This window comes from Vigna umbellata, chromosome 3, assembly GCF_029865625.1.
Source record: "Vigna umbellata cultivar VRB3 chromosome 3, Vumbellata_1.0, whole genome shotgun sequence".
In the NCBI taxonomy this organism is placed as follows: domain Eukaryota; kingdom Viridiplantae; phylum Streptophyta; class Magnoliopsida; order Fabales; family Fabaceae; genus Vigna; species Vigna umbellata.
The window spans coordinates 13,817,163-13,920,420 of NC_142167.1; the positions used below are offsets into that span (position 1 = coordinate 13,817,163).

General features: G+C 33.0%; 7 protein-coding genes and 2 pseudogenes across 17 annotated transcripts; 5 read left to right on the top strand and 4 right to left on the bottom strand.

The window, feature by feature from the left end:
- The first annotated feature begins 1,082 nt into the window (after positions 1 to 1,082).
- Positions 1,083 to 6,156, top strand: LOC148201686 (glycosyl hydrolase 5 family protein-like). The gene is made up of 4 exons (XM_088110123.1): positions 1,083 to 1,538; positions 2,030 to 2,277; positions 4,017 to 4,537; positions 4,659 to 6,156. Exons 1-4 carry the CDS (start codon positions 1,140 to 1,142, stop codon positions 5,078 to 5,080), a joined length of 1,590 nt encoding a protein of 529 aa, XP_087966249.1. The 5' UTR covers positions 1,083 to 1,139; the 3' UTR covers positions 5,081 to 6,156.
- A 9,440-nt stretch (positions 6,157 to 15,596) lies between these two features.
- Positions 15,597 to 17,109, top strand: LOC124826523 (NDR1/HIN1-like protein 1 pseudogene; annotated as a pseudogene). The gene is made up of 2 exons (XR_015785121.1): positions 15,597 to 16,432; positions 16,895 to 17,109. The product of XR_015785121.1 is annotated as an NDR1/HIN1-like protein 1 pseudogene (transcript).
- Positions 17,110 to 21,384: 4,275 nt separating this feature from the next.
- LOC124826530 (5'-3' exoribonuclease 3-like) lies at positions 21,385 to 26,989 on the top strand. Its single transcript, XM_088110354.1, has 24 exons — positions 21,385 to 21,552; positions 21,637 to 21,742; positions 21,966 to 22,042; positions 22,115 to 22,306; positions 22,457 to 22,576; positions 22,663 to 22,725; positions 23,019 to 23,066; positions 23,146 to 23,319; positions 23,399 to 23,476; positions 23,595 to 23,744; positions 23,834 to 23,971; positions 24,103 to 24,198; positions 24,402 to 24,497; positions 24,654 to 24,724; positions 24,830 to 24,958; positions 25,072 to 25,148; positions 25,247 to 25,287; positions 25,393 to 25,467; positions 25,579 to 25,703; positions 25,915 to 25,995; positions 26,093 to 26,168; positions 26,242 to 26,315; positions 26,404 to 26,455; positions 26,564 to 26,989. Exons 1-24 carry the CDS (start codon positions 21,385 to 21,387, stop codon positions 26,969 to 26,971), a joined length of 2,715 nt encoding a protein of 904 aa, XP_087966480.1. The 3' UTR covers positions 26,972 to 26,989.
- A 7,974-nt stretch (positions 26,990 to 34,963) lies between these two features.
- Positions 34,964 to 44,638, bottom strand: LOC148201687 (uncharacterized). The gene is made up of 2 exons (XM_088109465.1): positions 43,418 to 44,638; positions 34,964 to 35,155 (listed from the first exon to the last, which is right to left on the bottom strand). Exons 1-2 carry the CDS (start codon positions 44,621 to 44,623, stop codon positions 34,964 to 34,966), a joined length of 1,398 nt encoding a protein of 465 aa, XP_087965591.1. The 5' UTR covers positions 44,624 to 44,638.
- A 10,052-nt stretch (positions 44,639 to 54,690) lies between these two features.
- LOC124837530 (transcription factor E2FB-like) lies at positions 54,691 to 60,691 on the top strand. 5 transcript variants are annotated; one of them, XM_047312917.2, is made up of 14 exons: positions 54,692 to 55,114; positions 56,438 to 56,627; positions 56,795 to 56,854; positions 57,935 to 58,020; positions 58,100 to 58,188; positions 58,281 to 58,335; positions 58,691 to 58,743; positions 58,826 to 58,894; positions 58,996 to 59,044; positions 59,129 to 59,194; positions 59,281 to 59,357; positions 59,505 to 59,718; positions 59,973 to 60,039; positions 60,182 to 60,691. In XM_047312917.2, exons 1-14 carry the CDS (start codon positions 54,908 to 54,910, stop codon positions 60,310 to 60,312), a joined length of 1,413 nt encoding a protein of 470 aa, XP_047168873.1. In that variant the 5' UTR covers positions 54,692 to 54,907; the 3' UTR covers positions 60,313 to 60,691. The 5 variants fall into 5 exon arrangements, with proteins under 5 accessions (XP_087965030.1, XP_047168873.1, XP_087965031.1 ...); XM_047312918.2 differs by having other exon boundaries at positions 54,693 to 55,114; positions 58,844 to 58,894; XM_088108904.1 differs by having other exon boundaries at positions 54,691 to 55,114; positions 59,973 to 60,691.
- A 309-nt stretch (positions 60,692 to 61,000) lies between these two features.
- Positions 61,001 to 62,566, bottom strand: LOC124837532 (FAM210B-like protein). Its single transcript, XM_047312920.2, has 3 exons — positions 62,212 to 62,566; positions 61,414 to 61,605; positions 61,001 to 61,318 (listed from the first exon to the last, which is right to left on the bottom strand). The coding sequence occupies exons 1-3, from the start codon at positions 62,428 to 62,430 to the stop codon at positions 61,160 to 61,162; spliced, it is 570 nt and encodes a 189-aa protein (XP_047168876.1). The 5' UTR covers positions 62,431 to 62,566; the 3' UTR covers positions 61,001 to 61,159.
- Positions 62,567 to 71,486: 8,920 nt separating this feature from the next.
- Positions 71,487 to 73,088, top strand: LOC124837529 (uncharacterized). The gene has a single exon (XM_047312916.2). The coding sequence runs from the start codon at positions 71,950 to 71,952 to the stop codon at positions 72,505 to 72,507; it is 558 nt and encodes a 185-aa protein (XP_047168872.1). The 5' UTR covers positions 71,487 to 71,949; the 3' UTR covers positions 72,508 to 73,088.
- An 8,363-nt stretch (positions 73,089 to 81,451) lies between these two features.
- Positions 81,452 to 84,083, bottom strand: LOC124837528 (putative CCR4-associated factor 1 homolog 11). 6 transcript variants are annotated; one of them, XR_015785306.1, is made up of 3 exons: positions 83,037 to 84,083; positions 82,778 to 82,928; positions 81,452 to 82,674 (listed from the first exon to the last, which is right to left on the bottom strand). XR_015785306.1 is itself a non-coding variant. In XM_088111047.1 (3 exons), exons 1-2 carry the CDS (start codon positions 83,842 to 83,844, stop codon positions 82,563 to 82,565), a joined length of 843 nt encoding a protein of 280 aa, XP_087967173.1. In that variant the 5' UTR covers positions 83,845 to 84,083; the 3' UTR covers positions 81,452 to 81,747; positions 82,515 to 82,562. The 6 variants fall into 6 exon arrangements, 5 of the variants coding, with proteins under 5 accessions (XP_087967173.1, XP_047168870.1, XP_087967172.1 ...); XM_088111047.1 differs by lacking the exon at positions 82,778 to 82,928 and having other exon boundaries at positions 81,452 to 81,747; positions 82,515 to 82,597; XM_047312914.2 differs by lacking the exon at positions 82,778 to 82,928 and having other exon boundaries at positions 81,452 to 81,760; positions 82,515 to 82,597.
- A 12,608-nt stretch (positions 84,084 to 96,691) lies between these two features.
- LOC148201688 (protein GL2-INTERACTING REPRESSOR 1 pseudogene) lies at positions 96,692 to 97,316 on the bottom strand (annotated as a pseudogene).
- Between the last annotated feature and the right edge of the window lie 5,942 nt (positions 97,317 to 103,258).

Here is a 103,258-nt window from a genome sequence, read left to right on the forward strand (position 1 = left end):
CCAACCATATTTCCCCATAATGCATAAAGTTTAAAATATATGTAAACTCGTTTGTGCTTTGAATGTGGGAAAGAACCTAGCTTTCCCAAATACACTATCTAGTTTTTGACCCATTCAAAATTACAAAAGTGCCCATATATTTCTAACATGATGGAAATCGTTGTTTCATTAAAAGAAAATATTAAAATACCGGCCCAATCCAATTAAGTTGCAATTTGAACATTTCGAATAATTTCAATTTGGATTCTAAAGTATTTCAATAGCTTCTTATTTAAAATGAGAAATGGGAATAATTGCATGAAGATGCATTATGGAGGAATTGAACAAGATTCCAGCAAGGAACTTGGATTGCAAGATAATAGTTAAATATTTTGTTTTATTTTTCATTTGAAAATGTGTTTATTATACTTTAATTTATTTAAATTAAAAATTTTTAAAAATGAATGTAATTAATTATTTAAATATGTTTCGTTTTTAAATTTTACATACTTTTTTTTATCATTTCCAATTTTTAAAATATTTTTTTTCAATTACTTATCTTTCATCTTTAATTTATATTCATTATAATTAAAACTAAAAGAGTAATATATGATAATTCATAATATTAGTTAATTAATTTTAGTTTCTTCTTCAATTTATTATAAACTTTTTACTCATTTTTAATTTCTTTTTCCAATTAAAAAAACATACCACTTTTTACTATAACTTTTCTTTTTCTTTTTCCACCCTATACAAAAGTATTATTAGTCTTCAATTCAGACTAATTTGATATCTGAAGGTGATGGTGAAAACTGACCTGATCCCATCAATATTTGTGAAATTAATGGTATCTGACAAAGACTTTTGTTCATATTTTGATTACCAAGGGTTCCTTCACAGAGAGTAGTTGGAAAGTAAAACCAACCGTAACTAATTAAAGAGCAAGCATGACCAAGACATTAGTGTATATTCAGACAACGTATCCAAAAAAACAAACAAACTACTAGATTACTGTGAAACGTTTACTTTAATAGTTCTTTGTTTGGGAAAATAAAAGGGAGTCACGAGACACTTTTAATACACAATGTGTTCAGATTTGCACATAGAAAAAGGGTGGTTCTGATACTTGTGAGTGTGGAAGATCTTTCACACAAGAGAACATGATCCCTATGGTAGCAAAAAGAGCAGTAACAGTGCTGCTATATGTGACAGTTCTTCAAAGTGTGAAGGGTTTTCTGCTACACACCAATGATCGATGGATTGTGAGTGAAAGTGGGAAGAGGGTGAAGCTAGCATGTGTGAACTGGGTGTCCCATTTGGATGGTGCTGTTGCTGAGGGCTTAAATCGACAACCTTTGGATATGATTTCCAAGAGAATCAAGTCTATGGGATTCAACTGTGTGAGACTCACATGGCCACTTTTCTTGCTCACCAATCACTCTCTTGCTTCTCTCACTGTCAGAAACTCTTTCCAAAACCTTGCCCTTCTTCAATCCATCAATGCTGTTCAAGCCATCAACCCCTCCATCATTGATCTTCCCCTCATCAAAGCTTACCAGGTACTGCATTGTCAAGTTATAATGGTCTTCCTAGTTCATTGTGGTTACCATATTTGATTCACTTTAAACAGAAAACTTACTTTTTTTAGTGTTATTGCCAATCATGTACACATTTTAAATGCAAATAAAGAATAGTTCTTGCTAGTTTCTCTATCCATATAAGTTATCATACATTTATTTAGTGAAGAAACATTTCTATACTTGCACCATCCAAAGAAATGTCAAGGTTTTTAAAAGAAAAAAAATTATTTATATATATATATATATATATATATGTTATATTTAATCAAGCAACTAATCTCTCTTCTTTGTCATAATGATGATTCATTAATTTCATCACCTAATTAGCTCTCAAATCAAGTCTCCTTGGTGGCAAAGTTAATAACTCTCTCAAATTGAATACAACTGCATTTAGTGGTTAGAACTTGGAATGATGATGCAGGTTTCTATGCAGTAACAGTAATTGTTATTAAAGTATCTGTCTGGAGCAGGAAGTGGTGAAAAGCTTAGGAGAAAATGATGTAATGGTGATTCTGGACAATCACGTGAGCCAACCAGGGTGGTGCTGTAGTAACACGGACGGCAATGGCTTCTTTGGGGACCAATATTTTGATCCTGACCTTTGGATTACGGGTCTTACCAATATGGCTACACTTTTCAGAGGGGTGAGTAATGTGGTAGGCATGAGCTTGAGAAATGAGTTACGAGGTCCCAAACAAAATGTCAACCAATGGTACAGGTAAATTGAAACGATCCCCAAGAACTTTGCATTAATTCTGTACTGTTGTTATACCAAATGCTGATGAGAGAGTGCTTAAAAAGTTCTGCATTAATTCTTAACTGGAAAATCTTAAAAAGATAAATAAAAGAGCTTCCTTTTTTCTTATTCTTTAATCACTAGCATTTGTCTTTATTGAAAAGTATCATTAATATATTTTTCATGTGATCTTCAGTGCACTGTTGTGAATGTGAATAAAATGTGTTTTTTTTAACCAGTACTATAGAAGATCTAGTTAACATATTCTTAGTGTAATTTCCAATTTGAATAATTGATTTTTTTTACTAAAAATATTATTATGGAACTTGCTAAAACTTTTATCCATGTTACATGTTTCTATTAAAAGCCATATCAATATTGAAGTAAAAAATACACTTTTGAGCCTAGACTATGTCCAGGTTAAATTAAAGTTGATAGAATATATATTATACTAAGTTGAATTGAATTTACATTTAATATAATCAAGTCAAAGTCATTTATCAAGTTATATATAAAAAAAGTCAAACTGATTCAATCAAATATATGTAAAATCGAATTGAGTTGAACTACTTTGGACTACGACTAGTCGAATGCATTTCAAATCGAGTTGAATAAGTTTTGTCGAGTCTAATCTAGTTGATTCAAGTGAAATTAAATTTGTATCAAATTCACTCGAATTGAGTCTAAGTCATACTAATTAAAGTTAAACTCACATTAGTTAGTGATATATAAAGGATGTATGAAAACCCTTTTTTCAAACATGTAGGTATTAAGTACAAACAAAGTTTCACATCAGATAAAAGAAGAAATAAACATAGGTTTATATACATATAAGATACCTTCATTGGTAAAAGGTCTTCTGAAGTGATACCAAAAGCAAATTTGTGAAAGCATAGTCCAAACGGACAATATCTTACCACTGTGGAGATGAGAGAATATCTTACTAATGTGAAGATCTATGTGTCTTAATGATTTAGTTTATCAAACTACCAAATTAATGTCAATGGTTTTGCGACCTTAATCCAAAAGTTTAGAGTAAAATATGTAATTTGTCAGCATCACGAAGTGATTAAACATCCTAACATGTTTGATCTTAATTGTGAGTTATTCATTTTCGTAAAATTTTTAAAATTTAAACAAATAGGTAAATTAATATTAGAAAATGCAAAAGTCAATAAAAGAACAACAAAAAAAAAGGGGATAATCGGGTGCGGTGAATGTAGAGTATGAATGGAAAAATAGATTATCAAATGGCAGATAAATGTGCTGTACGAAGAATAGGTCACAGTAGATTTAGCCCATTTTACCCTCCACATTAGCAATGAGTGTCATGTGGTGAATATCACATCATTGGCCAAATTGGAAATGATAATTTAAAAAAAAAAATAGAGATTACATTTTTCAATTCCTATACCAAAACTTTTAACGTCATACAAATGGAAACAAAAAGAGCAATATGTAAATAATGTAATGGAAATGAAAAAATAATACAGTTCTTAAATTATTATTATTATTATTAAAGTATTTATATTATTAGAATGGGAAAAAAATTGGTTCATTAACATTTGAATTCTGAATCAATTAACATTAATCTGGTTTCATTTATATAATTAGAGAAAAGAAATGTAGAAAACTAAATAGAATAAAGTTTAAATTTCACTGTATTTTATTACACTCTATTTTGTCTTTGATTGGAGATTAAACTTCAGACATTTTCATAGGTATATGCCAAAGGGAGCAGAAGCAGTGCATGCAGCAAATCCAGAAGTTCTTGTGATTCTTTCTGGTCTAAACTTTGACACTGACCTATCATTCATGAAAGAGGAAGCACTGAAACTGAGCTTCAATGGAAAACTGGTGTTGGAACTGCACTGGTACAGCTTCAGTGAGGGTAAAGCATGGGCCTCGGGGAATGCAAACCAAGTGTGTGGGGAAGTCACAGGAAATGTGATGAGAAGGGCAGGGTTCCTTTTGGGCCAAGGCTTCCCATTATTTGTCAGTGAGTTTGGGCTGGACTTGAGAGGCTCAGATGCCAATGACAATACCTACCTAAACTGCTTCATGGCATTTGCAGCCCAATTTGACTTGGATTGGGCCTTATGGACACTTGGTGGAAGTTACTACATAAGACAAGGAGTTGTTGGAATGAATGAGTATTATGGTATTCTCAATTCAGATTGGAGTGAGGTTAGAAACCCTAGTTTCTTGCAAAGGATCTCAGCTATTCAAATTCCTTTTCAAGGTATTACAACCAATCATAAAACAACACACCTTATTAAGAAGAAATGCCCATCTGCATGATTGTAACAAGTTTTCATAGCAGCATACTAGTGATTTATATTGTATTTCTCTTGATATTTCAGGGCCAGGTTTATCAGAAGCAAAACCATACAAAGTGATTTTTCACCCTTTGACAGGTCTTTGCATCATAAGAAAATCACTGGTTGAGGCGTTGAGGTTGGGACCTTGTTCTGATTCTGATCAATGGGAGTACACAGACCAAAGCACAATATCCATAAAGGGTACCTATTTCTGTTTACAAGCAGAGGGAGAAGGGAAGCAAGCAAAAATTGGGAATATATGCTCAGCTCCCAATTCAAGATGGGAAATTATCTCTGATTCAAAGATGCATCTATCAGCTCAAATCAATAACTCTTCTGGTGTGTGTCTTGATGTAGACACCAATAACATCATTGTCACCAACACTTGTAAATGTCTAACCAAAGATAACACTTGTGAACCTGCAAGCCAATGGTTTAAACTTGTTGACAGCACAAGGAATTAAGTCAGACTCAACTTTATATTTTCTTATTACGTTTAACCATTGAGTTCAAGTGCTCAACACAAAAGGTTGACCGTGTATTCTTTAGTTTGATCGATGTTGTGCACACATTCCTCTCCTTTGGCTTGTTCTTGTACTTTTCAGACGATGACATGCAAAAGATTCACTGAATGCACGATATCGTTTTACTGAATCAGATAAAATGTACAAATAAAATTTGATCAAGCTGTTTATTTACATTGGATTCAAGGGTACCACGAGAATGGATATACAATAATTCCATCGTGCTAAAAGATATTAGTGTGACATCACATGGAATGGAGATCCATGAGAAAATACAAAAACCATATACAAGAAGAAAAGTTGAAAATACAATCAAGATTCAAAGCAAAAGAATTGTTCAACGAGTAGTGGAACTGGCGCTGCACTCACAAGAAGAAGGATCAACAACAGTAACACGCCGAGCCTGATCTTGTGAACCAAGGCACTGTAAACATCACACGATGCAAGAAAGGATGGCGAAACGTTGGTGGCATCATAGGAACTGCATAGTTCAAACTTCACCTCACCGCAATGGCCTTGCAGCTTGTCCCTCTCAGCATCGACGCTGAACCACAAGTCCAAGTACGCAAAACCACACGATGATGCTTCAACAGCACCACCCCATTCATCAACTGTCAAGGAGACATTGTGAAACTTGGCCAGTAGTGTTGACGGTGGTGTGCCTTGTTGGAGAGAGAAACTGGAGAGTCTCTTTTGGCGGTGGAAGAGGGAGGCGTTGAAAGAATCGTAGTTGATGGTGCCACCTAAAGAGTTGGTGTTGTCGATGAAGAAACTCAGAGCCAAGTTGGCTGTGAAGTTGTTTTGGCGTGTTGTGGTTTTGAGAACGGAAATGGAGGTTGATTGAAGAGTGAAGGAAGAGGTGAGGGGAATGAAGAGCAAGGCTATTGAAAAGGTGATGAACAAGATCATCCATTCTCCAAGAAATGCAAAGAAAGTAGTGGCTGCAGTGTAGCTGCTTTTGGACGTGAAATCTTCAAGAGTGTAGTATAGATGCGACTCATTTTTGTCGTCGTCGTCCATTGTAGAAAGATTGGTACAAGAACCACAAGAGACCATAATTGCATACAAGTTCTCAAGATCAAAGATCAAGATATATGCACTAAACTCTTTGAAATATAACGAATTAGTATTCAAATATATCATCAGTGTTTTAAAATATCTCAAATGATATTTTAGAATTATTTTCTATTTTCTATTTTGTTTTGTTTACTTGTATAATATGACTTATAAATTCCTAATACATCTTTTTTTTTTTAATATTACAATGTGTTATATATATATATATATATATATATATATATATATATATATATATATATATATATATACATTGCAATGTGTGTTTCTGTAAAGAACTGGAATAAGAATAAATTGTTTCAAATTGGTGCCTCTTTATAATTCCATCAGTTTTTAGAAAGAAGAATTCACACCCAAGAATTATAGAATGGCTTGAATAATTATCACATGCCCGTATGTAGAGTGGGTCTCACTTAAAATATTATATTATAATATATATATATATATATATATATATATATATATATATATATATATATATATATATTATTAAATACGTTTTGACGAAATTTTAATGTCTCAAATTTTTTTACATTTTAGTCTTTAGCTTTTGAAAATTAATAAATATAATCTTTATTCTTCATCAGGATTAAATTTGTTTGATATATATATATATATATATATATATATACACACTTAGAGAGGGAAAAGAGCAAGAAAAAAAAAATATTTGCATTGGTATTCTCATTAATTTTAAGTTGCTATATTTCAATCTCATGTCTGTATTTCTCCCAAACTATTCCATGTTCCTATGGATGAAATTATTTACCTGTGTTATGTATGAGCATCCAACAATGCAATGTTCTTTCCATTTCTTGAAAGCTATATTTGATGAAAGATATTTTTGTTTCAAATGGAATAATATATATGATAAAAACAAAATTTTCAATTATTAAAAAAAAACCCTATAAATTGACTATATTGTTCTTACAATGTCAATTGAAGTCTATTATAAATAGAACATATGTCAATTATGTTAAGTTAACATCTTTTACTATAAAAGTTTTTTTTGTTAATGAACTCAAATCCATATATATTTAGATTCAAAATCAAGACTATTTATTAAATTGAAAACTTATTATGCTGTGTCTTTTTTTACGGTTGTAATTTTGTTTTTCCTTTACTAAAGAAATTCAAATATAATTTTTTTTATTAATTACAATTACGACATGTATTTTATTGTATTGTTATTTCATAGTTATTCTATTTATATATTGTTAATACTTAAATTTATTTCATATATAAGGTTAATAGTTGTAGATTTTCATAAAAGAATAAATATTTATTTGATTTGATTTATTTGAGTGTCTCATTTATATATACTGGTTTTTTATTTTTTTAATTTTATTAATCCCTCTTATTACAATGGTTCCTTCACAGTATACACCCAACATACAAATACAAAAATCATAGAATGGTAAAGATTTTTGGATTAAAAATATTCTTTACCTTCTCTTTTATCGTATGCTTTTCCTTTCCTCCATTGGAATCTCACATGAATGTGTGAGCAAGGGTATCATGTGACTGTATGTATTGCTTTATTCCACCAATATGACTTTTATATTTTGTCTGTTCCCTTTAATTTTGAATCATTCTATGAAGAACAAAAGATCTGTTATCTTTTTATGTTATGGGATATACAAAGTGTAGGATCCAAGAAAATTCCACTTGGCCTTTCCTTTATTTGTAAGATTCAATGACATTGATAAACAAAAGAAAATAAATACAGAAAGATAAATTCTATGCATATATATCAGAAATAATTAACTTTGCTTGGTTGCTCTACAGGCATATCCTTAGCTTGTGTGAGCCAAAAGGCCCTCATCTTTTCTTAGAGATATAATGAAGTTAAAAAGTACTATTTTCCAAGAAATTGAATGTAACTTAGGACACATAAGTGAATATCTATTTTTCACAAAATCTGAATTTAAAATTATTACTGAAAAAAAATTGTTGCAGATACATGTCTGAGTGAGGAAAAAAGAGAATGAAGTTGCATGTTTATGGAAGTGACTCAAAGCTAGCTTTGGCCATAATTAGAAATATAGAGTATGTTGAAGAAGGAGTGGGTGAAAAATTTTGAAGACAGACAAAAGAGAAGTACTTGTACCAAAAGAAAATTGTTTTATGACTTTTTTGGGAGTTAAAACTTACACATTAAGGCAAAGAAATAGATTTGAAATATTTGGAGATTTTGTCAGAGTAATCTTATATTATCTCCTTGTCTTTTAATAGTTTTATTTAATTTGATTTGACGTGTAATTCTTGCAAATTAGAGCACACGTGTGCATATATAGAAGTTTCTAGAACAGGATATAAATATAGAAGTTTCTGAGTGTTAAAAATTAAAAAAAAAAGGAAGTAATTAACTTTTATGGTAATTCTCCATGGATTATGTGGGTCAGTTCCCAAATTTGTAAGAAGAAATATAAAGCCAATTGAGTATTTTAGTTGGTATTCCACACTTCATAATTTTTTAGCACTTTCTGCATGTCAATGATGAGGGATTGGTATGTATATATGTTGATTTGTCTTCTAAGCTTATGATATGTTCATTTATATAAATATTATGTGCATTTACCAGTAAATAAATTTGTTTTTTTTGTAAATTTTTTTTTATCAGTTGACAATTTTAATTATTTAAAGTTTAATGTTTATTATTGTTTTAGTTTTATACATTTGGTATAAATTTTTAACAAATTTGTGCATAAATATTAAATATTAAAAATTAAAATTAAAATATTATTTATTTTAAAAAATAGACATATAGAATGTATTATTTCTAATATTTTAATCAAATAAAAGTAAGATTATTAAAATTCTACACTATGATATTTTATATACTATACTGAAAGAAAATTTATGAAAATAAAAAAATCTTATGTAATAAGTCAAATACTAAATATTTTGTGAGATAGAGAACTTGGTCTGTATTAAAGAGAATGAATACCCGACTTTATTTGATGGAGATAATGTAGATTGTACTAAAATGAAACAGATCAACCCATCTTGTCATTTTTAACTTTAGAAACAAAATTATTTTAAGAAACTATGGAAATTATTTATTATACTTTGTAGTTATGTTTTAATTATTGATGTTCTTAATTTATTTTCCCCTTTTTTATCCACAATACTGATTATAAGGATTATAATAAAAAAATATTATATTAAATAATAGTATAAAATCGTAAATCACTAATAAAAAAATACATAAAATATAAAATAACATGGCATGGCATAAAAGTAAAATTTTCATATAATTTATTATAAAAATTAGTAAAATAGATATGTCTACTTTTGTTCACTTTTCTTTTATAACAACAAAAAATAATAAAATAATAATTATAAAAATAAGTATAAATAATTTTTAAAATTTGATTACAAATATATTTATTTCTTTTTGTAGATTATTTTTATTCATTTAATTTTAACAAAATTAAATTTATAAATGGTTAAATTTGAAAACCGTCACTTTGAATGGTAAAGATGAAAAAACAATTATGAGGAACTTTTTATATATAATAATACAGAAGTATAGATTATATAATCATATACATGTAAATCATAAATCTAAAATGAATTTTAACAATTTAAAAAGTAATTAAGGAGAAAATACAATTATCAGTGATAGCATATTATCTAGAAACTTCATAGAAGTGGATATATTTATATAAATATTATTTAATAAATTTTTTTAAAATTTGAGTTACTTTTTACGTATATAATTGATTGTCACAATTAGGATGACAACGGGTTAGGTTGGGTAGGGATAGTGCTTACCCGCAATCAGACTTGACAAAAAAAATTTATTCTCTACACGACTCACTACCTACACGGATACACGTTTAAAAATTATCCGTGGATTTTTAAAATCTACGGTGGGCCTACAAATATTTAAAAAGATATATTTTTATAAAATATTAAAATAAAATTTAAATAAAATTACAAAAATTATATAAAATATAATATAATATAAATTAAATATATATTAAATTTAATTTTAACTAAATTTAACCTTATAAAATATAAATTAATGTTAATTTTAATTAAATTTAACTTAATAAAATATAAATTATTTTTTTATTATTTTTTTGCGGGTACGGATAGTATAATACCCGCACCCGACCTGTTTATAAGCGGGTATTAAAATATCTGCAACTCGCAACCCGCGATTAGTAAATATTCGCGGATATTAACTATCCGTCGTGGGTTTTATCCGTGAATATCTGTGGGCGCGGATTTTCTTGTCATCCCTAATTACAATGAAAAAAGATACATCATAACTATTTTACAATCACAAAGTGATACGAAAAGAAGTTAATGTATATTTTAGAGGATTTAAGAATAGATTGAGTGTTATTTTAAAAAAAATTTAAAAACAGTGAAAATAAATTTGAAAAAAAGAAAAAAAAAGAGTCAAAACCATGGAAAATTCTATTTACACTAGAAACGATTATGAAATCCAATACTCTATTATTGTAATTGGTTACACAAACAACGACTTCTTTTTCATTTCTAACTTGAGGTGGAATGGATTTCATCTCTTTCCAAAATGAGATCTCTTATCATCTTTCTCATCTTTAACTTTACTTTTTTGTTCATTCTCAAATAAAATGTTTTAAAGATAAAACTAGTATTTCACTTATAATCACCTCAAATCTCATGTCATAATCACATATAGAAAAAAATGTTTTATTCTACAAATAATTTTTCATTCGTCAATTCAAATTCATTATAATGAACACCAATTTAATCTCAAAACCGCGAAGATCTAGACCAATATATAAATATTGGTTTTAAAAGATGTTTAATATGTTTCGGGTTAGGGTTGAGATTCCTTACTCAAAACATTTTAAGTTGTTCTGAAGATTGGATAAGCTTTCTGATGATCCTTCATTACTCAAATTGCGTTGTTTGCTCCCTCTTCTCATTATCCAAATCGTGTAGAAATATATTTGTCAAAGAATTCAAATAAATGATTTTGCATCATAATATTTAATAAAAAGTGAATACTTTGATTAATTGACTTTCTTATCATATATATATATATATAAATTAAAATGAGTTTATCCTTTAACTAAGTTTGATTCATTACTAACAAAAGATTATTATTAAGTGTCAAATTATTTATTATCTGTAACTATTTTAACAATTTTTTATCGATCAATTATTAAGTTGTAAATTGTTTACCCACATGTAAATTGTTGTACATTCACAACAAAATATAAACAATTACTCTGAATTACATCATTGTATTGCCTTAGTTAGTTCCATGTAATGCAGTTTTGGAAGAGAAAGCTTGGCATTTTACAATTTCACCGACTGAATAGTTGAAATGAAGGCACACTAGTCCAGTCTATTTCAAATTATAGCAATGGATCTTCACTATTCTCCAAAATTTCTAACTATAGTACTTTCATAAATGCACATCAACACATGGCATACTAATTAATGAAACCATCTAACACCTTTAAGTCACATGTCACAGACAACTTCTGACAACTATTTACTCATAAATGTTCCAACAGTAAAACAATGCAACTCTCCAGTTATCTCAACTTCACTAACATAATCAATCATATTTTCAGAATCTCTCAGACTTATAGCATAGGCTATATAACTATATTAGTGGTTTTCATTCTGATTTATTTATCACTAGAAACTACCATCCTGTTACCTCCTTCAGATTACATTCTCATTTTTCTAATAAGATGAAAGCTCTCAAGTTATTCTTTCAAATACTATTTGTATATTAATCTTTAAAAAAAATTGTCTACAACTAATCCCTTTCTTATATTTGTCTCTTAACTTTGTTCTCTAAATATATAAATATATAATCAACTTTACTTTTATATCACTAGTAGTTAATTGGTTAATTTATCTATTCCTAAATGGACATGCATCTTATTCATTTTTTCAATGTATTCTTTTTCCAAAGTCTAATAATAATGTACAATTTTGAAGTTTCATGTTAGCATTAGAATTAAGATATTTTATTTTTTATAATTCTTTTTTATTCAACAAAATTAAAAAGATCATGTTTTATTATGATACTTTCATTATTAATCTTTTAATTAATTTTTGTATGTCAATTTTCATCTTGATTAAGATTATTATTCGTATTTAAGTTTGCAATATTTTTGTATGCATAACATACCAACTTAAATATGAAGTATTATAGTTAGGATTTTTTCCAATTTTATAAACAGGCTCACACTACTAACAAAATGATTTTTTAAATTACATTTTTGTCTTTTTCTGTTTTTTTTTCTTTTAATGCTAAACATTGACTTCCTTCTTATGTGGTAGAACCTTCACACTATACAAGCTTTTCAATTAGTGCTCTTCTTAGTGAACCATGCAAATTTATTCTTTTGATATCATTTTTCTCTCTCCAGCAAATCATTTATCTTTATCCATAAAATGCAAGTGAATCAACTTAGAAAGTGTGCACTTAGCCTTAGCAATACCATGAAATATTAAAGAATGACACTAATTTGAGATGGGTCAAATCCTTCTTCATGAACTTAATCATGTTTTCCACCTAAAAACCAAGTAATTAAAATTAATTACGTCATTAATATTGTGAGGAAAACATGTTACGAGGAAACAAACTAAATCTTCAAATAGCCACTAGTGCAGAATTGACCTTTAACGTCATCTCATAGACGTCCGTCCACCAAAACACCAACGTAAATAATTGACCGGTGGCATAATTGTAAATAATTGAGTGTGGAGACGTCCGCCCTGGAGGGGGCCGGACGTCTACTATATTATAGACGTCCGGCTCCCTCCAGAACGGACGTTCAAGAGGCTGACAGGGTAGTTGCCCGTCAGCCTTTTGAACGTCTACTATATTATAGACGTCCGGCCCCCTCCAGGTTGGACGTTCAAAAGGCTGAAGCAATCAACTCTTCAACTCCACCCGTCAGCCTTTTGAACGTCCGTCCTGGAGGGGGCCGGACGTCTACAATATTATAGACGTCCGACCCCCTCCATAACAGACGTTCAAAAGGTTGAAGCAATCAACTCTTCAACTCTCTCGTCAGCCTTTTGAACGTCCGTTAGAGGGGGCCAGACGTTTATAATGTAGTAGACGTCCAGCCCCCTCCAGGATGGACGTTCAAAAGGCTGACGGGTTCAACTACCCTGTCAGCCTCTTGAACGTCCGTTCTGGAGGGGGCCAAACGTCTACTACATTATAGACGTCCGGCCCCCTCCACAACGGACGTTCAAAAGACGTTTAAAATAAGGACATACACACCAAAACGCGAACCCGCGAGGAGTTACGCGAACCCGTGAGAGTTCCCTCTGCGCCTTGCATTTCCAGGTTGGTTTTTATCTGTTTTGGACCATTTAATCTTACTTTTATTCCGATTAAATTGTTCAGTGATGAAATATCTTTCATTTGGACCGATTAAAAATCGTTTTCGGTGCGTTTTGGTGCAGTTTGTTGCGTGTTCTTGGGCGGCGTTTTTTGGCTTACGTTTTAGGTCGTGCACTCCTCCATTTCCCTCCATTTTCATTTCGAATCTGCTCTTCAGACGTGTGGCAGTGCACAAACAAACGTCCAAACCCCGTAATCCTAAATAACCCGTTCAGCCATATAGACGTCCGTTTCGACACAAACGGACGTCTACATAGACGTCACCCACAAAGACGTCGGGGGGTCGTCGGACGTTAAAAGACCCAAAGAACGGACGTCTATACCCCTTTCTGCACTAGTGAGCTACAAATACAAAGAGAGAAGAATACATCTTACCAATAAATCTTAAGCCACCTGGTGTCCTTTAGTAGGGCAATGCCGAGGAGGAAATACTCCTTGGAGCCCAAGGAAAAATCAAACTTTAGCTTTGTAATCAAACTTTCGATAATGGAAGAGCATATAGAACTTGATTATCAAGAAATTAAAAGTATATTAAAACACTTTGTAATTATATTTAGTTAAATTGAATTTAAAACTAAACCAAAAAAAGGGAAGACATATTTTCCAAACACTTTGTAAGCAACTTAATTTCTTAAAATGTTCGAGAGTAAATTATTGTTTAAACTTAATTCGAGTGCTCGTGTCATGAGTGAATACACATCACCACAAATTTTTTTCTTTTAATTTCATTTTTCGTATTTTTTTTCTTCTATTACTTTCTGCTGTTAGATTCAACCTTTATGTTATATTTACATGAGAAAATTTAGAAGACAATCCATTTATTTTAAAATTTTAATTTTTTTTATTAAAATAGTTTGTTTTAAAAAGTAATTAGAATAAAATTCAAAATCTATAAATTTCAAAAAATATTTCAAATAAATAAAATAGAATAATTTTTTAAATATTTTTAAAGGTATAAGGAAATTGAAATTATATTTTTTTCATTTCATAATCGGTCAACTCATGAAGGTTAATTTGAGTCAGCTTAGATTGAAGATTCAATCGAATCAATCAAGACTATGAGATTAAGTTGACTCAGCTCAAGCTAAAGGTCGAGCAGAATCAATCCAGACCGAAGATCGAGCCAATCGGCCTGGATCAAAGGCTAAGCTAAGCTAAGCTAAGCCAAGTTAAAGATTGAGGTGAGTTAGTCTAAGAAAAAGGTAGGTTGAGTCAGTCTAGGCCGAATATAGACTAAGTCGCCTCGAGTTAAAGTTTGAGCTAAATTAATTAAGTCGAAAGTCAAGTTAAAAGTCGAGTCAAGCGAGTCTGGGTGGAAGGTTGAGTCAAGTTAGTTCAAGCTAAAGATTAAACCAAGTCAACTCAAGTTAAAAATTAAGTTGAGTTTATCTAGAACAAAAATTGAGCCAAATTAGCGTAAGCTAAAGATTAAGCTAAATTAATCTATACTAAAAATGAAATCGAATAAGTCTAGACTGAATATTAAAATCAATTTATCCTAATTAAAAGTCAAGAGGTATTCATCAAGCTAAAAGTGATGTCTAATTAATCCAAATTAAACTTTTTAAAATTTATTTGAATTGAAAATTGAAACGAATTGTCTCCTAATTAAAATTGAGTTAATTAAACTTGAATTCAAAAGAAAAGTTAAATACATCTTAAAATAAAAATCAAATTACTTTATTCAAATAAGAGAATTAAAATCTAAAATATTTCAGTTATTTTCTTTAAACAAATTATTTAAAAATTTGATAATAATTGAATTATAAGTAATTGATGAATTTCAATTTTGTTAGAACAGTGAAAATCTCTCCGAAGAGAAGGTTGTTTGTTAGTATTAACTTTCATTACCTGAACTTTTTTAATATTTTTTTTTTATAAAAAAAAAAAGTAATAATGCAATAGTACTGAGTTTTAAGTTCTTAAGAGACACGTACTTCTCTTTACTCACTCTCCTCTGGCTAGGTAGGTCTTCACCGATTACTTTTTGCATCAAAATAATTTCTCTTTCTCTGAAATTGGCATAGCAGAGTGTACCCAATAAGCAACACCTACATTTTGCATTATTTATTTAGTTGTCATTATTATTATTATTATTATTTGTATTTGCATTACATATATACTCACTCATATTTACAGACACGTCCCACTCCAATTCATTATTCCTCCAAGTAATTCTCCAACAACCACCATGTCCACCAAGGACTGCGGCCACCACCACGCTTCGCACCGCCGTCTCATCCGCCTCGTCCTTGTCGGCGTCGCTGCCTTCATCCTCGTAGTCCTCTTCCTTGTCTTCCTCATATGGGTCATCCTCCGCCCGGCGAAGCCCCGCTTCACCCTCCAAGACGCCACCCTCTTCACCTTCAACCTCTCTTCCCCTATCCCCAACACCCTCTCTCTCACCATGCAGGTCACCCTCTCCGCCCACAACCCCAACTCCCGCATCGGCGTCTACTACCACGCACTCCACCTCCACGCCTCCTACCGTAGCCAGCAGATCTCCCTCCCCACCGCCCTCCCCGACACCTACCAGGGCCACCACGACTTCACCGTCTGGTCGCCCTTCCTCTACGGTAACACCGTCCCCGTCGCGCCGTTTGTTCTCGCCTCCCTGCAGCAGGACCAAAATGCCGGCACTGTTATGGTCAACGTTAAGATCAACGGGAGAGTGAAGTGGAAGGTCGGAACTTGGGTCTCTGGAAGGTACCATATTTATGTTAACTGTCCCGCGTATATTAGCTTCGCCGGAGATCGGAGCAATGCCGAAGGAGTGAAGTTCCACCTCTTGCAAAGTTGTAGCGTTGATGTGTAGAAGAGGTTTTCAGGTTTTGTTCTGCTGCTTCAACCATCTTTTTCACCAGTGTTTTATCTTTTTTTTTTCTCTTCTATTTGTTCTTAGTTTTGTATTTAAATTTTTTAGAAGTTATTACTTGGATAAAGGTTACTTAAGGTTTATATTGAAATAACTATTCTATTTTCTACCTCAATTTCCACCAGTTTTGTTTTCTTTTTTAGTGCAAAGAGAGCAAAAATTACATATAATTACGGATCAAACATTTTTAGTCAAGTTTTACACGGTACATTTAATTTGGGTCTCTGAGTGTTTGGAACCTATTTAACTAGCTAATTAATTAATTAATCTTTGAGCTTAGTTAGTTTTGGATTCCCACAATAAAAAATTACAATAAATTAATATGATACTATCTTATTTTAAATAAATAATGAAAATAAGTAACTAAGTGATAAGGAAGGTATATTGACTTGAAATCCATGGAAATTTGGTGTAGGTTGTCGTGTATTATATGTGCACTTGACCATGGTTCTCTTGAAGTTGGAGATTGCATCTTGATCCTTTACTTCTACGATTCTGTTTTCTGTCTATTCACAAGATATTAGAATTTCATGAAAATATAAGAAAGAAAAAAACAAACAAGGGAGTACCCATTTTTCTGACATATTTAATTGTACTTTGAATTTGTTTCATCAATGTTTCCATCGCTTTAGGATCATGTCCTCTGTTTACGCAACACATAAAAAATAATCAAATTCCATAACCTAGTATTTAATTTAAGTTTAGAGCGACGACACGTGCCTCATGGGTTAGTTTTAATTTTCCTTTTACTAATACCAAAGGTAGATGAAATTTATTCATTTACATCGTTTCCCTCATAATTCAATTCACGATCTTAATTTTCAGAAAAAGACAAAGAAGAAATTATTTTTTTTTTGCTTTGGGGGACCTCATTTGCATGTGGAAATAAAATAATGGAAATAGATACATTTGAAAGACAAGTGTGTTGCATTAAGATGGAAAACAGTTTTTTGTTTTTTATTTTTTAGTTTGTCATGAATATTTTCAAAGTCATCATAGACTAATTATAACTTGTAATATTATGAGTATAATATATCAATACACATGATTAAATGCAAATGAAATGAAACAACTTTGTGAAAAGTAAGTTGAAGAGATTCTAAAAGGAAAATGAATTAACCAGTTCCACCAACTTTCCACTACCTCAAGGTGTGGTGGGTCTAAGGTGCAAAGATGGAGGTTGGAACTTTAAAGCATTCTCCATTCCCTTTTAAATGCATGATCATTTATTCATCATCTACCACCGTCCTTTCATCTTTACTTCATTCCCTTTTTTTATAAACAATCTATCAAATCTAAGTCTTTTCATTGTGAACATTCATAGAATAAACAACATCATTTTGTTTTGTAGATCATTGCATTAACTTCTTAGTCTATATCATATAAAATTGATAAAAAAAAGAGATAAATCCATGTATACGTAAGGAAATAATATATTAGAAAAACATATTATTTAACTTATTTTAGAATGTGTTTAATGGAAAACATGAACCTAAGAATGGGTACAGTAGATTGATAATTGAAAATTTACATCATAATAAATAAAACTCAGTAAATTAGTATAAATATTAGTAAATTAGTATTGAAATGTGGAGAATTTTTAAAAGAGAACTTGAGATATACAACAATGAATATAAATTTATCTTATTTGAACAGACATCATCTTTAACTTCAAATATTAAAACAATGGATCTATGAAATCTTATATTTTAAATATTCATATATTACTATATTATATAACAAAATCTTAGTAGTTTGATTATATTTATATAATATTTGATTTGGTATCACATTATTACGATTATTTTATTGATTATTATATATATGGTAAGCTATTATTTTTATTGATGTTATTTTATATTGTCTATTAAGTCATAGGATCCAGAAACTTTAAAGATACATATGGTGTTTTACTAGGAAATACACACTTTCTCATGCTCTTTCTTTTATTTATAAATATCTAAGTTTCCTTACTGATTTGAGCCTCAGAAAGTTTTTGTATGTAGATCTTCTTTTGTATTCCAACTCTCTGGAGCATACATCAAAATTCTCCAATCCACTTAGATCTTACCACTTGTCCGAAGGTCCATGTTCCAGACCACGATAAGAACAACTGACACCCACCATAGGACCCTGATAAAACTTTTTCTCAGTCTTACTCTTCCATGGTCACCACCCGAAGTCAAGCCCAATTTGTGTCACGAGATGGAGTTCAACTCAATGATGACCCTTCAAAATCAAATGCAGATGCTAATTCAACAAAACAAAGAGCAACACAAAGGCTACGACTTTAAGCTTGAAGCCATGTGTGTCAAACATCAACTTGACCTCCAAACATTGAACCAAAAGCTGAGCAACTTGGAGAATGAGAGGTCTCCTCCACATCCCCGTCCTCGGAAAAAGAACCCTCTGTCAATAATACAGACTTGACACTTAACGACAAGCAAGGAATCTCCTTTGCAAAAACAGCGCAATAAAAGTCAAACCTTGATGTGTATGGGAGCCTTCAGGAGGAGGGTCATCACTATTCCTAGGTGGAGCGCAATTCGGGAGCACTACAAAACTCCCCAAAAATTATATCTAATTCGCTCGACACGAACTTGAAAGATCGAAATAGGATTGAAACAGGTCAATCTGACACAAAACTAGAAAAACTCGTGATAAATCCTCCCACTCAAAGCTTATATATATATATATATATATCTATATCTATATATATATATATATATCTATATCTATATATATATATATATATATATATATATATATATATATAGATATATAGATATATAGATATATATATATATATATATATATATAATTTTTTTAAAAAAGTTATTTTATTAATTTAATATTGAGAAGTTTTCTTATATTTTAAATATAGTTTTGCTATTATTGTATCATACTTGTAATTATGTATATTTTTTTATAATTATGTATTAAATTGTTTTTAAGATATACACTTTAATTCTTTTTAATAATTTTATTTATTGATTATTTTTATCATATACAAAGTATTATTTTGATAATTTTTTTTATATAATTATTTTTTTCTAATTCGTTCTAATAAGTATATGTTTATATAATTGTATCATTGCCTATTATATAAAAGGCATTTAATTTATTATAATATAATAATTCATTGTTATAAATACTTTTATTATATTAAAATTTGAAAACTAGTTATTTATGTTTAAATTCAAATTATAATTATTATTTTTTTCTCAGTGCAAGTTTAAGCGCTATATTAAAACATTTGTTAGTATAAATAAATATCTCATAGTAATTTAGATAAAGAGAGTAAAAATAGACATGTAAAAAGAATAACATTCGAGATAAAGATTTACAATTACAAATCTTAAAAACAACCAACTCCCTTTCAATGTATTTGCAACCTATAAAATTTTATCTCCATACATGAGTATGAGAATAATCTTTGCTTTTACTTCATAAAAGAGGGAGAAACATTCAAACATGCGCATGTCTCTTTGTGATCTCTAATTAATAATTATAAATAAAAAATGTTTTTATTACCAGTTGTGTTAATATGGTGTAAGCCATCTTTAAAAAGGACATTTAGAACAATTAGTCCAATTCTACTTACACTTCCCTTTTTTTTACCAATACACTCCTCCCGTTTATTTTCTCAAACTATTGGTTAGTATCACTTTTCCCATCACTCCATCTTGTTTTTCCTCATATTTAATCCTCTTCCAAAAAAAAAAAGTCATGAATGTTTTTCTTTGTGCTAATTATCTTTCAAAAAAATACGAAGTTTAACTATCATATGGTTAATTTTTGGGACCAAATCTTCGATATAGTACGAGAAATGTGGTTTTATTTTTCGGTAGAAAGTTGCCTTGAGTGCCTAAATGCATTTGGATCCCTTTGTGACGTTTAGGTTGACCAAATGCAAGTATCATCTCAGTATTAGGTGGCCAAATCTTAAGAAAACTCGAATAAATTTTTTGGTTGTCATCATTATCTATTTATAGTAATAATAATAATAATAATTCTATAGTAATAATTACAAAGGAATAATAAGTGGAGTAAATAACACCATGAAGTATTATCTTTACTTATTTTTTTATTATGTTCACTTTATCTTACGCTTTTTTGGAACCTAATGGAAGCTGTAAGTACATAACATTCCCATCATAGTTTTCGACTTTTCGGTAACTGTACCATATGATGACAATGCTTCAGTTTTCTATGTTATCTTTTTAATTTTCTATTTTCATTCTCATCTTCTTTGCTTTGGTGGGTTCTATAAAACAGCAGTGCAAGTTAAGATCGAAACAGCCAATTTTACCTTTTTTTTTTGTCTCTTCCTCAAGTATTGAAACTGTTTACTTACTACAACCAAAACATTTTTTTGTGTTTTTTAAATATTTTTATTTTTTCTTCAATATTTTCTTAATTCTTGGTGAAAATATCAAGATTAAAATTATATTCTTGAAGCTTTCTTAAAATTACATATAACTTGTTTTCTCCAAGATATATGTGATGAGTCGAACTTTGATTCGTACAATGATTACTTTAATCTGAGTTTTGAAAAGACCATTTTAAGTCTCTTCATCTTCTAACTTAACTTCTTTGCTAAGTCATTGCTCCTATCTTCCCTTCTCGCCTCAGGTACAAGTTAATCTTCTTCTGCAGAAAATATCTTTTTTGTTTATTGTTGCTTTTTTCTTTTTATAAAAAATAACCATGTCATTATTTCTCTGAATAAAACACACCAACGTATGAATGTAAAATATACTTAGAAAGTGTTACTGATATGACATAAAAACAAGAATACCATCCCATATTTGAGAACTTGTCTTCACTCAAAGTGTTTCTCTTTTTCTCTTTGTCTCTATTTAAGCAATTCATCGATCAGAAACTACTGGAAAATTAATAGCTATGGGAGTGCCTGCGTTCTATAGATGGCTGACTGATAAATATCCCAGGGTGGTGCAAGATGTAGACAAAGCCATGCAAGACCCAAATGGAGTGAAATATGATAACTTGTATCTTGACATGAATGCCATCATCCATCCATGTTTTCACCCTGATAGTAATCATGACGATGTTCGTTACTCACTTTTGTTCATATACTTTCATTTTATTTATTCTTGTGCTGTTTTTTTCTTAAGAAGTTCATGTTGTCATTAGATTCCACTTCCAACAACATTCGAAGATGTTTTCAGAAATGTCTTTGACTACATTGATAGACTTGTCGACACTGTTAGGCCTCGCAAGCTCGTCTACATGGCTATTGGTGAGTGAGACACCAGACTTTCATCATTAACAACTGAACTTTGTTGATATACTTCTTTATTTTCTTGCGTTAGCAACTGAACTTTGTCTTAGAAATGCAATATCCTTCGGTTATTAAGTGTAAAAGTTGAGACACCTTCGCATGAATGCATTGTGTTTCAGTATCTTTGCTTGTCTTCTAATGAAAAGTTGAACTAAAGAGGTTCTGTGTTTCTCATGCACAGACGGGATTGCCCCACGTGCCAAAATGAACCAGCAACGTTCAAGACGATTCCGAGCTGCTAAGGACAAAGAAATTCATGTGGGTTATTATTCATCAATTATTATCACTGTCATAGTTAAGGCCTTGAATTTATCTCTTGTATCTGTGTAGGAAGCTGAGGAAGAGAGGCTAAGGAAACAATTTGAAATGGAAGGGAAACAAGTTCTTCCTAAACAAGAGTCTGAAGTTGTAGATTTCAATGTTATAACACCAGGCACTGAGTTCATGCATGAACTCTCAAAGGCACTTAAGGGCTATATCTCTACAAGGATAAATTGTAACTCATTATGGAAGGATATTATGGTATGACATGCATTGTCCACATTTCAGAAAGTTCAACTACCACTAAGAATGCTTCATTCGTCCTTGCTTAATATTTTAAATCATTGTTATTGTCTTCTTTTATATCAAGCTAAATATTATTGTTTTTTACCTTGTTAATTTTGAACTTAGGTGATTCTCTCCGATGCTAATGTTCCCGGGGAAGGGGAACATAAGATTATGTCATACATACGCAAACAGCGTACTCTGGAGGAGTATGATCCAAATACCTGTCACTGTTTATATGGCTTGGTGAGTAAATCATAGTAAAAGTTGTCTGACAAAGTGATTGTTTCTTCTGATATTCAATATAAAGACTATTTTGCACTGTAATTCAGGATGCTGATCTTATAATGCTTGCACTGGCGACTCACGAGCCCCATTTTTCAATATTAAGAGAGGTGATGTTGATATTAAAATATATATATATATAACTTGTGTAGCTTAGCGTGAAAAATTAATAAATAGTGTATACACCTATAATGTCTGTGATTGAATTCTAACTTTTGTACTTTCATTTAGTTACAAACTGCTATGCATGATAATTTGTTAATTTTGGTTATAACTATCTTGAGAGTTCTGTCAAGAATGATTTCTTATTGGTTGAGACTACCCATTACAAAGGAAAATTAAACTCTTGAAGATATACTATTTTACTTTTCTGTACAATATCTCACATTCTAGACATGTACAGGATGTCTCTTTTCAGCAGCAACCAAAAGTAGCTGCCAAGCCTTTCAAGGTATAATAGTTGATTTACATTCTTCAACTACAGCTTTGTTGTTTATATGATCATGAGTCTTATGAGTTTAACTGTGCAGCTTTTGCACATTTGGCTACTGAGGGAGTATATTGAGTTAGACATGAAGATAGAAAATCCTCCAAAAACTTGTAGCGTTATTAAGCTTGAGAGAATAATTGATGATTTCATCTTCATGTGCTTTTTTGCTGGAAATGATTTTCTGCCCCACCTGCCATCTTTGGATATTCGTGAGGTTTGTTGGACATTTTTTGAATATAAAGTATTAATGCATGGTCAGCTATATCATTACTTGTTTTTCCCAATTTTTTCAGGGGGCCATTGATTTGCTAATGACTGTTTACAAGGAAGAATTCAGTACTCTTGGAGGACATCTAGTGGACATGAACAGGGTAACACTGTTACTGTCTCATTCCTTCTTTTGTCTGTGCATATCTTTTTCTTTTTTCTGTTACCCTTATATCCCAATAATCTATTTTACTTAAAATCGTTGTGCACCTATGAAAGCAGGTTGGAGAAAAAAATGCTGCTTTTATGAAGTTATCTAGAGTTGAAAACTTTATACTTAAGGTTGGTACATATGAAGAGAAAATCTTTAAGAAAAGATCTGAAATACGAGAACGCAAATTGAAAAGGCTTATTCGAGATTATGAGGATGCCGTAAGTTGAAATATATTTGAAAAATTTACACATCCCTTTTTATTTTACTGTAAATTTGGGCTCATGTGTTTCCCTGATTTTCGATGCAGAGGAGGGAAGAAAAGAATGAAAAATGTTTCTTTGATCTTGACGATGAAAATACTTCTGATTGCACTCTTCTGATCAAGAAGGCACCAGATTCAAAGTTGTCTCTTTTGGCGAATAATGTTTCTGCTACACATGCTGAAGTAAGTTGTTGTATTGTAAATCAGGAGTTTCTGTCTTCATTTATACAGTTTTGTTGACACCTTTCATGGATTCTCTTACAGCAGCATATTAATGTTGAATTGTTAATAATCTTTTTTCTCCTCACTGTCAGATTGAGCAAAACACAAAGGATTTAAAAGATGAATTGAAGAAAAGTATTAGACAAAAAGGTGACTTACTTTTGAGTGAAGATTTCTTAGTTGACAAGGTATGCACTATATGAATTAAATTACAATACATCTAGTACAGTCTAACTAAATTAAAGATTTACATATGTATAGTAAGTTTGTTGATATTCATTATAAGAATGATATTTGCTTGGTAAATCATGTATTAAATTATCTTTCCACTAACATTGTCCATGAAAATTAAGCTCCTAAACATGCTCTTTTTTATTACCTTTCATTACAGATAAAACTTGGAGCACCTGGTTACAAAGAAAGATATTATAAAGCGAAGTTTTCTGTGGAAACTCCTACTGACATTGAGGGAAAAAGGAAGGAAATAGTATGTGGCTCTACAAACAACTTTGCCAACTGTTGTTTGTTTGGGTTTGGAAGACTTTTCTTGTTTTACCTTAAATATGTTGCACTAGCAGGGTCCCTTTTGCTATTCAACTTTCAATGTTGGTAGTGGTGGTGATAGATTGCAATTTATTTGTAGGTCCAGAAGTACACTGAAGGATTGGCATGGGTTCTTCAATACTATTTTTCAGCAGTTGCTTCCTGGACATGGTAAGCCAATATGGTTTAATTTATATATATAACTTGAATTTTAATGTGTAATGCATTATACAAATATGGAAAAATACAAAAAGACATGAACGTTGCAATATACAGGTTTTATCCGTTCCACTACGGTCCATTTGTTTCAGATTTAAAGGGCATGAGTCAAGTGAGAGTAAAATTTGAAAAAGGTGTCCCATTCTTACCACTTGATCAACTTTTAAGTGTTCTCCCTCCAGGAAGGTAACTTTCTTATGTTGTCCTATTTGCCACTCAATATATATATATATATATATATATATATATATATATATATATCCATTACCATGATGATATCTAATTCTACTTTTGTGCAGTGCTCATGCTCTTCCAAAAGCCTATGCACAACTAATGCTAGATGAGAAATCTAGAATCCTTGACTTTTATCCTCAGGGTAAGCCAGTTTATCTTGTTTGAAGCATTTTATTCAATTTTTTTGGTTCTTTTTACTTTGTTTTCTCTTTCTTATCATTGCTTTTTTTGTTTTTTAAGATTTTGAAGTTGACACTGAAGGAAAACGCTTCACCTGGCAGGTTATTTTACCATGTTTCTTCTATTAATTCGTATTGTTCCTTTTGTCAAATTTTGAAGGGTAATAAGTACTGATGGAAACAAATGTTTGTGTGTCTTTTGCCTAGGGAATTTGCAAACTTCCATGGATAGATGATACCCGGCTTGTGGCTGAAACCAAAGAACTCAAAAATGAATTATCGGTGTGAACTACTAACTTGATAAGTAGCATAGCACACCACAAATTTACATACTTCAATTGCTAATATTTTATGCATCGATCTCCTCAAAATCTCTCTTATTGTGTTTTATAGGAAAAGGAGGCCATAAGAAATTCACTCAAGGCTGATAGCTTGTTTGTTAGAAGCTCTAGCAAATTAGCAGAGAAATTTGGCTCTCTATCTGTTGACCCAAATTGCAAGATAGACACGAGAATAAGGTTCTCAACAGACTCTAACACAAAATTACAACCGAGACTGACTCAATAAACCTGCTAAATTTTGTGATTTCTAGTAAATTTTTTCTCTGATCATTTTTTCATGGCTACTGCATGTTTCTTCTTTAATGATTGCAACCTTGCATGTACTTTTCTGTGTTGGAAATAACCCACAGTTCAATGTTTCCTTTTTGTTTTCTTGGTACTTTAGCAGTGATGGCATTGGGGGTACCATAAGTCCTTGCCATGAAGAAGCTTGCTTGGACCTTTGTGACAACAAAGAAGATCGTGTCTTGTATGCTACTTAAAATCTGAACACAGTTTTCATTTTCTTAATTTGCATTCAACTTTTGAGTAAACTTCCAATAACCGTGACATCGTTCATGTTTTAGATGTGTCTATTACGAGCTTCCTGCTGGTAGTAATCACATTCCTTGTTTACTATCGAATGTGAGCCTTCCAGAGAAGGTAAAACTAAAAGAACTTTCTTTTCTGATAAAGAAAAAGTATGTATATTGTATAACATTTCAAATTTTTATAGAAAATCTTTGAAGGTGATATCATGGAAACTGAACTCTGGCATGAACGTCAGAGAAATTTTAGTCGTTCTGAGAGGTACTTTTTTTTCCCTACATTAGAGCATGTGGGTTTCGTATCTCAGACAAAATCTCTTATCTTTTAACTGGCCAACTTGATAACTCAGGGTGCAAACTCAAGACAAATGGAGGAGTGAAAACAAGAGCAATAGTTCAAGGGTTTTCTCACATTCAAGTAGACAACATGAAAGAAGCTTTTCATCAAATGGAAGTAGCCAACATGCAAGAAGCTTTTCATCAAATGCAAATAGCCAACATGGAAGAAGCTTTTCATCAAATGCAAATAGCCAACATGGAAGAAGCTTTTCATCAAATGCACCTTCCTTTATACACAAAGGTGCTGGTGTTGGATGGGGTTCAGGTAGAGGGAGAAAAGTTGATACAGTGAAAAATGAAAGAATTCCTAGTCATGAACAACATAATGATGCAGGCTCCTACCATGTAACAACTACTAGTGACACCACATCGCAGCTCTTTGTGAATGACTTTAGACAATTCAGAATATCAGAGTCTGGTCGCATGAATCAGTCAAAGAATGCTTATAATCATGAAGCTTCACAATCTGAGAGACCTTTTGGTCGGGGACAAGGTAGGGGTGCATCTAGTAGCATTTCATTGCGGCCTCAATGGAGTGGTGCAACATCTCAGCAAGGGAAAGATCGTAATCGTTGGTAAAATGTTGTTGCTATGAAATAGAAGAAAAGAAACCAGGGGTGTTGACTTTTACTTTGACCTTGTGGCATTGTGGAATACTTTTTTGGTTTTTGGTATAGTTGTATATGACTATTTCAGGGTACAACATTTTACAGGGTGTACTAATTTTATATGTCATGTTCATCATGATAAGGTCAACTTTTTCTCTTTTTACGGTTACTTCCTTTTTTGTGATTTTTGTGCAAACATGCTTGCTCCCTTTGTCTTACACTGTGCTAGCACATGACAATTTCAGTATTATCTGGATATGTTATTTTTTGCTGCATCTTTTTTATACTTTGCTGCTACTTTTTCTTAAAAGAAAATAATTAGACCATAACTTGTAAAAGTTGCAACTTAAACGAAAATATTTAAACTAATTATTAATGTTATTAAGAGTCATCACTATCAAAACATTATCAAAAGTGTAAAAGAAAACTCGTTTATAAGAAAATAAACTCTTAAATAAGTTATATCATCTCTTACGCCATGCGTTTTTTTATCGTTGTTTTTCTTCTTGTCTTCCTCTCTTGCTTTTTATATGTATTATGTGAAACAGATAAAGCATTAAATAATGGGTCATTATCATAATTTATCTGGTATTTGGTGTTAGATGCATTTTTTAATCATTCTTAGCTTTGATTATAAGGTCAACCTAACAAATTTAATTTCAGTTTGATGCATAATCATCACTTAATTTTTTAATATTTGTTATGTAACACAAGCTCTAGTTAATTTTTTGGTTAAATATGTTTTTAGTCCTTTAACTATCAAACGATTTTATTTCTAGTCCCTTTTCCAAACTTTGGTACACTTTGATTCTTGAAAAATGTAATTGTTTGTCCTCCATGACCAACGACGTTAATTTTTTTTTAAGTGGCTAATGGTGTGCCACATGAAAGACCAAATCAAATTTTGTTTCTGACTCTAATTAAAATTAAAAGAAAAAAAAAATTAAATTGTAGGGTCAAAACTGGAATCATTTTTTTTTCTTCGTTCAAGGGTTATACGGGCAGTCTTTTTTTTTTCATCTTCAACCAGCCATGGCCAACACCAGGTCGATCTCCAACTATTACACTCATTTTCTTTTACGGGCACTTTTTTCCTTTCATCTATCTTCAACTCAAATCGCAACATTTATCATATATTTTTCACTGTCTTTCACTTTTTTTTCCTTTCCCTTTCCCTAAACCTATTCCCCCAAAAATCGCAAGCACACGCATCCACCCAATCAACCAAATCCGTAATTCCTCGCCCCTAAAAAAAAAGAACTTTTTAATATTGATATTACAAAATCTGGCTTCAATCATTACACTATATATATGTTGAATGGAGTTGTAGGACACTTACAAGGAAAAACGAATATAGCATGAATAGTTCAAGTAATGAGTAGTGAGACTCAGCCTAAAGGTCGATGGACGGAGAAAGAAATTAATAGATATGGATGAAAGATCCATATTAAACCAAAAGAAGGAGATTTGTGTTGCACTCTTGCAGTCACCAAGTAATTAAAAAATTTCAATCCTTTGATGGATGATAGTATAGTTAAACCACTTCGTTCAAAGACATTTGGGTACAGTTTGGAATGGTGGGACTTTACAGTTATCTTAAAGCTTAAATTTGATTGAGGATGATAATATATGCATCGGATCCTGGAAGAATAGCTCCTTTCCTTGGATATATATTGAAGATTCTAGCACTAAAATGATCGCAGACATTAAGCATAGAAAACTTAATGTGATACAATTAGGTTTGCACTAAGAGTTGATCAATGAGAAAGACTTCAATAATTTAGATTGAAATGTACCAAATAAGGGGTCTTTTTGTTTAAAAAAGCACAAGTAGACCAAAAAACTACATTTTTTTATGGAGGTGATGTTTTTTTCTTTCTAACTCTGTTATTTTCAAACACTTTTTTTAAGCATAAACTCTTAAAGAGGTGGCAATGTTATGAATCTTGCATCGAGTAGAATAGAAAGCTTAACATGACGTTTAAGTTTTGAGGCACTTTTACTTAACGACGCTAAAGAGCCAGCCATTGAAGACGAAGAAGAGAATGATGATGAGAGGATTCTTACAAAAACTGGGAAGGAGAGGGGAAGAGTATTATCAAGTGTTGGCCAAGGCTGGTTGAAGATGGAGAAGAAAAGAGTGCCCACAAAACCCTTGAACGAAGAAAAAAAGGGATTCCAGTTTTGACCCTAAAATTTAATATTTTATCTTTTAATTTTAATTAAAGTCATAAACAAAATTTGAATTGGCCTTCCACGTGGAACACCGTTAGCCACGTTAGAAAAAAATTAACAAGTCATGGAGGATAAAAAATTACAGTTTCCTTAAGGACAAGAATCAAAGTGTACCAAAGTTTGGGTGAGGGATTAAAAATAAAAACGCTTGATAGTTGAGGGACTAAAAACATATTTAACTCTTAATTTTTTATTAGAATTAAGTGGGTGGTAATATTTAATATATCATTAGCACATGTGACATCGTTGTAACATGGTCCAAAATTTGACATTAAAAATATGTGATGATATTTTTATAAATATTTTGTTAAAATTAATATTGGACTTTCTCACAATAAATGTCGATTTGGAAATTGATATTAACTCTAAGATCAATTGTGAGTGGTCTCATGACATCAATTTGTGTTTTAAAATTTTAGAAACAACGTCAATGTCTTTATCTTTTTCTTTTTTGTTTATGCAAAACTAACCATGAAAGTACAGTATTAATGGCACCAAACTCTTAGGAAGAAGTTCATCAACCCATTTAACTCCATTTTGGTGTTGTGATATTCATTTGGTTTCAAACTTTCATTCTCTATATTGCATTTCACATTAAGGTTAATGTTTAGCCATTGTTGTGTATCCTAGAGATTGTGTTTTTGGATTTTTGGGTTAACTCTGATTTTGACTCAATTTTTTTTGTTGAGAATTTTATTAGGTTGTTTTCGAAGGTAAAATTTTCAACTCTTAGATATTGGTCACAGATTCAGGGTTATGAAGATTAGATGGTAAAAAACTTCAAATAATCATAACTTTTTATTATAAATTTCAAATGAAGACACTTCACTTTCATTGTTTCAAATGGGATGACGAATACTAGTCAATTTTGAAAAGGATTCAAATTCTAATAAATCCACGACTTAATCACCATTTTTTATTTTCTTAGTATTTATCACAAAATTTTCACTACTTTATAATTATATTTAAGATACTCATACTACTTAAAAATTCTGAAACTTTAATCTTAGTTTTTATATTAATTTTTTATGATTTTAATGAAAGAAAATAGTAATGATTTTTTTTTTAGAAAAAAACACAAATTAACATATATTATAAATGCAACACAGCTTTGTCCCGATAACAAATGTTAATTTGATGTATTATATTATTACATCAAACTTGAATAGATGTTAAAAAACTAAAATATCCCATTTTAAAAGTTTTCTTTTTCTTTTCGTTTTAGTATGTGTCTTTAAACAATCATTGTTTTTATCTAATAGTTGGAAAAGTTTGAGAAAACTATTATCAAAGAAGTGATAGTGTGACTAATTTTGTTTAAGATAATAACAAAATTCTCGGTCTTTTAAATTAAAGATAATATTAAGATAAAATTTAGAATTTGGTTTAAACTGACTCATTGTGTGAATATTAAGATTATTTTTTAAGTTTTGGATTAAATTTTGGGAGAAAATAGTTATATTTGGTGACGACAGTAGTTAATGTCAAATTTTCAAATGTTGTGTCATTTCTCTGCATGCTTACTTTCTTCTCCAAATCTCTGAAACCATTTTCTCCTCCTTCTCTCTAAGATTTCTTAACCTTCTCTCTACAAAATCTCACTCTTTTCTTCTTCCGGTCATCAAGCAGACCACACCTGAGCATTCCCGGCATCGAGGGCGTTCGTTTGAACCGATCAGTTTTCGGTTCCGAGCTGGTAAGTTCATCTCTCCCTCAATTGTGTGGTTTTCTGGACATGCAAACCAAGTTCTGATTTCATGTGTTGATCACTCTTCTAAAAAGAGAGGTTATGATAGTGTTTTGGTTTTTACTTGGTTTAGTTTGAAAATTGTTGAGCGTTGAGGGTAGAAGGACTTGTAGTGGTGAAACCGTATTTTGCCTCTGTGAACGTTCGATCACGTTAAGAGGTAAGGGAAACTTATATAATTTGATTTAGATTCTTGCTTTGTATGGATGCATATTCGTTGATTTTTGAATGAATATGAAAAATGGTTGTTATTGCATTGTTGACTGTATGAGGAACTGGAATGATATTGTGTTTGATGATTTGGTTGATGATGAAATATGGTATGTTGTTTAAAAGTATTGATGATTAATGAAAGCCATGAAATGGGTATGGATGTTGTCGAGAGTCAGTATTGATCATTCAATTATACCAACGTTCGTTATCAGTAGCGTTCGTTCTTAATAAGTGTTTGGTATTAGACCAGCGCTCGTTCGATATAGTGTTCAGTTTTCCTGTGGACTCGGTTGGAACTGGGTTCTTTCATTTGGAGAGAATTCTAGTTGAAGACTAGCGTCTTCGTTCCGTTTGGTAATATTTGTACTTAAGCGTTCAACCAAGGATATTCATTCCTTGGTATTTGATTATAAACTTCAGTATATCTATATGTATTTGTATATTTTGTTCGTTCTTGAACATTAGTTAAATGATATCTTATATTTATCAGGTCTTTATTCTATAAGTTAAGTAGTGCTCGGTCTTACACCAAATGCTCGTACTAAGTAGTGCTCGGTCTCACACCAAACGCTCATACTAAGTAGTGCTCGATTTTACACCAAGCGCTCGTACTAAGTAAGTGCTCGTTCTTACACCAGGCGCTTGTTCTCATTTTCTGTAATCTACCTTTATAATAAGAGCGTTCGTCCAAACTCAATAGCGTTTGCTCTCTATAGTGCTCGGTCTTCGACTAACATTCGTTTTCCTTGATGTTTAACTCATTAAGAAGCTAATATTTATTGGTGTTCGATTTCTTCATATGATTCCATCAAGTGCTATTATTTGATGTCCTACAGTATCTGTCTTAATTGTTTTCGGCCTAGAGTCTTAGTACTCGGCCTAGGCTTTACGGTGTTCAGTTTGAACTCTCAAGAGTCAGTCCATTAAATTGACTCACATGGAAAATAACGTTCAATTATATTAGTCTTTAAGAAGTATTATTGTATTCAGTCCCTTTGACAACAAGTGAGTAACTCTCTCGATTTGATCTATTTTGAGTTGGAGATATCTCAGTCTCATTCCTAGTTTTCAGTCTTGTTCTGGGTTAAAAAACTAGCGTTCGGTATTTGGTATCCTACGGGATCTTTATTCAAATTGGTTAAGTTGAGGTTTTAATAATGAAAGATGATGGAATATGATATGGATGAAATGACTTTGGTTATGAAAGAGTATTTTGGGGAGGAATATCTCATGAATGAATATTGGAATTGGTAAAGTATGAATGTGGATAAAGCTAAGTTGGCGGTTCATACTGATATTCCGTGATTACTCGTTTCTCACGTAGAGAAGGGTAAGTCATGTGTGGGAATGGCAGGAGGTCCTAGTCATTATGATTAATTTGGACAGATAGGACTAACCTCGGATGGCAGCTGTTGAGGGTATCCTAGTTACTACATCACCCGGGTGCACGAGCGTCGTAGCTACACAGAATTCATACAGTCCGGAGAGTTAGAGTCTAGTATTAGGCTTTGCATGAAAGAGTTAATGATTTATCTGGTTTAATTGATTTTATGTGTCGCAACCGGAATCGCGACGGGACGACGATCCAAATCAGAAACGGGTTTTAAAAAAAAATTTGGAGTCGCCACCATAGTTTATTATGGAAAACTATGGAAAAAACCTCAAAATGATAAAGCACGGTCCACGAAAACCAAAGATTGGGTTCGGGAGTCAGTTACGCGTGGGGAAGGTGTTAGCACCCCACAACGCCTACCCTAAGGCAGTACCTTTAACTAAATGCACGAATATGATGTGGTTTTTCAAAATGTTTAATTATCCCCTAAAATAAAATTATAAATAAACAAATATATTTTTTTAGTTTTTTGGGCCCGACAAGGATTGACCTTGCTCCTACGTATTCTCATTCAAAATGAGAAATCAGGGTTACGTAGTTCTAGCTGAAAGACTGTTTGTTTGTTTGAAAAAGCAGATGTTTTTTTTAATTTTTGGAGATTTTTATGTTTTTAATATTTTCGAGAAAAAAAGAAGGTAATGAGTACTAGGCCGACGCGAACGGTCGCACGAGTACTCATACCTTTAAAATGATATTTAAATATTTTTAATTATTTTTGAAAAGAGAGATAACGATATTAAGCACTAGGACGATGCGAACGATCACACGAGCACTCATATCGTTATCTACTTATTTAGGACGACTTAAAAGTATTGAGTGCTAGGCTGATGCGGACGATCGCACGAGCACTCATACCCTCGTTTAATAATACGTAAATAAGAGAGAAAGGTATTGAACACTAGGACGATGCGAGCGATCACACGAGTGTTCAACCTTTAAAACATATTTTTGAAATTTTATTTAAGAAGAAGAAAAGGTTTTTAGCACAAGGACGACGCGAACGGTCACACGTGCGCTTAAACCTTTAAATATTTTGGTAATAATTTTTATAAGAAAGACGAAAAGGTTTTCTAGCACAAGGACGACGCGAGCGGTCACACGTGTGCTTAAACCTTTTCAAAATATTTTTATTTAATTTTTTAATTTTTGTAAAAGAAAATGAAAAGATTTTCAGCACAAGGCCTACGCGAGCGGTCGCACGTGTGCTTAAACCTTTTCAAAATATTTTATTTAATTTTCAATATTGTATTATTAAAATATATATTTTAGAATAAGTAAATGTCTAAAATAAATAAATAGAACAAAATAAAATAAGACAATAAAGAAAAATAAATAAACAAAAGAAATTGGAGAGGCCGAACGGACGCTGGGAAGAGATTCAGAATAACGAGCGTTCGTTAAGTAAAGAACGAACGTTCATTGGAGGGAGAGGACGAACGTCCACTGGGGAACATAACGGACGGACGTTTAGAAATGTGAGCTGAATGACGAGCGTTCATTGGGCAGATGGTGAACGAACGCTAAAATATGAGCGTTCGCTGTGGAAGTGGCGAACGAGCGCTAAGTAACGAGCGTTCGCTGTGGAAGTGGCGAACGAGCGTCAGTAACGAGCGTTCGCTGTGGAAGTGGCGAACGAGCGCTAAGTAACGAGCGTTCGCTGTGGAAGTGGCGAACGAGCGCTAAGTAACGAGCGTTCGTTGTGGGGATGGCGAACGAGCGCTAAGTAACGAGCGTTCGTTGTGGAAGTGGCGAACGAGCGCTAAGTAACGAGCGTTCGTTGTGGAAGTGGCGAACGAACGTCGGTAACGAGCGTTCGTTGTGGGGATGGCGAACGAGCGCTAAGTAACGAGCGTTCGTTGTGGAAGTGGCGAACGAGCGCTAAGTAACGAGCGTTCGCTGTGGAAATGGCGAACGAGCGCTAAGTAACGAGCGTTCGTTGTGGGGAGATGGCGAACGAGCGCTCATTGGTGAGAATGTTGAACGAACGGTCAAAAAGGCTAAGGATAACGAGCGTTCGCTCTTTTGGATAACGAGCGCTCGTTGGCGAGAGTGCTGAACGAACGGTCAAAAAAAGCTAAGGATAACGAGCGTTCGCTCGTTTAGATGACGATCGCTCATTGGTGAGAAACGAACGCTCAAAAGGCTAAAAGATAACGAGCGTTCGCTCGTTTAGATAACGAGCGCTCGTTCATTTGGAACGTTGCACGAACGGTCAGAAAAAGGCTGAATGTTCCCGAACGTACGTTCATTTCTGGGCCTGGCCCAGTCCAATGCTTCTGACCTAGAATTTTCTAGGGGTTCAGGAGGTTCACCCTCATTCCCACTCATTCGCGCTGTTTTGCACCTTCTCCAGAGATTCAAGGTTTCTTGTTCAATCACCACAACTGATCACCACCTCTGCCATGGCCGACCACCGTCACCTCAAACAGAACGCGCCTTGGCTTCACCGGCGACCCCTTCGCACCACCAGAACCACCGTCAGCCAAAACACCATCGTCTCCACTCTTCTCTCTTCGAAAACCAGCAACTCTCAAGGAGGGTTTTTCTCCACCTTCCTCTCCGATCCACTCGTGTTATCATCACCCATCAACATCAACTTCACCATTGCTAAAACCTCTACGACGAACACGACCACTGTCACGATAATGTCCCTCCCCGTGCCTATACTCGTCTACCTCCTCAGCCACCTACACGGTCACCATCACCTACCAGGACGACCTTAGCGACGCCACTGCCACCACCACACAGCAGACTACTACTTCCAAACCACCAACCACGAAACAATCAGCTACCCTCTTCCTCTCATTCGATGATTTTCTCGAAGACCGAATGCCCCCCTGCAACACCATTTTTCCCTCTCTGCCTCCCCTAATTTTTAATGTTTACTGATGGGTTTAATGTTGGTTGAACCTCGTTAATTTGGTATTGGAAGAGATGAGTGTGTTGTGTGCATTTTAGCGTGAAGGGGATAGATGATTCTGATGATGGTGCATGGGCTGACGGGATAAGGGGTGAATGGAGCTTATGCAGTAAGCATATGTGATGAATCTGAATGTACAGGTGAACAAAAGACCTACCTGCTGTTATGGCTGCTGCTACTGCTAGCTGTGTAGCCGGCGACCTCTTCTCACTCTTCTCTTTCTCTGCCGGTGCCGGTGATGATTCTAGATGATGGTTTCGCGTGTGCACTCTCTCTCCTTTTTTCTCAATCCGATCCAACCAAATTCTGCTGCTCTAACAACCTGGTCTCCCCCCTTTTCTCTCTCCCAAAATCTTAGAAAAATATTCTCTTGACCACCTGGTCCCCCCTGCTGAGACACACCTCCACACGTGCCCTTTTCCACGTTTTCCATTTTTTTATTTTTATTTTAATTTAATTGTTTTCAGTTTTAATTTTATTTTTTTAATTTTTTTAATTATTAACTCTATTAAAACAAAATTGAAGATAAGAAAAATAGAAATTAAATTAAAAACAAAAAATCTAAATACATAAAAATAGAATAAAACAAAAAGGTAAAATAATAAAAAGGAAAATAATAAATAACCAAAAAAAAAAAAAAAAAAAAAAAAATTTTTTACAACCCGGACAAAATTGAGTGTTGACAGCTGCCCCTCTTTACTTAGATATTACTAAATAATATGAAAATTTAATCTTTTCGTATTATTTAAGTAAAGCTAAGTAAAGATAAAAACACAAATTTTGTTCGGGTTTCAATCATGACAAAAAACGAACAAAATAATTCAAATCACGATACCAAACGACCAATGTCACATAGAGTATCAGTAACCAAAACTAAAACCTGGATTTGACCATTGCCTCGCAGAGGGCCAAACTCACAGAACAAAAATTTAAATCCGACCATTGCCATGCAGAGGGTCGATAACAGAAAATTAAAACCTGGATTTGACCATTGCCTCGCAGAGGGCCAAACTCACAGAACAGAAATTTAAATCCGACCATTGCCATGCAGAGGGTCGATAACAGAAAATTAAAACCTGGATTTGACCATTGCCTCGCAGAGGGCCAAACTCACAGAACAGAAATTTAAATCCGACCATTGCCATGCAGAGGGTCGATAACAGAAAATTAAAACCTGGATTTGACCATTGCCTCGCAGAGGGCCAAACTCACAGAACAGAAATTTAAATCCGACCATTGCCATGCAGAGGGTCGATAACAGAAAATTAAAACCTGGATTTGACCATTGCCTCGCAGAGGGCCAAACTCACAGAACAGAAATTTAAATCCGACCATTGCCATGCAGAGGGTCGATAACAGAAAATTAAAACCTGGATTTGACCATTGCCTCGCAGAGGGCCAAACTCACAGAACAGAAATTTAAATCCGACCATTGCCATGCAGAGGGTCGATAACAGAAAATTAAAACCTGGATTTGACCATTGCCTCGCAGAGGGCCAAACTCACAGAACAGAAATTTAAATCCGACCATTGCCATGCAGAGGGTCGATAACAGAAAATTAAAACCTGGATTTGACCATTGCCTCGCAGAGGGCCAAACTCACAGAACAGAAATTTAAATCCGACCATTGCCATGCAGAGGGTCGATAACAGAAAATTAAAACCTGGATTTGACCATTGCCTCGCAGAGGGCCAAACTCACAGAACAGAAATTTAAATCCGACCATTGCCATGCAGAGGGTCGATAACAGAAAATTAAAACCTGGATTTGACCATTGCCTCGCAGAGGGCCAAACTCACAGAACAGAAATTTAAATCCGACCATTGCCATGCAGAGGGTCGATAACAGAAAATTAAAACCTGGATTTGACCATTGCCTCGCAGAGGGCCAAACTCACAGAACAGAAATTTAAATCCGACCATTGCCATGCAGAGGGTCGATAACAGAAAATTAAAACCTGGATTTGACCATTGCCTCGCAGAGGGCCAAACTCACAGAACAGAAATTTAAATCCGACCATTGCCATGCAGAGGGTCGATAACAGAAAATTAAAACCTGGATTTGACCATTGCCTCGCAGAGGGCCAAACTCACAGAACAGAAATTTAAATCCGACCATTGCCATGCAGAGGGTCGATAACAGAAAATTAAAACCTGGATTTGACCATTGCCTCGCAGAGGGCCAAACTCACAGAACAGAAATTTAAATCCGACCATTGCCATGCAGAGGGTCGATAACAGAAAATTAAAACCTGGATTTGACCATTGCCTCGCAGAGGGCCAAACTCACAGAACAGAAATTTAAATCCGACCATTGCCATGCAGAGGGTCGATAACAGAAAATTAAAACCTGGATTTGACCATTGCCTCGCAGAGGGCCAAACTCACAGAACAGAAATTTAAATCCGACCATTGCCATGCAGAGGGTCGATAACAGAAAATTAAAACCTTGATTTGTAGCTTTGAAAAGTTGATAAATGCCAAGTTAAACACGAAGATTTTGCAAACAATTCTCTTCGCTTACTCTGAGATGATGTTATGTCATGATGATGCATGAATGCATAGACACATGAGACTTTCATTTTGTTTTTTTTTCTTTTGTTCTCGCTTTTCATCATTTTTTTTTTTTTTTTTTTTTTTTTTTTTTTTTGAAATTCCATGCTTGGAATCCATTGTTAATATTGTCATCAAACACAATGTACGTTCAAAACGCATTCCTAAAAAACAACGTTGATAGGTATAGAACCCTTTGACGAGCAGAAAGTGTAACCCTGAGTTAAAATTCTTTTTATCGCTTTTTGCAATCCAAATTAACTTGAACCCTGTAGAAAGTGGAAGAATGGTTATGAAAAGCAAATGAATAATGATTAACGCATGTGTGTCCCTCCTTTGGGGAAAAGTGCTATTAACATGTTGTGCTCCCATACTGCCCCAGTTTTGCACAATGGAAAAGTAAAAAGATTTGGGTATGAAGGATTCCCCCAAATTGGATGATCTTCGATTGACAGGGAGACTTTTTTTTTTTTTTTTTTTTTTTTTTTTTTTTTTTTTTTGAAAATAACACTGAATTATGTCGTTCACCACATCATTTTGTTTCAAAGTCAAATTCATGAGAAAGATTAGGACCAACAGTCCTCAGTCAGTGTGGACTTTTATGGGCTTGTACCGTGGCTAGAGGACAAAGGGTTTTGAAAGAAAGGATAATAAAGGCCCAACTAATTTGTTTGACGGTTAAAATCTTCAGACAAGAATCATTTGCAAGGTGTCCCGTCAACTGTCCTTAGGGATTTGAATTTCAAGCATATTTATTGTTGTTTTTCTTTCTTTCCCTTTGGATCATTCTCTTCGTTGCCCCTGTTGTGGTCTTTTATGATATTTCCCCTTTCATTCATTTTTTCTCAACTTTGGATGCTTGTGATGTACCCTTTCAAATTGACGTCGACATGCTAATGATTCTTGTCTAGGGTGATGAAAACAATTATGAATTTTGGCTCAAAAGGGGTGCAATTGGATGAACTACTTTTGACGATTGGATAACGAAAAACGGCCGCACGTCATTCCGAATCTTGTTTGTCTGACTTTCTCTTGAATTTAAACCTGAAACGAAACTATGTAGTGCCTGACACCTCAACTTTTTTTTTTTTTTTTTTTTTTTTTTTTATATCTCCCTAATCAACGGATTATCGGTGATATGTAACATGATGAAAACTGCCCCAATATTAGGCATATAGCGAAATCTTTCGTCTTATGGGAAACGAAAAAATTAGGATTCAAATAATGTGAATGCAGATGCTTTATCAAGAAAAGAACACCGGTTACACCCAAAACCTTGAATCAGGGAAGTATTCACCAACGGTATTTTTCAAAACTGTTTTCGAAAATACTATGTCTTTGACAACTTTATTAACAACAAACTCAACATGTAACCCCTTTTTTTCGTTTTTCTTTTCCGACATCCTCCAGGACCGAGCTCGCCAACCTGATATACCTGTGATGCTTTTATCAACACGCGTTTACTTATTTTCATTTTCATTTTCACTTGACTACTTAACAGCTCAGCGTGACATGCAATATTTCAGATGGAATGCAAACAACCAAAATATGAATGAAATCACGTGAAATTTATTTATTGAATAAAACACAGAGTACAATAAGCGTTGAAGATAATATCAACATCCCTTTAATAGCCACCACTATCACGGAATCATCATGCGTAAAACTTTTTTACTGCATCAGAATTAACTGGCAATGGTAACTCCTCTCCGTCCATTCTCGTGAGAATTAGTGCCCCACCAGAAAATGCTTTCTTCACTACAAATGGCCCTTCATAATTTGGAGTCCATTTGCCTCTATGATCCTTTTGTATAGGTAGGATCTTCTTCAACACCAACTCACCTTCATGAAATTCTCTTGGATGTACCTTTTTGTCAAATGCCTTCTTCATTCTTCTTTGATACAATTGTCCATGGCATACTGCTGTTAGTCTCTTTTCATCAATGAGATTGAGCTGGTCGAAACGAGCTTGAACCCACTCCGCCTCTTCTAATTGGGTTTCCATTAAAACTCGTAAGGACGGAATTTCCACTTCAAACGGAAGTACTGCCTCCATTCCATATACCAGCGAGAAAGGCGTTGCCCCAATCGATGTTCGTACCGAAGTGCGATAACCATGTAAAGCAAAAGGAAGCATTTCATGCCAATCCTTATACGTGACCACCATTTTCTGCACAATCTTCTTGATATTTTTGTTAGCCGCCTCTACTGCCCCATTCATCTTTGGACGATAAGGAGAAGAATTAAGATGATGAATTTTGAACTCCTCACATAACTCTGTCATCATCTGGTTGTTCAAGTTAGTGGCATTATCAGTGATGATCCTGTTAGGGATCCCGTATCTGCAAATCAACTCCCTTTTTATGAACTTGGTCACTACCTTTCTAGTTACATTAGCATAAGAAGCGGCCTCAACCCATTTTGTGAAGTAATCGATTGCAACTAATATGAAACGGTGTCCATTTGACGCCTTTGGCTCAATAGCTCCGATGACATCTATTCCCCACATCGAAAAGGGCCATGGTGCAGACAACACGTTCAAGGTCGTGGGTGGAACATTGATATTACTTGCGTATACCTGGCATTTCTCACACTTTCTCACATGTGTACAACAATCATTTTCCATAGTCAACCAAAAATACCCCGCTCTCAGTATCTTCCTGGCCATTGAGTGCCCATTCATGTGCGTGCCAAATGTGCCCTCGTGTACTTCTTTTAGTATCAGGTCGGCTTCTTTTGCATCTACGCATCTAAGGAGAACCATGTCATGATTCCTCTTATATAGAATATCCCCACTCAAAATGAAACTGCCAACCAACCTCCTTAGCGCCCTTTTGTCGTTTTCTGATGCCTTTTCTGGATATTCTCGGGTCTTAAGATAATGCTTGATATCAAAGTACCAAGGTTTACCATCTACCTCCTCTTCAATGAAATGACAATACGCTGGTTTCGCATGACTCTTCATTTCAATCATTGGCAATTCTGCATCTTGATCCACTTCAAACATCGATGACAAGGTAGCCAATGCGTCTGCTAATTGATTATCTTCTCTCGGTATATGATTAAACGTGATGGAATCGAAATACTCAATTAATCCCCTGATGTAAGCTTGGTATGGAATTAATTTAGTATCCCTAGTCTCCCATTCTCCCTTCAATTGATGGATGACCAAAGCTGAATCTCCATATACATCCAGAATTTTTGCTTTAGACTCTATAGCTGCTCGAATTCCCATGGCACAGGCTTCATATTCTGCGATATTATTCGTGCAATTAAAACACAACCTTGCCGTCATTGGAATGTATTGATTCTTAGGAGAGATAAGCACTGCCCCTATTCCATGCCCCATTACATTCGAAGCCCCATCGAATAATACCGTCCATGCTTTTTCATCTTTGTCATCTTCGTTCTCAGCAAATAAAGCCATGATATCTTCATCAGGAAATTCAGGTTGCATTGGCTGATAATCACTAATGGGTTGATGGGCTAAATATTCCGCTAAAGCGCTACCCTTGATAGATTTCTGAGTAACATATACAATGTCGTACTCTGACAATAACATCTGCCATCGAGCTATCCTTCCAGTGAGAGCAGGCTTTTCAAAAATATACTTGATAGGATCCATTTTAGATATCAACCAAGTGGAGTGGCTCAACATGTATTGCCTTAGACGATGAGTAGCCCACGCCAGTGCACAACAAGTTCGCTCTAACGACGAATATCGTTGTTCGCAATCTGTGAATCTCTTGCTCAAGTAATATATAGCATGCTCTCTTTTCCCATCTTCATCATGCTGACCCAATACACAACCCATTGAATTATCCAATACGGTCAAATACAAAATGAGCGGTCTTCCTGGCATAGGTGGACGCAATACAGGAGGGTCTTGCAGGTATTGTTTGACCTTTTCAAAAGCAACTTGACAATCTTCATTCCAGACTACGGCCTGATTTTTCCGTAGTAACTTGAACATTGGTTCACAAGTATCAGTTAATTGGGAGATGAACCTAGCAATGTAGTTCAATCTTCCCAAAAAACCTCGAACCTCCTTTTCTGTTCTGGGCGCAGGCATTTCCGTTATCGCTCTTACTTTGTCCGGATCAACTTCTATCCCTCTTTGACTGACAATAAAGCCCAACAATTTTCCAGACTTTACTCCAAACGTGCATTTGGCAGGATTTAATCTGAGTTTGTACTTTCTCAGTCTCTCAAATAATTTCCTTAAATTGAAAATATGCTCCTCTTCTGATTCAGACTTTGCAATCATGTCATCTACATAAACTTCAATTTCCTTATGCATCATATCATGAAAGAGTGTCACCATTGCCCTTTGGTATGTTGCTCCAGCATTCTTGAGTCCGAAAGACATAACCTTATAGCAGAATGTTCCCCATAACGTGATAAAGGTCGTTTTTTCCATATCTTCCGGTGCCATTTTAATTTGATTATATCCCGAGAATCCATCCATGAACGAAAACAACGAAAATTTGGCCGTATTATCAACCAGAGTATCGATGTGTGGTAACGGGAAATTATCTTTCGGACTTGCACGATTTAAATCACGATAGTCAACACACATTCGAACCTTCCCATCCTTCTTAGGCACTGGTACAACATTCGCTACCCATTGTGGGTATCTTGCCACGGCCAAAAATCCTGCGTCAAATTGCTTTTGGACTTCTTCTTTAATTTTTAGGGACATTTCCGGCTTCATTCTTCTCAATTTTTGCTTGACTGGAGGGCATTCTGGCTTGAGTGGGAGCTTATGTTGCACAATATCGGTATCCAGACCCGGCATGTCATTGTAAGACCACGCGAATACATCTTTAAACTCCTTCAATAAGGCACGCAATCTTTCCCTCACTTCCGTTTTCATACTAGTACCGATTTTCACCTCCTTTATCTCATCATTCTCCCCCAAGTTGAGTATTTCAATCTCCTCCTGATGGGGTTTTATCTCCTTAGATTCTTGTTCCACTAATCTCAACAGTTCTGGAGAGGGTTCCACATCATCTTCGAAATCATCTTCCGTATTATTGATAGGGTGCTCAAAATTAGGAACATTGATATCATTATTTTCAAAACAATCATTGTCACATCTGCATCATTTAAATTTATGAAAAAGTATAAATAAATAAGGTAAACAAAGAAAAATGCCAAATGATGATGAAATGCAACTTTATTATCACGCTGAGTGAAAAGTAAAAAAGAATCAATCCACAAAACTTCAGTTCTAAAGCCCCAATCGAAACTATGAGCTTAATTAAAACTATTACATTTTGTTCACATTAAGCATCACAGGTAAATCAAGTGTTTCCCAATTGTTGAGTTGAGTATCAGGGGAGCAAGCCCACACAAAGCTCAAACTTTGAGGCCCTTCTTCATCCTCCACAGCTGCTATTTGGTCAGCATTGATCCACCCAGCACTGCGGAAGCTTTCCTTGATGTCAACAATGTGAATTTTGCTCTCTTTGGGCCCTCGTCTTTCTGCACGGGCCAAACTGCGCTCTTTTCTTTCTTCAATCATCCTTTTCCGGTCTTCCTTAGTAGGTTTGTACCCCAAGCCATATCTGTTCTTGTTTTCAACGATTTCCAGAGGAAATGCTCGCCCCTGCCGATATTTGCCCAAACCTTCGCCATATACATAGCCCTCTTTTAGCATAATCTTGGCCATCATAATAGAAGCACATGATAGACGAGGATTTATTGGAAACGGTTCCACACAAGTATTTCCCACGATTTCCAACGATTGGAAGGCTGTTTCGAGAGCTTCTTCAGCCGCCTCGATGTAGCGCGTGGATGAGGGCCCACTCACAAGAAGATCTTCTTCTCCTGATACTATCACCAGCTTATCTCCCATCACATACTTCAACTTCTGGTGTAGTGTAGAAGGTACAACTCCAGCCGAATGGATCCATGGGCGTCCCAGCAGACAACTATAAGCTGGCAGAATATCCATAACTTGAAATGTTATTTGAAAGACACTCGGGCCAACTTGTATTGGCAATTCCACTTCTCCCATCACTTCTCGTTTGCTACCATCAAACGCCCTCACAATCATTGAACTAGGCCTCATATGCATTCCTTCGCAAGGTAGCTTTTCCAGAGTTGCTTTCGGCATGACGTTCAAAGAGGACCCATTATCCACTAAAACACGCGCAATAACATGATCCAGGCATTTCACAGAGACGTGAAGAGCCTTGTTATGCCCTCTTCCCTCAGCTGGTATCTCTTCATCCGTAAAAGTGAGATAATTATTAGCAACAATATTGCCAACAATACCCTCGAATTTATTCAACGAAATACCTTGCTCAACGTGGGCCTCACTGAGTATCTTCATTAGCAACTTTCTGTGTGATGCCGAATGCATGAGCAAGTCCAACAAGGATATACGAGCAGGCATACGGTTTAGCTGCTCCACCACCTTATACTCACTTTGTTGTATGAATTTTAAAAATTCACAAGCCTCCTCTTCAGAAACTTCTCTCCTCTCTTCATTGTCGGGGATCTCCTCTGTCTGTGCACCCTTCCCCTTTAAGAATTCTTTTGCTTTCACGGCCATCGTTGTTTCTTTATCATTAACTCTTTCTCGTGCCAACTCTGGGGATGTGAAAATTCGACCACTCCTAGTCATTCCACCTATCCCCGATATGTTTTTGACAGCCGGGTCAACGCTTTGTTCTTCGCTTGACGTATGCGTCCCATACCTCCATGGGACAGCTTTTTCGTTCTTGTAAGGAAAAGGAGCTGGTACATGGATAATAACGGGCGACCTTCCTTGAGTTGGTGGAATAGAAGTAGTCTTAGTGAAACGAATCACTAATGGTTCTGGTAAAATCATACCGGATTCATCACCAGTCTGTGCAAATACCTCTCCTTCCTCATTCTTGTAACATACCTGCATCAGACCACGATCTAGCAGGTCTTGCAAAATTTCTTCAAACTCCACACACTCCTCAATAGAGTGCTCCGTATCTGGGTGGAACACGCATGCCCTACCCTCATCATAATCACCCTTCAGGATACCCACTTTCAGCAATGCTTCCAAAATAAACCTCCTAGAGCTCTTGACTTCTTTCACATTTCTCACCAGCTCATGTTCTTTCACTTCGACAGCATTCGTCGAAGCACTTCCATGCCCAGATAAAGGATTGGATTCGACACTAGGCTTATCCTCTTGGAACTTTAACCACCCAGAATCAATTAGAGTCTGCACTTTATGCTTGAAAGCCAGACACCTCTCAGTGGAATGACCAGCGGCCCCTCCATGATAACTACACTTTGCCTCTGCATCATAGCCTCTTGGGTACGGAGGTTGCAAAGGCTTCAGGGGACAAACGACCACCAGACCTTGTTTGATAAGATGAGGCAATAATTCCGTATAAGTGGTAGGAATTGGGGTAAAATTAACATAGTTTCTCTCTTGGTTCCTTCTTGGATAAGTATTTGGACCCGCATTCACATTGGAACCTACGTTTGCCCCTTCTCTCCAATTATTCGTCGGAATGTATTGTGGTTGATAGTACCCTGGTTGTTGTTGAGGCCTAATTTGATGACCAAATGACGCGTTAGCTGCATGTGGATGTTGACCCCAGTATGGTCGATAATTATGAGTGGGAGCCTGACCTCTCCACACGGGGGTTGCAGATGTTGCATGCACATCTCCTTCTTTTCTTTTTCCTGAGTTGAAATTTGGTTTTTTAGAATTTGCAACCACCGACGAGCCATATGCAATCTTGCCATTTTTCAACCCGATCTCTATCCGCTCACCTATCACGATGATATCGGCAAAATTTGAAGATACATTTCCCACCATATGTTCATAAAATGGTGGTTGGAGTGTATTTACAAACATTGCCACCATTTCCCTATCATACAAAGGTGGCTCAACTTGTGCAGCCAATTCCCTCCACCGCTGAGCATACTCCTTAAAACTTTCGTTGTCTTTCTTCGACATGTTCTGCAGCTGTAAACGATCTGGCGCAACATGTGTATTGTATATGTACTGTTTCACGAATGCATCAGCCAAGTCCGCCCAACAACGAATTCGAGTAGGCTCCAAATGGGTATACCAGTTTAACGCCACTCCAGCCAAACTATCTTGAAAAACATGGATGAGCAGCTGCTCATCATAAGCATATGCAGCCATCTTTCTGCAAAACATGGTCAGATGGCTCTTTGGACATGTATTTCCCTTATACTTCTCAAAATCTGGTGCCTTGAACTTATGTGGTATTTTAACGCCAGGAACCAAACTCAATCTAGAAACATCCCCAAATCCATAACTCTCATACCCCTCCACAGCCCTCAATCTTGCCTCTAAGCTCTCCAGTTTATCCTTTGCCCCATCAACATTACTAGTTACCCCCTGAAACGAAGTATATGGTGCAACCCTGGTAGAAAAACCCTCTCCGGCAATCACAGGTGGCACCGGGGTTACTCGTATTCCATCAGTCATGCTTGCATGCATCCCTTCATTTATCATAGGTGCAGACATTACAACAGGCCCCGGAGTACTGATTGGCGGTAGGTTAGCAGTAGTAGGGAAAGAGAATGACGTCTGCTCCCCTTCTGTGTATTCTCCCACAGGTGGGGTATAACCTGGGGGTAATCCATACATTGGGAACGAAACAGATTGGCTCCCAGCATTGAACATCGGAGGGTAATATTGAGCACTTCCCTCAACTTGCGCAGACGTCACCCCTCCCGTAGTCTTTAGGGCTTCGAGAGCCGCCAAAATCTGGGCCATTTGATCCTTCAACTGGCTGACATCGGCCTTAATAGATTCGTGTGACTGCTCCCAATTCTCCATGACCTTCGAGTTAGCTCTGGTCCTGTACGGATGTCGTGGAAAATTTGCCGTTGTTTTCTCACTTGTACTGCCGATTATTATTTTTTATTAAATTAAATTAGACAACGATGAAAAATGCAAAACGAAAGAAAACATGATGCATGCTAGTAATAAGTGGAAATCACAGGATAACGATGACAATACTGATGGAAAATTAACACAAGCCGATACCAACAAACATCCCTTATCTTTCATTTAAAGGAAATTTGATCCATTACATAGTCTAAGGAACAAAACACATAATTCCGATGTACATCAATCCCGTGCCCGGGCAATGAAAGATTTCATCTCTCCCACCAACCATTTACAATGATTAATAAACAATTCTATTTCCGCTGGTGAGTTACAAAAATGAGTGCTTGCTTCAGCATTCGACACCATCCTGGGGATGTCTTCAATTGCCCCGTTTGCCAAAGCAGCCAACTGAGAGAATCTTTCCTTCCAGTGCTTTACAGCCATTTCTTGCTCGGCGATGTGCTCTTCCATTCGCTTTATCAAGGCCTGATGCCTTTCTTCAAAATCTATCGACCTCCATCGCTCCTCCTGTTCCTCGATATATTCCTCCATTTGTTTTATCAGAGTTCGATGCTCTTCCTCTGCTTCCGTTAGCTTCCAACGCTCCCTATTCATATCCGCCTCAAACGACATGGCCATTTCTTTCATCTCATGCCCCGCTTTTTCTATCTGAATCTGCGCTTCTCTTAATCTCTTTAGGGCTTCTCGTTTATCTCTTTTGGCTTCTTCGTAGAGGTGTTTCCACTCCTTTCCCTCTTCTAAAGCCACCTTCTTCTCATTTACCCTCATGGATAATTCCTTACTCGCAGCTGCCAGATCCTGTTTCACTCGAAATGTGTAATCCCTCTCAGCCTTCTAGCTTTTGACAAGGTTTTCATAAGCCCGCGACTTTTCTTCATTATCATTTTTCATATCCACAAGATCATTACGCGCTCTTTGTAATTCATTCTCCAACCTAGCATTTCTCACCTTCAATTTCTCCATCTCAGCCTTCAATTGTTGCACCTCTTCACTTTCTGGAGCTTGAGATGGTCCTTCACTAGCTGATTGATCCTTGATTGGCTTGAAAGGCAACTTGACTACTTTCACTCTCTCCAGAATCCAGGTGTGGTAACTAATACTGCTATCCACTACTCCATCCCTCAAGTCCTTCTCTGCTCGAACAACATTTTCCCAGGCATTTTTAACCTTTCTTAACAGTTCGATGAAATGCCCGTCTTCGTAATAAATGAATAGGGTAGCAAGGTAATCTGATGAAGGTGCCCCTTTCATGGGATGCCCAAATTGTCTTTGCACCAAAAGAGGGTTGTAATTTATACAGTACCGGGCACCTATAAGAGGTACATTAGGAAAACTACCACAATGTTGTATAGCCAGTTTATTTCCGAACCAAGGAAGGCGCCATTTTATACTTCTTTCGCTCAAGCCGGCAAGGAATCGGGCCCAATCGTTTCCTCCTTTACCTTTAAGCCCTTGGTGTGACAAATTCTCCGATAGACTCTTAACGTCGACCATCTCTTTAAACACGCGCGTTGTCATCCATGTATACAACGCCGGTAAGCAACAAAGAATCTTCTTTCCCTTTCTCTCATGGCAAAAACTTAAAGTCCCATAAACATCCGCAAGAACTGCTGTTACAGGATTCTCTGATCTGGTTTTACTCGCCACGAAGACGTCTATCGCGGTGTAATCCACAAATTCTTCTATTTTGGGAAACAAGACAATGCCGTATATGGTGAGGGCTAATACATCTATGAAAGTTTCCCAATCTTCTTTATCAGCCAGATGATGTAAATACTGCTCTAGATATCCCTGTGATAACCCATGCACTTGATTCCTCATCATCATCCTGTTTTCAAGCTCCTTGGGATGTAATTTCATGATGGTAGCAACAGTGGGTATAGAGGCATGATGCTCTAAATGTTGGTAGGGAGTGGTGCCCTCCAATGGTAAACCCAAGATATGCTCGAACTCCTCTATGGTTGGCGCCAACTGAAAGTCTTGAAATGTGAAACATCGAAGCGGAGAATCATAATATTGTGCCAAGGCTGTGATAGCGGGTATTTGTACTTCAACCTCCATTAAATTCAACAAATTTCCATATCTTCTCTGAAAGGTTTCTCTCTTTATAGTCTTAAGCCTTTTGCCCAAGTTTATCAGCCCGGTCAAGTTTCCCACATGAGTCCTTAGACTATACTTCTTTCTTAAGTCGGAAGAGTCGGTGTGCTGTGTAGCATCGGATCTTGTGTTAACATCCATCTCGTATGAAGTCAAGTAGGTACCTGTGATTTCCCTTAAAATTAACATGTTACTAAATGATGTATGAATATGATGCATGATAATAAAATTACATGACAAAACAAAACACATGCATGGGATGAAATGTAATATCATAAAAAAAACGAACAGCGTGAGGGTTACAGAAGCATATATTCCTCCCATCGTGCCCTACCAAAGGTTCATTGCTTTGAGTTCAAGGTCAAGTATATGCAATCTCACAAGGGTAGTTCCCTGAACCTAAAGGTCAAAGGTCACTAGAGCTATGGCCCCCTTCATAGCATTTCCACAACAGTCGAGTAATCAACTAGGTGTGAAAACACATATGAAGAGAACAGACTCTAGCTGGAGTTCTCACGATAGCCAAACAGGAAGTACATCCCAGAGTGACACCGCTACACAACTCCTCTAATTCTAAGCTACGCTCAGACCCGGGTATAGGGCCCCACTCATGATATGCCAAAAGTGTGTGTGTGAAGGGAGGAAATTATGCACACCCAAACCCTCACCTGCAAAACAACCAGAAAAATTCCCAGGCAGATATAAACATATTGTCTACCCTAGGGTTCAATATTCCACAGTTATTGCAGTTATTCCAAATATCACACATAGATAGAGAAAAGGGAAAGAAAAACACAAAACAAAACCACACCAAATTCGCGCATCTAATTAAATGGCTCGACTCTCTAGAAATCCCCAGTGGAGTCGCCATCTGTCGCAACCGGAATCGCGACGGGACGACGATCCAAATCAGAAACGGGTTTTAAAAAAAAATTTGGAGTCGCCACCATAGTTTATTATGGAAAACTATGGAAAAAACCTCAAAATGATAAAGCACGGTCCACGAAAACCAAAGATTGGGTTCGGGAGTCAGTTACGCGTGGGGAAGGTGTTAGCACCCCACAACGCCTACCCTAAGGCAGTACCTTTAACTAAATGCACGAATATGATGTGGTTTTTCAAAATGTTTAATTATCCCCTAAAATAAAATTATAAATAAACAAATATATTTTTTTAGTTTTTTGGGCCCGACAAGGATTGACCTTGCTCCTACGTATTCTCATTCAAAATGAGAAATCAGGGTTACGTAGTTCTAGCTGAAAGACTGTTTGTTTGTTTGAAAAAGCAGATGTTTTTTTTAATTTTTGGAGATTTTTATGTTTTTAATATTTTCGAGAAAAAAAGAAGGTAATGAGTACTAGGCCGACGCGAACGGTCGCACGAGTACTCATACCTTTAAAATGATATTTAAATATTTTTAATTATTTTTGAAAAGAGAGATAACGATATTAAGCACTAGGACGATGCGAACGATCACACGAGCACTCATATCGTTATCTACTTATTTAGGACGACTTAAAAGTATTGAGTGCTAGGCTGATGCGGACGATCGCACGAGCACTCATACCCTCGTTTAATAATACGTAAATAAGAGAGAAAGGTATTGAACACTAGGACGATGCGAGCGATCACACGAGTGTTCAACCTTTAAAACATATTTTTGAAATTTTATTTAAGAAGAAGAAAAGGTTTTTAGCACAAGGACGACGCGAACGGTCACACGTGCGCTTAAACCTTTAAATATTTTGGTAATAATTTTTATAAGAAAGACGAAAAGGTTTTCTAGCACAAGGACGACGCGAGCGGTCACACGTGTGCTTAAACCTTTTCAAAATATTTTTATTTAATTTTTTAATTTTTGTAAAAGAAAATGAAAAGATTTTCAGCACAAGGCCTACGCGAGCGGTCGCACGTGTGCTTAAACCTTTTCAAAATATTTTATTTAATTTTCAATATTGTATTATTAAAATATATATTTTAGAATAAGTAAATGTCTAAAATAAATAAATAGAACAAAATAAAATAAGACAATAAAGAAAAATAAATAAACAAAAGAAATTGGAGAGGCCGAACGGACGCTGGGAAGAGATTCAGAATAACGAGCGTTCGTTAAGTAAAGAACGAACGTTCATTGGAGGGAGAGGACGAACGTCCACTGGGGAACATAACGGACGGACGTTTAGAAATGTGAGCTGAATGACGAGCGTTCATTGGGCAGATGGTGAACGAACGCTAAAATATGAGCGTTCGCTGTGAAAGTGGCGAACGAGCGCTAAGTAACGAGCGTTCGCTGTGGAAGTGGCGAACGAGCGTCAGTAACGAGCGTTCGCTGTGGAAGTGGCGAACGAGCGCTAAGTAACGAGCGTTCGCTGTGGAAGTGGCGAACGAGCGCTAAGTAACGAGCGTTCGTTGTGGGGATGGCGAACGAGCGCTAAGTAACGAGCGTTCGTTGTGGAAGTGGCGAACGAGCGCTAAGTAACGAGCGTTCGTTGTGGAAGTGGCGAACGAACGTCGGTAACGAGCGTTCGTTGTGGGGATGGCGAACGAGCGCTAAGTAACGAGCGTTCGTTGTGGAAGTGGCGAACGAGCGCTAAGTAACGAGCGTTCGCTGTGGAAATGGCGAACGAGCGCTAAGTAACGAGCGTTCGTTGTGGGGAGATGGCGAACGAGCGCTCATTGGTGAGAATGTTGAACGAACGGTCAAAAAGGCTAAGGATAACGAGCGTTCGCTCTTTTGGATAACGAGCGCTCGTTGGCGAGAGTGCTGAACGAACGGTCAAAAAAAGCTAAGGATAACGAGCGTTCGCTCGTTTAGATGACGATCGCTCATTGGTGAGAAACGAACGCTCAAAAGGCTAAAAGATAACGAGCGTTCGCTCGTTTAGATAACGAGCGCTCGTTCATTTGGAACGTTGCACGAACGGTCAGAAAAAGGCTGAATGTTCCCGAACGTACGTTCATTTCTGGGCCTGGCCCAGTCCAATGCTTCTGACCTAGAATTTTCTAGGGGTTCAGGAGGTTCACCCTCATTCCCACTCATTCGCGCTGTTTTGCACCTTCTCCAGAGATTCAAGGTTTCTTGTTCAATCACCACAACTGATCACCACCTCTGCCATGGCCGACCACCGTCACCTCAAACAGAACGCGCCTTGGCTTCACCGGCGACCCCTTCGCACCACCAGAACCACCGTCAGCCAAAACACCATCGTCTCCACTCTTCTCTCTTCGAAAACCAGCAACTCTCAAGGAGGGTTTTTCTCCACCTTCCTCTCCGATCCACTCGTGTTATCATCACCCATCAACATCAACTTCACCATTGCTAAAACCTCTACGACGAACACGACCACTGTCACGATAATGTCCCTCCCCGTGCCTATACTCGTCTACCTCCTCAGCCACCTACACGGTCACCATCACCTACCAGGACGACCTTAGCGACGCCACTGCCACCACCACACAGCAGACTACTACTTCCAAACCACCAACCACGAAACAATCAGCTACCCTCTTCCTCTCATTCGATGATTTTCTCGAAGACCGAATGCCCCCCTGCAACACCATTTTTCCCTCTCTGCCTCCCCTAATTTTTAATGTTTACTGATGGGTTTAATGTTGGTTGAACCTCGTTAATTTGGTATTGGAAGAGATGAGTGTGTTGTGTGCATTTTAGCGTGAAGGGGATAGATGATTCTGATGATGGTGCATGGGCTGACGGGATAAGGGGTGAATGGAGCTTATGCAGTAAGCATATGTGATGAATCTGAATGTACAGGTGAACAAAAGACCTACCTGCTGTTATGGCTGCTGCTACTGCTAGCTGTGTAGCCGGCGACCTCTTCTCACTCTTCTCTTTCTCTGTCGGTGCCGGTGATGATTCTAGATGATGGTTTCGCGTGTGCACTCTCTCTCCTTTTTTCTCAATCCGATCCAACCAAATTCTGCTGCTCTAACAACCTGGTCTCCCCCCTTTTCTCTCTCCCAAAATCTTAGAAAAATATTCTCTTGACCACCTGGTCCCCCCTGCTGAGACACACCTCCACACGTGCCCTTTTCCACGTTTTCCATTTTTTTATTTTTATTTTAATTTAATTGTTTTCAGTTTTAATTTTATTTTTTTAATTTTTTTAATTATTAACTCTATTAAAACAAAATTGAAGATAAGAAAAATAGAAATTAAATTAAAAACAAAAAATCTAAATACATAAAAATAGAATAAAACAAAAAGGTAAAATAATAAAAAGGAAAATAATAAATAACCAAAAAAAAAAAAAAAAAAAAAAAATTTTTTTACAACCCGGACAAAATTGAGTGTTGACATTATGAAATATATGCTGATACATGAATTGAATTACACAAGCTTACCCTATTTTCCTGTCTTGTCCGTTTTGTACGTTCGGTTATTGTCATGTCGCAATGATCATCCGTGTGGATGTGAGCAGAAAGAGAAGAGCTGTTGGAAGAAGCGTTGGAAGAAGAAAGTTTGGTCGAGGTAGAAGTTAAGACCAAAATGTAGAACCTTCGGCCAGTAGTTAGTTTATTTGTACGATGACTGTTCGATCATCTTTTACCTTCTTCTTTTGTATGATTGTTTGGTATAGGTCTTTTGTAAACTGTTCGGACTAGATTGCTTATTTGTACAGTTTTAACTTTCTCGTTATTCTATAAGGCCGTTCGGCCATAAGCGCATGTCCTATTTTTTGTAAGACTGATCTGTAGTATTATTAACATGTGATTATTATATTATATGGTTTTATACTGTATTTTTGGGATGTCACATATACTAATCATAAAAATTGATTTTACATTATTATTCAATTATAAATTACTATATGTAATAATGCTATTAACTTTTACTTTAATAATTCTAAAAGTTTACAAATAGTAATTTTTTATTGGTATACCATATACAACAGTTTTACACTATTAATCTGAATATATAATGTTTGAACTTACTTTTTATTTGATTAATTGTCCAAATTTTAACGTTAGTGATATATAGGAATAATGCTTGTAAAATATATACAAAATAGTTGTAATTTATTTTTTTCTTAAAAAAAAAGTTATATATTTATTTTATTTTCGATTTAAGAAAATAGTGGTCGTATAAATGGTGTGCAAGTTCGAAAATAAATATAACAGGTGGTTTGATTTATTTTTAGTGGTATTTATATATTTAATTGTAGATTTTATTATATTGTTTATTATTTTCTTTTGCATTTTGTTAAATTAAAGTCAATTACTTCAGAAGCTCATCCCACTTAGTACATCTCATTTCAATTAGTGAATCTTATGGAATCATTTGTTAAGCTTTAGAGCAATTATTTAAAAACTATTGTTGGTACAGTGATGATGAGTATAATTTTTAGTTAATTATTAAGGTAAAATTGCTTGCATATTCTATACATAAAAATTAAACTCTTTTATTTTCTCTTTAAAATATTGCTTACACTGCATATTAATGATTGTAATGCTCTTTTGTTCCATTAAAAAATAAAATTAAAATATGAATGGATAGATAAAACACAATATTAATAATAACAATAATAATTGATCTGTTTTTCCTCTTTAGTGTGAAAAGAAATAGTAATTATTATGATAATATATATATTATATTTATTTGGGAATTTATTGTAGTAAGTGCTTCCCTCCACATCTATATCCGAACCAAATTCCCTCCCTTCTCTTCATCTTCTTCTTCCTCTCTCTCTTTTTTCTCTTTCCCTCGTTTTCTCCTCTCTTTCTCTCTCCCGCTTTATTATTTTCCCACTCAACAAACTCTCAGATCTTTGTTTCCTCTCCCATTCCTTTCGATTCCCCCAATTCTAACTCCCAAACCCCACCGATCCCCCTTCCTTGCGGCGGATGTCGGCACCGCGCGCTCCTTCCGCTGCCGCCACCGCCACCGCCACTGCCTCCTCCAACCCGCCCGATCAGATCATGCACACCATGAAACGCCAACTTCCCTTCTCTTCCATGAAACCACCCTTTGCCGCCGCCGGAGACTACCACCGCTTCGCCCCTGACCACCGCCGAAGCCTCGACGCCGAAGCAGTCGTGGTCAAGACTCCTGTCGGTGCTTCCCTAATTTTGTTTTTCATTTTTAGGTTTTTTATTATTTTTTTGGCTGTTGAGTTGTTAGAGTGGGTTATGTGGTCGGGTGTTCGTGATGGCTCGGATAATTGTTTGAGAACTAGAGATCTGCTCAATTCAAGGGCTTAATTAGTTAGTGAGTTGTTAATTTGTTGGTGTTAGTCGCTGAATCAGTTTATAGGTGACACTAGAGCTAGATTGTAACTTGGAGATTGTTAAGTGGTAGTTGAGATTGAATTTTGATTTCCCAAGTTAAGGTGCTTGAGAGTTGGAAATATAATGTGCTCGGGACTTGTTTTTATACAGGGTATGGAATTGATTGGTCAATATCTTGTATAGAAGGTTATAATTTATAAACTGTTCTATCTGTTTAGTCTCTTTGGTGATATTAAGTTCTTGAGTTTGTGACTAGAGCAGTGAGGAACTTGAGAGGATGTGTTTGCTGATTATAAATTGAGTTGGCAGTGTGATTGTAAATTGGTCAAATTTTTCGAGGAAGTGGTAGGGCTATTTATTTGTTGTATTAGCCGCTTTGAAGTACTTCTGGACAGTCCCATTGACATCATGTGAAATTATGTATATACTCTTTTAACTTTGGCAGTGTGATTGTAAATTGGTCAAAAATTTTGAGGAAGTGGTAGGGCTAGTTATTTGTTGTATTAGCCGCATTGAAGTACTTCTGGACAGTCCCATTGACATCATGTGAAATTATGTATATACTCTTTTAACTTTCGTCTGCTTATGTTTTATTTGGATCATTTTACTCAACCTAAAATTGAATCTGGAGGCTGCCAAATTCATAGGTTTTGGGCATTTGATTTGACCACAGATCAATTACTTCATCCATACGTTCCTAGTCTAGGAGTTCTGAGTGTTTGTAACCTACTTTTAGGAGTATCTTTCATACTTTCATATTAAATCAATTGTACATATTTGTGCATGTGTCATGTCTAGTCCTTCTGTTCTTGGGGCTCTTTGGAAAAAGATTTCCAATTTATTGTTTGACTTTATATGATTACAAACTAGAAATGGATTAGGTAGTGATCATGTGAAAGAATGAATTATGCATAATCTTGTGATGAACATCTCTATAATAGTAGAGTTATTATTTTATTTTCCTTTATGAACATTCTAATTAATATTGCTTTGCAATTATTGCTTGCATGCTTTGGACCAAATATAGATTGTCTATTATGGATTATAAAGTATGTGAATTATTTGTGAAAATGTAATTCTTACTATTCTAATTTCTCCTGTTTTGTCATTTCTATTGATTGCAATGATTATATTTTCACATTTCAGCAATTGAAGCGGAAGAGTGAAGCAGCTGATTTTGAAGCTGATTCTGGTGATAGGATGACTCCTGGGTCCACTGAACCAGCTAATAGTCCTTTTCGTACACCAGTATCAGGAAAGACAGGAAAAGGTGGTAAATCCTCTAGGATGACAAAATGCAACAGACTTGGAACTCAAACTCCAGGCTCAAATATTGGTGAATATCATCTTCCAAACATTATGTTTTTATTTTTAACAGATATCCCTAGAAAATGCTGGTAAATCATATTTTGGTTGTCTGTCAACTAACATACACCATCATTACTTACCTGTGTTAGGCATGCAAAAAACTTAGATACTTTTTTTTTTATGTAAACTTGGCAGGTTCTCCTTCAGGCAATAATCTCACTCCTGCTGGTCCATGTCGTTATGACAGCTCTTTAGGTATTATAGCTTTTGGCAGTTCATTGTTGATCATCAAGGTTTTATAATTATTCAATTTTATATGGTGCATTATTACCCTTTGGTCCTTTGTAGTTTCATTCTTTCTCATTTAGTGGCCTCAACTTTCATTGTGTATTAAACTCTCTCAACAACTTGTAGTTTATAGACAAATTTTTACAATCAGCATTTACATGTTTATTTTACTCATTATTTAATTCTGGTTTAATATTTTCACAATGTACCCTCTAAAGTTATTGTTTAGCTCATGCATTACCTTCTTGGAAATAGAAGTCACTCTAGTGGGTCCAAAAGGATGGGTAAAGAACAACTCAAAACCAAACTGAATTTCAAACTTAACTGAACCACACCTAGAAGAACCAACTTGTATTTAGATTTCTAATAGTCTAACCAATTTCTGTCTAAAAAGCTGTTAAGATAACCACTTTCAAATCTAATTCAGTTAATCAGATTTAACTAATCTATGTTATTTCGTTCACCCAACTCATGTAGAAGCTGATCTACTCCTAAAGCTCTTTATTCCTCTGCCACTACCAAGTACCAACAGAGGCACAGTCTGCTCTGTTACCCTCTTGCCATTGCTATCTTTCATATTGAAGCACATTTAATAACATGCGATCCATCAACATGATTGTTATGCTACATAAAGGATCACACTCTTCTTCGTTAGTTGATGAACTGGTTAACCAAATGACAAAAAATGGTTTTAATTACAGTTTGAAGAGCTGGTTTTTAAATGTGGCGTGGTTCGTAGACTGATTCTTTAATTAGTTTTTATTACAGTTTGGTTAAGTCTTCTTAATCAAACCAACCGGCCATGTCTTAGATGGATAGGATGAGTAAATGTTAAATTGACATTGAAGTTAACTGAAGCTAATATTTTCAAGTTAAACTAAAGCTGAGGAGATTTCAGTTACAAAAATAGTCGGGGTTTGTCTGAAAATGGTGAAACTACTGTTAGATTAAGTGTAATTTTCCCTTTGTTCAGTATGTTTTCAGTGACAAAAGGAAGTTGCTATACTCTTTTTTAATTACTGCATATATCATTTTCGTAAAAAATAGGTCTGTTGACCAAGAAGTTCATCAATTTGATCAAACAAGCTGAGGATGGTATCCTTGATCTGAATAAAGCTGCAGACACGTTAGAGGTTAATATATTTTCATATGGTCTAGTGATTGCATGCTGTAAAGTTTGATAATTTGATGTTCCTTTTTTTGTAACTACAGGTGCAAAAGAGGAGGATATATGATATAACAAACGTTCTTGAAGGGATTGGCCTTATAGAAAAGAAACTGAAGAACCGAATTCAATGGAAGTAGGAATTTCTATTCGTCAATCCTTGTCATAATTGTTGAGGTATTGAAGTTTTAAACTATTTTACTGACTCCTTTGACAAATGTTGATCAGGGGATTGGATGTCTCAAGACCGGGAGAGGCTGATGATAGTTTTGCTAGCTTACAGGTTAGAAAAAATTCAATTTTCTGCTTGGGATTGACATGGAGATGGTTTCTTTAGATTGGAACATATAAAGCTTGATTATGTATTCAATTTATGGTTTCCTGTCAAGAAACTTTCATTTTTTTTTTCATCTGGAGGTAGCTGTTGTCAAATCATTTTATGTGAGATTGCCTGTGAAACATTTTTATTTTTATTGAAACAAATTACAGACCTTCTCTGACTTGAATTTCAGTAAGTTGCTTTGCAATGGGTATTGGGATTGAATTTTTGTATAATTTATTTTATATTATACTTCACAGATAATATTAATTCCTGAAATTTTGTTGGCATTTGATTTCCTTCTGTTTCTCATCTGCAGGCAGAAGTTGAAAATTTAACAATGGATGAGCGGCGGTTAGATGAACAAATAAGGTTTGGAGACCATCCATGGCAATTTTATCTTCATTGGCTTATTCATCTATAATGTTTGGGGACCATGCCTGGACTACTGAAGTTTTCTAATTAATTGCAGGGAGATGCAAGAAAGACTGCGAGAGCTCAGTGAAGATGAAAACAATGAGAGGTAATATTCATTTTGCCTTTAATCATCTGTGTTATTTGGCGGTCATTTTGTGTGCATAACTATATTTGATGTGTTTCTTTAATCTATCTCCACATGCATAGGTTGCTTTTTGTTACTGAGGAAGATATAAAAAATTTACCCTGCTTCCAGGTAAATTTCTTCGTCTATGTTCTTTGCGTCACAATATAAATTTTGGTTTTGGATGTTTACTGAAATCTTAGTCTTTACTGCCAGAATGAGACCTTGATAGCAATTAAAGCACCCCATGGCACCACTTTGGAGGTACCCGATCCTGACGAGGTAATTTGAGAGGGCATGAAGATTTAAATAGAAGTTAATAAATATCACTTGCATTTTTCTCATGGTAAATCCCCCTTTTCTATTAGGCTGTTGATTATCCACAGCGGAGATACAGGATAGTCCTCAGAAGCACAATGGGCCCCATAGATGTTTACCTTGTTAGGTATTTTTTGTATGATTCGAAAATCAGTTTCCTCAAGTTTATTGCAATGGCATGGTCAGATGACAGTGCAGGATGAGGCTATAATGCTTCTCATGTAACATGTAATAGTTAGATTCCTGACCTCCCCTTCTTTCTCTGTCTTTTTAGTCAATTTGAAGAGAAGTTTGAAGATATTAATGGTGTTGATGTACCCAAACTTCCATCTAGTCCAGATGTTAACAAAAATCAATCAACAGTGGTACCGGAGGATAAAGGGAAAGGCGTTGATGTTCAGGGACCAGATGTTGGACCTAGTTCAGAGTTTACTACCTCTCAAGATTTCGTCAGCGGGATCATGAAGATTGTTCCTTCAGATGTTGCTGTGAGTATCACCTCTTTGAGACATTTTGTTTTTCATATTTCGGTTCTAATGCGAGAATACATTTATGGCAACACTGTCTCAGCTGTGGGGGATTATCTTTCAAAATTCTGCACACATCTATGATTGCATATTTTGTATGAATTTTTGCAATGTTTCTTTGTTGTAACTTGTAAGCACGAAGTCAGTATCGTTTCTGATAAAAGAAATAAAAGCTCAAGTGTAGGAGCTTATTTGAAACTTTTTTCCCTTTGCAGAGTGAAGCTGATTACTGGCTTTTATCAGATGCTGATGTTAGCATAACTGACATGTGGAGAACAGAACGTATCCTCCCTAAACTTATCCTCCATTTATTCTTTAGATACGTCATGCACCCACACACCTGGAGGGGAGGGGTTTGGGATTTTCACAAAAAAATAGGATTCAGGCTTGATGATATTCTAAAGCTTCATTGTTACATTTACAGCTGTAGTTGAATGGAATGAACTGGATCCGCTTCAGGAAGATTACTGTATGACTCGCGATAATACTTCGACCCCAAGTCATCCTTCAAATGTAGGTGAAGTGTCTTCTACATCTAAACCCTCTGGAGGTTGAAGCTTCCAATGCATTGTGAATATAAAAGTGAACGTGATGTTCCTTTTCCTGCTGAGAACCTATGACATCCATCCATATTCCTTTTGTATCCTCTCTACATTATTCTGGCGGTTGGATTGAAGGTTCCATGAAGATGCTTTCTCATGTTTTTCCTAGAAGCTAGTCCGAGGAACTGAGTGGCCAATCAATTGGCTCGTTGTATAGTAAAATATTACATAACCCAAGGGACCTTAGTTCAAGAACAAAAAGATCTTGATGCTTTGCCGAAACCATCCTTGTATATTATTTTAAGTCTTGCTTCGTAGTACTTAGCTCGATGTCTTATGTTTTGCAAGCAATAAAAAACTTCGGAATGCAAATTGGAAGAGTTATGCTCCTAGCTTATCATCTTTAACCATTCGTCCATTTCAATATTTGCTATGCCTGCAATTCAGCACACTGATGGTGAAACGACAAGTTTCAGCTGGGATTTTAGGATCATTCATTTTCTTTGAGTTGGCAATTACCTTATCACCATTCTGTGAGTTGGCAATCACCTTATCGCTATTCTGGGCCTCCCTCGATAATCCAATGATTGACTGACTACAACCAATAACTAAATAGTGTGTTATATTATACCGATTATACTAACCTGGTGGATGCAATCATGCAAGCGAATTATGACAACGTTAGTGGCATACATAGTGCATATTATTAAACATCATTTTCATTATCGTTAATAAATAATAAGAATGTAACATGCCCATAAGTGTGGAAACTAATGTTTATCTGGTTATAAAATTCGAGATACTATAGAGAAAGCATGTTCAGGGGCAGATTGTTTGACATTTGAAGGTATCACTACAAGCTACTTATCTTTCTCATCTTTCTTTCCAATCCAACCAGCCACAATCGGGGTAAGAGCCACTGTGGGTGGAAACCTAATTGGAGATGCAGCTTTATGTGCAGCATATGCCAAAGCAAAGGTACCAACTTTTTCGCCAGTCTCATCAGCTGAGATTCCAATCTGAAGATAAACACGCAACTCATTAATCCCAAGCAATAATTATTTTTTAACTAAATTCCAATCTATCTACGTTAGGTTTTGTTTTAGTGTTGGACCTTCTGCAACAAAGATTGGACATCAATTCCAGCACTAATTAGTGCATAACAAAGTGCGAAAGAGATCAATGACAGTGTAATTGAGGTAGCCAGGTATGCTCCTCCATATTTTGCTAGCAATTCCTTGGCTTGATCAGCCTTTGATTTCTGTTGCTCAGAATTCTCCTTTCCTTCCTCTTTTGAGCTGAAAATCTGCAAGATACCATTTTCTTCATTTTAGATAGACTCAAAAAGATACTGAATATTGAGTCATTACTCAACATTCCTTGAGCTAAAAAATTCACCAACAAGCCATCACGTGCTCCCCAAACGTGGAGAAAATTAAAACGAGGCCAAAGGAAGGAATGGAAAGAAAACCTACAATTCAGGGATAAACACAGAAGCTTACACAGAATATAAAATAAAATTTTATCAAGTGGCACATCTTTTGCAGTTAAGGCAATTTTTGACAAGCAAAACTAGTCCCTTTTGCCTCACTGTTTTGAATTTTCAAGGTTTCTGTTTCCTTTATCGGAAAATGTCAGCAACAAAATCATATCATAGCATATCCTTCGATTATACTTTTGACTTTCTCCAAGTTCAATCCAAATCGAGCTTCTTTTTTGCAACACACTTAATTAAGTGGGAACCAATACACACTTAGCATTGAAGCCAAGAAAGCGAGGCTGCTTATCAGCAATTACACACAAACACGAAACCACCAAAAAACAAGAAACCTACGATTCAAGAAACCGGAATCTTTTAGCAACCTTAAACTCCTAGATAAGCCAAAACAGACGAGAAAAATGAAAAGCGCACCTTCCAAAGTCCAGCTTCAAGGCCATACTTCTTTGTAACTTCCTCAGGTGAAGGGTTTTCAATTTCCTCCGTCTTCTCTCTAAGAGCTCGCACTCTGAAGCCCTTCACATGATACTTGAGTCTGTGAAATGAAGCAGAAGCCGAAATTCTCTGAGTCCTTCCGCTGAGTATAGAAGCACAAGAGGGCGATGGGAGTAGCAGCGATGTGGTCATCATCATCAGCCCACACAAATCTTCCACCTAATGCTCAATCAATTTCCTCTGCGATTATCAAAATTGAAAGCAGAAAAAAAAAGAGAAACAGAAAGTGTATGTTATGTGAGCTCAATTCAGCCAACAAAGAGAAAAGATAGTAAATGATAACGATGGCACAAAATATCACTTCATAAATCAGTTGTTCGACTCACTGCCATAGTTCTTCTCTGTTCCTTGGAATGGGCTTCCAAAACAAAGCCCAAGAGAAGGACACGTAACAAGCAATACAAGCACAATTATTTCACCTTCTTTTTTCATTGCTTTAAGTTTTCTTTTAATGTTTATAAATGTGATTTATTAATGTGTATTTGGTTCTTTTTCACTCTTTAAAATATATTTAAAATGCGGCTTATTTTTTATTTTATTTTAATCTTCCCTTTAAAAAATAAATAGGTTTGTTGTTATAAACTCTAGGGATTTGTTTACATATAGAATTTCTCTTCCAAAGTAGTTTAATAAATTATACAACTCATTTTAAGAATAAACTAACATTTTTTTTATGAATATGTTTAATTTTATTTTTGTTACCAATACAATTTTCATTTTTTAAAATAATTCTTTGTATCATCTAATATTGGTTAATATGCATTTAGATTAAATATATCTATAAATTTAAAAATGATATGTGAGAGAAGGTAGTAAAACTTAACTACAAATTTTATCCTTCGGATATCATTATTTTACTCATTTTATCATTTACCTCTTCTTCAGATATTTCACTTATCAATTTTTCAATTTTCACACACTTTAGCATCTGAGTTTTTTTTTTCTTTTCATATATCTTATTGATACGGTTCTCACTTTTTAAACATTTTGTCTGTAACAAAAACATTCTTTAAAATTTGATAATAAAACAACGAAACAAATACATATCGATAAAATATGCGAAAAAATTTAAATGGAAATTCTTTTTTGTAGTTGAGTGATAAATGTGTATTAAACATACCAATATTGACGGCGTTATTTGTAGATTTATATAACGCAATTGGATATTCTTGCACATTTACGATACTATTGAAAAAGTATAAAAGGTTTATCTTATAGTTTTTTCTTTCATAAATTTCAAATACATGTTTTAAAATACACAATTTTTAATATACTTCTAGATCTAAAAATATTTTTTAAATTAATTTAAAATGTATTTTTAATTATGTAATATATAAATACATTCTTAAAATATATTTTTACATTATACAGTTTAAAAATGTATTTTGTTGTATAATTTAGATTTTACTTCAGAATTCTAGAATAATATTTTAGTCAAAAAATGTATGGAAATGCAGGAAGAGAGGATCTGTGGTGTTAAAGGAAAATTCCAGAAATGATGCTTTGTCTCACAATAAAGAGATTTTCTTTAACAAGCTGCTACAAAAATGGCATTATGCAACTAATCATTGCATAGAAAAACTTTTAATATAGGAAAAACCCCCGCTGACCTAATTTTTAAAATATACATAATGTTAAGAAGATGTTTTATAAAATTTGAAAATAATAATTCGTAATTTTTTTTATTTGAACGATTTACACAATATTCTCATAAAATACATTTTTGTTTCAAATTTCAACTATAAAATTTCAGTTTTTATTTTCATTAAAATGTATACAAATTAAAATAAAACTTATTATTTTCAGACCAAACAATCTATTACATGACTTAGAGTATTGCATTATTTATTATATGAGTTGTGTATCGACACTTTTTGTAATTAAATACGTAAACATTATTAACAAATATGTACTTAACACCTTAATTTTTTTTATGTGTTTATCATTAACACTATGCTATCAAATAATTATAGTTTGATTTGATTATCGACAAATAATCTTTAAATATTATTTAATAATATAAAACTATTTTTTGTAAAATAAATTTTATATTTAATTATGTATTATAAATTTATCTTATTTTTAATATAATCCTGAGAAGATTTTATTATCTCTTCTCATGTAAATGTTTATGTATCTACTCATAAACTCGGATTTTATTTTGGTGCAAAATGGAAGAATTTGAAGAATAATACATGTAAGGATTTAGGTTTTATTAAAATATTATATATTAAAATGACAATACATAGATATTGGATTTATTTAATTATATCCATAACAACACACAGAAAATTAAAAAATATATATCAAAGGAGATGCGAGAGCACATGCGTCAGGTGAGCACAGTACATCTTCAAGTACAATTTGACTCTCACATCTTAATTCCTCCAAAGAGTTAGCTTAAGCCATGTGAAATTAATATAATAATACAAAGTTTACAATTTTATATTTTATTTTCAAAATATATACTTTGTTTTAAGATACATGATTATGAGAAAAAATAACATTTTATTTTTGTTTAATTTTGGGTTTGATCGTGTGTAGCTTTTCTGTAGTCATGTTTATTTGGTTTTAATTTAGCCTGAATAATTAAAATTATGATTGTAAAGAAACAGCATAATTGACATTGTTTTTGCACATAATTGATATCTTTTTAACTAGACTGAATTGAAAATTAGACAAAAAGATAGGAAATCAAAATTAAAGAGAAAAATAAGTTAGAAGACCAAATAGAAAAAAAAAAGGTTTAAATGACTATAATAATACGTTTGCCTTAGTTTGATGGTTAGGATATACCTTTGCACTGTCTTAATCTTTTTGAAATTAAAAAGATCGATTGGTTTGAATTTCAATATTATAAAAATATATTTTTGATCGTGTTACAAAGGATCATGCTATTTTGACAAAAAAAAATATACACATCTAACACACTATATTTTAAGGTAAAACAATAACTTAAAAATGCATATCTTTCTTCGTTTATCAATACTTTCAAAAGTGGTGGATTGTTTTGAAACAAATATCACAAACCGTTTAATTTGTGATAAATACTATAGAGATTTAGTTAACAAAATTAGTTCAATATCTTTTTCATATCATAAATTTTTTTCTTTCGTATGAGAATGAGATAATTAATTAACAAAAATATCTGTTAAAAGTCTCACATTGACTAAAGATAAAACCAAATTATAATATATAAGTGAAGTGCAAACCTCACCTTATAAGCAGATTTTGTGAGATTAAGTTAAATTTAAAAACTCACTTTTTAATAGTATCATAAAAAATTGTTTTAAATCCCTCCATTTATGGTTATAAAATTTGAATTGGAAATTGTATTTGCTAGAGTAGTTGGAAGGGATTAAATGAAAAGCTTAACATTAAAGAGAAAGTTGGTGGCATATTAAGAGAGAGCTTTGCTTTCTAAAGTTCCTTGAACAAATGCAACATCATATGGTTTAAAATTGATCTTCCAACAAGCAAAATACGCTCCTTGCATGAAGAAATTAATTAATTTATTGACCCACGAATTAAATTGAGATTTAGTGTGGTAAATCTTCCACATGCATGCACATCATATGTGATATAAAGGTCTTATGGAATGATTTTAGCCCTAATGGCATAATCAATGAACAAGATGTTGAATTATCTAATGAAGAAAGTAAGTGAGACTTTAATGTCAAAACTCAAAGCTAATTATGGATAAGACGGCAAGACTTATTATTTTGCCACTAAAAAAGAGAGCAAAGTATGGAAGAAGGGCCACATGTAGACTTATCGATCACTAATGCTTTATATATTATAGATGTTAATCATCTGCTAAATTTAATACCAAACTTGATTTTTTTTAAGCAATAGAAAAATAAGATTTCTGAATTTGGTTTTGAATGAGCAATAGAACTTTAAGTTGATTTTTACGTGTCAATAAATTTATAAAGAAGTTCTAAACGTATTTTTCTCTCTTTTATATTTACTTATCGTTTAAGATAGTCTCTATATGTGACAATAAAAATAAAATTTAATATTTACACAAAAGTATTACGTTATATTTTAATAATAATAATACAAAATTATTTAATGTGTTTTTAGTTTATAGAGATATAGACATTGTTTTAGAGTTATCACTATAAAAAATCGTATAATTATGATTTTTTTTAAACAAATTTTACTTACAAATTTTATAATTTTTTATTACAAATGGATATTTTGTTAATGGTTCAATCAATAAATTAGAATTTTTGTTAAAATTTGTCAATAAGTTAAAGTTTTTATTAGCGAAAATATTTTTGTTGATAGTAAATTCATTGTTAAATTTCTCTGAGAAAATAGACATCAAAGATTTTATTTTTAGTTTTAATTCATCGTTAGATCTATTAGTAGCTATTTCTTTTTAAATTGTCAGTAATTGATTTTTTTTAAATTGGTCGATAAATTTATTTGAAAATTGATTTGTTTCAGAGATAATTGAATTTCTTTAAAATTTCTCACTAATTAAATTTTTTAACAAATTTATCAGTAATTGATTTTTTTAAAATTTTGTGACAAATTTTTTTAGATTTATTAATAAAATTATCAGTGTAATTAGTGTTAAATTTCTTGTCACATCCGATCATATATATATTATGAAATAATTGGAGGTAAGTTAGAACAAAAAAAACAAATAAACAAGAGGAAAAAGAGAAAGAGACTTAAATTACAATATTTATTAACAAATTTTGATTCTAAGCTATTATTAACAAATTTGTTCTCTTCATAAGTAAAATACTTTATAGAAAAATTAACCGTCACATTTTTGTTGATAATTTTGATTTATTGATAAAATTTTATTATTATTAACTAATTTTTTATAATTGATAATTTTATTCTTTTTTAATATAATAATATTTAAAATTCGTGATGTGTATTATATGATTATTCGGCCAAACGTTGACCACTCCGTCAATGTTTCTAAGAATGTTGAAAGATCAATTCTAATTTTATGTCTATCTAAATTGGATTTTGGCAACCCATCAATGTGACCACTATTAAGTACTAACAACACAAATCCAAACATTACAAGTAAAACATAATTATTAATCTTTGTCCATTGATTAGGTTGGTCCTAATAAAAAATCTACTTTAAGGTAAGAAAGTAGGTAATGACATTTATTACAAATTTAAGATTTTACTGACATAAATAATTGACTTGAACATCAAAGTACTTTGACAAATACTAATAGGCTCGACAATAGGATTGAAGACGAAAAATTAAGAATGACTTAATAACAAAAACTTGATAAAAAAATTAAAGAAATGTAAAGAGTATTAATTGTATTATCAAAAACATGATTTTTAAAAATTAATTGCAAACTAACATTATATTTTATGTTTAGATAAACAGAGATAATTAGTAGACATTATATACGTACTCAATTACGTTAACTTTCAAATAAATTTAAATAAAATTATTAAAAATTAAAAGACTATGGCTTTTCTTATTATTACAAAAAATAAAATATTATTATACAAAAGTGATTATTTATCCATTACAAATATATGGTGGAATAAATGACCAGTATTTAATCATGATAAAATATACGTATCATGTTGAATATTTTAGTGGTTTAATCCTTTTCGACATCCCTATTTATGTACGAATGTCTCAATTGGGTCCTCGTTTTTTAAAGTGTATCAAAATGGTCCTTAATTTTGAAAATTCACATCAATTGAGTCCTTTCCGTTAAGTTGGCTGGACGGCGTTAAAAAAATTGATGAGTGGGATGCTGAGATGACGAACGAACGCTCGTCCACCAGCGAACGAACGCTCGTCCACCAGCGAACGAACGCTCGTCCACCAGCGAACGAACGCTCGTCCACCAGCGAACGAACGCTCGTCCACCAGCAAACGAACGCTCGACGACCTCTTACCGCTGGACGACCGTTCGTTCCACACTGGACGACCGTTCGTTCAGTGGTCGCCGAGTGTTCGTTCGTCGGTGGACGAACGTTCGTTCGGTGTTGGACGAGCGTTCTTTCGTCATCTCAGCATCCCACTCATCAATTTTTTTAACGCCGTCCAGCCAACTTAACGGAAAGGACTCAATTGATATCAAATTTCAAAATTAAGGACCATTTTGATACACTTTAAAAAACAAGGACCCAATTGAGACATTCGTACATAAATAGAGATGTAGTAAAGGATTAAACCTAGTTTAGTGAAATCCATCATATATAACCCTGATATGTACACAAGTCCTTTTTTTTTCTTGTTCTATTACTGTGGATAATTGTTTATATGTGACTAAATATTTTCATTTGTTAAATAATCAACATCTTATATTTATGAGTATAAATTTAGATTGTATTTTTTATACCTTTTTTTTTTCTTCATATATAATAAATAAATAATTTTAAAATTTTTCTTTTAACTATTTTATTTGTAGTAAATCCTTACTTTTTTTCTTTAGAAACTCAAATTTAAAATGAAAAAGCTGTTAACAATTTTAAAATTTAGAATGAAAAAATTACCAATAATTTTATAAACATTTTTTCCCTCATATATGTAGATATATGTAGGAGGAGCCAGGCATACTAGCTTATTCGGGTTATACCCTCAATTGATATCAAATTTCAAAATTAAGGACTATTTTGATACACTTTAAAAAACAAGGACCCAATTGAGACATTCGTACATAAATAGAGATGTAGTAAAGGATTAAACCTATTTTAGTTTAGTGAAATCCATCATATATAACCCTGATATGTACACAAGTCCTTTTTTTTTCTTGTTCTATTACTGTGGATAATTGTTTATATGTGACTAAATATTTTCATTTGTTAAATAATCAACATCTTATATTTATGAGTATAAATTTAGATTGTATTTTTTATACCTTTTTTTTTCTTCATATATAATAAATAAATAATTTTAAAATTTTTCTTTTAACTATTTTATTTGTAGTAAATCCTTACTTTTTTTCTTTAGAAACTCAAATTTAAAATGAAAAAGCTGTTAACAATTTTAAAATTTAGAATGAAAAAATTACCAATAATTTTATAAACATTTTTTCCCTCATATATGTAGATATATGTAGGAGGAGCCAGCCATACTAGCTTATTCGGGTTATACCCTTAACTTATTTTTAATAAACTAAATGAAGGACACACTAATCTATGTATCACTTTTAATTTTTAGGAAAAATTATGGTTCCAGACTCTTCAATATATTGACATCTCAACATAATATTTTATAGAGTCACTCAATTATTTAGTATCTTAATACAACTTGATAACATTCTACAATATTATTCGAACATTAACACTTCGGCATAACTTATGAAAACATTCTATATCGATAATACAACCTCTTTTCTTGACATAAAGACATTCTTAAACCTATTCCACTGGCTAAGAATGTTCCAACAAAAATACATTCACAATCTCACAAATACGGTCACACTTTCAACCAACACTTAACTAAACTAAATAGGAATTAGATATAAAGCAAAAGTCTAAATCATGATTAAGTCATGATTGAACCCTCATTAATCACCTAAAATGTAATAGTTCATTAAGAGGGTAAACTTTTTTTTCTAATACAATATAGATTACCTTTCCAAGAAAGAAATACTTATACAATATTGACTTGAACGTTGAATTGCTTTTATAAGTATTCTCACTACTCAAGACAACCAAGACAAAAAATAAAAGACTAGAGATATACGTTTTCTCTGTACTGAAAACCAAAGACAAAGGTGAAGACAATAAAAAAAGCTTCAACTTATTGATTATAGAGAACTCAATCAACTTTATAAGAACACATGATTATAACGTACTTATTTCTTATTTTATTTTTTTTTAACCTAAACAAACTAAAGTCATTACTAATATTTTGTAGGTTTAATTGCTTCCTTTGTCCTCAGTTTGGTTGAATTGTGTCAAATTCATCCTCATTTTTAAAAAAGTTTCATTGTCGTCCTCACGTGGTATAAAAGTGTCAATTGAATCCAAACATAGAAAAAATTTGTGTCAAAGTAGTCATTTTTCCTATATCTCTGTGTCTTCCTTTCATATGTCACTTCTCTGGAGCTATGAAAAGCCTTAAATTGGATAAGGTAAAATGAATATCTGTACTTGATTGTATGAAAGGAAGACACAGATATATAGGAAAAATGACTACTTTGACACAAATTTTTTCTATGTTTGGATTCAATTGACACTTTTACACCACGTGAGGACGACAATGAAACTTGGGACAAAGGAAGCAATTAAACCTATTTTGTATATTTTCAGGGTAAGGATTATAAAAATAGAATTTAATTTATGATATAATTAAATGGAAATAAAAATATCAAATTACATTATAAAAAAATATTTGAAACAATAAATAAAGGGAAAAATAGAAACTATTTTTAGAGACTTTTGTAGTTTATTGAAATGTAGGGATTATCCTGGAACTATTTCCTTTTAATTCCTAAACGTGTCAATAATTTGAAAAGAATAAAGTTTCTCTTTCTCTTTATATTTTTGTGTAGGTTTCATGAAGAAGACTTAATTTGGTTGTTAATGATATAGTTGGGAAAAGATTTTGGAGTACTATCAAAGTTTAAAGTTTCTAAGCATGGTTATGTTATATCTCATTTATTACTTTGGGGATGGTATTCTACTTTTTCACAAAAGTTACAGCTAAACAAATTAAACTCTTTGGTAATACTTTTAGCAAGGAATCTAGGTTGAAGATTAATTTGTCTAAATCCAGAGCTATGTTCTCTTTTAGTCGCCCTCCGAGATAGAAGAAAGTATTGCCTTGCTACATCTAAATCTCTGTATAAATTGTTATTTTTACTTATTTTCCAAAAGTAATATATACGAAAACACAGTCCTACAATGCAATATATATTTACCAATTAATTAATCAAATAGCTCACTTTTCTTCGTTGAAGCTATTCAAGTAAGTTATTACTAACTTATTTTCTCTTTAACAAACCATTAGCGTATTTTTATGCTCCACAATATCAGACAAGACAAAAAGACAAAACTTGAGCGGCAAAAAAACAGAGAAGAAAACATATTGGAAGAAACCTGTTTTGTTTCCTTAGAAGACAACTTTATTAACAAAAGAGTATTCCTTTTAAGCATAAGGTAATTTTCCTACTTTTATTACGCAACAAGTTTTTTGTAAATTCAACAACGTAAGGACGGCACCATTACCATTTCAAAATTTAGACTTCTCTGTTCTGTTCTGTTGTTGAATTATCAAAGTGTAGCCATTGTTGAAAATATTTAACAACTTTCTCCCTCAACATTCATCAAATGCTTAAACTCCTATTCTCTAACGTCAAGTCAAAATACCTTCATAAACCCCTTCTTTAAACTCCACCACCATCTTTTCACCAAACATTTCAGAAAGAGACTCACCTTCCTCTCCAAGGACACCAATTTAATTCACCACTTTTTCTACTTTGTACCTCACTTTGCTAACTCTCATCACAAAGTTAGTTTGAAAAGGAATCCTACCAACACCTCATTTACCTTGGACTATCCAACTCAACTCACTTCCAGTTTTGTCCATTCTCATACCTCAAACAAAGCAAAAACAGAGTCCTCTGTTACACTCTGTTTTCTTTTTTCCCTCTATATATTCTGCCCCTCTTTCTTTCCGTTAACTAACTTTCCAGGTTCATGTCTTCCACAAAGAAAAGTCTTCTCAGAACCGTGTTCACAGCAAACGGAAGCTGTGGTTGCAGCAAATCAAAATCCTCCGAAGTTCATGAACCAACCCCAATACCCAAAACCTCCAACAACACTCACCAAAAACCAAACAACCTCAGCAGCATGGCCTCTTCCACCACTTCAATGGAACACGTAGATGAAGAAGAGTTCACCTCCACCACAGTATCCGAATCCGAGACTTTTCATGATCCCAACAACAACAACGTTGCACTCAAACGAAGCCCTCTTGTGGACAGTGTGGCCATCGAGAAGGACTCTTCCAACCCGTATCATGATTTCAGACACTCCATGCTCCAAATGATCTTTGAGAAAGAGATCGAGTCGGAGGACGATCTTCAAGATCTTCTGCAGTGCTTTCTTCACCTGAATGCACCGTGTCACCACCACGTCATCGTGAAAGCCTTCGACGCCATCTGCGAAGAAGCTTTTCCTCGCAAGGTTGGTACCACTCCGGCTGCGTCCGAACCTTCCCCCTCTCGCCGGAGCCCTCTTCGAAAGAGCAAGTGATCATGGCCATACCAGAGTGAGAAAGATTAAACGTAGATGACGGATTAAAAGTTATTTAATGATTACAAAACACGTTTGGATTCAAAACCAGAACTGTTTCTGAAAGTTACTCTCGTAAACAGAGTTTCCACTTTGTATCCAATAGTTGCTTAAGAAAGTTACATGATTTGTGATTTGATCGCAACCTTTTATGATTTGATTCTTGTCAGTTGTTCATGCTTATGCTATATTGTTTTTATCGGTGGTGTCTGTGGAGGTTGTTTGTGGTTGCACGAGCAGTCGTTCATGGCAATGGAAGCTTACGCTAGATAGGGCACACATGTGTCTAGGCCATGTGCAGGCATTGAATTCACACGTGGGATGAAGATGCATGTAAAGATGATGGTTTTAATTTGGCTCCTTCTTCATTCTTTAATAAGTAATGCACGAAATTAGTATGTGGGGTTCAAGTTCGGGACTTGGTTGATGGGCATGAAAAGCTGGAGGAGCTTCAGAATCGCAGGTGGTTGTATTGAAAACAGATATTTTCTTTCTATTAAATCAAATCATATTAATATATATACTTATATTTATAATTTAAGAAATTAAAGCATGGATTCAAAAGTTTCACGTTACAATATATAATGAGAAATAAATATGAATTTATTTTATTAAGGTTTTAGATTAGTTGGGAATGTATTTCTTAGGTCTTTTATTGTTAACAATAAAACTTGATTATTATAGATTATAATTGTGGTAGTTATTATTAAAAATAAATAATAGTTGGTTAGAGTATCTAATCTAATAGGGTAAGAGGATGTGTTTGATGGTTTAAAAAGGGAAGGTGTTAATTATAATTTGGTAGCTGCTGCTACAAATGGCGAAACTTAAGTAACACTGTACCTTTAATTTGATCTTTGGAGGGAAGAAAGCATTATTAGCAGATGGGTTGATTCGATTAGGACAACGTTTCTCATCCAACAAGAACGCTCATCATATTAATTAATTAACCGAAGCTTCCTCTTCTCTTCCATCTAACACTTTTCTCAAACTTGGACTCTCAAATCTCATCAATATCAAATTTTATATTTCATTTGACATCTGGAAAAATTGAACTATTAGTTTTCACACTGTGAGTCTCTAAAAGTACCATGATATATTTCACTAAGAAATAATTTTGTTGGAACGTGTAATATACTAGACATTGTAAAATCTCCTTAAAATTCAGGATAATAACTCTATTTTTTTAGTTATATATATATATATATATATATATATATATATATATATAAATTTTAGTTTTCTAAAAATTTTCTTGTGAGTTTACTTTTTTTTATCAACATTGATCATTAGTTTTGATATTACTAATGAGTTTTAGTATAATTAAAAAAATGACATTACAGTTCAAAATTTTTATATAATAAATTTATGAGTTTATTTTATAACATTCTTACTTTTCTTTTTTATATCAAATGTAAGACTTAAAATACTTGAATTTTTATAAGTAAAAAGATAGACATAATGTATTAATGGAAGAAATTATAAGTTTTCAAAGAAAAACTATGAAAATACGAGTTTTTTTTCAGCAAAAAAAAAAAACAGTTCTCTTATATTTTATCCATAAAATTTAAAGTGAAATATACTTCATATGAATCAATCATTTAATGACGAATTATAAGATAATTTTTTTAATATTATTTTTTGTATTTGTTTCTAGCATCTAGCATCGTAATTTTAATTCAATTTTGATATAATTTCATCTTAAATGAAAGTATTTTGTTGGGATAAAAGAGGATTTTAAATATAATTATTATTGCTAGCCTAAATATAGGTGAAATATTACATGTGTGTACACATTTTTAAATATTTATAAATTATTTAAATTTTAAAAATAATAATTAAAAGGTTAATATAAGAATTTAGAAAATGGAATATTAGAATTGATAGATGTTTTAAAATAATGAGACCGGATATTTTAATATTAAAATAATTTAATAATATAAATAGAATTTCATAAACACATCTCATTATCTAACACACTCACTATTTCTCCAAAACTCATTCTCTGAGTTCTTTTTCTTTTCTCTAAGATTTTTAACTCCTAAGACATTTGTTCGACGATCAGAAGGTGTCTAGGAGATCACGATAATGAATTCTCCATTCTCTACCGATCATTCTTTCCTATAGAATAAGTTTGTTTCTGTTCCTTTTCTTTAGTTTTAGTTTACGATACATGCACAAAGGATTATTCGCATGTGTCACTTGATCTCTTTATCTAGTTGCTTGTCGATCAATGGTTTTATTGGCATACCCTAATCATGATTCCGTTGTTTATAGGCATAGTTAATGTCCTTTGATCTATGAGAGCTATTTGGGGTTCTTTAAGGTCTTTTGGTCTTCTAACAGGTGAGAGAAACTAATATTGTCCTTAATTTCATATTATGATGCATGACTTTGTGTTTGCTATGTTGTGAAGAATAATGTTACATTGATTTGGTTATAATTGAAATGATTATTTTAGTGTTAATTATTTTTTGATGAGTGTGCTTAGTTATTTGATGAATGATGACATCGATGATTTTGATTTAAACTTGAATGAGCTTGTGAATGTTGCCGTTGTAAAGTATAAATGGTAGAAAATTGATGTAGTATTGGGAAGTAGAGATTAAGTTGAGTTATAGGTTGGTTTTTGGTCTTAAAAAGAGGTTTTGATAGGTGAGAAGTTGGGGTAATGGTCAAATGGGAAAACTGTGTTTTTTGGGTATGTTTTATAGTCATTTGAAACTTGTTTAAGCTTTGAGTTAAATGAAATATGATGTAGAACTGGTTGGTAGTTGTTAGGTTGAGTTTGTATGGTTTTTTACTTATTTTAGGAGTTTTGATTGGTGAAATTCTAAAGTAGAGGGTTTGTGTTAAAGTAGAGGGTTTAGGGTCTCTTGTTGGGTCACTTTTGACTTGTTTAGACCCCTAGGTTACCAAGTTCTATGTTAGAAAGTGTGGAATATAGTTTCTAGTCTAATGAGCAAAGTGGTACTTCATTTTAACCATAAATATGTTTTAACATCAATTCTTGTGTTTAAGGAACCTATTTGATCTGTTGGATAAGTAACAGTTGCAACCAAACTAGAAAAATAATGTTAAATGTCAAAACTAATAGGGATAATCGATTATCTTAGTTGATAATCGATTATCTCAGTTAGAATGTTAGTTTTTATTCAAAACTCTATGGATTAATCGATTATCACACCTGATAATCGATTATTTTCGTTAGAAGGTCGTCTTCATATGAATTTTCTCTAGAATAATCGATTATCAAGCGTGATAATCGATTATCTTACAAAAAAAAACTGAAAAATTAAATTTTGTTGGGCGTCATGTATGCATGTGTGCTTTCTTTTGTTTTCTTATTTTTTGTTTCTTATGGATGAAAATGTAATGATAATCTAAGGCATGTTTAGTAACATCAATGGAATTTTTATGAGGTTTTATGCATTAAGTAATGTATGTTTCTAAGTATGATTTGGGAGAGAATTCCAAGGAGAAAATTCTTGATGGTGTTTCCAAGTTGAATGATGTATTGATGTAAGGACCCACTTTTGGAAATTATCTTGGTGCTCCAATAATCACTCTATCTTAGATAGAAAAGGAGATTATGTGGTGAAGAGTAATAAGAGGTCTTAGTCTACGTGTTTTTTGTCTATAAGTGGTAGATGTACTAGCCTTGTGTGGTAGCTTGGGATTAGTCAACTGTTCCACAACTACAAGTGTAAAAACTTGTCATAGACTGACATCAATACATATATCTAGATTGATCGAGTCTAGAAATCATATGTATGTTGGGATCTATTTGAATTTGAAATGAATTATAATGAATGATGTTTTATAATTGCATGAATGGATTTCTTTTATAATATTAACTTATCTTTCTTGTGTTGTTTTTTGCTTGTGTTTTTTTTTTCTCTTTTACAATAATTACCTTAATGATGTGAGCTTAGGGGATCACTAGTACAAAAATCGCGTACAACGTCGAATATTTTGGGCTTTTAATGGTGAATTCGCGAATGACGTCATATCACGAGACGTTAAATTGACGTCGAATTTTGTCAATATACGACGTTAATCAATTTTTTTTAATTAATTATGATCCTTTTTTACAACTCTACGAGACCTGAAAAGTAAAAAAATAACAAATTTCAGTTTTTGGTATTTTATAAAGCAATAAGTATGATCGTAGTATCAACAACAAACAACAATAAACAATAACAAACAAGTTCAATCAAACAACAACAACAAACAAGTTCAAGCAAACAACAACAAACAAGTTCAACAAATAAGTTCTTCAAAACGAAAACTAACCTTCAAGAGGTAGATTCGTCGGAATAAAGTTTTTCACTAGTGACAGAGAAAGCAGAATGCGCCTATGAAGAATAAGAGCACGAAAATAATCGGTCAAAACAAACGAAAATCATACATAAAGTAGTTAATTAACATGCATTTGTATCAAATGTAAGAAATATTACATGTGTTGGTCGTCAAACTTCGTTCGATAAAAGTTTTAGAAGAGAAGAGAGTCTCCCGCGCTAAGATAAAGTGAATGAATTCTCAATCTCCCGCTTAAATTTTTATTGAATTCACTAACCTTTTGACGTCTAACGCTAGGGCATTCGACGCTTTATATCCTTTTACGTCGAATTACAATACACATGACGTTATATGTTGTTTTTTTACTAGTGGATGTCTTTCCAATTGATCCAAGGTGGGGTGGGGTGAAGGAGCGACATAGTTAGTTTTTTGTTAACCAAGTGTAAAGCTTTTCCTTTAGAAATCTTTAATTTTTTTTGGTAGTTATCCTCTTTGTAACATTTTATTTACTAATTTTACACTATTAAATTTGGATTTATAATTAGAAAAACAAAAATGTATATAATTATATATATATATATATATATATATATATATATATATATATAAAATAAATTTTAGTTATTCAAATAAAAATATATTATAAGTAGTATTGTGTAAATAATTTTTTTACTATGAATAATCATTTGAGTTAAAAATAGTTAATAAAAAATAAATAATTTTTTTATAATGAGCAATTATTCAAATTAAAAAATGTAGTTAGGATAAAACTGAAAAATAATTTTTTATTATAAATAATTATTTAAATTAAAAAATTGTAATTAAGAAGATAAAATTGAAAAAATAAAAGAGGACAAAAAAAAGTGTATCTTCTTTATATATATAGTTATAGATTAATCTTCATTTTATTCATGATATTATCCGAACCCGTCTTCGATTTAAAAAAAAAATAAGTTGACTAAATAAATACAAATATTAATAATATCTGATTTTTTTTAATTAAAATAAAAACAAAAATAAATATATTTACATGTTCTCATATGCATTCTACTGCTTATCTCTTCTTTAAATAATTAAACGAGTTAAAGTTCCTGAATCCCTTGGTGTGTGGCTCCCACACAACCTATTCCTCACCATCACACTATCCAACCATTGTCTCAAGTCATTCCATTTCCAGCATAACAAGTAATGGAACCGGCGGCTTTTTTCTTTTCCTATTTCCCATCTAGTCATGGAGAGCTTGAAATGCTGAGAATTTTCCAAAAATGGGGAAAGGTACAAGATATTTTCATTGCTGGGAGATTAAACCAGAGAGGCCAGCGGTTTGACTTTGTGAGATACTACAGAGTTCCAAATCCAGCAGCTCTACAAAAGCAATTCGATAGTATCTGGATCGGGAACATGAAGCTACATCTTTATAGGCCAAAGTATCGGAGAAGGACGGGTGGAGTAAACACAGCAAGCGAAACAGATGCAGAAATTAGAGTATCGGTGAAAAGGAAACCGCAGAAATATACCAAAGTGTGGCAGAGGATACACAATCAAACATAAGCACAAGCAGTGAAGGGTGGAGTAACTAATGGAGATATGGATATACAAGTGTCGGAGGAGGAGAAAAAAATTACTTTAACGTACTTATATTACTGTAAATGTTAGTCTGGAAATTATAGGTATATTGTTTAATGTTTTTACATTGAATTGGATCAGAAAATTCAAATGATCCAATTAGGGAAGTCTTATATTTCATTTAATCAATTTCATCACTTTTTAGAAATTAAATTTATTTTTTTTACAAATTAATAATTTTCATTACTTCAAATTTTTTCGCTTAAATCAGTAAATAATAATAAATAACAAGAATTTTTTAAAAATATATTGAAACTTATTCACTTTATCACTTGTTTGATTTAATACATTTATCACTTTAACGCGTTCAACCAACAAAGGGGTGAATTGATTTCTTATCTCTTTTAATAATTTTTTCAAGTAAATATAAAAATTTCTTAAAACAAATTAAAGAGTAAGGTTGAGAGAAAATTGCACAGAAATGTTAGAATACCTCTCTTGTTACCCCTAAGAGATGAAACTCACTTCCCCTTGACCCATAAGGGATGAACATCTTTTCTGAATCTTCATAAAGGATGAACACCTACCTCCTTCGAATACTTCACGAAGGATGATAGACTTTCAACTCAACAACAACAATAACACTCAATCACACTCCCTGTAAAAGTTCTCGCTCTATGCCGACAGTAAGGCACTCAATCACACTCCTTATGAAAGTTCTCGCTCTATGCCAACACACCAAGTTCTCAAAGTCATAGCACAAGGGTTCAGCAAACCCTATAACACTTATCACCGCACACACTGCAAATAAGATTTTCCGAAATACACTTATTTCGTATTTTGTATTTTAGGACGAGAGTCGCAATCTAATTTATAGATATTTCACTCCAAAAATCCATTGTCAACTAATTAACGTGTGTGATAATCAAATTATGCCGGTAAAAAAAAACTTGCTTAAAAATATGGCAAGTCATAATTAATTATTGATAATCAATTATGGCAAGTCATAATTAATTATTGATAACCTAGATAACCTAAGTGTTTAGGTTTTCGGATTCAAAACAAATTTTAAGATAAACTAGATAACCTAAGTGAAACAAAACATAGAATCAAATATAAACTATATCCTATCCATCAATCTACTAACTTATAAAATTTTTAATATAAAAACAAGTTTTTATGAAGATCTTTCTGCGACATCATCAAAATTTATACTCTTCAGTTTAATGCTAACAAATACTTGTTAACAAATTTAATTATTATTATATTTGTTGCATAATTTGATTTAAGCAGTGTATTATAATTTTTACTAATGTATAAAAAAATAATTAGAATTAAACAAAAGTAAAAAAAAACATTTAAAATATTTTTAAAAAAATTTTAAAATATATTTTCTAATTTTTTCAACTTTAATTTATTACTATTTACAAACTTAATAAATATTTTAGTTCTAATAAAAAATATTTAATATTCTAATTTAAAATATATACAATTATAATTTTTTTCTAAATATTTCATATTAAAAAAATATCAATTAATAAAACTTTTTAAATATAAAGCAGTGGAGTGACCTAAACTTTCTTATTTAAAATGTCAACAACCTAAAGACAAATCTCTTGTTCTAAAATATCATTCTAAAGGGCCAATGACTGATTCAACGAGGTGTTTGTTAATGGTTGTGTAAGCTTGACCTTCATATCATTACCTGCTTTGAATCTTCAAAACATGCCATAAAGATTAAGAAGCACGTGAAACTTGGACGCGTTAATAATATATTCAGAATATCTATCCACTAAAATAAGGTCAAATTATGTCTGGCCGCTATTTAATATACATTATATCCTGCATACACGTTTATTTATTTTATATTTTTTTATCGTTTTTCAGATTTCGAGGTCCAAACATTCCACACTTTGCTTGATGCCTTTAACTAATTCGATTGATTTTAAAAAAATTGAATTACATAATATTTTTCAACTTTTATTTTATTAATGACTATGGTTGAAAGTTCTATATATTATAGATAAAAATGAAATTAATTTACAATATATAAACAAATAAATATAAATTTTATTTTATAAATAAATTTTATAAGGTTAAATTTTAAATTAAGTTTAAACCTTTTTAACATGATATTACCATGAACCTTTAGAGTATGTTTTATTAAATTTTGTAGTTTATTAAATCTAATTATTTATTTATTATATATAAGATAACCAATATTTAGACTTGATATGTATATATGTTGATGTAAAAAATTATGTAGAAAATTTTATATTTAATTAAAGATAAAACTAATTGATTGAATTAAATTTAAAATCTTTTTCTTAACAATTATTTTAAAAAGTATAATATACTAATTTTTTTCTTAATTAATATCTTGAAAGTATAATGATTGAAAATTCTACGTGGATATAGATGAAACAAATTTATAATATATAAACGTGTTCGAACATTATAATCACGTATCAAATTAAATTTAAAATCTATTTTTTTAATATAACATCAAAACTTTGTTTCATTTTCAGACTATTATCGTTGATGTTTAATCTCAGACTCCATGTATATACACCATTAAGTCTATTGGATCTATTAAAACAAAGTCAATATACATTATATAAATAACAGGTGCAAACATCATATCAGAAATCGATTTGATAAAATTGAAATTAAACTTAATTTACTTCTTGACTACTATTTTGAAAATATAATGTACTTAATTTTTTTTTCTTAATTAATATCTTGAAATATAATATACTTTCGATATGGGGTTTCAGGTTACTAGTATTTAGGCTATGATAATTAAAACTGAATCTCTGCAACATCGTTACTGATATGAGCGTTTTTGTTTAAACAAAGATGTTTTTGACAGTGCAATAAATAACTTAATTTCCGTTTCTATACAAATAAGTTCAATTCTTCCAAGGCACAACTTTTTCTATCTCGAATACATTCCTTTTCAAAGTGCTAAATAAAATGATTTTGGAAAAACTTGATTGAATCTTGTAGCCAAATTGTCAAACTTTGTATGTGAAAATACACGAAAACAAGAGAGGACACAAAGTTTCAACGTATTGGTGTGAAACAGGGCAAAAAAATACATACACCTAACCAATTTGACCACAAACTCATGATGGTCTGAATAGAAACTATGATTCATTTCCCCTGTCATGAACAACAAATATAAGCATCAAAAAATGGAAGAACAATACCTTTTCGCACCATTCCTTAAGCATATCTTTTACTTCTTTAATCCAACAACACAATTAAAGAGAAAATGTCTTCAGAATGACACTGGAAACCAGACTAATCAGTGACTAATTTTTCGAACATCTGCAACAAATATCTGCAGCCAAATCATCGGAGAGAAGATCCAAGAAACCATTATGTGGTATCAGAAAAGGAAGCAAAACTGATAGTACTAAATTTAGAAACTAAAATCCAATTAAAAATAAACCTAAGTTACAAGTTGCAAAGTTCAAGGAAGTAAGTGGTCAAACAACGCACGCATTAAACAAAAACATATGCATATTATGCCAACTTGTCTCGTATCTGAGTCCATGAAACTAGGAATTCTTTAAAGAAACCTTAAAAGTAACTTCAGAGTCCGCTCCTGCAATCAGCAGATTCTTTGACTCATAAACATAGATTTCCTTAAGATCATACAACAATCACAAGTATATTTTGCTCAGTGCCACAACCATTTGAAATAAGGGGATAATGAAATACACTATTAGAAAGCTGCAGGTGTGAAGAAAACAATCCATACACATAACATATATTGAAAATAGCGACAAATAATAAACTTTTAATCTAATTTAACTTAACCAATAGCTAAATGTCATACCAGTTTGAACAACCAACATACTACTTTAAAAACATATTATGATGAGTCTGAAAAATGGCATGCTGGTAGAATTTGTTTGCAAGAACTTTAACCAAGAGTTTCTGTAAAATGAATGGAGTTTACCACTATCATTCTACATTCAGAATGTTTAACTGTTTACATCTATCAAAGTAATGAGAAGAATTGCATTAAAAATGTAAGAACGTATAAACAAACATAAGCACAATCCACAAATTCAGCACAATCTACTTACAGCCGCAGGAACCCTTGGATTCTGTTAACTCTACTAAGCAACACCAACTCAAAAATATATCTCTGGCAATAGCCAACAGTAGGCTGAAACCAATGAAACAAGTAAAAACAATTTCCATTAGCAGCTGCAGAGTTTTCTTCAGTTTATGTTCTGAAACATCCTACAAAGTTGAACAGAAACTCATTTTCAATCACAATGCTAGTTCCTGCACATGATCATGCTGATAAATGAAAATCAACCCCTTAAAGAATAATAGTATTCACCACTTTGCGTAACACTGTAATTTACTTCATTGTGAAGTTTTCATTGATTGACAACTTCCCACATGCCATTATGCCATTTACAATACCTTGCTTAACACTTTAATTTGCTTAATAGTCAAGCTTTAATTTGCATTCAAGCAGAAAGTTAGACCTTCAACAACAACAACAAACCAATAAATAATCAATCAATTGAATTTTTATTATTTATGTTTATAATAAATTTTTAATTAACACAGAACTTCTAATCCAAACAACACACCAGCATGTTTTTGGTGTTCATCCTTAACAAAATAAAGATCCACAATCTTCTGGAACGCGTGCCAGGTCAGTAAGCTGTCTGACCCAGCCTGGTGGCACTTCCCTACGGCGCGGTCCACGTTAAGCGTCCGAGCAACCCGATCCAAACCACCGTAGAGTGTATCACAGAACCTCATCATGTGCTTCACATCGTAAACGTTATCTCCAAAGAACACTTTCACAACGTTTAAAAATTCCTCCAACCGGGTCGGTAAATCCTGTCGGGTAAGGATCTTAACCAAATACCCGAAATCGTAAGCGCTGTGGAAGGTGACCCAGCTCACGGCGTCGTTGCACACGAGTCCTGAAGACATCATCAGCTCCGCGAAGCGAGTTGAGTCCACACCGTTGGTGGTGTTGCGCTCGAAGTCGATCCCCTGGCGGCGGAGAAGTGCGATGGAGTCCGGCGCGTAAGCATCACGCGCCACGTCAAAGTCGCGGAAATTAAACTCCCAGATGAAGCGATTTCCGGCATCGCCAGGGAGGTTGCCGGCTGAGTCAGACAGTGTAAGGCCGACCTGGATGAGGTTGAGCGCGTCAACGTTGGTCTTGAGAAGACGGTAGTGGTCGGCAGGGCGGCGCGTGTGGTGGTTGTAGGGTTTGGTAGGGTCAACCTGCGGCCGGAAAATCACTCCAGGAAACTCAGTGTCCATGGAGATAAAAGGGTAGCGATCAATTAACTCCCGGATGAGTTCGAATTCAGATTCTATATTGGATGCCCATACTTCACGGATCACAATTGGATTGAGGTCTTCACTGAACACACCCATATTTCAAGATTTGAACTTTAAGAATGATTAGCTTTGGAAGTGGGTTTTGAATTTTGTTATGGTTGATGGGTTTGAAGAAGAGAGTGTGAAGAGTGAGATTTTATATGAAGATGAGAGAAGTATGGGAAGATGTTGCGTGGAAAGTGGTTTTTGGATTAAAGAAAGAAAAGTGTGTGTAAGTTGAGTGTAAGAATGCGTGAATGTGGCGGAAAAGCGTCAAGGTTCAACGCGTGAGAAACCTTGACTGAACAAGGTAACCGATGCTTAGTCAATGCCAGACTCAGTCAGATTAGGCACCTCTTTTCATTATTATTTTCTTCCATTTCCTGTTTGGATTACAGCTAAAAGTCATCATCATCTAAACCCAAATTTCAGCATTTTTTTGGTGTGTTAAAATCTTCTTTTCATCTTTACTCTCAACTTTAACAGATCCCTTCTTTGTTTTTTTCTTCTTTTTCTTTTCTTCATCATTTTTTCTCCTCACAATAAATACATTTATAAATTATATATATAAATAATAAATTAGTTAATTAAAAGATTAAAAAATTATTAATAAATAAACGTTAAACTTAATTTAATCCTACCAAATCAGTTTATAAAATGTAATAAATATATATTTTAAATTCATTAAACTATACATTCAATAGATAACAAATTTTGTTTTCTAACAATAACTAATTTTGATATCATATTAAAAAAAATTTGAAAAAAATATACTCTAAATTTAGTTTATCTTTTAATTTTTATTGTATTTTATATATATACAGTACATAGATTTTATTTTCATTCGTATCATTTCAACAAAAATCCAAAAATTTGCATCTTCCTAGGCTACAGGGGTGATGGCTATTAGAAACGTGTGATTATGATTAATATTTATTCTATTGATTAATAAAAGACAAATATTAGGATAAGGGTTTGAGAATATTTTAAAGCATGAGATGGTAAATGAATGAATATGATAATGGGTTTAAGAAGAGATGTATGAACGAGGCTAATCCATGCACATGCAATTATTGATGAGAGATGGAATCGCAACCTTTTTTTTTTTTTTCTATGGGCGGCTCTGGTTTTATCTATATATTTGGCTTCTGTTTCTCTCAAGTTGTCTGAAGCTAATTTTTATAATCAATTAAATACATTAAAAGAAAGTATTCTTTAATGGTATAATATATAGTTTAAGAAAAGTAAAATCTGTTTCATGAGAAGAATATTAATTACAAGAATAATACCATAAACGTTTTAAGTTATGTTAAGTGTAATTCTGGTAAGTAACTTATTAAACTTCTTATTTTACTCAAAATGGAAAGTTTTATGCCACATCACCTTTTACATGATTTATATTATATTTTTATCAATTTTGTTCCAATTGATAATCTTTCTAAGGATTCACATTTTTATAATTATTTATTTATATTTTTTATTAACTTTTGTAGAAGTAATGTTACTAAATTTTCATACACTCTTAAACTGAAGATGTACACAAAAAAATCTCTAATTTGAATACCGTTCTCACCTGTTTCAAATTATGAAATAAAACATAGAACATGTTGAAATTATGTAAAATATGCTGTTTAAGAAAAAAAAAACCTGTGATCTTTCGCATAAAAGCTTAAAAAAAATATAAAATGTTGTTGTTATTATAATTTATTATATTATAAATATTTTATTAATATTTATATTATATTTATTATTTTTTAATGAATCATACCTATTCAAATATTCAATAATAAAATTATATATCTCTGTATATTTAGTTTCATGAATATTTAAAGACTCAAATTATTTTTTTATTACATAAATATAATGATACAAATTCAAAGATTCAATAATTAAATCACTAAAACTTTTTATCTCATGCAAAAGAAAATACAAAATATAAATATTTTATAATATATGTACATTCTTATATAAATGAAAATATAAAGTAATTTATAATATATGGACACATTATTTTTTAGATTATATAATGATTAATATAATTTGAGAGATAAGATGATTAAGAAAAGAATATGGTAGTGTCCCTTAATGTGGAAGGATAATTGCTCCAAAAGTGAGTTAAACATCATTTTAATGTTGTAAAGAATTTTATTTATTTTAAAATTTTAATTTACTATATCATAGATAAAAATATTTAAATATTTTATTTTGATAAAAAATATATAAATAAATATTTTTAAAGCATTCTACAAAATGTCAATTAACAAGTTGATATTAATTATACAGAGTTTATTCTTATTTTAATTGAAGGATAATATAATTATTTATAACTTTTATTTTGACCAATTTTTCTATAATTTAGTACAAATTCCATTAATAACATTGAAAACTTTTGAAAGTACAATACACTTTACAATGGAACACTCTAAAGTAAATACCTTATTGACACTTAAACACTTTTTTTTAATAGAAAACTCTACTGCAAAATCTATATCAATGTGTTCTTTACACCTCAACTGTGCTTTAAAAACCTTTATTAGATTTACCACAACTGTGTTTTAAAAGGTTTTAATAAAGATGATAAAACGACTCCGTGTAACCTATTTTGATATGTTATCATTAAATCACAAAAAATAATTGGGGTAATCAAATTTTTAAATCTTTAACAAATTATGTTTTCATGTTAATTATTATACTATAATTAATAATTAAAACTTGTTAAAGTTAACTATTCAAGTTAAAATACTTTTGTATATTTGTTACCAGTAAAAAAAATAATTCAAAATTGATTCATAAAATCAACAATCGATTAAACTTTTATTTTATCAACTTGGATACCTTTTTAGAACCAAGCAGTTAATATCAGTTTGTGGTTTGAAGTTTCCAACCCAAATTGAACAGAGTATTCAATTGTCTCATAAATATATATATATATATATATATATATATATATATATATATATATATGTTTTGAATTTTGTGCAAAATACTATACATATGAGCCCATGGATTTGTTAAACTTATAAAATGTTATTTCTATAAGTTATTTAATACTTATGTTTCATGGGATAAACGCAACACATATGTACTAAAAAATTATACAAACCATAAAATAGATTCAAACCAAACTGCAAAATTAGTTTTGTTTGGTTAGAATTTCTTTTAATATTCAAATCCGAACCAAACCGAAATGTATATAATTTTATTCATTTTAGATGTATTTTTAACCAAAAATAAAAACACACCAGCAAATCCTAATTTTTCATATTTCAAATAACACAACATAAACAATTTAATCTTTTAAAATAATTTATTATAACTTTTTATTAAAAGAAGGAATAAGCAAGTTAAGTGAGAAAGTATAGTGTGTACTAATAAGCTCAAAATGTCAACGAGCCAGATTGGGGGTGGACTGCTAGGTCAACTCGTTATTTTTGGTGACTAACTTTGATGCAAATATTTATATGAATAAGATTTTTACATTTATTGGATTTATATGGATGTAACTTTATTTTCGTTTTTTTATCAGAATTTTTTTTATAAATATGAATATGTCACCACTCCAAACAGAAAGTAAGTTTCACTTAATTATTTATGCTACAAATATATTCAAAATTAAATTAATAATATATTACAAAAATAAAATCTAAAAAGTTTACTTAAGATGACAATCATAATAACACAAAAAATTTAATCAATTGTCCAAAATCACATATCAAATAATCATATATCTTGATAATCAATAATATTTCAAAACTAAAATTCATATATGCTATAACTAACAACCTAATTAGATGCATACCAAAAACCAATCACATGTATATACACAAAAATTAACAACCAAAAAACAAACTTTCTTCACGGATTCAAAATGGAGTGGAGGAAATGGAAGAGTGGGAAAGCATTTTGCAGGTTGCACCACCATTCAAAAATGCACACAATAACGTCCTAAAATCGTTGTCCAAGAACGTGCCAAGAACTGTACCAAAAGCTAACGAAAACACATTTTAATATGTTCATATGGAAGATAATTTTTCAAAATGTAATGTAATTGGAGTAAAAATGATTTTAAACGGTGAAAATGGGAGAAAACCATACCTATATAGCAATGGCGGAGGAGAGAAACACGAAGGAAGAAGATGAACTGTGCTCGCGTAGCTGCTGCTCGCACTCGCAGGTGGGTGAAAATGTAGTACGTAAGACGTCAATTCCCCACCCAATCGACGTCTAATTGCTTTAAAACATCGTCCCCTCAAAGCTACGTCTAAAGCATGAAATAATTTTATTTTGGCGCTCAAATTTAACCTTTTTCAGACCTTTATGACGTCCGTGGTTCTCAAATTTAACCTTTTTCAGACCTTTATGACGTCCGTGGTTTGGGTAACCGACATCATATTTGAATTAGACATCGGTGTCCCAATACCCGGTGTCTAATGCTAATAAACAATGCCTTTTCAGTTGCTTGCGCAGGGTCATACCATGTCTGATTCCCCCATAGCTGACGTCTAAGAGTACGTCCAAGAGTAATTTGACGTCGGAGATCCCTATTCCGACGTCTAATTTTGTTGATTTAATTACAAATTTGTCACCAGTCATTTGTTACGTCGTATTTTCCTACATTAGAGGTTAGATGGATGACATTATGTATGTTTTTTGCTCTATTGTGTATAAGAGTACATCAAGTCATATATAGGAAAATTTAATGTATAAATGTAGTGTAAAAAAATTGCATATTATAAAATATAGAAATTATATTTCATCTGAATTATCCTCACAAATGTTTATCAAAGTAATTCTAGAAAGTTATTAAAAATGCTTAAAATTGAATAAATACAAAAATTGAATTAGAAAATGAAAATTTCTCTTTTGTATTTTTTTATTTGTTCTCTATTGGTCCTCCATATCTTTCTACTTTCCTGTACTTTGTCCCGAATATATAGCTATTTGTTTATGCGCAAGTATGATCATATCGTTCTATGTTGCACATAAAAAACAAAAGAGACCAACAACAACCAATACTCTTTCGCTATTATGTATATTAAAAGCAAACCACATCAACCTAATCCTTCACTTTTGTATGCTTATAATGCAAGTCACTGGACAAATGCACGAGTTAAAAAATGAAAAGTATGTTTTTTAGATTTTTTTCTAAATCATGTTTATGTTTACAAATGAGCAGTTTCGAATGTTTCCTGCCTATCTTATATTTTAAAGGTTTAATGTTTCAATAGGTTCCTATTTTCGTTTAGAATCTCAAATAGGTCCCCTACTTGTTCGGTGTCTCAATTGGACCCTTATTTTTGTAAAATTGAAACAAATTGAGGTCTTCCGTCAAATTGGACAAACACCGTTTAAGATAGCGTTATGTGACATACTGATAGGAGTATTTTAAATGATGTGGCATGATTTGTATAATAATTAGATTCTTGTGACATGTAATTTCTTATTTTTTGAATTAAAAAATTGAGAGAATTGCTTAATCAACTTCGTCTTCCACCTCCACAATCCTAGTTCCTTTTCCTTCATTGTGCTGCCACCGTAACCCTAGCCACCGCCACTGTCTCACCAACCATCCACACCGCAACCAACAACCTTCTCAACACCATGCGTCACTACCCAAAAATCTCCTCTCTCGGGCCACCATGCCATCATTAGCCACCACCTGCAACCATAACACAAAAACGAAACTCGCGCAAAAATTGTTGTCGCGAAACTAAATCACCGTCGCGAAACCAAATCACTGTCATCATCTTCGCCGAACCTTCATCGCCACACACCTCCATCATTCTCACCATCACCGGACCTACAAACTCAAAGCCAGAAAACACACAAAACCCAAATCACTTCAACGCGCCACCACCAAACCTTTAGGCTGCCCCCGTCATTAACCCCAATCCGCGCCTCTTTGCCGACACAAATTCAGGGTGAGGAGGAGAACGACGGCGTGTCTGATAAGTCGTCCTCTGTTTCCTCCGATTCTCGCCACTAAACCGCCGATTGCGGACTTTGTTGCTTCAGTTGCTGTCTCCGAAACCCTACTTGTGTGGTCTGTTTTTGTAGCGAGGAGGCACGAAGGATTCATATTCGAAATGAATGGTTCGGTTATGTGGATGTGGAATGAAGAAAATCTAGGTTGAATTTCCAGGTTTTTAAATTCTCCATATGGAGACTTTTAGGTTTGGGTATTGTTGTGTGTTGGAATGTTTGATGTTTTGTTGCAATTTGTAGTGACCGTGTTTGTACTTGGATATCTAGTTTCTTAGTTTGGGTTTGAAAATGTGCATGCAACTATTACTACTATTACTTATTCACTACCTATTTCGCTCCATTCTCAGGATGGGGCTTTATCTCCATCTTCCTCAATCTAATTTCGATTTGCAATTGCAGAAAAAGGGCTACGCTTAATTTTATTTGTTTTGCTCACTTTACCCTTAACTAAATTTGATTTCCCCTCTTTACACTCCATTTTTTAATACAAAATACACTTCATACACATTTTTAATGACATGTCAGATTAAACAATACTCTCAGGCTACGTAACGCCATCTAAAACGTTGTTTGTCCAATTTGACGGAAGACCTCTATTTGTTTCAATTTTACAAAAATAAGAACCCAATTAAGATACCGAACAAGACCTATTTGAAATTCTAGACAAAAATTAAAACCTACCGAAACATTAAACCTATTTTAATCTCAAACTTATGGTTCCTACACCGTTCAAAATATTAATTTTGAAAAGTATACAAATATCACTTTTCAAATATCTATTCACGTCTCATTTCGTTGATGTATATTTTATTAGTCGACGGTTTTTAGTAACCTTCTATATCATAATAAAAGCAGTAATCTAAATGTTAGCCTTCTATATCATGATGAGCCTAGCCATACTATTCAAATAGTGGAAACCAGATAATGATTGATTAAGCAATGATTTTGTCCCATTATAAACATATGCTTAATGTGGATGCAAACCTTACAGTGCCCTTCATTGTAATATGTAATTTATCCAAATCCATAAATTTTCAGAAATTTCTTTACTTTAGTAATGACAAAAGAAATACACTATTTTCGTAAAAAAAATTACCATCAGAAAAGAAATTCTCGGAATATTCATATTATAGATAAAACAAAATGCCCCACTTTTTTATTAATTATTGTTTGATTTAACTGTGTATAAAATAAAACAGGATTTGATATTAATATACAAATAAAGCTAAAGATAAGGTTACTTAAACAATATATTATTATGAAATCATCTTATTTGATGTAAAACTTTTAACTTAAGTCTTTACGGAATATATATTGTCAGTTCTCTAAAAACAATAAATGATATACAATTTAATATTTGTTTTCTATTATCTTCCTTGATACATACAACCTATGCTAAAAATCCAAAAATAAAAAGGAAGATAACGAAGTATAAAAGGTGAGAACAATGAATATGCATATGCTGCATTTCTAAAGATATAAAGGAAAAGAAAAGTAAAAATTTAAGGAATGACCCAAACATACATTATAGTTTTTTATTTCTCATACAGAATCTGCCAAAGCAAACTCGTGAGCTAAAAACGACAACTTGAGCCACAAAATTTTGCCGGGTTGACATACCGACTTGTGAACGAAGATTATTTTGTCATCCTTATCTGTCCGGGAGAAAAGAAAAACATGAATGAAAAAGTCAAGATATAATATAGGTTAATATGCATTTAAGTTTGATTGTTGTAAATAACGTACTCAAATATTTGAAATACCTTTCATATATATACTATATACTATTTCAACACAAATATCAAAATTAGTTTTATAAAATAAAATAAGATCATTTAAACTTTTTTCATGAATATTTTACAAAATAACTTTCTATGAAAAAAATTTAAAATATTTTTTCTGCAATTAATATATTTTAATATATTGCAACTACTTACAAAAACATTTAAACCAATCTTAAATTATTGTTGCAAGTACTTTCATTCAAAATCTAATATTTTCACCTGCTTTATCCTAATTAGTATATAGAAAGAGCTATTGAAACATGAGACATTAAATACAAACATATTTTTTAGTAAAATTCTAAATCTTAATTCACAATTTTATGATACAATAAAATATCTTTTTTAGTTAATGTTATTTCTAAATTGTTTTTGTTTATGTTTGTGATTTACCTAAATCTATAGTAATGAATAATGAGATTCTCTTAATTCATTGTTTATGATTTACTTTTTTTTATAGGTAAAGAATTGTATTAAATTGAGCATATGGATGTTCTATTCCATATAAACAATACAAGAAAAAGAAAAAGAAAAAGAAAAATAAAGCATTTTAAATCTAAACATATCTAAATCTTCTATTTTTACATTTGAATATCCTTCACAAAAAAAGGAGTATATATAAATATATATTCTACCTATTATCATATAAATATTCTTGCACACAAAAAACAAAGATATATATATTCAGAAAGAAGATTATAGTAGTTATCTTCTAATTTCATCCTACTTTTCACGAATAAATAGTTTACCTTATTCACATAGATTTTGTTCAAGTGTTATTTTTAATTTTGTCTATGTATAATGTATTGTTCCACTTGGATTGTTTTGATCTTTTATATAGCATGTTAAAAATGGACTTTAAGTCTAACTCAATCCCACAAAACCAGTTTGTAAGTTGGATTTGCACCTCACTTATATATTATAATTTGCCTTTATCTCAAGTCGATGTGGGACTTTCAACAACTATATTTCAAACTCTACCAAATATATCTGCACAAGTTTCTAGTAATACATGTTGTGAACAAATATCCTCTTCTAGATTGTTATCCATCAAATTAAACCTGCAAAACAAATAAGACAGATCTAGACTAAAATGCTAATGCATGTATAATGCTATAGAAATATTTTATTGCTCTCTTATTCATGGTTTAACCCAAACAAAGTTAAAATACTCCCTTTTCCCCCTTTCGCATAGCTAGTTAGGTATAGACTTTAAGCACTCAGATGGACTAAAACACCAATTTGAATAAGATAATTTAGCTTATGAGTTTTATTGGTAATCTAAGCTCGTGTCTTGATTTGTGCTAAAGTGAATATTCCTATTGGAGAATTTGAAAGAAATTTTATATTTTCCATCCTAATGTTAGAGCGAGATATGTCACTAATTAGTTTGTTTTAATAAAAATCTCTAATCAATTCCTTAACTTTGCTAGGATCCTCTCATTATTTATTATTTAATCTAATAAGATATTATTTTTATAAAACAATACTAATCTAATATAAATATTTTCGTATATTAAAATTAAATAAAAATACACATAATTTTATAATTTAAAAAAAATTAGATATTAATACAATTTTATAATTTGATTCAAGAATGCGTAGTGAATATGGTTTAGAGTATAAGTTAGAGTATGTTTATTTAATCAGAAAACTTTTAAATATCATTAGGAATATATTATTAAAAAGAAAATAATTAATATATGAAAAGAAGACTTATGTGTTGGTCATAGCTTAAATTTATAAATAATTAGTGTAACATTCCAAAAATACAGTCTAAAACTATATAGTAGAATAATCACATTTAATAATATTACAGCTCTGTCTTACATAATAGAGAAGTAAGCTTGTGGCCGAACGACCTTACAGAAAGAACTAAAAAAATTAAAACCGAACTACTTAAGCAAACCCTGACTGAACGGTTTATAAGAGGGCTATATCGAACAGTCCTATAAAAGAAGAAGGAAAAGATGATCGAACGATGATCTTGAAACTTAACTAATATGTTCATCGAACGGTTCTACTGTTCGGTCTTAACTTCTACCTCAACTAAGTTTTCTTCTCCCAGCGCCTCTTTCAGCAGCTCGTCTCTTTCTGCTCACATCCACATGGATGATCATTGCAACAAAAAGACAACCGATCGTACAAAACAGACAAGACAGAAAGACATAGGGTAAGCTTATGTAATTTAATTCATGTATAAACATATATTTCACACAATCAAAACCAAACAAGATAGATCATCACTCGTTCATACAAAGCCTAATACTAGACTGACTGTCCGGACTGTATGAATTATGTGTAGCTACGACGTTCGTGCACCCGGGTGATGTAGTAACTGGGATACCCTCAACAGCTGCCACTTGAGATTAGTCCTATCTGTCCAAATTAACCATAAGGACTAGGACCTCCTGCCATTCCCACTCATGGCTTACCCTTCTCTACGTGAAAACGAGTAATCATGGAATATCAGGATGAACCGCCAGCTTAGCATGCCCACATTCATACTTTACCACTTTCCAATATACATTAATGAGCTATTCCTCCCCGGAACGCTCGTCCATAATTCAAATACATTTCATATACATCATATTCCATCATCTTCCATTTTCAAACTTCAATTTTAACTAAAATCACTTAAGATAGAAAAATATCGAACGCTCACCCTGAACTCAGAATGAGACCGAACCCTTGGAGCGAGACCGAGAGGTCTCCAGTTCCAGAAAAGATTAAGACCGAGAGGGTTTTCTATCGAGCTGAGAAAGAACCAGAGTACAATCACATATTACAAGGATGAATAGAACGAATGTTATTTACAAAGTGAGCCAATTAAATGAATTGACTCCGGAGAGCTCAAACCGAACACCGAAAAACCCAGACCAGGTACTAAGACTTTAGGCTGAACCCAATGGAGACAGACACTTCAAGACGTTCAAAGACTAATACATCGAATAATCACATGAAGAAACCGAACGCTTATAAATACTTAGCTTATTTTGAATTTAACATCAGGAAACCGAATGTCAGTCAAAGATCGAACACTGTAGAGAGAGTATAATATTGAATTTAGACGAACGCTATTTTCATCAAGGTAGTTTATATAAAAGAGAATGAGCGCTTGGTATAAGACCCAACACTAAATAGTACGGACGCTTGGTGAAAGACCTAGCTCTAAATCATACGAGCGCTTAGTGAAAGACCTAGCATTAAATGATACGAGCGCTTGGTGAAAGACCTAGCATTAAATAATATGAGCACTTGGTGAAAGAGCTAGCGCAGAATAGTACGAACGCTTGGTGAATATAGGATATCAGTTGACTAACGTTCAAAAACGTATGAACACACTACTACACAGATATACTTAATTTTAATTTAAAATACCAAGGAAATGATATCCTTGGTTGAACGCCTGTACACAAATCGTACTAGACGAAGACGCTCGTCCTCAACATAAATTCTTTCCAAATGAAAGAATCCAGTTCTAAACGAGTTCCCTATAAAAACCGAACGATCAAATACCATTCAGTAACGAACACACATTATCTTAGGGAAATTTCATACTTAGAAATCATTTATCTCAACTCATTTCTCAACATTTATCTTCATACTCTCATACATTCATATCATATTAAATTTTCCATACTTCATACAATCAAAACATAGCAACAATCATATTTCATATTAATTCATCAACTCAACGAACATACATGCAATTCAAACAACATACAAATTAAATTAAAATAAGCTCCCCTTACCTCTAATGTGAGCGAATGTTCACAAATAGAACCACTGATTCACTTATAAGAATCCTTCTACCTTCAACGCTCAACAATCCAAACTACACAAGGTGAAAACCCAACACTATCTGAACCACTCATTTGAGAAGGGTGATCAACACATGAAACCAGGACTTGGTTTGCATGTCCAGGAAAACACACGACTGAAAGAAGGGAAGAACTTACCAGCTCAGCTTCACAAATCGAATAGTTTAACTGAAAGCTCTTGACGCCGGAAGTGCTTCTGCGGTGCCTGAATGATGATCGGAGAAGAGAAAGTGAGTGTTTTCTTAGAGAGAAGATGAAGGAGATGTAGAGAGAAGGAGGAGAGAAAGAGATTTTTTCAGAATCTGGGGAAAAAGGGTGCATGCAGTGAGTGGAGTGGATTTTTTGAAAATCCAAGTTTTGCTTCCCACGTCAAAAATGGACGTTCGCTCATCTGCCAACACCTGCCCTCCACCATCTGAGTGTCGAGCCCTTCGCTTGACACATGGAATCCACTAAAACGACACGTGCGTGGATTTGAGTGGTTCTGACAAGTAGTCTTGTGAGTTTTTTAGATAAAATATTGTTTTTTATCATGTGAGATTTTTTGATAAAAGTTTTTTTTATCATGTGAGTTTTTCTTTATCCCACGTATATAAATTCGGATCAAATCCTATAAAATAAATAATTTGACAAGTTTAACAAGTCTCTTCCTTATGACCATTTGGATCTAGATTTTTGTCTTTATAATGCCTCTTGTTTTAAGTCTATGAGTTCTGATATCTCTGTCTTTTCTTCATTATCTAATCCACTTTCTTTATCCTTTTTATTTACCGTGCTTATGTTGGAAATAAAATCCGTAGTATAAATGAAGCATAATTTAGGAATAATCTCATTGTAAAATTAGTTGACATTTTGCTTATATTCAAAATCAACACAATTCTTTTAGTTATATTCGAGTGGGAAGGAAGTATGAGCAAAGTATTTTATAAAGTTAATATAAACTTATATATCTTAATTTGTAGTTTTGGTTTTTTGAAGATAATTTTTAATTTATATTGGAATTTAGTTTTAGCTTAAATTGTGAAAGAAATATTAAATTTCATTTTTCTTATTTCTCTGTTTATATGCTTAGAGTGAAGTTACATAAATAGACCCCAATTAAATTTATTTTTCCATTCAATTTTATTCCCCCAACTTCCCTTTTATGTCATATATGAAATCCCAAACAAAATGAACTATAATGTTTGGATAAAATTGTCAATAAATATTAAAAAGAAGAGAAAATAAAATGGTAGAACGATAAAGTTATGAAGTTTTTCAATTCATAGAAAATCTTATTGAAAGCTCAAATATATAACAAGGAGAACAAAATCGAAAAAGAAATCTTCCCTGCATAGAACTCAAACTCAAACTCAAATTCTCTTCCCAGAGTTAGTGTTGTACAGGAATAGCAGCCAAGCCCAAATTCAGAAGAAAACTGAGAGGAAAATGGAAATTCTGTTCTAGTTAACAACGAAAGAAAACCTAATTAAGAAGAACAAGAAAAACCTCTTCTGGTACTAGGTGCAGTGGTTAATGAATCTTCTTATTGTTTTCTTCGTTGTTGAGGAAGTCAAGCAACACAGTACTCTTGCACTTGGGGCATTTGGGATCAACCTCCGACAACATAACATACATGAGACAGCGAGGACAACCTACGAGAAGCATGGCCCTTGTTTCTTCAGCTTCACAAGATACGCACGAACTCTCCAACGATTGGACAGAAACCTGCGACGAAGTGGAAGAAGAATCCGATGATAGATCCGAAGAAGACACGGAGGATGCTGCCCTTGGAGGGGACAGGTTCAGACTCACTTCCAACCTTGGACTCCTTGCTCTCTTGCTCATCTCTCTTCACAACTCACAGTTTCTGACTGTTTAACCTAAGAACAAAAATGGGGTTATTGTAGAGTTTGAGCACACACACATATATATAGCATAGAGTGAAGTTAAAGGGATAGGAAAGAATTGAAGAGAGAAGAAGCGTGCAGAAGGAGGTGATTGATGGTAATTGAATGACCAATTTAATGGTAGCGTAGAACAGTGTAGAAGATAAAGCACAGTGTCATCATACATGGATGACACCCTGCAACCTTCCTATGCACTTAACTTCTAAACTTTTAGCCATGGCTATTGTCCACATAGACCTTTTTTTTTATTATTATTATAATTATTATACGTACAAACAAATAAGTCCTGAAACTTTTGTTTTACATTGTCTTTTAATTAATTATATTTTTTTGAATAAATAACGGGTTAATACAATAAATAGTTACATATTTTATCTTTAGCATAATTCAATCCAACAGAGATCTTTCTACATAAAATTATTAAATGTCCTATAAAGAAATGAGCTTGTTGAAAGACAGAAAAAAAATGTTAGAATTGTGAAGAGAAAGTGAAGAAAGAAGAAGTTGCACCCATTATATAAAGACATTTGTTAGATGTAAATTTCAAAACTTACGTCAGATTATAATACATTTACCACAGCTCTTAAGTGTTCCACATTACAAAAATTAATTTTAATTATAAAAACGTATTTTAGAGTTTTTGAGATAGATGACTCTTTTTCTTACATACCTATATTCTAATAAAAATGTATTTTACAGTTTTGCACTTAAATCATATAGATGTTTTAAAAAAGTTTTATCATGTTAACCATAGTAAATTTACTCACAACTTAATTGAAGTATTTGAGATAAGTAAGTCTCAAATACACCTTATCTAAACTAAAAAGAGAACGAAGTTGTCCATTAAAATAATGATTAATGGTATCATGACATACTTTTACATTCATTTGACACAAAACACAATAATAAAATAGTCACATATAAAAAAATTGTATTTTTTCAAAAAAGAAAAGAATAAAAAACAAATAAGAATGATATCAAATGAATGTAAAAAAAAATTGGTGTGTAAAAGTATCATTTTTCTAAGTAATATACGAAATTTTATATTATTAAACAATATTTTGGAGTTTTACAAATGAAAAAACATTTTATTAAAGATAATAGTTATTAATAATTAATGCTTTATTTGAATAACATGATTTAAGAAAAGTTTAAAAGGTGGTTGAAGGATGAGCATGGAAGCCTAACAAGTGTAAAAATCTTGAAAATAAAGAAAGTATACCTAACAATTGGAACCAACTGATCAGGAGAAAGAAGTATGGTTCTTTAAAACCGATGAGAAAACGAGATACTTAACTTTCTTTACCAGATTCCATTAATAAGAACCATATCTATCTTGAAGACCTCACCTTCATATTTTATTTTAGCTCACCATTTTCAAAATCAGTTGGTCTTCGTCATATTTATTGAACGATGGATAGCATTCATTTGCATAACGAATTCGGCCGAGAGCATAAACAGCTACTTTATCATGTTGTAAAATCAGAGTAGTTTAGACAAAAAATTTACATCAATATTGGACATATACTAATGCACTCTTTTTAACATATACTATTTACTCAAAATCTATTGAAATTTATCAAAATAATGATCCATTAAGCAAGACATGCAACATAAAAAAATGAGCTTTCTTAACTACAATAAGGAGTGTACAAAAGAGTGTGTAACTATCTTTATATTTTGTTTGATTTAAATTATTTTGAAATTTAGTTTATTTGCATTAAAAGGGTAAATTCTAACAAATATTTAAGAGCATTGGTTAAAGAACTAAACATATTTTATTTTAATTGGGATATGTAAAAATGCATCCTTCTATGATTTTTAATTTATATATCCATACTCTCTCTCTATATATATATAGATATATAATTGTGTTAGGGTTTTATACAGCTGAAAAGGACCAGATTGTTGTATGAAGAATAAAACTACCAAACGAACCTAACGACAGACTTGATCATCAAAATTCCCATGATCGGAGGATGAATTTGCAGCCACATAGAAATGGAGAAATGGTACAGTGACACCTACATTAATGGTATAATAAATAAAGTGAAAGTAATTACCAATATAATGTTGTCTTAATTGATGATAAATTTGGAGTTTGAGGCCCTCTGAATTTGGTTATCTACCTATATTAAACAACAAACAGAAAGAGAAAGCTGCTTCTGTCATTGAATTCTACGGCTATTTGTTGACGATGATACAAATGCACATTATTATACAGATATTGTGTTGTTGCTCTTTGAAACCATAACATTTAGGTAATAATAGTACAACCATAAAATTCATATTAGTTGGAATACAATTGTATCCATCTACTGTAACTGCAAGTTCAAGATTTGGTTACATATCTAATAAGTATTTAAAAGAATATTTACTATTCTAGTGAGAAATTCAATAGGAAAGTTGTAAATTTAATATGGGAAATGGTAAAACATTGCTTTATATTGAAAACGTTTTGTTTCATAAATACAATTTAACTTTTTTCGCTTTTTCTGATAAAAGACAGGAAAGAAGTACTGTTTGTATGGATGACTCTTTTCCTTTGGACAAAGACGTGTTATCATACAATAATAAAATTAAAACAAAACAAAAATCATGTTTATCATTCAACGATAAAAAAAGTGTAAATTATATTTATTATATACGAATTTAGTTTAAAAAATGTAAAAAATTATATTTATTATATATAACTTTAATAAAAAAATTAGATGTTTTTGTTTACCAGCCACGACTTGAAGAAAATAATAATAAAGTCATAAAAGTTAATTAAGTTAAACACGACTTCTATACACGTAAAATATGAATTTTTAATACAAAATTATGATTTATAAAAAGAACCATTTTCATAACAAATTAAAAGTTTGTCTATTTTCATAATTTTTATGTAAAATTTCAATGCTAAAATTTTCATGTTATTCTCTTTAAGTGTTATATATATATATATATATATATATATATATATATATATATATATATATATATATATATATATATATATATATATATATATATATATATATATATAATATTTGTCGTCGTCTTTTGCATTATGTACCATAGTTGTCTTATAACTTTTAAACCTGTATGTCAGTGTAATATTTTCTTGTTTAAATTTGATCAAAATAATAATGAAGTAAAATTCGTAGAATGTATTAACAAAATGTTATTAATATACTTTATCCACTTATAACAATTTACTTGTTATATATTAATATAATTTTTTCAATAATATGTTTATCAACCGATTAAGGGTATATGCTAAAGGTGTTTCAATTTTAAATCAAGTTTATTAGTAAAACAGTTAATGTTATTATAAATGTGTCATAAAAATTCTAACAATCGATTAAGGGTTCAGATGCATGTTGTATTTTTTTTTTATTTTGTCGAAAATTTCTATCAAATTCATCGTGTGGTTGTCAATTGATTGAGATTTAATTACCATATCATCGACATATGCTTCCATGTTATTTCCAATCTGATTTTGAAAGATCTTATTCATTAAGCGTTGATAGGTAGCTCTAGCGTTCTTTAAGTCAAATGGTAAGACTTCACAACAATAATTTTCTTGTTTAGTGATGAATATTGTCTTGTCCTTGTCTAATTATACCTTGAAACTTGAGTAGGCTTTCAGAAAGCTCAACACTTGGTGACTAGAGGTTCCATCAACTAGTTAATCAATGTTGGGGAGAATGTATGCATATTTAGGGCATGCTTTATTGAGGTTGGTACACATCCCCTATCGACCACTCAACTCCATCACTAGGACTACGTTGGAGAATTAGGTGGTATACTTGACCTCCGAATGAACCCCGTTTCATGTAGTTTCTTGACTTCGGTCTCGATCGCTTTTCGCTTCTCTTCCCCAAGAAACTGTTTCTTTTGTGCCATCGGTTGAGCCTTTTTTAAGATGGCCAACTTATAAGACATCATCCTTGGTTGTATTCCCAACATGTCGGTTAATGTCCACGTGAACAGGTCTTTGTTGTTTAGAAGTACAACCAATATCGTCTTCTCTTGTGTTTGATTCAAATCATTACTTATCTTAATGACCTGATCATCCAACAAACCTATCTTCAGATCATTGGTCCCTCCTTGTGGCTCCATCTTATTGCTTGTGTTCATTCTTGGATCCAAATTAGTTATAGCCATTTTTTATTAGCAAATCTTTTGAGAGAATTGGTATGTGTTACATTTAAGCCAATGACATAACACTCCCAGGCTATTTTTTGGTTCGTATGCACTATACATATTTTGTCCTTGTCAGATGGAAATTTCGTGGCCAAGTGTGGCATGAACAATGTGGCTCCAAAGGCATTCAAACATGGTCGGTTTAACATCACATTAGAGGAAATGTTGGCCTATATCAGCAGATGTCACACTTGCACCTCTCAATTGTCTCTCTCTAAACTGATCCATGTCCGTAGGTCTTGGTAATTACGGGTATCGATCCACTAGCCTAAAAATCCTACTATTTTTTCATTGTAAGACACAATTAGATCTTTAGAAATGTCCATCTTCTGAAAGGTTCTCTAATATAAAATGTTGACTGTATGTCCTAGTCAACTAACACTTTGTTGATCTTGTACTCGACAAGCTTGATCGAGATGACCATAGGGTTGTCCTGATAAAGATCTAGAGCCTGGAAGTCATCATCGGTGAATGTGATTGGAGGCATGCTTATGACCTTTTCCTCGACTAGGTACATCACTTTTAGAGCTCAAACATGCCTCTATTATGCTGAGTTGGAGGAGTCGACTTCCGCAAATCCTCTTGAGGTAGTGTTTATGTGTGTTTTTAGCGGGTGATCCCTACTCCTGCTCCTACTTTGGCTTCTTCGCTTGGACAACTCCTTTTTTCGCTCGATCCCATGATTCGTTCTTTTGGGACCTCGTACTTGACTTTGCCAGCGTGGTGAACTTTAATCCAAACAGTCCTTTCTACAAATTACCTCAAGTGACCAATTTTGGTGAGCTCTTCAATCTTGTCTCTCAAAGCGGAGCATTCCTTTGTGGTGTGGGTGAGACTTCCATGATAAAGATAATGTTTGTTATCATTGACATTGGGAGGGGTTGGCTTCCTCCCGTAGGGGGCAACAAGTCGACGTTGAGGGCCTCTTAATATTTTGGCTCGCAGCACACTGAGCGAGTATAATTACTGAAGCGAGGTCCATTCGGTTGTTATTTTCCCTCTGACGATTTCTTGTATATTCCCTTCTTATTTGTTGTTTGATGATTCCACACGCATTTGTTTGCGAAAGTACCTCCTCTCCTTTACCTGCATGTATTGGCCCTTCTTGCTTAAACTCGCCCAAATTCTTAGCAAGCTTCATACATAAGCTATTGACGAACGATCTTGGTCGTAATGCCATGATCATATGATGCATGGCCACATCAGGTCAATGTACCTTATTTGAAAAGATATATTCCCGAACCTCTCCATGAAGGCTCGAAGGAGATTATCTTTCTCTTGCCTAACATTAACCAAGGCGATCAATGTTAGATGATGTGGTCAACTAGTGGCAAACTGTGCTTCAAATCTCGATCTGATAGTTGTGAAGCAGTCTATCGAGTTGGTTGGTAAAAGAGAAAACCAAGCCAAGGCTTATCCCTTCAAAGAGGTAGGAAAAGATATACACTATGTAGCGTCACTTGTCATATACAACACCATTTGATTCATGAAGATCTGAATGTGCTCCTTCATATCGGTAGATTCCTCATACTTATCAAACACAAACATCCTTCAATTGTCGGGCAAATCGGTCTCCATGATCCTCACGGTGAATAGGAGCATATCGGTCGTGTCGACTGTTGCAACAAAATAGTTATGGTCTTTACTTGTCCCAAAGATGCTCACTTGGATCGTTCGTTCTGATTCATCCCAATGTTGCTTTGTTGGTCCTTGAAGAGTAGGGGTGGATGACATGAGATTTTTACCACCCCTTGATTGTTAAATGATCGTGTGTTCTCAACTCACAACGCCTTTATCTCTT

Coding starts and splice junctions, on each gene's coding strand:
- LOC148201686 (XM_088110123.1), top strand. CDS start 1,140: ATGATCCCTATGGTAGCAAAAAGAGCAGTAACAGTGCTGCTATATGTG. Junction 2,278..4,016: donor AATGTCAACCAATGGTACAG/GTAAATTGAAAC, acceptor ACATTTTCATAG/GTATATGCCAAAGGGAGCAG. Junction 4,538..4,658: donor TATTCAAATTCCTTTTCAAG/GTATTACAACCA, acceptor TTGATATTTCAG/GGCCAGGTTTATCAGAAGCA.
- LOC124826530 (XM_088110354.1), top strand. CDS start 21,385: ATGGGAGTGCCTGCGTTCTATAGATGGCTGACTGATAAATATCCCAGG. Junction 24,199..24,401: donor AAGATTTCTTAGTTGACAAG/GTATGCACTATA, acceptor CTTTCATTACAG/ATAAAACTTGGAGCACCTGG. Junction 25,149..25,246: donor CCTTGACTTTTATCCTCAGG/GTAAGCCAGTTT, acceptor TTGTTTTTTAAG/ATTTTGAAGTTGACACTGAA.
- LOC148201687 (XM_088109465.1), bottom strand. CDS start 44,623: ATGGCCGTGAAAGCAAAAGAATTCTTAAAGGGGAAGGGTGCACAGACA. Junction 35,156..43,417: donor GGCCTCAAAGTTTGAGCTTT/GTGTGGGCTTGC, acceptor TGATAACACGAG/TGGATCGGAGAGGAAGGTGG.
- LOC124837530 (XM_088108904.1), top strand. CDS start 54,908: ATGTCGGCACCGCGCGCTCCTTCCGCTGCCGCCACCGCCACCGCCACT. Junction 58,744..58,825: donor CGGTTAGATGAACAAATAAG/GTTTGGAGACCA, acceptor GGACTACTGAAG/TTTTCTAATTAATTGCAGGG. Junction 58,895..58,995: donor GAAGATGAAAACAATGAGAG/GTAATATTCATT, acceptor CCACATGCATAG/GTTGCTTTTTGTTACTGAGG.
- LOC124837532 (XM_047312920.2), bottom strand. CDS start 62,430: ATGATGATGACCACATCGCTGCTACTCCCATCGCCCTCTTGTGCTTCT. Junction 61,606..62,211: donor TTGAAGCTGGACTTTGGAAG/GTGCGCTTTTCA, acceptor GGTATCTTGCAG/ATTTTCAGCTCAAAAGAGGA. Junction 61,319..61,413: donor TCCAATCTTTGTTGCAGAAG/GTCCAACACTAA, acceptor GTTTATCTTCAG/ATTGGAATCTCAGCTGATGA.
- LOC124837529 (XM_047312916.2), top strand. CDS start 71,950: ATGTCTTCCACAAAGAAAAGTCTTCTCAGAACCGTGTTCACAGCAAAC.
- LOC124837528 (XM_088111047.1), bottom strand. CDS start 83,844: ATGGGTGTGTTCAGTGAAGACCTCAATCCAATTGTGATCCGTGAAGTA. Junction 82,598..83,036: donor TGAACACCAAAAACATGCTG/GTGTGTTGTTTG, acceptor CATTGGTTTCAG/CCTACTGTTGGCTATTGCCA.